Raw genomic sequence first — 144,179 nt, forward strand, 5'->3', positions numbered from 1 at the left:
CTACCGTAAAAATGTTAAATTAATGGTATAATTGACTGCCCTCCAGTCTTTGGCTCTTCAGCTGTATGGAGAGTTGGCATAATGGGAGTTGTGGTTTTCCAGCACCTTCGTAACCACAGGTTGGAGAACACTGATATCATCAATGCCTAAACCCTGTCTAATGCAGTGTCTTATTAAAAAAGCCATGGAACTGGGTCCAAATGGTCACTGGTGGACCACATTCACTTAACACTATACTACTTTTTTCTATCATCGGAGATGACTGAAACATGAAAGAATCTCCAGCACAGGTGTGGGTCTTGTTGCTACCTATCCTATTTTATTTTATTTTTTCTAATGCAAAAAAACAAAAATGGTACTGAAGTGGGATTTGCTGCTACGGATAACTAAGTCACTTCTTGATACATGAGGCCCATTGAGTTTGTCACCAGACTGTAAATGTTTTGTTTGGCTGGCAGTGAATTAAGGAACTAAGTCGTTTACCCCATGCTACTCTCATTTCTATAGAGCTAATTACAGGATAGAATTCTAGAAGCTGCTTTCTATTATTTTAGATATGTTAAAACCTAAGATTAGAAAACGTGATGTTCACCTAGGGTTTTTGTAGTGCTTCCAAAGCTAGATTTACATCATGTTTGGCACTGTCCATGAATGAGCATGATTGTAGAAACCTCTTGTTAACCCTGAAGAGAAAATGGAGCAAGTTATTGGCTCTCCAGTGTTATATGATGGCCGAGCACTAAGCAGAACAGTAACCATTTTCTAAAGGGGTCTACATGTACACATATTACACCCTCTTGCTCTTACACAGTGGTGTTCTGGTTCTGATGCTGATAGGTTTCTATAAGAAAAAATGTTATGCGGTTTGTCCTGGATATTTGTGACAGATCTGAATGAAAAATTCTGATGCCACCACCCCGCTTACTCCAACCCCCTAAAAAATAAATATGCAAGAAATAACCTTATAAAATTATAATTATTGTATAATATTTATTATTATTTTTTTTTTTTTTTTTTTTTTTTTAGTAGAACAATAATTGAAACTTTTGTTTGCAATTACAGGGGTCAGATGTTTCCTGTTCTTCTTGACCAAGTTTGCACACACTGCAGCAATGATTGTGCCCCACTCCTCCATAGAGATCTTCTGTTTCTTGGCAACATTCAGCTCTCTCCAAAGGCTACACCAGGACCTTGAAATGCTTCTAACAGAACCACTCCTTAGCTGCCTTGGCTGTGGGTCTTTAGTGTCATTGTCATACTGGAACAACCAGCCACAACCTATTTTCAATACTCAGGGAAGTAGGTTGTTGGTCAATATCTTAAGATACATGGCCCCATCCATCCTCTGTTTTATACGGTGCAGTCCCCTTGTCCCCTTTGGAGAAAAGCACCCCAAAGTATGAGGTTTCCACTCCCATTCTTTGAGTTGTACTCATCCTTCTTCTTTCTCCAAACACTGGGTGGAGTGAGAGGAGATGATACCAAAAAGTTCTATTTTGGTCTCAGCTGTCCACAAGAACTTTTCCTTTGCCTCTTCTGGATCATCCAGATGGTCTTTGGCAAACTTCAAACAGGACTGGACGTGTGCTGGTGCGAGCAGGGGGATTTTAACTGCCCTGCAGGATATTAATCAATGACAATGTAGTGTGTTACTAACTGGTCCCAGCTTTCTTCAGGTCATTGACCTGGTCCTCCCGTGTAGTTCTGGACTGATTCCTGAAAGGATCCTTGAGAAAGGAGATTGCATTATCTCCAAAACGTGTCGGAAAGCATTCTGGTCCATGCAGACACCCGACATCATGTGAGACTTCCAACTGTGAACAGTGGAATTACTTCTCCGAGTGAGATCACGCCACCGGCCGGGGTGTGCTCCTCTGCCGCTGTTGAGAGGACTACTACAGCCAAGTGTAAAGCTGGACTATCTACAGAAAAGATCACACTAGCTATCTCACAATATTGAATGTTACGGAAAAGACACTTACCTGTACTTCAGAGACAGATGGTTAGTTCAGCTGCTGATCCACTTCATGCTGGACCTTGTTGTACTACAGCACTGTGCTGGACAGTTTAAACACAGTGGCATAGTGTAGTGTCTCACTTTCCCCTTGCTGGACTTTGTTGTACAATAGTATGGATATGATAGTTGTAGCGCGGCACATGCTCTAGACTTTGGGAATTTTTGGGCCCTTCACCACCATCTCTTTGGCCCCCTAGGCGCCTTACGTGTCCTGACTCCCGTCTGCTGCTCCCTGCACACGCACTAGCTGCTCTGTATTTAAAGAGACAGTATGTCCCTAGTTTGTTATGTGCACCAAACACATGCCTATAAATTCCAGCCCTGCCCTTACCTGAGGAGCCTCTGCATACTTCCTAGGGTGTGGCCCCAGCTCTCCCATGCTTCCTTCCATCAGTGTACCTGCACCGTGACAGCTTCTTGTGTTACCAGCCCTACTTCCAGCTGTGCGTCCTTCTGTGGTCATGTGTGCAGCCTATGTGTCATCTCGTCTGCCTCCGCTAGCAATCCAAGCCAGGGGTAGCAACCTGGGTGTCGCCTGCCACAACAAGCCCAACCCATCTTGCGGTGGGCACTGGTGTAGACCAGCGGCCCCTTAGTCTCTGCTCACTGGTGCGGCTTACACCATCGCTAGTAGTGGTTCAGTGGATCCAGGATTTCAGCCTTTACACTGAGCCTTATGGTACTGTATTTTTTGGGAATCATTGAGCACAGCAGAGTATACTGATATACTTACAGTATATAGTGCTTACAATATTGGGCAACAGGTACCCAATTCCCTTACCTGCAGCATTAGAAAGACAATGATTTGCTTGGTCTGTTAGTAATCACTACATTTGGTAGAGCTTCTTGTTTCTCATTAGCTATCAAGATCAATAAACACCGGACATTTTAAAATTCATCATACTCAATAATTTGTTAGCAGAAAGATAAAGGCTGACCGAGGTCTTCTGCATGGGTTTATTCCCTTATTACAATACCATTGTACTGATGTACCTCTACTGTAATCGGCAACTGAAACAAATAACACAATGATCTATTATATGAGGATTATTATTATGATTTATTATAATGAATGTGCATATATAAATGTATATAATGAATAATTTGAATGGGAAAATGTGAACAGTTTTTCATGTGGTATCTCTGTTGCCAAAGTAATAAAGACCCCATTAAATGCATTAAAGGTTTTACATACTACATGTATGTTCTCATGATTTATGAGAGTACTATTCAGAGATGTGTCCTGGTGTAGTAGTGTGTAGTCACAATCCACATGTGCCGTGGCCTGGGGAGCTGGATACTAGTGTTGTACCAGCCGGTGAGCTCTGGTGACATGCCACAGTGGCCAGCAGTAGTATTACCCACCCCTAGACACACGGGCATCGGACCTTTATTAGGACTAATGTGAGGCAGAGGCGTAGGTACAGGTGCAGGTGCGGCAGCAGAAATGGCAGAGCCTTGACTTAACCAGATGTTAACGTTACTTGAATTAACATTAGTGCAATACAAAAATTTAAGATCAATACTGCTCACAAATGCTAGTGCAAAAAATATATAACACAGTGCTTAGAAAGACTTTAAAAAAAGCAGGAGGTAGAAGAGAGTTTTTTATGGTCCAGATAGGAGCCCTTGCCTAGTTAAGGCAGTACTCTGCCAGGATGTGTGTGACTTGAATAGTCCCAGGCCTTAGTTTCTGGGTGAAGCTAGCTAGTAAAAGTTTTCCCACATAGTCAAGCGTTGTCAGTAGAGAGCGGCTTACTTGCATCTGTGCTCTACTGTGGATCAGTCCCTCTGCCTCTCTTTCTTAGGGGGTGACTGTCCTGAGGTGAAGTTCTTTGGCATAGGCAAGGGTGTTTCCTATTTCTCCAGTTACCCCACTGGAGGTCTAGCAGCGCATAACTACTGTGGTCTTTCTCTCTGGAACTGGAACTAGACTGCTCTGGCTCCTAACTGGTCTAGAGCCAAACTACAACTAACTCCTAACAGTAAAAGTGTGAACAAAAAGGTGAAAACAGGCTAAACCTTCCTAAATGAACTGCAGCTGTGCACAGGGGGAGTGAGACACTTAGTGGCTGGAGTAGGGCACAGCAACTACTGTAACTACACTAGCTGTGGCACCTGAGTGAACTAGTTTTATCGGGCCAGATAGATCAAAGCAATGGGGCCAACCTGATCTGGAATCCTCCTCCGCCACAGTGGTGTCCTCTATCATACATGATGTGATACCACTAAAGTACAGACTCAGCAACTGCTGAACAGGAAAAGCTGACACAGCCAAAGTAGACCACGGTGTGTGCTACAATAATGTCATTTCTTAGTGTAATAGCCATGTAAAAAATAGTACCCGTCAGACTTATAAGTACATAACGCACATTTCCATGTATTAGACCGTAATGCAAAGCGTTCACCATATTGTATCCTATTCATATTCATGTCTCAAATGTATTAAAAAATAAAAAGAATATGCAAATGGTGTTTATTTTGAGAGGAGAACAGGTATACATAAATTACAAGCCGCCACAAGTACAATGTGTATATGAAGCAGGCTTTTTCTAAATTATTTATTGGAAAATTCATGAAAGGATCCGTTTTCTGACACAACGGCGGTCTGGGGAATTACACATGAAAGGCAGAGTTTGTGCATTTTAGATGCACGCCTAAGCTATTTTGTGTTTTGCATCATATCTTTGTTCTGTTGATGCTCATGGTTTGTATCTGCCAATCTTTATGCTGCAAAAACCCTGGAGTTTAATCTATGGCTTATTTGTGATGTCTTATCCTTCACAATGTTTTATTGATTCCTGCTTAATTTTTAAAGATTTTGCTCCACTTGCAATTAAAGTGAAGCTTCACCTTGGAGCCACATTAAAGATTATAAGGAATTGCATAAATAACAATTACCGTATATTGTCTATCCCCAAACACTCACTTTATTAGGCAGAAAGTTATCATTATGAACCCGCAAAGCCTCTGGAGTTTCTTGTGAATGCCATCAGCAGAATACAGACGTTTATTACTGTGATATGTCAGTACACAAGTGTAAACCTATGCTTGATGGCTTAAAGCATAGTTGCCACCAGTTGTAAAATTTTTCCGGGGACACCTTTTAGTGTTGACAACAAGAGGTGTGGCTTATTGTGGATGTGGTCTCTGTGGGGTGTGGCCTATCATGGGTGTGGTTTGTACCCATAAGATGCAGCTGCACCCCATATCTTCATACTATCACCCTCTTCCTCCTCCTGCTCCTCCATCATTATACTAATACCCCCTTCATCCTCCTGCCCCTCCATAATCATACTACCCACTTCATCCTGCTGTCCCTTCATCCTCCTCCATCATCATACTACCCCCTTCATCCTCCTGCCCCTCCATCATCAAACTACTACCCCCTTCATCCTCCTGCCCCTCTATTATCATACTACTACCCGTTCATCCTCCTGCCCCTCCATCATCATACTACTACCACCTCCATCATTAAACTACTATCAGTTCATCCTCCTGCCCCTCCATCATCATACTACTACCCCTTCATCCTCCTGCCCCTCCATCATCATACTACCCACTTCATCCTCCTGTCCCTTCATCCTCCTCCATCATCATACTACCCCCCATCATCATACTACTACCACCTCCATCATCATACTACTACCCCTTCATCCTCCTGCTCCTCCATCATCATACTCCTACCCCTTTCATTCTCCTGCCCCTCCATCACCATAACACTACCCCCTTCAGCATCCTCCTGCTCCTTCATCATCATACTACTACTACCTCCTTCATCTGTATTTAAAACAAAAAAAAAGCTATACTTAACACACTTGTGTGGCGATGTGCAGAGGAACCACAGAGTACAGGATTACAGAATTAAAAAAAAATGCAATATAATAAATCATAGTCCCTTTATATGCAAGGTGCAATAGAGGTAGCTTGAGAATTGGTTGGCCTATTCCTATTAACACTGAGGTTGCAGTTACAGCAAATATATGGAAGATATACTTGCAGGTTAGGGAGGCTATCATGAAGTGGGGGTCCTATCCAATACAGTATTGTACTCAGCTGGAGGGGCTTGCCTTAGTTAGTGAAAAACTTGACAAAAAGTATCTGTATCAACAGCTATGGTGACTTGCCTAATACTGGTTGAGGACACTGAGTGACATGATCCAGAAGCACAGGCCCCACTTAAGGGTGAACAAGCTGTTGGGGTTCCTCTTTAGGTCCTAGCATGTTTCAGCAGAGTAAGTCGCCTTTGCTTGCACTTTCCAGACTGCTGACTGCTTGAAGACCCTAATGAATGTTGTAGGGCATTAGAAGAGAAAAAGTTCAGGATAGCTCCTCAGGGTGGATTAGGATGGTCCCTTGGTAGCCTCACTGAGGGTTTACTAGTCTAACATAGCCAGTTCACAGGAACACTTGAGGAAACAACATCACAGTCCGCATGCACCCTCTGAATGAGGTCTCTGGCATGGGACCCTGGCTAGCTGGCCAGTGCCTTAAAGACTCGCAGCAGGAATCACTCTTTTCTAACACTCTCTACTAACTAACTAAAAAGACTCCCCACATGGTCTGCTCCACATTATATATATATATATATATATATATATATATATATATATATATATATATATATATATATATTTATACACCTCAGGGAGCTTACTGGTTGGTGGAGAGGAACTTAGAATACTAGAGGACTGTCCTCTGGTTTACTATAGAGAAAAGGGACTTTTGTGAGGTATCCTTTACAGGGATGTGTAAGCTAGGCAAACATGACAAAAATATGTGCTTAAGCATGTACATCATTAACCCATTACAATGATACCTTCAGCTGCGCTTTGACCATGGCATAAAATACAGAGTGATAACTGGTGGTCAGAGTGCAATAGACACTTAACTATCCACAAAATACCCAGACTATGGCTTCCTTCAGTGCTGGCCTACTTACATAGGGAACAGTCATGGGACATTGCACGTGCAATAAAGTACAATACTTCACAGTTCTGAGAATGCAGAGAGCAATATCCCCCAACCAACACAATGGCCCTGATTTATCAAAGTGTATAGGATGCCCATATCAACCAATCCCAGCTCAGCTTTCATTTTACCAGAGCAGATTGGTTGCTATGGGCAATATACCCTAGTTTAAATTTTAAACACTTCGATAAATCTAAGCCAATGTAATGTCCTTAGAATAAGAAGCAGTGGAACAATGAAGGATGCAGTTGGCCAAATAAAAGGAAAGGATTGCCTGATTTTGTTCATCTGTCCTTATATTGATTTTAGAGAAATTATTTTGGAAAATTCAACAAACAGGCATCACTTCCCATCTAAATGAATAGTAGAAATAAAATAATGGGTGGTGATATAACAGGCCAGTCACCTGTCTCCATTCAATGACACATTCCAAAACAGTGGAAACCCTAATAACAAAGTAAATGGATTGATAATGTTCATACTTCTGGATGAAAAAAAAAACAAAAAACACATTTTTTTTACTGCATGTTTGTGTGCTTTGTGCTGCGTATCTATACTGTGCATATTTAGTGGGACCCCTGACTAAGGGATTTTCGCTGCTAGCATCCACAACATTGGAATTTGAATGTGCCATTTTCTTCTGGACTATTAAAGAGATAGATAGATACGTAGATAGATAGATAGATAGATAGATAGATAGATAGATAGATAGATAATATACATATCTGATTGGGGGTGAATATAACTTGAAGCCAATGGAAAGCTGCGGTAACTGAGCACAACCAGCACAATCTACAGTGCCATACATAGTGTAGTGGTCATGTTGGGTTACTGCAGCTAGCTCATATGGCCACCACTGTTCTGGCAAATCTGCAGATGTTCTAGTTGTTGGACACACCACAAAATACTTTTAAGATATAGACTGCATGGGATTCAGAAGGCTCATAATATGAGTTTTGTAAAGACAGTGCAGAATACACATAATATAACAAGAACTGGCAGCACTATATCAGATTTGACCATTTTGGTAAGAGATACTCAACAAACATACGGCCATATTTACATTGAGAGCATTCATGTGTTTATAGTTGTTAAACTCCGAGTGGAAACATGCCTGCTATCTTGAAGTAGTCCAGGTTATGCGACTGCCAGAACTGAAGGCGATGTATTGCCAACTTTGCATGACACGAAATCCATGCCAATCAGGACCTACTGAGTCTGTCCTGTTAATGACGTTCAGGTGTTCTTCCTCAAAGGATACATGCAGGCAATCTGCTTTAAATAGCTTGTGATCTTGCCTACTTGTTAAGTGCGCCCACCACACATTTAGGATGTTAAGCAAGTCAACAAATTACCAGGCAGGATAATCAATTCAGGTCATGCAAACACAGAACTCAAATAGACCGTGATGTCCCTACTGCAGGAAGTCGGAAGCCTTTTGGCACCAACATGTTTACCGAGCAGTGTTACACTTCTTGAAAGGCACCTTCTATTTAATTGTAAAGAATGAGCATGGGGCTCCATCTTGGCACATCAGACCACCTCTTCCCTTGTCATAGCTAAGTAATACGTTAGAGAAACCCATCGGATTATTAACAAGAAAACTGGCCTGATTAATAGGCAGCTATCAATATCTTCCTCCAAGAGCCGCCATGCTCCGTAGGAATGATGTGGTTAAGATTTATGGAAGATTTATAGCGAAACGGCAAAGAAACATCCCCTAGAATTAATCTCCCAGGAAATATCTAAAAAAAAATCCGAAGGCCCATATTTCAGCTCAGCATTTAATAATCGCCTTGAGTTTTAAAAGTAAGGTAGTGTTTCTATGTAGTTATTTACTCGGCAGTCGAAAATATTCCCCTGAGAAGCAGAATGGATAATGTAACTGATTATTCACACCTGCCCAAAGAAAGCAAGCAAACTGGTTTAGTTTTTTTTTTTTTGGCCAACCCCCACGGGTAAAATTTAACCTCTTTGCGTCTGTAAACCTAAGAAGCTAGTTAATGTAACAATGATGGGGGAAGGGGTACATAACTTTTTGAATCCAATTTGCAGGGTAAAATCATCACCCACTTTTAGTTAGACATGAGAATTCATTATAATTCAATGCGTTTCTAGTGCATGCAGCGTGTGTTCTGTATGGCAGCGCCATATATCATCTATTCTTCCAGTATAAGCTGGATACATACATACTCAAATGCTTGAACCTCAATAAAGTTAATGGGAGATTCAAGCATTCTTTTAGGAGCCCCTACTCGGCAAAGGAGAGAGTGTCTGGTCCACCTGAAAACCTCAGAAAGTGATGGAAACACCACAGAAATGAAATGGGAAAAACCTGCCGCCCCTCTCCTGCCACACTCCCGATGCAGGCCCATGAGTGCAAAAACGGGCAGCCGGCAGGGGGGAATGTGATAACTAGTCCTAACTTATGTCTCCCCGTGCCTGCAGTGAGTGGCGGTGGCCACAGGAACCCAGACGGAAGGCATTTTCTTCTGAGTTGTGATCTCCTCACAACTCGGGAAAAATGCCTCTCCTGGTGGCTGATTGACAGCCTGCTCAGTCAATCAGTGGCTGAAGCAGCACTCTACCTCAGTCACTGACTGGCTGAGCAGCAAGTCCATCAGCTGGGTCGTGACATGTGCAGCATCTGTGATCCTGGAGCCCAGCATAAGGAGAGGTGAGTTAATAATTTTTGTTACTTTCCCCCATGCCCCTGCCTTAAAAAAACAAAAACAAAACAGAGGCCGTACTTCTACTTTAAGTGAACCTTGATGGGCCTACTCTGGTTTTAAGTGGAACACCAGCAACCAAAAAATGCTCTCAAATCCACTGGTGTTAGAAAATGATACAGATTTTTAATTTACTTAAAATTCTCAAGTCTTCCAGTACTTATCAGTGGCTTTATGCCCTGCAGGAAGTGGTATATTCTTTCCAGTCTCACACAGTGCTCTCTGTTGCCATGTCAGAAACTCTGTCCATGTCAGAACCTGTCCAGAGCAGTAACAAATCTCCATAGGAAACCTCTCCTGCTCTGGACAGTTCCTGACACGGACAGAGGTGGCAGCAGAGAGTACTGTGTCAGACTGGAAAGAATACACCACTTCCTGCTGGACATACAGTAGTTGATAAGTACTGGAAGACTTGAATTTTTTTTTATAGAAGTAAATTACAGATCTTTATAACTTTCTGACACCAGTTGATTAAAAAAAACAAAAAAAAACATTTTGCCAGGGTTTACCCTTAAAGACTACCTTAAACATTTGCTGTCTGTGGATGAATACCTGGCTTTGGTATGTCTCTTGTCATATCCTTAGACTCATAAATGGAGTTGGATATTGACTGAAAGGGACACTTAAGGGAGAAGTCGGGCCCAAATTATTTTTTTATATGTTATTACTCTTGGAAAGTTAAACAAATTTCTAATGTACATTAATTATGGGAAATGCACATATAGGGCTATTTCCCTTAATTTAGTAGATCAGAAAGTGTTAGAATTCTTTCAGAAACAGTGACGTCACAGCGAAGGGTCTAATTCCTATGGAGTGGCTGCTCTGTGCGTAGAAGTCTATGGGACTTTATTGTTTCTATCAATGTCTATGCAAAGTAATGTAATGTAGTGTACAGTGTGCTTTATTGAATGAATCCATCTATGGAATACTTTGGGGAGCAAGTGTCCTTGCTCCCCAAAGTATTCCATAAATGAATTTAATCAGTACATTTGGATATCCATCACAGTAAGCCCGCCGAACCGCCGCCCCCCCCCCCCCCCCCGCTGCTGCACTTGACTATATACACTGAACTACTACTCCCATCACCTGCTCATAGTATGAGCAGGTGATAGGAGTAGTAGCTGGGTTATGCCTATGACATGCCTGCTTCTGCTGATGCTGCCGGGCGCAGCCGCTCATCACACAGGAGCCATCATGCCCCCTCCGCTCCCCCTTCTTCTTCTTCCACTATCTTACGGCCACTTCCACTTCCCACTATGCCACGTCTGACTTCCCGCCTGGCCGCCGCTCTCCCCCCACACATACCGGCTGCCGGTGCTTCCCGTCAGCTTTTAATGCTCTCCCTACAGGGATATCTGGCTGGTGCTGTGTTTTGAAACTCTTAAATGACTCCACAGACTCTTTTTGCACTTTTTAAACATATGATGCCCCAACATTACCATTTTCTTCCCAAATTCAAATATTCTATCACCACACTACAGTGCAAGCCTATGGGATCAGAAAAATCAGAGGCAGATTAGTACACTGTTTCATAAGCCCCCCTTATGGATCCATTCCCTCATTGCATATCTGTTCCTCTCATTCTTCTGTCCATCAACTGGAAATCTGGCCAAGCTTTCTATTTAACAATAGTTAAAACAATTTTAACTATGTTTAATTAATGTGAATTTTAGTTTTTTATAATATACTCTAATGTCTCATAAAGCCTGGGATGCATTGGATAACAGTTTAAGTGTGAGGTTTGCTCCAAACCCATCGTTCGTGCCTCCTATATTGAAATGTTTAGAATTTTTTTTGCAGGAATAAAAGTGGTTTTATTCACCAGGAGGTAATAACACTGTAACTAATGGTGCATTTACACAGAACGATTATTGTTCGAACTATCGGCTCATGTAAAGCAGAGAACGATCAAGCGCCGAGCAAGATATCGTTCATTGTGATCTTTCAACATGTTCTCAAATCGTCGTTGGTCATTCGCTAAAAATTTGCAGATCGCTTCGTGTAAACAATCTTTCATAAAAACTATCGCAATAACAATTTTTCTAAGTATTTATTCCTCTAAACACTGATCGTTATAAAAACCAAATTGTTGCTTCAAAATCGTTAAACGATCGATTGGGCAAATTATCGCTTCGTGTTAACAGACCATAAGTTTTCCACCTATTTATTCAATTTATAACATCAGTTTGTTCTAAAGAGCTATGGCATATGCATCTTAGCTAATCAGAAATCTTTGGAATTACCTAACTCTTTCAGTCAATTGTGAAAACTAGCGGATCCCAAAAAACATCATTGTTGATGGGCTTTGGCACCTGGACTTAGCAGCATCATGCCAGGTCTGCACAACATCTGTAGAGCGGCGGCTCCAATTCAGCTGTGGAGAGACATTCATACTAATAATACATTGAATAGTGTGTGAAGTCTCTCAGAGTTTTTGTGACCGTTGTACAACAAATACTTCCAATAAAAAAGGTTAAAAAAAGTGAAAATCCCATTAGATGTTTTACAAAAATCTCAAGCCAATAGCTATAATGTTGTCATATCTGTAAACTTTGTCTTGGTTGTCAGCTGAGCATTTCTATGGGCAACAATTATTTTAACTATGAACATATACATGTTTACATATACTGTACATTACGTATACATATTTTAAGGCTGCGTTCACACTACGTATATTTCAGTCAGTATCGCAACCAAAACCAGAAGTGGATTAAAAGCACAGAAAGGATCTGTTCACACAATGTTGTAATTGAGTGGATGGCCGCCATTTATTGGCAAATATTTGCTGTTATTTTAAAACAACGGCTGTTATATTGAAATAATGGCAGTTATTTACTGTTATATGGCGGCCATCCACTCAATTTCAACATTGTGTGAACAGATGCTTTCTATGTTTTTAATCCACTCCTGGTTTTGGTTGCAATACTGACTGAAATATACTGACTGAAATATACGTAGTGTGAACGCAGCCTTAAAGGGGTTGGCCACTTTATAGTACAATAGTTCAGTGTAGAGTATTAGTAAGTGTAGTCACTGTATATACTGATAGCAGTTCTCTATATACCTTATAGGGCTAAAATCAGATTGCTTTCCTCCAGGCTGTGCTGACCAGTGATGAGCGGACATCCTGATGTTCGGTTCGGATCCTGAACACGAATATAAAAAAATGATTGTGATTGGTTCGTGTTCATGTTTGCCAAATATTCACAAACAAATAATGAACATACAGTAGATGTGTACGTTTCGGTCTATGCACATGCGTACAGATTATCGGGTGCAAAGTGCAAATTACACAGTTGCATACGCATTTTCATATGCATTTCATTTGCACTCATTTGCGCACACAGTTGCGTAATATTGCGTATGTTTCGGTCTAGAGGTACGCACATGTGCACAGATTATAAGACGCAAAGTGTAAATTACGCAGTTGTGTACGTTCGCAAGTTTGAGTGCGTTCGAAAATTATTGTTATAACCATTCTGATCATCGAACAAATTGTCATGACAATTAGCGTTATGTTTGTTCAAACATACAACCATTTACGAACATGTTCGCTTATCACTAGTGCTGACATCTACTGTCAAGAACAATCAGATGGCCCTCAAAAAACATTTGATTGTCGACTCAAATTATCAACTCAGACAAACTTCTCAGACTCAAGATACATCTTAGCAGCTTGGCCCATTGTTATTAAATACCTAATAAGTACCAATAAAAGCTCAGAACAAGATGTGAAAGTCCATATTCATTTGTGAATTTACTTAAAGTGACTCTGTACCCACAATATGCCCCCCCCCCCAAAAAAAAACTGCTTGTACCTTCAGATAGCTGCTTTAAATCCAAGATCTGTCCTGGGGTCCGTTCGTCAGGTGATGCAGTTATTGTCCTAAAAAACAACTTTTAAACTTGCAGTCCTGTGTCAAATTGGTGTGGCCTCGAGTGTCTATGCCCTAACCTTGCACCACTTCTCCGTCTCTCCTCCCCACCCTCTTTACCATTAGGAATGGCCCTGGCAGAATTTCTTCTATTCATCACCTGTCTGAACATTGCTCACACAGGTGATGAATAGTAGAAATCCTGCCTGGAGCATTCCTAATGATGAAGAGGGCAGGGATGAGTGACAGATGCACAGACACTCTAGGCCACACCAATTTGACACAGGGCTGCAAATTTAAAAGTATTTTTTTAGGACAATAACTGCATCACCTGCCAAACGGACCCCAGGACAGATCTTGGATTAAAATCTTAAGGTACAAGCGGTTTGGGGAGGGCAGATTGTGGGTACAGAGTCACTTTAAGGGCTTTAAAGCGAATGTACCACTTTTCTTGCAGTGAATTTTTTTTAAATACTACCTAGTTGGTGCAGGTGCGTACATACTGGTGTCGCAGTCCAGTTTTCAAACAGATGCACAGTTTGCAACATCTGCACTGGTTACTTGATCTGAAATTCGTCCCACCACCTCTAGTGCACTGATATCTCCTCCCCTGAGTGACGCGCCTCCATCAGAATCAAGTCACTGAGGGGAGGGAATATCGGTGCAGTGGGCCAGCCTCCAGTGCGTAGAGTGGGCTGAATTGCAGAATGAGGTAGTGGGAACCGGGTGGCGGTTTGAAAAATTAACAGCTCCTCTAACCCTTACTGTCTGCAGCTTCAAAATGGAGTAGGTGAGTAGATACGGATGAATGATGTCACTGGCTATGCTCATCCTCTTGATTCAGTAGACTATGTGGATGTCTGTATCTGTTCCCCCATGCTGCAATTGAATGTAGGAAAGTCATCTGAATGTCATCACAACTACATTGATTTCAGTGCTTTAGGGGCCAAGATCTGCGATTGCTCTGATTCTGTTTTTTAGAGTCAAAAGCCAAATGGCACACCTGCCCTCCTATTAGTGATGGAAACCATAACCCATAAAGCAAATCTGTCCCCCCCCCCCAAACCACTGGTACCATTCTGTGCCTCATGCCCTGTACCACAGTGCATTTTCCTGCTGGTGCCATTATTGTGTAAAAATATCTTTTATTTTGCCTGCACCATGTCAAAGAGGTGGGACCTAGAGCATCTGTGGCCTCTTCTTCCCTAACTTCCTCTGTTGTAACTACACCCCTGGCCTAGATTTTCATCTTTGGCAGGCCGAGGGCACGTCAGTTCTAAGAACCACCTTTTTGACCATGTGACCCCCATGTAGCCAACCGTGCCAAACTTTTTTCATAATCTTGCCCGTAACTTGCTATCCAAGTGTCAAAGATGGATATTAATGAGGCGTTTGTGCTGCACTACGGCACGCCTTACCACGCCTCCTCCTCCTTCTTTTCCTTGCATATTGATTCAGGCCCGGCGTATGTGCCCTGGATCTGCCAGTCTGCGCGCTCCGGAGGCCGGATTCATGCGTGCGCTGTAGTGCCGAGGAGCGGCGCAGGCGCACTGAGGGTACCAGCTGAGGGCTTCGGCTCCTCGGCACTACAGCGCACGCGCAGGAGCGGGCAGACCGGCAGATCCACGGCGCATGCGCGAACTGGCACGTCGGCGGCCCTTGTCAGCAACGGCGCATGCGTCCCTGAAGATTACGTCACTGGAACACAGGAGGCTGGGCCTGTATCAATATGCAAGGAAAAGAAGGAGAAGGAGGCAGGGTAAGACATGCCGAAGTGCGTCACGAACACCTCATTGATATTCATCCTTGACACTTGGATCGCTAATTACGGGCAAGATTATGAAAAAAGTATGCCACGGTTGGCTACAAGAAAGGTACAAAACACAATTATGGACACACACCTTCACTACACTGTCAGCACCTCGGGACCAGCCCAGGTGCTGACAGATTCCCTTTAATAGCGGCCACTGCTATGAGAGAATCAATGTTTTTCACTTCTCCTGTCAGTGGTTTTAATGTTATGGCTGATCTGTGAGAGATAGGAATTACCTCTCTAGATCACTTTGAAGAAAAGGCTTTTCTTGGAAATAACAGAAGCAAAAATCTTTTTAGACTAGTCTTGGGGAAAAAAAAAACCAAGACATATGCGTGTCTTTCTTTTCCGTGTAATGGATCTCTCTTCACATTGACGGCGGGAGGCAATATTACATGGGGATAAGCATGACAAGTTCTATAAAATGAATCCCGTGAGTGGATGATGAAATCATCCAATTGTAAACATTAAAATACTGAACAAAATGGAAAAAAGTCCATCAAGGTAGAAGATAACGTGTACAATTCATTAGTTGTGGCTCTCCCGGGGGCTTAGCGGTGTCCTTTTCATAATTCAATTTCCTTTTTATGTCAGCCCCACATCACATGTCATTAACTTACCTGTGACTTAGAACTGTTATATTCCAGCTTCAAGACCCCTTAGGGTAATAAGTCTGAGAATTCTTAACTAAGTTTATTCCTAATGATGCATTTGGATGGCATGGCCTGTACCAGTGTGTTGATATTTTGATGGAGTCGTTCGTATAATGTGGAGTAGAATATAATGGGGGTTGAGCGCGCTAAAAGCTGGAGTTCTAGAGCACTTGAGGACTTGATGCTACAGCAGGGGGTCTCATTTAGCTGTTGGGTTTTCAGCGTTGCCTGGTAGTAATCATCAAAGTGGAAGGAATCGGGAGCTTTTTCCGCATTTCCATATTTATTTCTGTAAATAATTTTGCTTTGTGATAAAAGGTGATAGATGTGCTCATCTCAGCCTTCAAATACACACCAGGTTTTTTTTATTTGTTGTTTTTTTTTATCAGGTTTGCCATAAAGCAGAGTAAAGTTTTAGCATTTAGCTGGACTGAAGCTTAGAAGGAACTACAAATCCAATCTGGATTTCTTCATATGACTACATGTAATATATACAATTGTGGAAGTGGGAAGACGGGTATAGAATTTTTTTATTTATTTCTGGACTGGTATAGAAATTTCTTTAAGTTACTAGCCCCTGCGATACATAATACCAATGAATAGATCATCATCATTTAGTATGTCAAAGCAAATAATGAATAGGCCATGCTAATATCTCAAAATCATAGGTCCGATGAAATAGTAATACGAAGGCTCAAGCATAAAACGGTACGACCATTATTTGTCGTTAAACGCCAGCCGTTATTTTCACGGTGTGGACGTGTCATTTTTAAGCTATGTTCACACATAGTGATAATGACGGTCGTAAATAATGATCAAGATCATTTTTAACGGCCATCATTTAAAAAAAAACATCAGTTTTTAACACAAAGTAAAAAAGATGACAGTTATTTGCTGTTAAATGATGACCATTCAATGTAAACAACTGTTATTTCAAGGGTCTCTAAGGGCCCGTTCACACTTTGGAATTGGCGCAGAGATTCTGCTTAGAACCCCCGACTGCCGACTACACGCCGAATCCCTCCTGCTATCTCTTTCAATAAGAGGACTTGCACGCCTTTGCTCTCCGCACCTCTCCGCTCAAAGAATTGACATGTGATAGCAGGCGGGATTCGGCGAGGAGTCTGCAGGCGGAAAACTGCCAAAAAACTGGAGGAATTGTATTTTCTTTTTGACACTTCACTTATAATTTAAAAACAACTTGTCCTGCAAAAAACAAGCCCCTTTTTGATTCTGTCATAAAAATAAAAAATTGCTGCGTTTATCAGAATTTTCTTTTTACCATGTTTAATCAGATAGAGAGAATACAAATTTGTGTATCCAAGCAGCCTATGGCAGTACATAAAGTACTTACTGATTCATAGGTTGAGACCATAACCACAAAACAATTGAACTATAACATTTCAAGACAATAAGAACAATAAAATAAATACTTTTTCAGTGCATAACATTGTGGTGTATGTTCTCCGCATACATTGCTCCCAGAATTTATCTTCAGCTTGCAATGGGCCTGACATGTGCCCAAATAGTGTCATTTTAGCATACATCCTGGCAGTATGTGTTGGCATATCTTTTTTTCCCCAGCATTTTGAAAGGCATTGTCAACTACACTTTTCAATATAAAGGCATCCTGCAGAAAAAAGAAGACAATGGGGTAAATTTATTAAGGGTTTTGAGCCTATTTTTAGATGAATAATTATGTTCTATTTATGAAACAGTATTTAACGGGCAAATTCTTTTTAGATGCGACTTTTTCTTTTTATTCACCAAAAAGTTTACATAATCCAGGATTAGTGTCCAATTTATCATTTGCGACTATTTAAAAAGTTGCACAAACTATATACTGTAATTAATTTCATTTTTTTTTTATCAATTTTCATATGATAATATTATTACAAGTATGGACAGCTCACGAATCTTGTAAAACCTGAAGTGTAAAATAAAGTAAATCACTAAAAATTTCAAACTGGGGGGAAAAAAAATGAACCATATAAAAGTATAAAAAGTCACAATAAAAATGTTAAGTACATCCCGGTAAATAGACTAGTGCATTGTTAATCTGTCTAGCATGTTACATTGTGATTGTACAAGAGTCTGGCCCTTTAAAGCTGTGTCTTTATGTTCCTTCAGTTCAAATACAATTTGCAGCGTGGATACTTGTGCCAAAAGCCATTTCACTGAGGCACCCAGTCACCCCCGTCGCAAGGCAGCAAGCTTTCCCTTAAAAAATATTTACTGGAATAGCTATTATAGTCACAGTGGGGAACCATCCATCTTGGTAAGGTACTTTTTCATGAGTAAAATGCTCATTAAGAAATCAGACGACAAATAGGGAGCAGGTTTATGGCTCTTGAATGGTTGTTTCCATAGGAAAAGAACACACAGTGCCAGCTGCCTGTTTTGGCACGAGCTGCCCTGCCTCTTGGAAACGGCATGGCATTAGCAGTGCAAATGAGGCTGGCTATCTACAGCCATTGTTAAGTGGCATTGGTGCCCTAGGGCAATGATGTGAATGACTTGCTGAGCGGGCATGGGGCCATTGAAACAGATGGACAAGAGCTCAGCCAGACGAGAGAATATGGATGTGCTGGAAATGAGTTTGTGGAGGCAATGATTTCCCAATGGGACTGCCCAAATGGTTGGTTATCACAAACGCAATGCGGGCACCTATAATTATATCCAGTCACCGTGTACCAGTCTGGAAATGAACATGCCGAGCTGTGCGGTGATATCAGACATATCTGTATAATTGTCCCTCTCTGGAGAGAAAGGCAGATTTAACTCTTGTGCGGCCAGGTGGACATTTCATCATGCCAATTGTTCTTGTAATGGGGAACGTTACATTTCTGGGTAATTCGGATTTCTGAAGGAACTTTGTCATCGCTACAATGGCACACGAGCTCCGCTATCTTCTTGATTAAGTTACAACTTTTTTTTCTCTCCGTAACTCAAAATAGCTTTTGTTGCCGGGATGAAATAGATGAAATGAAAAGCACTTCAGTCTAAACAAACATAGGGGGAAGCTGGGCACAATGGAGAAGAAGAACTTTCTGCTAGAAACATTACTGTCTAGTGCAAAACTACAGAAGAGATGCTGCGTTCATGTGTATCAGCTGCCAGCCACAGACTTAGGATATGGTCACATGGGGGATTTCTGTCCTGAATTATTTGGGGGATAAAGTCAAAGCATTTACAGTAGCAGCAAAGTGGATGATAATCTAACAAAGCTCATTCACACAATGCAGAAAGAAAATCCTCAACATCCAAAAAGTTGATTTGCTGTGTGAATGTTAAATTTATAGTATGTAAATGTATTGTGTGGATACGCTGAGCAATGCTTACAGCTTTTCATTGACTTCTGCAATGAAATTTATTTTAAACACATGGGGGTGGGGTATGTATACGATAACAAGTTTCACATTTAAGTTTTGACCAAAAAATATACTTTTTGACATTTTATGCTGACATTGAATTTATTTCAGAGCTTAGTAGAAGGGGTAGTTTAGGGGCCTTTTTACATTGCCACACATTTCATATCATTCAAGCCAAAGAATGATTGTAAATTATACGGTAACAGAGACCAATTGTGGCTTGAGGACTTTCAAAAATACACCAACGTTCTTAAGAAGCCTGTTCTCCTTAAAGGGGTTATCACATGTAAAAAATATTAAGCTATTGTAGTAATACTATTCTATTCTAATACCATCCATGTGAAAACAGTCACTCTCCAGTGTAATGTAAACCCTCTTTAGCTTATTTCTTTAACTCTCTGCATCTCTGGTCTCATAACTTTCTGTGAATCAGTGTGTGATCATGTGACCCAGAAGCAGGTCTTACTGAGTTACTAAGGCTGCATTCACACCTTCCATGCAGTTGTCCATGCTCACGGACAATTTTACAGCCCATTGCTTTCTATTGGGCTATTCAGACGTTCTGTGATTTCACAGATCTGTGATCTGTGCCGTTAAAAAATAGGACATGCCATTACTTGGAACGGATGCATGGAAAGGATTCCCCATAGAATTCAATGAGATCCATGTTTTTCACGGATGTACACGGATGTGACAATCATGTTCGTCCATTAAAAACACGGATGTGATGTTATCAATATAATTTAAAATGCTTTAAAATAGATCCGAGCATCTGCCCTGCCCTAGACTCATACTGGTCTGCCTTGCGTGACCTGTTGTGGTCTAAACTGCACCAAAGGTTACCAATACAAGCCCCTACCATCATACTCCACATCCCTGACAGCGATAACCCGATCTCCCATCTCATGCATATATTTATTTTAGTGGCCAAGAGGTGTCTGTTGGCCAACTGGCTCGTACCCACCATCCCATCTGTTTCGGAGGTAGTCGCCCAGGTAAAATACTACATGAAAATGGACCAGCTAGAGGCTGAGCAGTATAAGTCTACGAAAACCACACACTTCATTTCCAAATGGAAATCATTTATATGCTCTTTTCTTAGCGACCAGGAAATTGTTCATACTATCTCCCCATTTAAACTGACAGAGTGGTACCTGAAAGCGGACCTGGCGGGTTCCTTGGGGAGACTCAAACTGTAGTAACCGGGACTGTTCCCCAGACCAATATTGGAAGGCAGAGGAGTTACCAGATATCGGGTATCCTCCCCACTTGTTGTTGTTGTTGTCATATCTTCCCTATCATTACCACCGCTACACTTGTCATAATCACTGTTTAGCTACTACTGTTCTATGTTGATTTTGTGTGATCTGCGAGCGGCATGGAGGGGGGTACTGCGAGAGAGGGGGGGAAGATGGGAGTTGGGGGGGGGGTTGGGTTCACCGTTGGTTATGTGTCCCATGTGTAATTGCAGCAAAATTACTATGTGAAAAACTTTAATAAAAATATATTTAAAAAAAAAAAATAGATCCGAGCAAAAAACAGACACGGATGCAAAACGGACTGTTTTGCACTGATCACGGAGGTAGCTGGCAGACCACAATCCTGGACCAGGAAAAACACTAAACATGTGAATGCAGCCTTAAGCTTACTTCTTCTGCTTCCCGCAAATGATCTGTAAAGAAAGCTGTCCCTTTGGACATCGTGATGTCACAACCCGACTCCCAGAGCTGTGCGGGCTGTGGCTGCTGGAGAGGATGATGGCAGAGGGATGCTCAGTGTCCATCCAGTGCCCTGTGTCCATCAGTGTCCCCCTGCCATCATCCTCTCCAGCAGCCACAGCCCGCACAGCTCTGGGAGTCGGGTCGTGACATATTTCTATGAATTTCAGGGTAGTACTTTTTATACACATTTCTGGAAGTGCATAAAGTGTATAGAGCGCAAATAGTTACAACAAAAACAACAATAATAATAATAATAACAACAACAACAATCAGTGCCTCTGGTGAGACGGCAGACACTGGATCATGTGTGTCTACCACTGGAGGCTACAGAAGGTGGACCCTGAAATCACCAAAACAAGGAACAGCAGGGGGCGCTATCACTGATATCAATGTGAGATCATTGCTATGGAATAAATATGCATTTACACAATACTTTTGAACACAGTTAATTTTTGTGAGATAATCCCTTTAATAATTTTAAGGCATCTTCAATACATTTTCAGGTTACAGATTTACCACTGTAGATTAACAATTCTGTCCTGTGTGACCATATACTTTACCATGAAGATGTCTCTATTTCTATTGTGTGTCTTCCAAATCATTCTGTTTTCTATAACTAAATGTTGTTTAAAAGAAATATTTACTATTAATGATTATTATTATTATTATTAGATAAGATCCAGATGTGGATAGTTAGACTGTGGTGACCAGTTGGCTCATTATAGCTCTTAGCACAATTAACACATCTTCAGAGTTCTGTTATGGTTTTTATGCAATATGTCTCATACGAAAGGTTTTATGTTTTGGGGGAGGGGGAATCTAAAACATAGAATTTCACTGTTTCATTGAACTGTATTACCAACCTTACCATTAAATGGGTTATTGGGACAGCAGAAAAGGTCTTACCTCCTCTGCGCTCTGGCGCTCCACTTTCTCCCTCTGACTGTCTGTGCTGATAACTTCCGTAGAGAAGAGTAGGGAAGAAGCAGGTTGTGGGCAGTGATCAATTGCTGCACAATGTTACCGTTGTCACAGCGACACCAGGCAGCGATTGGTCATTGGTTTTGCCCACACAATACCTGCAACATGCTTCCTCCATCCTCTAGTCTGCAGAAGATATCAGCAGAGATGTTCAGAGGATAGGGGATGCGCCAATGGCCAGGGCCGTATCACTCTCCAGCCGCAGCGCTCCGTGGCTTCCACTACGTGTTATGGCTGACTGGCAGTTACCACTGCCAGTCGGCTTTGTCTCCGTAGGAGGGGCTGGATTTGTTCCTGGGGCTGGGACTTTGATCCCTATATACTACTACTCCCACCATCTCTCAGTGCCTGTTATAAAGCCTTCTATTGGAGTGCCTACGCTAGCGTTTTATCTCTGTTACTATATCTGTTTATCTGGATCTTGGCTTAGTTTATTGGACTTCCCCTCTGTCTCTTGACTTGTTACCGCGCAGCCCGACTGTTTCTAAACCTGGTTTGCTGACTTTGCCTCTATTGTGTTACAGTTTGTCTTGTCTTTTGTTTTGTGTTTGCACCTTGCCAGAGTAGCTTGAAGTCTTCAGGTTGGGGCTGGCCTGTTAAGTAGTTGGGTTTCCCAAAAGGAAGGGACAGATGGCCGGGAGCAGTGTCAGAGTCTCACCCTGTCCTACTGTCTGTGTGTCATTGACCAGTCATTACACTTGGTCTGTCTCTGCAATGTGAACAGACCTGCTGGTGAGTGCTTTGATAATTTCTTTTGGATAATACAATTTTACCTTGCAGACAATCAGCCTTTGTAAGAGACACTTTTAGGTGTCCATGCAGGTTCGGACACTGGTATAAGGTGAATGGGGATCTTCTGACTCCACATCCTCCACAGCGTGAGGATGTCAGTGACAGGGGTTGGGTGTGATGGAAATTCACCACCCACCCCTTTGTTCTGGGAAAGAAGCTGCAGCCAGAGCTCTCTGGCTGTAGCTTAAAGCGACTCTATACCCACAATCTGTCCCCCCCAAACCACTTGTACCTTCAAATAGCTGCTTTTAATCCAAGATCTGTCCTGGGGTCCATTCGGCAGGAGATGCAGTTATTTTCCTAAACAACAACTTTTAATCTTGCAGCGCTGTGTCTAACGACCGGGGCTTACATTTGTATATGCATTAGGCTGGCACCACCTTTCCGTCCTTCCTCCCCACCCTCCTCATTATTAGGAATGATCCAGAAAAAATTACTGCTGTTTGAGCTTTGCACAGGTGTATTAACGACTCTTGTCTCCAGTTCAGGTGCGGTTTGCAATTAAAGGAGAAGTCCAGTGAACATTTTTATTAAAGTATTGTATTGCCCCCCAAAAGTTATACAAATCGCCAATATACACTTATTACGGGAAATGCTTATAAAGTGCTTTCTTGTAGAGGGATGCTCAGTGTCCCTCCAGTGCCTTGTGTCCCTCAGTGTCCCCCTGCCATCATCCTCCTCAGCAGCCACAGCCCGCACAGCTCTGGGAGTCAGGTCGTGACATCACCATTTTATTCAGGAAGTGAAGCCTTGATGCAGTAGTAAGTGCAGGGAAAAAGCACTTTATAAGCATTTCCCATAATAAGTGTATATTGGTAGTTTGTATAACTTTTGGGGGGCAATACAGTACTTTAAGAAAATTTTTTGCTGGACTTCTCCTTTAGGCTCCATTCACTTCACTGGAACTGAGCAGCAAAACCCCAGCCAAGCTGGAGACAAGAGTGGGTCTGTCTCTGGAAGAAAGTGGCCTTGTTTTTGTCCCTTTAACCATCCCCTCCCCATAGAGAACTCAGGAACACTCCATGCTGAATGGAGTGTGGATGGCAGAGTGGAAGGACCAAAGCTGGATGGCAGAGATAACTGATGACCAGACAACCGTTCGGCTGTCAGTTCTTGAAGGTGTATGGCCAACGTTATACTTCCAAGATTGAACACAAGCAGAAGTGGAGCCCCGGTGAACAAGAAAAGGTAGAACCTTTTCTGCTCCCAGGATAACCCCTTTAACCCAGCTTATTTGATTCTGTACTCATCTGTGGCCAGAGATAACATTGGTGACATGCCTTTTTCTTCTATACAAAGAAACAAGACCCCTACTATCATCTTTTTTTTCTATGTTTGACGTACAATTGAAGGGCTCATAGCTGTATTATGGCTCAATTGTTCCAGATCCTTACTTTAACTACATACACCTTTTATTTTATACAGAGTCACACAGAGGTTCAGAAGAAAGAAAACATCTTCCATCAGATTGCATATGTATGGAGGTCGTTTTCTCTAATGGTATTGCGCCTAGAGAAGAATATCTCCAAAAACAGTTAACGGTAATGTTTCCAAGCACCGCCATACAGGTGTCTCAACCACCTTCACAAGACCTAAGCGTTTTTCCTGTTAAGTCCACTTTAGTAGAACCATAGAAGCTGTTCTGGGCATAATATTTGCTAAAATGTGCATTATAGTTGATGGAAATCGGTTACATAAAATATCAGAGACACTGTCATATTATGCTCACAGTTGGTCCCTGATATCATAACTCCATCTAGGTTAATTCTCAACAATTTACTAATGATACCATTTGCTAATGATATATAGTAAAAAAAAAAAGTATAAAAAAAATAACACTTAAAAAGTATGCATTGCAAAAGCAAAATAAAAAAAGGGGAAAAAAAACAACATAAAACTCCATAAAGATTGGTTTGTTGGGTGAATCTGTTGCCATTTATTTGCACTTTGATAAACTACCTCACAATAGAATCTAAAACATTATCTGGGCTGTAACTAGCACAGCTCAATAAAAAATATTGGCAGCACAGCAAGTGTTAATAGTGTGTATAAAATTGATTGAGATTTTAGTAATTCCGTATAATCACAGTCTACCAGCAGGTTGCTACTCCAGCAGGAGGGTTGAGAATTATTTTCTCTAGTTTGCAATATAGAACTTAAATTAAGCCTCAGAAGTCAGAGGAGTTCTGTCGCATGTTTAATGCGGTGCTAAATTCTCAGCAGCACATCCCTAGTATTAAAGCCATTGCCAGCAATTAGGTTCATTAACTATCACAATACTTTATTTATTACTTGCTCTGCCATATGGTTCTGCAGCTAAAGAACGACACCCATTCTAACACAGACCATTTGGCATCATAAAAAATGTTAACAAATAATATTAAAGTCTCAAGGGCAAAAGGTTTCACAGCTCTTCTCGAGTCGTCAGAAATGGGGAATTAAAAGGGGAAAAAAAATCAGCGATTTATTGAGGCTGGTGTGATTTTGTGTGCAGTGCAGCCTGTGAATATGTACTCATTTATCATAGTTGCAGGGAATTTGTGCTAATACAGGTTCATATACATCTGCTTAGATCCTCACCTGATCCAAAGTTGTTGTTTCCTCTCTTGAATGGGTGTTAAACTTTTGTTATTACTAATTTGCAGTTTTCTGCTTTTTTTTTCAACCTTTCTGCTTTTTTTTTAATGGTTTTGTAGCTGCTACAGTATCCTTTAATATTGTATGCTACAGTCTGTATATGGCTCCTCTATGGTTTATGCAGCTGCTCCTTTTTATACAAAGCTCTTTTTTAAATATTTTTTTTATTAATTTGGTATGTAATTAGCAGGTTCCGGGAATGTAATTGTACAGACTGAGATGATTTCCATCTCTTTTTTTCTTTATTCTCTCCCACTCTTTATGCATTGTAAATTGGGTACTGGCATGGCACATGTAAGGCAATGACAAAGGTGGAGCGACCACCTGGGAAACCATATTAAATGGGGCAAAAAGGAGCTTTAATCCAAAAAATATTGCAAAACCTATTCAAAGGATGCGCCTAGGTTTGCAGTTTAGCTGCAATCCAAGACACAACCCTTGGACCGGTGTAGCGCTGTTTCTTGGAGAAAGTGGACATGTTTTTCTCCATAATACATGAATGCACCATAATACTTTTTGTATCACAGATACCATATAAACCCATCTGTACATCCTATAAAAACAGAAGCACATAGCGTTTCATACAATGCCTTTTTGTGAATTTTTAGGTCAAACTAGAAACGTACCCCATTTGGGACCACACTCTTTTGGTTGAAGCATACATTCACATTCAGTCTGGCCCCCCTGTACTCAATCACTGCTGGCATCTATTTAATACAATGTAAATACAGATATCTTATGATTTCTATTGCTTCTTGTCCAGTTCCAGTGCCACATCATGAAAAGTGGCTGTGTTTCCTGCCAATGGATGTGTGCAGTTGCTAGGCAACCAGACTCTTTCTACTGTGTATCTCTGTCCCTTTCTTCAGCCACTACCCTGCTAGATAGCTTTTCTGTTCTGGCTCCATGGTGCTGTCATGTGGCTAAAGCAACCAGTGCCCAAAGATTATGCCAAAGCTGGTGGTATAAAATGGGGGTATATCTGTAGTAACCCATGGGAGCTAGATGGAACTTGTAAGGGCAGGTGTTGCAGTACTGCTGTGCCACTTGTCACAGGGCTTATAGTGGTAAATGCCCTCCCTGGATGCCAACACACGCCCCTTAAAGGTGTAGGTTTTGGGTTTCTCTTTTCAAACTGCTGTTTGTAGCTCCTGGTAAAGTTGCAGGGCTCTTGATTAAAAGATGTGGACGGCCCCACAGCATGAATAAGTCCTTGTCCCCATTAACGGTAGCTGCACCGCAGGTTCACTAGCTAAGACTGTTTGAAGTTGATAGGGCCAGGATCTGAATGACCCCTCTGAATCAACTGAGTGTCTGCACAGGGCCCTGGCCACCTGGCCAGGTGCTGGGAAGTCTCTCAGCAGGATACAGTCTATCTGGCTCTGACTAATACTAACTCTGACTAGAAAGACCCAAACAAATGGACTGCTCCACCACTATATAGACCACAGGGAATTTACTGATTGGTGAAGAAGACATAAGGAGACCATGAGACTGGCCTTTTAAGGCTTACTAAAGATAGGAGGGACAATTGTGAGGTACCCTTAACAAGGATTGGGTAGCTAGCCAACTCTCAGCTGGTGACAAACAGTCACATACACAGGTTAACCACAGTTAACCTTCAACTGTGTTATGCAGTAGCAGAAAATACAGTGAGACACCTACTGGTGGGAGTGCAGAAGACACCTTACTATCCACAGAACACTTAGACTATGGCTTCCTTTCCATGCCGAATAACAGAACAGCAATGGCACCTTGGTTCTGGGACATTGCACATCCTTTATGCATTGTCTGCCGATTGAGGTTTATACCATGTCCTGTTTCTTGTTGCTTATGCTGTTGTTCCTGATTCTGACTCCTGATTTATCCTGACCCTGACCTTGGTCTTACTCCTGGATATTACCTCTGCCTTGCTCTTGGGATTGTATGATTGGCACTTGTTTTACTGCTGGCTCTGACCCCTGGCTCTATTTTTTTTTCTATTGCTACACTCCCATCTCATTCTCTGGCCTATCATATCCTGACTGCTTCTGTGAACTTCAGAATTTCAGCTTTGAGACCTTCCTACTGTAATGTCCAACGTGTAGAGGTTAGGGATGAAGATAAGGGGGTCCCCTAAATACAACACCACAGTCTATCCAGCAATAAGCAGATTATGGATTAAGGAATTTACATCTGTCATACATACCATAACAATATTAGTAGGCCTTGGATTCCAAAAGAGCTGCAATGTCTACCACCTGTCTGAAGATCTTAACAGACTGCCTGAACAGGTGGCTTGTCAAGGTTCCCGTTAGTGAGAAATCATATCAGCTATCTGGGGAATCTCCAGACATCTGGATGCCATGCAACTACCAACCTCTGAAACCTGTTTCCTCTACTTCATCTTCCCCTGCTGCTTCTTTTAGAATCTACGTGTTTTACCTGTGCCAATGAATCACCTATCCCTCAGAAACACAACAGTATTCCTGCTGCCCCACTACATTTCCAAGTGAGAGTTACTTCTTTCCAAAGTAATCTCCTCTCTAGTGTCCAAGGAGAAACAGATCGCTGATCTCAGGGAGACAAGCCAAACGACAACACTGCCGGCTGCTAGTGAAAGCGCTCAATGCAGTGAAGTCCTAGGTGCATTGCCCCCTGGGAAACATGAATATGCAGATGAAGAGCCCGTGGAGCCTCATCAAAGAGTCTTAAAACACAGGACTAGCCAGATATTCCTCCAGGTAGGGCCCAGCCAAGGGGTGGCTCCTGTAGGGAAACCACCAAAACCTCCATATTAAGCGGCCCTATAAATCAATGTAATGACATGGGAAAAAACCAAGGCCAGGTATCTATCCCCATACAGCTGTTTCATGGTGTTGCCCCTCATTAGTGTGGAGCAGGATTCCGGATAGATTGGAGCAATGCCTAGTAGAGCCATAAGAGAAACAGATCGCTGATCTCAGGGAGACCAGCCAGAATCCTGCTCCACACTGATGAGGGGCAACACCCCGAAACAGCTGTATGTGGATGGATACCTGTCCTTGGTTTTTCCCTTGTCATTACTTTGACTTATAGGGCCACCTAATATGGTGGTTTTGGTGGTTTCCTTACAGGAGCCACCCCTTGGCTGGGTCCTTCCCAGAGGAATATCTGGCTAGTTCTATGTTTCAAGACTCTTTGATGAGGCTCCATGGGCTCTTTTTTTGCATATTCATGTTTCCCAGGGGGCAATGCACCTAGGACTTCACTGCATTGAGCGCTTTCACTAGCAGCCGGCATTGGTGTTGTTTAGCTGGTCTCCCTGAGATCAGTGATCTGTTTCTCTTATGGCTTTACTAGGCATTGCTCCCCCCTAGCCAGAATCCTGCTCCACACTGATGAGGGGCAACATCCCGAAACAGATGTATGTGGATGGATACCTGGACTTTTTTCCCTTGTCATTACATTGACTTATAGGGCCACTTAATATGGTGGTTTTGGTGGTTTCCTTACAGTAGCCACCCCTTGGCTGGGTCCTTCCCGGAGGGATATCTGGCTAGTCTTGTGTTTCGAAACTCTTTGATGAGGCTCCATGGGCTCTTCTTTTGCATACTCTAGTGTCTTGGCATTCCAGCAGTCCTATGCTCCTGGGTCTTTCCTGCCTTAGACAATCCCCCCTTTTTACTGACTGTATAATCAAATTATTAGAAACATAGAAGATTGTCGGCAGAAAGAGACCACTGGGTCCATCTAGGCTGCCCATTTAGTATTTCCCTTTTTATTATCTTAGGATAAATATATTTTTGTCCCAGGCAGGTTTACATTCTGTTATTGTAGATTTACCAACCACATCTGCTGGAAGTTTGTTCCAAGAATCTACTACTCTTTCAGTAAACTAATATTTTCTTACATTGCTGCTGATTTTTCTCCCAACTAACCTTTCACTGTGTCCTCTTGTACTTCAGTTCAGTTTAGTCCTTTAACATACTTAGGCTATGTTCACACTACGTAAAACTACGGCCGTAGTTTTTGCCGCAGAACTACAGCTGTAATTTTGCGGGGTGGACAATGCCTGTTGATGAATGTGATCCCGGCCAGAGCGTACACGCTCCGACTGGGATCTGTGCGGCGCTGGAAAAATCTGACAGTGAATTCCGGCCACAGAAAGACCTGTCAGTTCACACAGTGAAGCGAGCGGCTCCGGCCGCTCGCTTCACTGTGGGCTATGGGAAGCTGTGATGGGGGCGCACGCTGATGCGCCCGCATCAGAGCTCTGCGGCCGAAAGGATCATCCGGACGGTACTTAAGTACCGGCCGAGATGAACTGGCCCGAGACCGGCCGTTCCATGTCCCGGCCGGGGTCACGGAACGACCGGTCTCTTACGTAGTGTGAACATAGCCTTAAAGGTTTCGATCATGTCCCCCCCTTTCCCTTCTTTCCTCCAGACTATACAGATTCCTCATATGTTTTATGCCTGACACTCTCCACCATTTTTGTAGCCCGTCTTTGGGCCCATTATATTTTATCAGTAACCCACTAAGGGTTACCCTGTTTCAGGCCCTGCTAGTCCGACCTGATCTACTCCTCCTAAAGTCTATTATTTCATTGGCTGGATTCCACCAAACCTATAGTTTATAGATGTTCCTTCCAAGTTGCAAGTAGAGAGCCTATTGATATATTAGCTATATAATTGTGCTATTCTGCTCCTTCCAGGCCATAAACTGCCAGGAGAAAACTATATAATACTTTCTCTACCAGAAATCAGGCATGTTGGATAAATCTTTACCGGAGAATCTTCTACTTCTGTAGAGTCTGGATCTTATCTTGGAGCTAATTATCAATAAGTTTCTTCAAAAAATACTGACTGTGGGGGTGGCGTTAACACCTCATCCATAATATACTTTATACATTCAGATACTGTATATTTACAATGGTAGAATTCTCATGAGGAATTTCCTTCTAAATGTTGTAAATAATGTTCATGTTCTATATTTTAAAGTCATATAGTATTTACCATAGATATATACAGGCATGACTAGTCATCATGGTCAGATTGTTAATTTATACTGTCACATCTTCTTTAGTCACCCATAAAAGGGGCCTTGAATATTGAAGTGATTGTTGAGAAATTGGTAAATTAATATAGGAAAAAACTAGCTTTATATTAACCTTCACTCAAGTGCTTGTTTCATAAAAGTACTCTATGTGCATGCATGGAAAGTAAAAATGCTGTTTTTTTCCCCCCATCTTCAGGTATAGGAACAATTCATAGAACTGTTTCTTAGAATAAATACGTTGCATGCTTCAGTTTTTCCAAACTACTGGCTCTCCGACGGAGAAAACAGACCCATTAAAATTATAGACTTTAAAAAGGGGCTATGCCAGTCAGATTACACCTTATCTTATTCCAAATGAATTATTGGATCCATAAAAAACTGAAAAAGACTTTCCTGTATACCTTTCCTCCCATCATGATCCACTCTTGGACTTGCCGAAATCAAGAATCAAAAACTGCATCAGACTTTGTTCACATACGGAGGTGAAGCTGTAAGAAGCAAGAGAGTCCTGAGAGTGACTGTGTATAGTAAGAGCCCCAGTTGTCAGGGTCTAGAGCAGTGGTCTCAAACCTGCACACCCCCAGCTGTTTCAAAACTACTCTTGCCATCATGTCCGGATAGACAAAGCTGTGCTATTAAAGTTAGAGAGATTGGGACTGCCAGTAGATTTTTGCAGTTAAGATTTGTACTTCTTCATGAAAACTGCCATACATTCTGAACTTTGTCTACATGTTTCTGTAACATCCAAGCATAAGTGCCTCTTGTATTTATTTACAATGGTTGCCACAAGGCCCCTTGCTTTAGCATGACAGGTGTGTAAGCGTTAACAACACCACATCAATCTCCCTGCACCCCTTTTATATGGAGATAGTCCTCTGAATAGACCTACGGGGAGGTGAGCCAAACCCTAGGCAAGAAGTAGTAAGGGATGTGTACTGTCTGGTCTAATATGCAGTAACTGTTTTGAGACCCCTAAGAAGGTTGCAGTCCACATTAGCCCACAACCTTTAGTAGGTAATAAGAACATATTGAGTACTTGGTTCACTTTTACATAGGCACTACAGTGTTCCCAAACAAGGTTGTGGGGAACCAAACCACAACTTATGGAAAGCAGATAGGAAATTAATATCAAGTCTTTGTGCCCCAGATAGGGATGAGCAAACTTTGCAAAAGTTCAGTTAGGCAGGTTCTTTAGTTAGGGTATGTGCACACTATGGAATCTGTGCGGATACCTTCCAGCAGATTCCGTGCGCACTCCCGCTTGAAGTTCCACCCGTCCCACAGGCTCCATTCTTTGCTTAGGCAGATTTTGCTGTTCCCCCAAAGGATTGACACGTCAATTCTTTGGGCAGACGACGGAATCTGCCTGAGAATAGAATTGAGCCTATGTGACGAGCAGGACTTCAAGCGGGAGTGTGCGGTGGGCGTTGTAGCATCGGAATCTGCTGGAAGATATTTGCGCGGATTCCGTAGTCTGCACATACCCTTGGACAGGAACTCTTTTAGTGCGGTTTTAGGAACTATTTCAGTGCGGTTCACAATGTATGCTCATCTATACTTGCCTGTCCACGCTCACTCTGTGTCATCTTTCTCTGGTCTCTGGTTACCTCCGCAGCCACCGGAATCCCACTCCGCGCTGCTGTCACATCTCAGTCAGGCAGTGATTGGCTGGCCGGGCTGTCATTTTCATCTCATCCACACTCCCCTGCAGGAAGACACCAGGGGAGCGCTGACAGGTGAGAATACCCTTTGCGACCGTCATCTTTACAAACTCATTCAAAACATTGCGAAAAGTTCAAAACAAATCTCGATTTGAAAGATTAGGTTTGCTCATCTCTGGTCTCAAATGATAAGTGTGATGATGTCAGTCAGAGCCAGACAGCAAAATACCCCAGTGTATTTCCCACTAATAGTAAGATAATATATGCATTTCATTATTTCTTAGTAATTATATCAGCCATATAGATACCTGCGTGTTGGCATCTGCTGCTATTGCCGGTTTGGTGTATATGAATGAGTTTTTTTTTTGCCTCTATTTGTCCTACAGCTTCAATGAATCTCTACCATATCAGCTCTGAGATCTTCTATTTTAGCTAAGAGACAAAATTGTTATTTTGTTTGCGTATATTGACCAATCCTCTAGTTTTATTGGACAAGTACAATTTCACATAAGCATATTGTGTTAGTTACTAGGAAACAGACTGCGCTCAGAACATTTAGTAATCAGAAAGGGAAGGTCATTCTAAAAACCACAGCGAGAGTGTATTTTCTGAATGTAACGGTAAATGGTATCAGAGAGGCAAACGGTAATGTGTTACCTAAGATTAGGAGGCAAATCAGGTTAGATGTGTGAATCATTGTGCTGACCATCCGTGCTGCATTCTGAATGGACTGGATCACTATAAATCAATTGCCTTGATGTAGTACAAAGATACTTCAGGTCAAGCTAAGATCACATCAACAGGATAGAAGGGCCTGTTGTGGTTCTACTGAACAATTACTACATTAGGAACAGCCATTGTCTGACAGCTTGCCTGACAAAATGGTGGCCATATCACGATCAGCTATCAGACATGTGTTGATCTATCCTCTGCACAACAGAAGGTAATATTTGCCAATCTTGGACCAAGGGTAGATCATTAACGCCTGGAGATGTGGTGCAAGTATTTCTGAAGAAGCAACACTTGTTGGCAGTTCCTGAACCATAGTAATAAAAGTAGACCAAGACTAAAAAACCATAAACAGACATCCGAACCATGAACATCCAACACAAGATAGCACAGGATCTCATCAACAATTCTTGTACTAAAAATGTACTGTGCTGCATTAGATCGCCCAGCATTGAAACAGTAAATAGGTAAGTCAATTTTTCCACAATAACCATGTGGTATAGCTTGCATTTACTGGGGTTAAATAGCTGAAGACTACAAAGGTTACCCCTGATGACCTCATATCATTAGAATTTATGTTTAAGTAAGAGAAGGTATTATTGGCATGCCTTAGGACTGTGGGTCATTATACCACAATTCTTAACTAGTGAGTGCCTAGGCTTCTGTTAGCTGAACATCTACACTCATATCTTCAAAAGGTCTTCCCTGCACACATTGGCATTTTTTAACAGGACAATATTACACGTTTTTGGGCGGAGATCTTTAGGAAGAGAACAATGAATTTTCTATATTGCCATAATCAAACCAAACGGACTGTGATTTCATTGCAGATGCTTAGGATATGCTGGAGCGGGCTGTGACATCTCTCACACCTCTGAAAAATACGCACCGGCGGACCTGCTGCAATGGGCATGGCTCAAGTTAAGTATGGTCAACATTTACCATCTTGTGGAGTCCTGATTGCTAAAGAAGGTGGAATAAATAATTACTGCGATGTTCCTAATATGGTAATCATTCAGCATAGACACCCTAGTGGATCAATCTTCCTTGTATACACTTTACCATTTTATCCAGTGTCCATGAAGACCAAATTTTATTGACTTCTCTATGATCTGGTCTAAAAAAGAAGAACAATTTTCTAACTGTTTCTCCACTAAACAATATAAAAAACCTCATCTACCTTGTAACCCTTGTAAATAATATGATCTCCTGAGTAACTTCTCTACTGTTGGGCCAAAAGTTCCAAGGCATGTGATAAAAAATATTCACGCTTATATGTTGCATGTTAAACATCCATGCAGTAAATAAAAAAGTGACATAAGCTAATGTCACTCCAGCAAATCACAATTCCTGCGGCATGGCATGTCTTTAGACATAGCTAAAAGTCTAGGTATTCTAGTCTCAGCAAGAATAGTCTCTGAATTTCCTTCAACCTCTACCCTCATATCTTTGAAATTACTTCTGGACCATATCGGTGGATCTTGTTTAAGTAGTGGACCATAACGTCTACACATTGGGAGAGATTTATCAAACATGGTGTAAAGTGAAACTGGCTCAGTTGCCCCTAGCAACCAATCAGATTCCACCTTTCATACCTCACAGACTCTTTGAAAAATGAAAGGTGGAATCTGATTGGTTGCTAGGGGCAACTGAGCCAGTTTCACTTTACACCATGTTTGATAAATCTCCCCCATTGGTTTTAAAAATTTATTTCCCATGTCAGGAACCTACCATCCCATTCTATACCTAATGTATACCATTGATACCAAAAACAGTAGTTACAATGATAATAACATATTTTATTGATTAAAAGAATAAAAATTAAACACCAAAGACAGAAACCAGACCCAGTGAGCACATTGGCAGCATTATAAACAAATCATATCAGTAAAGCTCATTGTACATAGGGAAAAGTGGGGTTATCACTCTCTTCGTATTAACATATGCTCCTAGGTGTCTATCAGTGTAATTATCTCCATGTGGATAAGACAATTTGCACATAGGAACACATAATGCGCTCAACACCACACTCACCCAAATATGCTGCTCAATCATGCCACTGTAAGTCCCCCTCGACGCACGTTTCACGATCACCTCTTCATCAGGAAGGCATGATACATAATGTATACCATATATAAACTACATGTCTTTTATGTCTACATCTACTCTTTACCATATACAATGACTAAGAAAATTTTAAAACTTATTATCTATACTTGACGTCACCTTTTTAGTCTATCGCACATGGAAAGAGTAGATATTCACGATAGTTTAAACATTTAGGCTATGTTCATACAACATAAAACTACGGTTTCGGCCGCTCGCTTCACTGTGTGCTATGGTAAGCTCTGATGCGCCTGCATCAGAGCTCCGCGGCCGGATGATCCATACTTAAGTATGATCCATACTTAAGTACTGGCAGAGATGATCCGGCCAGAGACCGGCCGTTCCGTGACTCGGCCGGGGTCACGGAACGGCCGGTCTCATACGTAGTGTGAACATAGCCTTAAGGAATATTTCTATAATTGTAAGTGTTTCAGAAAGCTTTGACATTAATCACAGGTTCCAGAATGCTAAGTGGTGTTTATTAGCTATCGAGAGGGCAAATATTCACTACCTGTAATTGGCAATGTGTCCTTGTAGAGGACATCCTTCTGTGTGCTCTCTCTATATAAAGAATGCCGAACTTCACACTGAAGTGTTACAATGCCTGACATGTTGTATCAGGATTGTAGACCCGGCTCATATTTGCTCAGCCAGTTTTACTATCAGATGCTCTACTCCCAAAATCGCTTCCTTCTTAATTACAAGTGCTGTAGTCTTTAGGCTATTGAGCTTATGTTCTACCTTTTATTTAGTACTTTGCTCTTTACCAATAGGATAAGCATATGGCAATATATAACAATGGCATTTGACACATACTGAATGTAATATTACTATTTTAATGGGCTTTAAACTCCTGGCTACATAATAATGTCTACCATAATACAAGCAAAGAACTAAACATCAAGCTGGATGAACTACATTTGCTTTTAGGAGGCATTTAAACTGCAGAAGGATAATCAGTTTTGATCGCAGGAAGCTGCCATGTTTCCATCTCAAAACGGGCAGAAAAAAAAACCAGACATTTTTATAAACATTCATTGGGTTATAGAGAGGACCTGTGGATCGAAGGGGAGCATGAGAGTTTAGTTTGTTTGTCCGTTTATTTTGAAGGATTTAAGAGGGAAGAATGATGTCTGCTCATATCCTGCAAAATAAACTGAACTTGCGACAGAGCTTCCTAAACAGAGCCCCGGCAGAAGTGTGAGCCTATCCTAAAAGTGGGGTGAATGGTACAGTCTTTGTATTGGAATAGAAACAACACCAACAACACACTCACAATGTTTAAATGGGTACTGTCACTAAAGATTTTTAGACATGTCAAAAGTTTTTGATCAGAGCGGGTCTCGCTGCTGACAGTCGCTCTGATCAGGAGATATAGCCGGGGAAAGCTCGCAACAGCGCAATCCACTCCCCAGACTTCTATAGGGAATTTTGATGGACTGTGCTGCTGCCTGGGGATTGCTGCCGCGATCTCTCCTCGGCTCTGTCTGCGGATCAGAGCGGGTGTCAGCAATGAGATCTGATCAATAACTGTTAACATGTCTGATGGCATAAAAGGCAAAAAATGGACAGCACTTCAACACATCTGTTCACATTGTACAGGATGCACATCGCTGAGGCTAAAATACAGACAAAAACAGAAAAGTGCAACAGCAACCTGCAAATGCCAGGGCTTACTGCATATACTCACTCTGCCAAACACAAGATCTGCTCTAAAGATTTTTTAAAAATTAGGTTCTTAGCAAAGTATTTGATCAGAGTTTACCATCTCACCAGTTTAAAGGGGTAGTGCGGCGGTAAAGAATTATTCACAGAATAACACACATTACAAAGTTATACAACTTTGTAATGTATGTTATGTCTGTGAATGGCCCCCTTCCCCGTGTCCCACCACCCCCACCCGTGTACCCGGAAGTGTGGTGCGCTATACTCACCTGTCACATGCCGACACCCGTCTCCGATCTTCTTTGGCCGGCCAGCGAACAGCTCCGTCTGTTCCGAATGCCGGCCGCCCTCTGCAACGTCATCCTATGCTCAGCCACGATTGGCTGAGCATAACGGGCGGCAGCGACTCGGCCGTCTGTCCGAAGATGACGTTTGGCACAAAATGGCGGACGGCCCTCGACACGGATCAGATAATGTATAATGCACCAACACTTCCGGGTACATGGGTGGGGGTGGTGGGACACGGGGAAGGGGGCGATTCACAGACATAACATACATTACAAAGTTGTATAACTTTGTAATGTATGTTATTCTGTGAATTATTTTTTAGCGCCACACTACCCCTTTAAGGTGACCTCAGAGAGATGGTTCCTACATTAACAATAGCCTCTCTTGGACTCACATTAAGCCTACAAACTGGGCAGAAAGGATCCAATTAATCTCTGTTTAAAACTCCCACAAGAGATGGCTGAAGTGCAAGCCAACAGGAGGTAGCCACACACCCCACCTATAACACAAAAAGCAAAATAATGGCCAGCACTCCAACACCTGTGTTCACACTATGCAGGTTGTACACCAATATGGTCAAAATACAGACAGAAACAGGAAAGTGCAACCTGAAAGTGCCAGGAATTACCACACATACTCCCTCCATCCTTACCATCTCCCGTGGGTTTTTAAACAAAGATTAGTGGGATCCTTAATGCTCAGTTTGAGGCTTAATGTGAGTCCAGGAGGGGCCATTGTTAGTGTAGAAACCATCTCTCTGAGATCACCTTAATTTGGTGAGATGGTACATTCTGTTTTATCAGATAGTTTGCTAAGAACCTCATTTTTTAAATCTCTAAAAATCTTATTTTGTGTACGATGGAGGGAGTGTATGCAGAAAGATCTGGCACTTGCAGGTTGCTGTTGTACTTTCCTGTTAATGTCTGTTGAAATATTAGCGCTCTGTAATTAAGGGCGCTTTATAAATAAATAATAATAATAATAAAAAATAATATCAAAAGGTATTTTTAGTGACAGGTACACTTTAATCACAATGCAAGTACACAGGACACCTCCTTTTTCCCGGTCTATTTTGGTCCTCTTTTTGTTGACATGTGACCTTGACTCTCTTGCAGACTTGCTGGCTGCTCTAACCAAATGGTTCAGACTAACTGGGAGGCTTTGTCCAACTTTGAGACTTGTTACATTTCTGTTCATGTAACAGTATGAGGCATACAGTGGTAAAACTTGGGGTTGCCCCTTTATAGTACCTCATTATTTTGTTTATAGGTGTGATGTTACTATGAATGCCTTTCCAGGGAGTGGCAACCAGGAGATTGAACAAGTGATTTTATACAGAATCTATTGCAAGTCAGTGTGTCACAAGCAGGATTGTTAGGTTCAAGACTAGATGAGTATTGGTCCTGTTACACAAACTGATTGTCAACAACAAACATTCCTAGAAACGATCATTTGGCCGATAAAAGTGCCAGTGATCAGCCATCAACAGGAAAAACGCCTGCTTGTAAACTGATTGGATCTCTTGTACGTTGGTAAATTTTAACGTTATCAATCGCACATCTCTCTGTGTAAACAGGAGTCATGCAGTCGATGACAATGAATGTTATTGGCTGCAAAAATGTTACAACCATCATTAGTACATCCTGGCCACCCGATTTGTTGTGTTTCGTACAGGTACCAAGTGCTGATCATTTACGAGTGCCAATCATTTACCCATATCGGGCCATGGAAAAAAAACCCTATCTGTGCATGAAAAGCCTCTAGACCAGGAGAGGATACACTGCTTCCGAGGCCACAGGAACACACTGATTTTCCAGATAGCTAGGATAGCATTCCACAATAGACACACCTGTAATACAAATAAGTTGATGACCAAGAGAATGCTTTGCGTTCCCAGTTGCCATTAAGAGAGAATATCATATTGGTCTACAGCAGGTTTGGTCAGTGCCCTGAGGGGGTAAGAGAGGACTTGCTCTTATCCATTAGGATGCTCCTTAGAACCAGCATCACCAGCTGTTGATCCATAAAGGTATACAGACTTGCTTCATCCCTGTACCTCTAGTTGGTAAAACTTGTAATCACCTTATCCTTTGTATTTTTGTCTTTAAGAAATGTTTATTAATGTCAAGGGTTCTGGATGCCATCTTGCAGGAGGAGGAAATGTTAGTGAGAAGGGAATATTGTACAAACACTATAGGTCAAAGGGAGAAAGCTGGCACTACTGCTCACCGCCCTTATGACCTCTATGTAGGAAACAACACCCCAGGGCAAAAATTCTTATGGTTACTTCAGAAAGGACCATTGTGCTGGGAGATCTATGCTGATGTGTCGGTAAGTGTTGTGGTGCTAAGACACTGCGCTGCAACATGTCAAAGTGTTGGCAGTAAGTGCATCTAAAAGTGCATCAAAAGTGTGTGCACCAGGGAATGTTGTACATAGTAAAGAAGTAGAGGGAACAGCTGTATAAGACACTAAAGGTCTAAGGTCTTTAGGTCTAAGCCAGCCACCAAAGAGCAAGCTGGTGAGTTGGAGAGCGTAAGCAGAAGACGTGAGCAGTTAGGGTCCACTATTAGCTGTGGTAAGGCCAATGAATGCTAGTTTTAGACCCATAAACAGTATTCAAAGAAATTGTGAGAAAATGGAGAAGAGTGTAACCCTCTTAGAAAGTAGGTGCAGAACTGTGTGAAAATGAAGAGAATCTGAGGCACTGAAGACTAAGACTCATAGCTTCCCATGTCAGTAAAGGGGTTTAAAGGGTTTTCCCAACTGGCAAAGTTATTCCCTGTCCCCTAAGACTGTGTTATAAGAAGGTTTGCATTATTGTGTCCAGTTGTGTTAGGTATAATGCTATTGCTACTATCCAATTAAATGTAAAATGTACGGTTAAAGAGGCAATGTCCCTTACAAGAACTAAGACTACATTCACATGTCTGTGCAGCTCGGTCCCTACAGTGCCGCAGAGATTCAAAATTTTCCCCGCTGTCGGCGTGATGATGATACATCATGCTGGGCGGGGAAACAATTCAGGATAGGCATTTACTATCCAGAGGGCCACAAAATTTGTGGACCTGTAAATGCAGCCTAAGGGTATGTGCACAGTAGGGAACCCAGGTGGTTTATCAGTCACGAATTCTGCAGATCATGGCCGAGCGACTACATTCTATGGTCAGGCAGATTCCGCTGTCCACCACAAAGAATGAACAAGTTCTTTCTGCGGGCGGACGGCGAAATCTGCCTGTGCATAGAATAGAGTTTATAGCACAGGCGGAGATGCTTGCAGCTGCAAATGGGGCAAGCTGCAGAATCCGCAGCGGTTGATCTACCCGGGTTCCCTAGTTTGCACTTACCCTAAGACTTGAAATTTTTTGACCATGTAGTAAAGACCAGTCTTACCAGGTAAGAACACAAGTGTTGGTGGAATGCACATTTGTGCATCTGTAACTGCACATGGTCAAGAAAAAAAATATGTGAACATCTTCAGAGATGCCTAGATCCTCATATAAGAGGCATATACAACCTTGGGAAATACTCCTAGATGGGGTAAATCGTGACCTCATTGACACTGTATGCAAAAACCATCAGCCCTTTTGGCTGTGACTTGCCATCATGGAGAATTTGTTGCATGGTACGCTATCCTTTATATCCCAGTAAGGGAGCAGTGAAGTAAACAAGGTAAGGCCGTTGTTTTGTCATCATTCATCTGAACAGACAGAAATGATTCCCATAATCCATAAATGTTGTGGATCACAAGCCTGAGGACTGCACCTAACCTAATCCCAGCTAGAAAACCAAGGGCAATCCATAAAAAATAGTGAAAGTTGTAAGGGAGTGATCAATTTACACCCAAGACTAAGTTCATACTTTAATGCGAGAGCATACAACCTTCAATTATTAACAGTTGCTTATATAGCACCAACGTATTATGTAGAATTGTATAGAGGCTGTGATCACCACATCAGTCCCTGATCCTGGAGGAGCCAAGGGTTCCCAATCTAATTTTATTCATCACAAAAGCACATTAGGTTAGACAGCAAGGCAATAATGTTCTCTCCATAACAATGCCACAAATGATAGTCAACCAATTGACTTACAGTATCACGTGTAGTATAACCTATGTTCATACAATATATAAAAGTCAAAATAATACATACAGAATGGTAGTAAAATAAAACAAAGTAAAAAAAAAAATTGACAGGTTTACAGATTTGCTTTTTCACCTTCTTAATTTATTTTCAACCAAAGCCTTAGAAAAGTTAATACATGCGCTATAAAACATGAAGTGCTTATCATAGACTATAAGATCACTCCTAATGATATATTAGATGAGGTGACCTATAAAAATAAACATCATGATGAGCAACTCAGATCTACTTCACAATTTCCTTCTATAAATGCAGCAAAGCAAGATATTACATGGTGTGAACAGTGACTGCAACCAGAAAAGCTGGTCAGACAAAATAAGAATGCACCAGACTGTCCGGGTCCCGTCGCTGCTCACTGCTACGGTCCTGCCCGCCCCTCCACCGCACTCCTCGCTGATCCCATGTATGCTCTTGCCCACCAGTGTACACACTTCTCGCGACCTCTGCTACTTCCTTCAGGCTGTCACTGCATTGTCACCTCTGTCCACCAAGTTGGGTGTGCATAAGTTTGCTGAGGATTTAAAGGGCTAGCATGTTCCAATATTATTCTGCCTTCTACCAATTCTGTTCCACTTGCATCCATTTAAGGTTGTTCCGCCTATTCCTCCTTACCTGAACGTTGTTGGATCCTAGTGTTCCTGGCTAAGGTATGTTCCTGTATTTATGATTTAGCTGCTATTCCATGCACCCTGACCTGTGTTAGTTCCTCGGATTACACATGTCAGCCTGACCCCTGACTATACCTCTTCTGTTGCTGACGCAGAATTTCTGGACTGCATCTGTAGCAGCCTGCCATGATCCTACGCTTGATTGACTACGCTGCTGCCTCATCCCCTCATGGTAACGTGCTAACTCTCTCAATGATGACCCAGCGAACTAACTTTAATGCTAGTTTTTTCCTTCTGTATTACTGAGCAGGGTTTCCCTTCTGTACAATGTCCACATTTTTCAATTGGGTTACATAGTTAGTACGGTTAAAAAAAGACACATGTCCATAAAGTTCAACCAAGGGGGACAGATGATGATAGGTTATATCCATTAATGTTATTTTGTTTTAAGAACTTGTCTAAGCCTGTGATGAAGCCCTCTACTTTTCTACTTTTTTTGCTGTGACCAGATCCTGGGCTAAACTGTTCAACAGATTCACAGTTCTTATGGTAAAGAAGACTTGTCGCCTCCGGAGGTTGAACCTTCTTTTCTCCAGGCGGAGGCAGTGCCCCCTTGTCCTTTGAGGGGGTTTTACCTGGAACATCTTTTCCCCATATTTCTTGCAGGAGCCATTTATATATTTATATACATTCATCATATCTCCCCTTAAATGTCTCTTCTCCAGACTAAACAAATTTATTTCTCTTAATCTCTCCTCATAACTAAGATGCTCCATTCCCCTTATTAGTTTGGTTGCCCATCTTTGTACCTTTCCAGCTCTAAAACATCCTTTCAATGAATCGAGTTCCAGAACTGGACGGCATACTCCAGATGAGGCCGCACCAAAGCTTTATAGAGCGGTAATATTATATCCCTGTCCCTTGAGTCCATGCCTGTTTTATACATGACAATAACCTGCTGGCCCTAGAAGCAGCTGACTGACATTGTGTGCTGTTCTGTAGTCTATTATCTACAAGTACACCCAGATCCTTCTCCATCAGTGACTATCCCAGAGTAACTCCCCATAGGACATATGATGCATGCGGGTTATTACACCACCTAGGACATATAATGCTGCAGGTTATTACTCCCCCTAGGACATATGAGGCATGTGGGTTATTAGTACCCAGATGCATAACCTTACATTTATAAACATTGAAACTCATTTGCCAAGTGGACGCCCCAAACACTCAGTGAGTCTAAGTCATCCTGTAACATCTGCACATCTTCCATAGACTGTACTGTTCTACAAAGCTTGGTGTCATCTGCAAAGATAGAAACATTGTTTTTAATTCCAGTCTCAATATCATTAATAAACAAGTTAAAGAGAAGGGGGCCCAGTACTGACCCTTGAGGTACACCACTTATTACCGGAGACCATTTGGAGTAGGAATCATTGACCATCACTCTCTGGGTACGATTATTAAGCCAGTTATTAATCCAGTTACAGACTAAACTTTCCAAATTCAAAGACCTTAACTTACCCATCAGATGCCCATGAGGGACTGTGTCAAACGCTTTTGCAAAATTAAGTAAACTATATCCACAGCCGCCCCACTATCCAGGCTTCTACTTACCTCTTCATATAAACATATTAGGTTGGTTTGACAGCTTCTGTCCTTAGTAAAACTATGCTGGTTATCACTTTTAATACTATTAGCCACTACATATTCCTGGATGTAGTCCCTTATAAGCCCCTCAAATAGTTTCCCCACAATGGACGTTAAGCTTACGGCACTATAGTTAACTGGAGAAGTCCTAGAGCCCTTTTTTGGCACCACATTTGGTTCACGCCAGTCCCTCAGCACAATACCAGTCACCAAAGAATCACTGAATATTTCATACAAGGGTAGAGAAATAGAATTACAGAGTTCACTAAGAACTCTGGGGTGTAATCCATCAGGCCCTGGGGCTTTGCTTATATTCAGTTTATTAAATTTATTTTGGACCATATTTATAGTAAGCCTGTTCAGTACATTACATGATGGGTTACCAGCAGTGACTCACTAATCCGCTATGGTCAGGGGTTGTCCTTCCTTCCTTTAAGGCTATGTTCACACTGCGTATGAATCCGTCCGTAGTGCGAACACCGAATATACGCACGTAGTTTTGAGGTTGATACGTTCGCTTGAAAGTATACGATATACGCCCGCACAGTGCACACTACGTATGAGCTTACGGACGGATCGTATACGGCGGCGTGAAAAATGAACAAGACCATTGTTTGAGGACGGAAATGTTGAAACTTACGGCCGCGGATTTCCATGCGGTCCCGTACAAAGTACTTATTTCAGCCAAATTGAACTTGATTTTTCGATCCAAAAGGTTCTGTGTGGTTTACGGGGCTGAGCGAAGATTTCCAAGTAAATGACCTGTTTCAGATCGCTTCGAAACAAGCTAGGGAAGCATAACCATACTACTGGCGTATGTTCGCGGTTCGTACGCATCCGGCCGCATATCTACTTTTCCTACGCCCGTAGTAAGACCTGCGTACGGATTCGTACGCAGTGTGAACATAGCCCCAAGGTGTATACCCATCTACCCATACTATTAGTTGGCTTACTTCAAACCAGAATAGTGTGCCACACGTTTGGCATATATTTGGAGCCTCCAAGCACTTATTGAAGACATGTTTTTTTGTACTTTAGTAATACTAAGGCCCATTTCACACAACACTTTATTCAGTCCGCATGTGCCAATGAGGATACCTTGATTTCTAAGGCCCCATACACACGCATAGTTATTAGAATCTGTAATCAAATGTGAAGGGTAGGGTACACATCCGCAATCCTGCCTGTAGTTGTGGGTCTGAGACTATGGAGAGAAATACAGATGTGTGAATGGAGCCTTAGGGGGACATTTATTAAGTCCGGTGTTTTTTACGCCGGACTTATAAATGTCCCCGCATCTCCGGCGCTACGGGGATTTATGTAGAGGCGGACTGCCTCTACATAAATCCCGTGCGCTCTGGTGCGCACCGCCGAAAACCTACGCCAGCTGAGGAATGAAGTAGGTTTTCGGCGTATCTTTTTGCGGAACGGATGGTGAAACTCTGAGTCCGCGCCCTCCGTTCCGCCCCTTCACCCCCCCTCCCCACCCCCCGGCGTACTCGTCGGAAAGTGCCGATTTGCGAATATTTTATTCGCAAATCGGCCATTTGCGAATAAAATATTGCGCAAATCGGCAATTTCCGCCAAAAACCCCCGGGCCGCACGATGATACATGTCCCCCTAAGTCTATAGAAAAAGAGGCTCTAAAATTAAATGGGAAGTACCATGAAAATAAGAACAGGCAAGCCAGCAGGGGGGTGCAGGAAATTAATAAACTATATATACCTACCTGTTCCGTGCCTCCCACTGATGGCCCCGGCTGTCATTTTCTGCTGGAATCCGTGTATGACATGGCCCTACTGAGCAATTGCCTGCTCAGGCAGTCGGTGACTGGGGCGGGACACCGTTCCAGTCACTTATTGACTGAAGAACTGCAGAAGGCAGATGGCTGTCACTTGGACATGGTAGCAGGGCTACAGGGCAGGAGGAAAGGGACATTTATTTTGTTTATTATGTTGCCTTTTAGCTTTTTTTTTTTTTTTTTTTTTAACATTGTGGGACTTCTCCATTAATTTCCATAGAGGATTCAAGCAGTTACTACAATAGAGGTCAGAGAGCAATGATGCTGTGAGCTCTGCTGTCAAGGGGTTTGAGGCCATACACAGTGGGTAATAAGTCATATGAGGCATACGTGACACTGCCGTAATTCTGTACTGGTTAGAGCTCCTTTTATAGTCAAGTGTCACAAAGTTTGGTTAAAAAAAAAAAAGTGTTTACAGTTGCGTTTTATGTAATTTTTTTTTTTTTTTTCAGGAACCAGTAAGCTCATCCCAGCCTTACAGTGGCAAGTGCAAAGACTGGGGAGTGTAGTCTGGAACAGTGAGAAGCATGTACACCCACAAATGTAATGGGGCTGAGTATATTGTATTATTTCATGTCATTCATGATGTGTGGTTCTCTTTGTTTTCTATACAACTGCAAGCAATCCTTCTACATTATGCTAATTCCATGATTTATCATTAGGCACAAAATAAAAAGTTAAATGACAAATCCGTTTATACTACATCTATAATTAATCACTTGTGTGTTACTCGGTGCAGTATGTAAATGAACCATCTTCTCTGTATGTAGGATGCAGACTATTTTGGGAATATCTCAGCGCAATATATCTACATAATAAAAATAATTACATTTTATAAGAATTATGCGAAGCATTGAAATGATATTAGTTGCTTCAAAAAAAAAAAAAAAGGACACAGCAAATGTTTTGTCTCCTAACACTTGTCTATGATAGAGACATTTAAAAGGTGACAGTGCCATCTTGTGGTAAATGTAGATAATAGCACAGGACATTTTTCCATTTGACAGTGGTGATATACTGACACCCTGTGGTGAAGTTGGAAACTTTTACAAGATAGCAATAACTGAAGTCACAGTGATTTCTATTATTATTTTTAATAATATTATTATTTATTTTTAAAGCAACCTTGATCAAAAACACATTACATGAATAAGATACATGGTGCATGAGTAGAGAGCCCTGAAAGGGCTTACTATCTATAAGGTATAGGGGGAGAAACAGAAGGTAAAGTGCAGTCTGCCAAAGTGTGGTGCAGAATTATTGTAGGTTCTAGCCTAGTTTGAAGAGATGGTTTTCAGGTTACTTTTGAAGGACTTGATGGTGGATGAGAGCCGGATGTGTCGAGGTAGTGAGTTCTAGAGCATGGGGGAGGCTCGGGCAAAGTCTTGGAGGCGGTTGTGTGAGGTAAGAACAAGGGGGGAGCACAAAAGGAGGTTGTTGAAGCAACAAAGGTTGCGTGAGGGACGGTAGCAGGATATCAGGTCAGAGATGTATGTGGGGGCAGGTTGGGGATGGCCTTGTACATTATGGTCAACAATTTAAAATTAATACGTTGACCAATGCGGAGCCAGTGAAGGGATTGGCAGAAGGGAGAGGCAGTAGCAGATTGAGGGGAGAGGTGGATAAGCTGGGCAGCAGAGTTAAGGATAGACTGGAGGGGAGCAGGGGTGTTAGATGGAAAGCCAGAGAGGAGGAAGATAATGAGAGCATGTACCATAGTTTTGTTGAGTCAGAGTTGAGAAAAGAGCGGATTCGGGAAATGTTTTTGAGGTGAAGGCAGCAGGAGATGGTCAGTAATGTGACTTCTAAACACTTTGTTAATCTACATTTTTTGCCACTCCCAACCCCATAACCCAAACTCTGCAGATGGCAAGAAAGGGAGAGAACATTAAAATCTATAACTTCTAGCCTCGGGTGTTGCTTTAATATTGTTTATTGACCTTCCAGTTATAGGGGTTTTCTGGGCAAAAAATACTTAGGCGCTATCCACACGTATGTCTTGGCTAATGTGAGGGAGTATGTTGCAGGCTTGTGAACTCTATGCGCTATGGCAGGTGGGTGCCAAATGGTATCTGCAGCCAACACCTGTCAGTAATGACTGAAATCAGAGATCACACCAGTGCCGGTCATTTCATTGTTTGAAATGGTTGTGATCAAAAGTGGTTATGGAATGTAAGGCTATGTTCACAAATGGTGTTTAGTTAACTATGCATTTTGCAGCAATTTTGATACTATTTTTCAATTGTGCAATTAGCGGTAAATTGGCAGCAAATCTATGGCAAAAATGTACAACTAATGCTAAAAATCGTCATGTGTTAACATAGCCAAAACAGTATGATCTGATGGCCTTAAGAAAGCACAACAAGCTTATTTTCATGATTTACAGTACTATATATATTTAGGATGCCTGGCTGTGGGGGTTGCAATCATTATTTTTCTTTAATAGACCCCAAATATAAGGGTTAAGTCAACTGGCACACCCAAGAATGTGGACTGGCCTGGCAGGAGTGGTATCATAGATTTATGGTCTCTGTATATGGAGTTGCAGGCTTCAAGGGACCTTGCTCTGTAAATGACACTTGGAGCTATCATGATTACGGCCCACTTGCATAGAGGGGAGAAAAAAATGGATTTAAATGATACAAATCGAGAGTTCTCAGTAGTTAGCCTCCCTACCTGCCCCGATGTATACATTTTTCAAGGACTAACACTGTGAGACCTCAATAAAATTATTCAAAATTATTCAAATGTGGTGAGTGCCGCTTCAGTCCTTGTACTATCTACTGTATTTACCTTTCAACTGGACCGTTGAAAAGTACATGCACTGACACAGTAGCCTAGGATAATACGTTTTGCCGTGTCTATTGCGCCTGAGCCACCTCGGGTCATCTAGCACTTGTGCGGTATTGTAGCCAGGGCTGAATAGGAGAAATCCAGCCTGGGGGCAGATCTGAAGACTAGAGGGCAGGTTAAAAAAGGAGGAGATTCGTTGAAGGCCTAGGGCATCCAAGCCACTTTAAGAATAAAAGATCTTGTTTCACCCCAACCACAGCACCAGGCAGATTTTGAATGACATGACCCAGAGGGATTTACTGTCAGCAAATGAATGATATCACTAGTTTGGGGTTGGTTGGTAAGTACAGATTTGCTTTAAGTCATCCCACAGCACAGTGCAAACCTGTTCACCATCGGTAGTGTGTCATGGTATAGCAGGTGCTTATGCTGTGCTGTGATTGGCCAGAGAAGTCAGGGAAAGAAATCCCTATGTGTGTACTACTGCTTTGGTTTTATCCCCTTAATGTAGAGAAGGAGAAATAGCTGTGCACCATGGAGCGATCTGTCAGGGGCTCAATAACAGCAGTAAGTGAGTAATGTCCCTGCACAGGGTGCTGTCTATTGCACCTGAGCAAGTAACTCCCTCAGGTTGACACAAGTGGGAGACAATGTATTTTTGTGTTTTTCCACTAGGTGCCACTACTGCCTTTGTCTAACCTTATGGACAGCTTGCTGTTTTCTGACCACTTACAGATGTGTGTGCTTTCCTTCTTATTCTATCCTATCCTCTCTTTCTCCACACACACAGCCCCACCACTCACAGGAGGGTTTAGACAGCCCCTGTAGGAGGAGTTGGTTCTTGGTGGGAGGAAGTAGTCAGTTATAGTCACATTCTCAGTGTGAGAGGACACAGAGGAGTCTCTTCTGAAGTTAAGCCAGGGCCTACCTTTGGACAGGTCCCCTGTCAGGGACACAGGACAGCAACTTAAGACTTGCTTTCTTATGCAAGTAACTACTTAATTATGCAGTGATAAGTTTCCACAAGGGGAGAAAAGCCAAACAGGTATACACTTTGCCCATGCCAGGAATCTCTTCAAAACTGCAGGAAAGTTACCTGAAGCTATAGGAACTGACCCCAGTGGGACAAAGCTACAGAATGTCTACGTATCCCACTGCGCAGTGCAAGACAACCGGAAATGACCGGGAGTCTGCTTCACCCAGAAAATCAAGGACTGGGACTCATACTATCCACCTAGGATGGGTAGCCCGCAACTAGCGAGCATAAGGTTGTCAAGGACTAACAAGTCATCCGTGAGTACGATTAGTCTTTTCACCTCTTCTGGTCACTCAAACCGTTTCGGAAAAGCACATTACTACATTGGGCAGGGCCCCCTTGGCAACTCCTCTCCTCTCCCTCTACTGCAAAGCACCTACTACTACAACCACCTGCTTTCTACCACAACTGTGAGCACCTAAGTTATTGCCAACTGTAACAATTGTATTGCACTGGACTGTATCCAGATATCCGTTTACTTGTATTGCACTACAGTTACCTCCAGTAAACTTTTCTGTTTTTGCTAATGCACCAGACTCTGGCTTCCTCCTTGTGCAACTGCACCTACACACACCTGTACACTTGGGTTACCTTTTCTTACTGTGTTGTTGCCGTGCCTTAAGGGGTGGGTCCGATACCACTCCAGGCTACCGTGACAAGTGCCCAAATGACCCTATACCCACACAGCTACCACACCACCAAACCAGCTGACCCGGCAGGGGGAAACACCATCAACTCCTTGCATTACCCGACCTGGCATGAGCGTACCACAAGTGCACTGAAATCACCTTTTCACCAGTCTGAACATTTAATCTAACAAAACCTTGATTTTTTTATTTTTAAAATTGAATGGTACATTTTAAGTGTCCTTTGTGGGAAAAATCTACCCAGTCAGATCTCATAGTCCTCGCCTACCCAGTCAGAATATCTTGATCAGCCCATGAGCTGCTCCCTCTCCTTTACAGTGCTTTATAAGCAACAGATAAAACCAATAGTCCAATTGGTCCAACTGGTCATATAGAACTGCAGTCCTAATACATACAGTGATATGAATGTCTTATATTCATGAGCACCAGTTACCTACGTAATGGATCTATGGTTTTCTCTGTAATAGACGGTGAGGCTGGCACTGATGGCAGTGTAATAGGGAATGTTGATTGCTATGTTTCTGTTTATATCAGAATAGCGACAGATGATTTTGTGTGTTAAGGGTCCCATTACCCTTATTATCCAGGACTCCAGAACACTGTGAGTTCTCCACTGGTTAAATCATCATCAGTCATATGAACAATGACACTATGTATCCCCTACTCCACTTCTGTCAAGCAGCCCTGCCTTATTTGTAATTTATTTCAAAGCAAAGTGATTGGTTTCCTTCATCTCGGCATCTGTTTTACTTAATTGCACATGTAACCTAAATACTCATAAATTCCTCGGGAGGTTTCAGTGTCATTTATGGGGTCAACTGGTGACAGAAAACAGAAAGTTTATCTTCTTCCTCTATGTGGCTTTCTCTCCTCACATTGGTGAAGGTTCTGCTTTAACTCAATACAGAAAAGATCTCACTCTAGCATTCCGTAGAGGTAAAAATCATTCCTTCACTCCATCAATTGAAAAAACATGGACAGTTATTTTAAAAAAAATTATATATATATATATATATATATATATATATATATATATATATATATACATATATATAACACAGTATATATGCTTATGCGTTTCTGGCCGCTATGGCCCTTAAAACGGTACTCCAGCGGGAAAAAAAATCTTTTGAATAAACTGGTGTCAGAAAGTGATATAGATTCATAATTTACTTCAATTTATAAATAAGTCCTTAACTGCTGTATGTCCTGCAGGTAGTGGTGTATTCTTTCCTGTGTGACACAGTGCTCTCTGCTGCCACCTCTGTCAATGACATGAACTGTGCAGGGCAGTAGCTAATTTCCCATAGAAAACCTCTCCTTCTCTGGACAGTTACTGAAATGGACAGAGGTGTCAGCAAAGAGCACTGTGTCAGACAGGAAAGAAAACACCACTTCCTGCGGGACATACAGCAGCTGATAAATACTGGAAGACTTGAGATTTTTAAACAAAAGTAAATTATAAATCTGTATAACTTTCTGAAACCAGTGGATTTGATTATTTTTTTTTTTTTTTTGCTGGAGTACCCCTTAAATACAAGCAGATAATTTTGCAGAAAGGAGTTTCCAGATGTGTTCCGTGCTTTTACTTTTTAATATAACATCATTAAAACAAATGTACAAACCGCCCACATTATAATCCGCCACTGTCAGTGACACAGGGCCGCACTTACAGTGAAGTTACCATTGAGGTGGGGGCCGCAAACTAGTGTCCCGAGGGCCGCAGTTGGCCCGCGGGCCGTGAGTTTGAGACCCCTGCTATAAACAGAGAATGGGTAATAAAGGAAAGACTGAGATTTCTCCTCTTTTCCAATCCATTCCTGGCTTTGTTTTAAAAAAAATTGTCAGATAATCTGTCTGTGTAATAGGGCCCTTAGTGTCCGTACATTTTCAACATCCATGTGTTTCCTGCAAGGAGGAGGTCAGATGCCTCCAGACTGCGGGCTGGACAAACTGGACTTTTATAGAGACGTGCACATAAAACAGAACACATATGAGCTGCCCGTGTACCCTCAATGTATTGTACACCAGCTAAGGCTGCGATTACACACACAGATAATTGACCAATTTATCTGACAGATTTTTGAAGCCAAAGCCAGGAATGGATTTGAAAATAGTGGAAATCTTTAAGACCTGTTCTCTGTTTATAGTCTGTTCCTGGCTTTGGCTCAAAAAATCTGTCAGATAATTTGTTGGTGTAATAGGGTTTTTAGAGCTAGTGTAGATTTCAGCTACAATTTAAGCTGCCCACAGCCATACTCCCTTCCTGCCTCCTTGGCAAGAATGTCACAGAATTTTATTAGTGACATGAAAGGTACTGCATTGTGAGATACTGCATCTGTTTAGCAAAGCAAACTTGTATTTTTGCGCTAAATCTTTACACCACCCAAACATCCATGAGTATATTCTTCAGTGCATAGGGATCTGTCCAATAATATATTAGTTTAAAGTGATATTGTCACCCCCTTTTCATATAAGGAGTTCTCAGCATTCTTAAGATTATATTCTGGACCTTTCATATCTTACCATATAAAGGATTTCTTGCATGTTATTGTTCGTGGACAGTGCTGTATGGGTGGGGCTTCACGTCTGTCATGCCCCATATCCCCGCCTACATCGGACCCGCCCCTCTGTAACGTCATTGGCACCTAAGTTCCACCCCCTCCGCAGTGTCATCAGAATGCGTTGACCTAGAGGCTTAAGCCCCGCCTCCTCATCCTCACAGAGGAGGCAGGTCCTATGCCTCTAGATTGGACCATTTTGATAACGTTGATGGGGGGCAGACCTAAGCCTAATGGCGGCACTGAGGGGCGGGGCCTATGACAGATGTAGGTGGGGATATGGAGCATGGCTCTGAAGCCCCACCCATACGGCACTGTCCAGCAACAATAAAATGCATTTTTGAGGGGAGATACTACAATGAAATCCTTTAAAAGGTAAGATATTAAATCTCCAGAAAATAAGCTTAGGTCCCGTTCCCACTGAGCAAAGCTAGCAGAATTCCGCAACGGAATTGTCCGCCGCGGAATGCCGTTAGCCTCCCGCTCATAATGGGAGTCTATGGGAGGCGCGCGCTCCTGCCCTGTCCGCGCTGAAGAATGAACATGTTCATTCTTCAGCGCGTACAGAGCAGCAGCGCGCGCCTCCCATAGACTCCCATTATGAGCGGGAGGCTAACAGAATTCCGCAGCGGACAATTCCGTCACGGAATTCCGCTAGCTTTGCTCAGTGGGAACGGGGCCTTAAAGAGGATGCACCACCAGGTACATCCTCTTTAACCTGACACACGGTGCTGCGATCCGTTTTTCGAACCGCGGCCCGGTTCCCGTGTATGGCGCCGTTCTATGCCGGAGGTAGGCCGGCCTGCCCCCAGTGGGAGGGAATTCCCTCTCCTGTATGACGCTGCTCTGTTATAATCAATGGAGCCGCGTCATAGAGGGGAGGGAATTCCCTCCCACTGGGGGCGGGCCGGCCTACCTCCAGTGCTTGAGCACCGGCAGGTAAACGTGGAAAGAACAGCGCCGTACACGGGAACCGGGACGCAGTTTGAAAAACGGACCACGGCACCAGCTTCCCTGTGACAGCGCCGTTCTATCCCCGTGTCAGGTTAAAGAGGATGTACCTGGTGGTACCGTACATCCTCTTTAAGAAGGGTGCTGAGAACTTATAGAAAGGGAGTGGGTGACAATATCACTTTAACAGCACACCCAGTGGCGTAGCTACCACGGTCGCAGCGGTCGCCGCCGTGACCGGGTCGCTACCAAGGGGGAGCCCGCGAGGCCCCCCCTTGCCACTGTACTGCTCCCCTCCCACTCCCTCTTGTGATCGCAAGCAATGTTTTGCCTGCGATCACAAGAGGCAGGCTGGGACGGCCCCCGGCTGACTTGCGGGGCTGGGAGCATCAGGTAGGCATAAAAACAGGTCCCACGAAGCCCCGCTACCGCCGCGGGAAGCCCGCCAGCGCGCCTGACTAGAAGACTAGAGGAACCATTCAGGTGAGTATAGATGTTTTTGTTTTTAAGGGCATGATGGGGGTGTAGTGGTATGATGATGGGGGGTGTAGTGGTATGATGAAGGAACAAGAGGATGATGGGGGGTGTAGTGGTATGATGATGGAACAAGAGGATGATGAGGGGTGTAGTGGTATGATGAAGGAACAAGAGGATGATGGGGGGTGTAGTGGTATGATGATGAAGGAACAAGAGGATGATGAGGGTGTAGTGGTATGATGAAGGAACAAGAGGATGATGGGGGGTGTACTGGTATGATGAAGGAACAAGAGGATGATGGGGGGTGTAGTGGTATGATGATGGAACAAGAGGATGATGGGGGGTGTAGTGGTATGATGAAGGAACAAGAGGATGATGGGGGGTGTAGTGGTATGATGAAGGAACAAGAGGATGATGAGGGGTGTAGTGGTATGATGATGGAACAAGAGGATGATGGGGGTGTAGTGGTATGATGAAGGAACAAGAGGATGATGGGGGGTGTAGTGGTATGATGATGATGGAACAAGAGGATGATGGGGGGTGTAGTGTTATGATGATGGAACAAGAGGATGATGGGGGGTGTAGTGGTATGATGAAGGAACAAGAGGATGATGGGGGTGTAGTGGTATGATGAAGGAACAAGAGGATGATGAGGGGTGTAGTGGTATGATGAAGGAACAAGAGGATGATGAGGGGTGTAGTAGTATGATGATGAAGGAACAAGAGGATGATGGGGGTGTAGTGGTACGATGATGAAGGAACAAGAGGATGATGAGGGGTGTAGTGGTATGATGATGATGGAACAAGAGGATGATGGGGGGTGTAGTGGTATGATGAAGGAACAAGAGGATGATGGGGGGTGTAGTGGTATGATGATGATGGAACAAGAGGATGATGGGGGGTGTAGTGGTATGATGATGGAACAAGAGGATGATGGGGTGTAGTGGTATGATGATGATGTAACAAGAGGATGATGAGGGGGTAGTGGTATGATGAAGGAACAAGAGGATGATGGGGGTGTAGTGGTATGATGAAGGAACAAGAGGATGATGGGGGGTGTAGTGGTATGATGAAGGAACAAGAGGATGATGGGGGGTGTAGTGGTATGATGATGATGGAACAAGAGGATGATGGGGGGTGTAGTGGTATGATGAAGGAACAAGAGGATGATGAGGGTGTAGTGGTATGATGATGGAACAAGAGGATTATGGGGGGTGTAGTGGTATCATGATGAAGGAACAAGAGGATGATGGGGGGTGTAGTGGTATGATGATGAGGGAACAAGAGGATGATGGGGGGTGTAGTGGTATGATGATGGAACAAGAGGATGATGGGGGGTGTAGTGGTATGATGAAGTAACAAGAGGATGATGAGGGGCAGTGGCGTAGCTATCAGGGTCGCAGCGGTCGCCGCTGCGACCCGGCCCGCCATGAGGGGGGGCCCGCGAGGCCCCCCCTCGCCACTGCACTCTCTTGTGACCGCAAGCATAATTTTGCTTGCGGTCACAAGAGTTCTATGTTCCCCGACTGATGCGCGGCTGCCGGGGGTGTCCCGTCCTATTCCCGGCAGCGCGGCGAATCAGTAAGCTCCCAATGCCGGCTGGGGCCCTGACTTCCGGCACAGGAAGCGCACGTCAGAGACGCTTCCTGTGCCGAAAGTCCCAGCCCCGGCGTACAGGGAGTTCACTGATGCGTGGTGCTGCCGGGGATAGGACGGGACACCCCCGGCAGCCGCGCATCAGTCGGGGACCGGACCAGGAGGCGAGAGGTTCGACGTGGGAACGGATGGCAGGTGAGTTTTTTTTTGTTTTTTTGTTATCTGCTGTGCACAGGGGGAGGAGAGGAGGGGGGTAATCTATCAGAAGGGAGGAGAGGGAAGCCATTTATAATGGGGGGAGGGAGAGGGAAGCCATCTATAATGGGGGGAGGGGGAAGCCATCTATAATGGGGGGAGGGAAGCCATCTATAATGGGGGGAGGGAGAGGGAAGCCATCTATAATGGGGTGGGGAGAGGGAAGCCATCTATAATGGGGGGGGAGAGGGGAGCCATCTATAATGGGGGGAGGGAAGCCATCTATAATGGGGGGGGGAGAGGGAAGCCATCTATAATGGGGGGGGGGGGGAGAGGGAAGCCATCTATAATGGGGGGGGAGAGGGAAGCCATCTATAATGGGGGGAGGGAGAGGGAAGCCATCTATAATGGGGGGGGAGAGGGAAGCCATCTATAATGGGGGGGAGGGAGAGGGAAGCCATCTATAATGGGGGGGGGGGGGAGAGGGAAGCCATCTATAATGGGGGGAGGGAGAGGGAAGCCATCTATAATGGGGGGAGGGGGAAGCCATCTATAATGGGGGGAGGGGGAGGGAAGCCATCTATAATGGGGGGGGGAGAGGGAAGCAATCTATAATGGGGGGGGGAGAGGGAAGCCATCTATAATGGGGGGAGGGGGAGGGAAGCCATCTATAATGGGGGGAGGGGGAAGCCATCTATAATGGGGGGAGGGAAGCCATCTATAACGGGGGAGGGAGAGGGAAGCCATCTATAAGAAGGGGGAGAGGGAAGCCATCTATAATGGGGGGAGGGGGAAGCCATCTATAATGGGGGGAGGGAGAGGGAAGCCATCTATAATGGGGGGAGGGAGAGGGAAGCCATCTATAATGGGGGGAGGGGGAAGCCATCTATAATGGGGGGAGGGAGAGGGAAGCCATCTATAATGGGGGGAGGGAGAGGGAAGCCATCTATAATGGGGGGAGGGGGAAGCCATCTATAATGGGGGGAGAGGGAAGCCATCTATAATGGGAGGAGGGGGAAGCCATCTATAATGGGGGGAGGGGGAAGCCATCTATAATGGGGGGAGGGGGAAGCCATCTATAATGGGGGGGAGGGAGAGGGAAGCCATCTATAATGGGGGGAGGGAGAGGGAAGCCATCTATAATGGGGGGGGGAGAGGGAAGCCATCTATAATGGGGGGAGGGGGAAGCCATCTATAATGGGGGGAGGGGGAGGGAAGCCATCTATAACGGGGGGAGAGGGAAGCCATCTATAATGGGGGGAGGGGGAAGCCATCTATAATGGGGGGAGGGAGAGGGAAGCCATGTATAATGGGGAGGGGGAGAGGGAAGCCATCTATAATGGGGGGAGAGGGAAGCCATCTATAATGGGGGGAGGGAGAGGGAAGCCATCTATAAGAAGGGGGAGAGGGAAGCCATCTATAATGGGGGGAGGGAGAGGGAAGCCATCTATAATGGGGGGGGGGAGGGAAGCCATCTATAATGGGGGAGGGGGGGAGAGGGAGGCCATCTATAATGGGGGAGGGGGGGGAGAGGGAAGCCATCTATAAGAAGGGGGAGAGGGAAGCCATCTATAAGAAGGGGGAGAAGGAAGCCATCTATAATGGGGGGAGGGAGAGGGAAGCCATCTATAATGGGGGAGGGGGAAGAGGGAAGCCCTCTATAAGAAGGGGGAGAGGGGAGAGGGAAGCCATCTATAATGGGGGGAGGGAGAGGGAAGCCCTCTATAAGAAGGGGGAGAGGGAAGCCATCTATAATGGGGGGAGGGAGAGGGAAGCCATCTATAAGAAGGGGGAGAGGGAAGCCATCTATAATGGGGGAGGGAGAGGGAAGCCATCTATAATGGGGGGAGGGGGAAGCTATCTATAATGGGGGGGAGAGGTTAATTTTAGAAGCAAGGGGAAATGGGAAGAAGACGTGGGGAAGCTGACGGACAATCAGTGGAGTAGAATTTATGAGGGGATAAATCTGGCCTCTAGCTATCTATAATGGGGGGGAGAGGGAAGCCATCTATAATGGGGGGAGGGGGAGGGAAGCCATCTATAATGGGTGGAGGGGGAAGCCATCTATAATGGGGGGAGGGGGAGGGAAGCCATCTATAACGGGGGAGGGGGAAGCCATCTATAATGGGGAGAGGGAGAGGGAAGCCATCTATAATGGGGGGAGGGGGAAGCCATCTATAATGGGGGGAGGGGGAAGCCATCTATAATGGGGGGAGGGAGAGGGAAGCCATCTATAATGGGGGGAGGGAGAGAGAGGGAAGCCATCTATAATGGGGGGGGGAGCCATCTATAATGGGGGGAGGGGGAAGCCATCTATAATGGGGGGAGGGAGAGGGAAGCCATCTATAATGGGGAGGGGGAGAGGGAAGCCATCTATAATGGGGGGAGAGGGAAGCCATCTATAATGGGGGAGGGGGAAGAGGGAAGCCCTCTATAAGAAGGGGGAGAGGGGAGAGGGAAGCCATCTATAATGGGGGGGAGGGAGAGGGAAGCCATCTATAAGAAGGGGGAGAGGGAAGCCATCTATAATGGGGGAGGGAGAGAGAAGCCATCTATAATGGGGGAGGGGGGGGGAGGGAAGCCATCTATAAGAAGGGGGAGAGGGAAGCCATCTATAATGGGGGGAGGGAGAGGGAAGCCATCTATAATGGGGGAGAGGGAAGCCATCTATAAGGGAGTGGGGAGAGGGAAGCCATCTATAATGGGGGAGGGGAGAGGGAAGCCATCTATAATGGGGGGAGGGAGAGGGAAGCCATCTATAATGGGGGAGAGGGAAGCCATCTATAATGGGGGGAGAGGGAAGCCATCTAAGAAGAGGGAAGCCATCTATAAGGGAGGGGGAGGGAGAGGGAAGTCATCTATAAGGGAGGGGGGGAGAAGGAAGCCATCTATGGGGGAGTGGGGGGCCATCTGTAAGCAGGGGGGAAAGGGAGCCATCTATAAGAAGGGGGGAGAGGGGAGCCATCTATAAGGGGGTATAAGTAAGGGGGGAGAGGGGAGCCATCTATAAGGGGGTATAAGTAAGGGGGGAGAGGGCCCATAAGGAGGCTACACAGAGGGGGGCATATACTATAAGGGGGATCACATAGTGTCAGCCTACCCACTAAATGAGGGCATATAGGGACCAATACAGATGTGCAGTTAGTAGAGAGATAAGGATGGTGCCTAATGGAGTGAGGAGCCTAATATGTTTGTCTGGCAGATTCTGATGATTCGTGGCTCGGAGAAGTTCTCATAACGGCCCAGGACGGATGGAGAAGAAAATTAAAACGACTCTGATCAGAGAAGACGCCCCTTGTGAGTCACCTGATATAACTGCACTATAATGTATATGGTGTACAGAGCCTGTGTAGGGCTGGGTCAGCCTCTATATGACTGGATGAGGTGATAGTGATCTGTGTACAGTGGATTATTCAGTAGCAGCGGCGGTGTTAGTCAGTAAGTGGTGGTAATATTTGTTACTTTTATCTGGTACTGTGTTTTATTGGTCTCAGTATGGATTTGGTCAGTAACAATATGGTGGTGATGGTAGTGGGTGTGGTGTAGCGGTAATATTTCCGTCCTATATACTGGTAATATTGGTCTCAGTGTACAGGATTTGGTCAATAACAGTATGGCGGTAATATGTATGGTGATAAAATGTTCTCTTCCTATAGGCTGGTGTTATTGGTAATATCGGTCTTGGTTGTGAAAAGGGGGGGGGGCAAGTTGACCTCTCGCACCAGGGCCCAGGAGACATTAGCTACGCCCCTGATGAGGGGTGTAGTGGTATGATGAAGGAACAAGAGGATGATGAGGGGTGTAGTGGTATGATGATGATGGAACAAGAGGATGATGGGGGGTGTAGTGGTATGATGAGGGAACAAGAGGATGATGAGGGGTGTAGTGGTATGATGATGATGTAACAAGAGGATGATGAGGGGGTAGTGGTATGATGAAGGAACAAGAGGATGATGAGGGGTGTAGTGGTATGATGAGGGAACAAGAGGATGATGAGGGGTGTAGTGGTATGATGATGATGTAACAAGAGGATGATGAGGGGGGTAGTGGTATGATGAAGGAACAAGAGGATGATGAGGGGTGTAGTGGTATGATGAAGGAACAAGAGGATGATGAGGGGGTAGTGGTATGATGATGGAACAAGAGGATGATGGGGGTGTAGTGGTATGATGATGGAACAAGAGCATGATGGGGGTGTAGTGGTATGATGATGATGTAACAAGAGGATGATGAGGGGTGTAGTGGTATGATGATGATGAAACAAGAGGATGATGAGGGGGTAGTGGTATGATGATGGAACAAGAGGATCATGGGGGGTGTAGTGGTATGATGATGATGGAACAAGAGAATGATGAGGGGTGTAGTGGTATGATGATGATGGAAGAAGAGGATGATGAGGGGTGTAGTGGTATGATGATGATGGAACAAGAGGATGATGAGGGGTGTAGTGGTATGATGATGGAACAAGAGGATGATGAGGGGTGTAGTGGTATGATGATGATGGAACAAGAGGATGATGAGGGGTGTAGTGGTATGATGGTAAAGGAACAAGAGGATGATGAGGGGTGTAGTGGTATGATGATGGAACAAGAGGATGATGGGGGGTGTAGTGGTATGATGATGATGGAACAAGAGGATGATGAGGGGTGTAGTGGTATGATGAAGGAACAAGAGGATGATGAGGGGTGTAGTGGTATGATGAAGGAACAAGAGGATGATGAGGGGTGTAGTGGTATGATGATGATGGAACAAGAGGATGATGGGGGGTGTAGTGGTATGATGGAGGTGTTTGCAGTATGATTATGAAAGGGCAGAAGGATGAAGGGGTAGAAGTATGATGATGGAGGGCAGGAGGAGGGGACAACATGGGGGGGCATCTGTAAGGGGGATAAAATGGGGGGGCATCTATATGGGGGATAACATGAGGGGCATCTATAAGAGGGACAACACAGGGGCATCTATAAGGGGAAAACATTGGGGGCCATCTATTAGGTGGACTACATGGGGGGTGTATACAATAGACCATGCACAGAGGGGGGCATAGTGTCAGGGCTACCTACTAAATGAGGGTGTAAAGGGGACAGTACAGATGTGCAGTGTGTATAGAGATGAGGATGGTGTCAGTGTGAGGAGACTAATATGTTTCTCTGGCAGATTCGGTGGATTCGTGGCTTGGAGAAGTTCTCATAATGGCCCAGGGCAGATGAAGAAGAAGAAGATGAAAAGGGAAGAACTCTAATCAGAGAAGACGTCACTTGATATAACTGCACTGTAATGTATATGGTGTATAGAGCCTGTGTACAGTGCGTCCACCTCTATATGTATGAGAGTATGAAGTGATATTGGTCTATGTACAGAGGATTTTATTCAGTAGCAGCGGTGGGGTTAGTCAGTATGTGGTGGTGTTAGTCAGTATGTGGTGGTATTAGTCAGTAGCAGCGGGGTGTTAGTTAGTATGTGGTGGTATTAGTCAGTATGTGGTGGAATTATTTGTTACTTGTAATCTGGTACTGTGTTTTATTGGATTTAGTATACCAGATTTGGTCAGTAACAATATGGTGGTAATGGTTGTGGTGTGGCGGTAATATTTCCCCTTTTGTACTGGTAATATTGGGAATATTAGTCTCAGTAAACAGGATTTGTTTAGTAACAGTGTGGCGGTAATATGTATGGTGATAATATTTCCTGTATACTGGTATTATTGGTAATATCAGTCTTGAGATATATATATATATATACCAATAGCATCGAGAAAGGGGGGGGGCCCAAGTTGACCTCTTGCACCAGGGCCCAAGAGACATTAGCTACGCCCCTGAGCACACCATGTGGTTAGGTCTGGTATTACAACACTTAATGAGTCAAAAACATAGCATAGTATGAGGATTTAATGATACAGTAAATATGGTTAATAGTAGAGATGAGCAAATCTACAGTAGTACCAAGAGCTTTGTTACGCTCAGCCGTTGGCTTTCAGACTGCTCCTTTTGAACTCCAGGTGCCTGGAAAAGCTGGATGCAGTCCTGGTAAACTTCTCTCAGAACTGTATCCAGCACTTCCAGGCACCCGGAGCAGAGTTCAAAAGCAGCAGCCTGAAAACTGATGGCCAAGCGGAACAAAGTGCTTTGCTTCATTACTACTGTAGATTCACTCATCTCTAGTCAATAGACATCAAATATCTGACAGAATTCTACCATGTGCCTTATAGTTTTTTGGCAAGGAGGCAGAATACAGTTTTACAATCAAATATCTCAAAGGGAACCTGAAAATCAGTAAACAGTTGAAACTCTTCCAACTTGCAGCCACTCTCAGCCACCGCCTCTCGGACAATGTTTTCATCAAGTGTCAACAATGGAAATGTGACGTCCCCGACATGGTAATATGACGCTCCTATGTAATCAATGATAATCAGGTGTCCTCCTGGTTTGATCATAGATACAATGTTTTTAAGAACAATTTTAAAGTCTGTAAAATTTTTGCAGGTGCATATAAGGCAGCCTGTCAGTAATACACAGTCAGTCAGAGGTAGAGAATTAGGGTGTAGAGGGTTGCTTAAGGTGACATCACCCTTTATTAGAGAAACTTTGTTTCTTATCTTCTTCTCCTTACTTTTAGGGGTTGAGCTAGGAAAGAAAGAGGATAATTTAGTATGAGAACTGACAAAATATTTGATGTGGCCCCAAGTACATCATCATTTTAGTGCCCAGATATCTATGCAGAATTTACAGGGTTAAGGACTAAAAGTTTGTCAGCATTTAAAGGACAACTCCCGCAGGACCCTCCCCCCCCAAAAAAAAACACAGACAGACACAGACACCATACTCACCATCCCTCCGGTGACGATCGCCACTCCATTCGCCCGCCATCCGCCTCACCGTCACCGCCGTCCGCCGTCCAGCGATGTCTCTGACTTCCGGGTCCTGGGGATGGAAAAGGCTGCCAATGCGCTTGCGCACCGGCAGCCTTTTCATTGGCTGGAGCGCATCACATGGCTTCCAGCAACCTCAGCCAATCAGGGCTGAGCAAGCTGGAAGCCATGTGATGCGCTCCAGCCAATGAAAAGGCTGCTGGTGCGCATGTGCACCAGCAGCCTTTTCCGTCCCATTCACTCTCTATGAAGACGCCGAGGAGGAAGAAGACCCGGACCGCCCCCCGGCTCTGACGTCGTTGTCACCAGATGCCGCCCAGGAGAAGAGGACCGTGACGATCGTAATAGGTAATGTATATATTCTTTAACTTCCGGGCGGGGGTGTCGGGGGTCCGAAAGTGGGGGAAGGGGGCCAGACCGGGTATTTAACCACATTACAAAGTTATATAACTTTGTAATGTGTGTTAAATAAGCTAAAACATTTTTTCGTGGGAGTTGTCCTTTAATTTCCCCCCTCAAACCATAAACAGTACTACACATGCTAGGCGAGCATGCTCAAGTCCAATCAATCTGCATTTAAACACCAGTGGCTGAAGACATTGGATGCAGCTATAGACTATTTTCACACTACGTAAGTAACAAAGTAATCACAGCCGTAGTTGCCGATTTGCAACAATGGCCGTGATTAATACGGTACTTACGTAGTGCTGCATCTAAGGGAATCCTGGCCGGAGTGTATATACATAGTATACACTCCAGCTGGGATCCCTAGCGGCGCCGCAAAAAACTAACATGTCAGTTTTCTTCGGCCGCTATTCATCAGTGCACACAATTGTGAGCAGCGGGGAATTTGGGTGCGTGCCTGCATCCGAATTCAGCAGCAGTGAAAATCATCCGGCCAGTACTGCAGTAACTGCCGAGATGATCTTCTCTGACACTGGCCGTTCCATGACCCGGCCAGATCACGGAACAGCCGGTGTCTTACTACGTGTGAACATAGCCATAGGCTGTATCTAAGTTTTCCCAGACTCCCTAGGGCTGCATCCAACTTCTTTAGCCACCGCTGTTAATACTGGTCGTTTTATACAACCTTGTCAATGGCATTTGTTTTCAGGTTTAAGGCCATGTTCAGACGTAGCATGAACATTGGCTGTTGCTTGACACGGCCGGTGTTTGAAGTGTCAAACAATGGCCAATGTCTCAGATGTTCACCCAGCCGATACTACTGGGTAAACATTGCTTTATTTGAATTGGAATGCGGGCACATTCGGGTGTGCCAACACTCCAATTAGCCATAGACCACAATGTAAAGTATGGCCGGGAGCCGTACCTTACATTGTGTGCACAGTCTATTTTGTGTGGCCGCTGTTCAATGAATAGCAGCCGCACAAAACAGACCTGTCAATTATTTTGTGCAGCTGCAGAGAGTGTATATACTACGGCCGTGGTTACATAGGCTGCAATGTAATCGGCTGCTGTCATTAACCCCTAGATGACCCTTGGCATACAGTTACGCCCTGGAAGTCTGTCACCAGACGGCCCAGGGCGTAACTGTACGTCCTGGGTGTTTGTGCTGCTATGAAGCACGCTCCGGAGTGGAGCGTGCTTCATGGCAGGTGGGGGCCAGCAGCAATGAGCAGCCCAGCCCTCACCGTTAATGACAGGCTGCAGCGATCACGCTGCAGCCTACCATTAACCCCTTTAACATGGGGGTGTTTAAGTGTAAGTGACAGGGGCAGCCCCTGTCTTTTACCGATTGGGACCCCAGCAGTGTGACTGCAAGGGTCCTGATTGTTTTAACGGACCGCCAGACGTCTCTTACCTTCCTCCGTGCGGTCCGATCCGCGATCTGCTCATTGAGTCTGCCACAGGCCTATTACACTGATCAATGCTATGCCTATGGTATAGCATTGTACAGTGTATATAATGTAATAACTGTATGTAAAAGTTCCCCAGGGGGACTTAAAATAAGTAAAAAAAAAAACTGTAAAACTGTTTTTAAAAATACCCCAAAGCCCCTCCCCCAATAAAAGTTAAAATAACCCCCCTTTCCCATTATATAAATAAAACATATAAAAATAAATAAATAAACATATAATATACCATAGCGTGTGTAATTGTCCAATCTATTAAAATATAACAAGTAGCATCGCGAACGGTGTAAACAAAAAGAGGGAAAAAAGTGCCAGGATTGCTAATTTTTTGTTACATTATATATAAAAATTTTCTTTATAAAAAGCGATCAGAACGTCCGATCTCACAAATATGGTATTAATAAAAACTAGAGATCACGGCCCAAAAAATGACACCCCATACAACCCCGTAGGTGAAAAAATAAAACTGTTATAAGCGTCACAATAGGACCACTTTATTAATAATTAATTGCAAAAAAAGGATTTCATTAATAAAAAGAATATATAACATTAGAGAATCTGTGTAGCCTGCATATGGTTGTGTTCGGACTGACCTATAGAATAATAGTATTATGTCGCTGTTACCATATAGTGCATTACGTAGACACAGGAACCCTTCAAACGTTACCATATTGCATTCTTTTTTACGATTTCACCAATTTATATCTTCATAAATAATAATTTTGGGATCCCATCATACATGTTATGGTAAAATGAAAGATGCTATTACAAAGTACAACTATTCCTGTAAAAAACAAGGCCTCTCATGGCCCTGTAGATAGAAAACTGAAAGTGCTAGAGCTCTTAGAAGGGGAGGAGGAAAAAACCAAAACGCAAAAATGAAAATTTGTGCGGTCCACTGGGTCATTTTGGGCTTGGTTCTCGAAGGGTTAAACAACGGTCGTTATTGCACCTGCAACAAAGGCAATTGTTTAATAAAAAAAAAAAAAAAAACAGTGTGAACGTGGCCTAAAAATGTAAATCTAAAATCCTATATTAGTAGGATTCTCATCGCTCAGGTTTCACCATACATAGCTTTTGGGAAACCTCTATGTTTCCAGAGAACCTCAGAGTATCCATGATTGGGAGACACCAGCCTAGGTTTACAGTATGGATAAAAGACCTCACCTGTATAGCAACACAACATCATGGTGCTACAGCATCTGTAAGGTAAATGGCAATGCTGTATGCATTACAGTACCTTACTACATTCATGATGCTGGGTGCCCTATTCCTGAACTAAAAACAAACAAATTCTCCGGCGCCTAACATGTCTGCAGGGTGCTGATTAGCTACTATGGCAGCTGTAGCCCTCTGAGCCAACCACAACAACTTTTTAACAGATTTGACTAGCAGAGCATCAATCTAACTGCTCCGAATACGGTTCTGTACGGTTCTGCCACACTGGTAGCTAATAGAAATCCAGGAAATGTAGTAAATGAAGTAAACTGGCCTCTGTGCTAATTCACATTGTCTCCTGCTCCTTCTGCTCTCCCCCCTTAGAAGACAAATCTTCCATGCCTCTGTCTCACATTGTGTGTGTTTGCTGAGCACAGGCTGATGATGCAGACAGGGGGCAGGGCGTAATGTCACAGGAGGCTTGGCTGGATCCCCCAATCTCCTGAGTGATTTACCATCTCTGACTGGCCAGAAGCAGGTGTTGCATTGATTTCACTGATTGTGCAGAAGCGTGCAGTGAAATTAGGGTTATGTTCACACATGTTGGAGTGTCATTGCCAGGGCCATCTCCAGCTTTTTGTGGGCCCTCGGGCGACAGAGCCTCGGCGGGCCCCTTTGAGGAGCAAATCATGGAGAGACAGGTGAGGAAAGATTTGCAGCAAAAGAAACATGCGGCTGCTGCATATCTTTCTCCTCCTGTATCTCCTGATCTCTCCTGTATGCAGCTCCTGCTGTGTGTGTGTGTGTGTGTGTGTGTGTGTATATATATATATATATATATACACATGCGCACACACACAGAGCAGGAGCTGTATACACGAGAACTAGCAGCACCAGCATTATATATATATATATATATATATATATATATATATATATATAAACATGGTGAGACCCCTAGTTCTCCTATATACAGGTCCTGCAGTGATATACAGTGTATATATATATATATACATACACACTGAACATCACTACAGGACCTGTATATAGGAGAACTAGAGGTCTCACCATGTTCATATGATAGAGAGAGAGACAGAGAGAGATAGAAGATAGATAGATAGATAGATAGATAGATAGATAGATAGATAGATAGATAGATAGATAGATAGGTAGATAGGAGATAGATAATAGATAGTAGATAGATGGATAGATAGATAGATAGATAGATAGATAGATAGAAGATAGATAGATAGATAATAGATAGTATATACTATAGATAGATAGGTGATAGATAGATAGATAGATAGATAGATAGATACATAGATAGATAGATAATAGATAGATACATAGATAGATACATAGATAGATACAGATATCTAGTTGTTTTGTGTATAGAGGTCCTGCTGTAACATATATATATCCTGCTGTAATAGATATATATATATATATTACAGCAGGACCTCTATACACAAAACAACTAGAAACCAGCGCATACAGAACACTTAGTTTGCAGAGCCTACCGTGCTGCCCTCTATCAGGTCAGGTGTCCGATCACATGACCCGTGACATCATCAAAGGTCCTTCACACTCAAAGGTCCTTTCCTACTCGGCTGTAGGGAAGATTTGTGAAGGAAGACAGGTGCCCGGGGACCCCAGTATGTATCGGCGTGGCCCCTAACTGTCACATGCGGCCTCTAGGGGCCCAGTCCTCTCTGTTACTACACTTTTTTTTTCTTTTTTACCAACAAACAAATGTAGTAACAAACGGGAGTGGGCCCCTAGAGGAGCTGTGGGCCCCGGCATTTGCCCTAGTTAGCCGGGTGCTGACGCCGGCCCTGGTCATTGCAGTACTGCAGGGTATTCAAAAAGATAATGCAGTAACAATAGTAAGTAATAGTGAAGTAAATGATGCTAAACGGCAGAGAGGATCAGAGCCTTATTGTGGGGCTCAACTTCAAAGATAAAAGATGCTTGATCATAATATGTGCGTGGAAATGAAAAGAAAAAAAAAATTCAAAAAGTTATTTACTTTATTCCAATATCAGCGTTACAGGTAGAGAATACAGCGTGCTGTGTGGTATTACAGGTAGAGAATACAGTGTGCTGTGTGGTGTTACAGGTAGAGGATACAGGGTGCTGTGTGGTGTTACAGTTAGAGAATACAGCGTGCTGTGTGGTGTTACAAGTAGAGAATACAGCGTGCTGTGTGGTGTTACAGTTAGAGAATACAGCGTGCTGTGTGGTGTTACAGGTAGAGAATACAGCGTGCTGTGTGGTGTTACAGGTAGAGAATACAGTGTGTGCTGTGTGGTGTTACAGGTAGAGAATACAGCGTGCTGTGTGGTCTTACAGGTAGAGAATACAGTGTGTGCTGTGTGGTGTTACAGGTAGAGAATACCGCTTGCTGTGTGGTGTTACAGGTAGAGAATACAGTGTGGTGTGTGGTGTTACAGGTAGAGAATAACGCGTGCTGTGTGGTGTTACAGGTAGAGAATACAGCGTGCTGTGTGGTGTTACAGGTAGAGAATACAGCGTGCTGTGTGGTGTTACAGGTAGAGAATACAGCGTGCTGTGTGGTGTTACAGGTAGAGAATACAGTGTGGTGTGTGGTGTTACAGGTAGAGAATACAGGGTGCTGTGTGGTGTTACAGGTAGAGAATACAGAGTGCTGTGGGGTGTTACAGGTAGAGAATACTGTGTGCTGTGTGGTGTTACAGGTAGAGAATACAGCGTGCTGTGTGGTGTTACAGGTAGAGAATACAGCGTGCTGTGTGGTGTTACAGGTAGAGAATACTGTGTGCTGTGTGGTGTTACAGGTAGAGAATACAGTGTGCTGTGTGGTGTTACAGGTAGAGAATACAGGGTGCTGTGTGGTGTTACAGGTAGAGAATACAGGGTGCTGTGTGGTGTTACAGGTAAAGAATACAGCGTGCTGTGTGGTGTTACAGGTAGAGAATACAGCGTGCTGTGTGGTGTTACAGGTAGAGAATACAGCGTGCTGTGCGGTGTTATAGGTACAGAATACAGCGTGCTGTGTGGTGTTACAGGTAGAGAATACAGTGCTGTGTGGTGTTACAGGTAGAGAATACAGTGTGCTGTGTGGTGTTACAGGTAGAGAATACAGTGTGCTGTGTGGTGTTACAGGTAGAGAATACTAACCCACAAAGAGACAAAGAGCTAGACAAACGTTAAAGAGTGCACTCCACCATATAATAAATGTATAAAGATATATGTACAGAAAAATATATATATAATATTTATTAGTTAATTATACTCACAAAAAACACTCACAAAAAACAATACACAATACACTTAAAAACATTTAAAAATTCCTATCAGGAACATGCAAATCTACGGTCTACCCACACTAATGATGAAGGGTATCAGACCTACGGGGAGTAGCAAACAAATAATATTGTCAACGTGACCCAAATAGAATATATGGAATGTAAACAAGTAAGGGAATAAAGTCCCTAGGCACTCAATGTAAGAGACCAATGTAGCCTGTAGAAACAGAATTAAACGAAGAGAACACTAAATCAGATGAAGAATAAAGTCAAAAACATCATCATAACAATAATAATATAAATCCAAAATATCGGCAAAGCAAAAAACCTGAATGCCAAACCATAAAAGATATGTAGATGTATAAGGCAGAAAATATATATATCACCCAGAGCAACACAGGAAGGGAATGTGTAAATCTCGGTGCCTAGATAAATAAAGGGTCATGGAGCTGCTACCCCCGGCAAAGAACCCATGGTAGAGAATACAGCGTGCTGTGTGGTGTTACAGGTAGAGAATACAGTGCTGTGTGGTGTTACAGGTAGAGAATACAGTGTGCTGTGTGGTGTTACAGGTAGAGAATACAGCGTGCTGTGTGGTGTTACAGGTAGAGAATACAGTGCTGTGTGGTGTTACAGGTAGAGAATACAGCGTGCTGTGTGGTGTTACAGATAGAGAATACAGCGTGCTGTGTGGTGTTACAGGTAGAGAATACAGTGCTGTGTGGTGTTACAGGTAGAGAATACAGCGTGCTGTGTGGTGTTACAGGTAGAGAATACAGTGCTGTGTGGTGTTACAGGTAGAGAATACAGTGTGCTGTGTGGGTGGGACAACAGTGAAATGATAAAGTACTGCAAATAATTCAGTAACACAATGAAACTGCAATATGTGAATACAGCCTAGATGTTCTGCAACAGATTTGGGCAGGGAATGGGCTGGATGGAGGACTGTGATGAACAGCGGAGGGAAAGCATTGCACTCTGGAACCAGTACTGCATTCTGGGAACTGATCAACCAGGAAGTTTAGAAACACAAAACAGACCCCCACCCCCACCCCAAAAAAAAAAAAAAAAAAAAAAAAAAAAAATGGATTCTTTGTAGTTTCAAAACTGGGTAAGTAATGCTTTATGCTTCGGCAGAAGTTTCATTTTTTTAACCTCTACCTGGAGTTCCCCTTTAACCCCTTAAGGACAGAGCCTGAAATGGCCTTAAGGACTGGGCCAATTGTCACTTTTGCCTCGCCCCATAGTCCCATAACGCTTATTTTTCCACCTACAGGGCCATGTTAGGGCTTGTTTTTTTCAGGAGCAGGTGTACTTTGTAATGGCATCTTTCAATCTGCCATAAAATGAATAACAGAACCCCAAAATACCATTTATGGGGTGAAATTTTGGGGAGCTTCCATGTTTACGTAATCCACTTTGTTGGCATTTTTCCTTTATTTTATGGGTGAGTCTGAGCACAGCGATATGCATGGTTACTAGGTTTTCTTACGTTTTACTATTTTTATTAGTAGTAAAACTTTTTTTTTTTTTTGCAAATAGGCATATTTAAAATTTTCCTATTATAACTCCTATAGTGCATTTATTTTTTCACCTACGGGGTCATATGGGGTGTTATTTTTTGCGCCATAATCTCTAGTTTTTATTTGTAACTTTTTTTTTTATAGATCAAACGTATTGATCGCTTTTTATTAATTTTTTTATACATAAAATGTCATTAAAAAAAGCAATCTCTGCGTATTTTTACAGCTTTCTTTCATGCTGTTCACCGTGTAGGAATAATATTGTTTTATTTTAATAGATCGGACAATTATGGTATATAATATGTTAATTAACTTTATTATTTTTATGTGTTTTATAAATAAAATGGGAAGGGGGGATGATTTTCACTTTTATTGGGGGAGGGGCTTTGGGGCATTTTGTAAAACATTTATTCATTTAATTATTTTCACTTTTATAGTCCCCTTAGGGAACTATCAATGACATACATTAGATTACATGCAGTGATCTCTGCTATGCCATAGCATTGCAGGGATCAGTGTTATCTGTGATCTTCTGATAGAGCCTGCCTGTGGCAGGCTGAATCAGAGGACCGATCCGAGGACTGCACGGAGGTAAGAAGACCTCAGGCAGTCAGGAAATGCGATCGGGACCCCCGCAGCTCTAGTTACTTATACTTAAACGCTGCGGTCACGGGGCGATCGCGGCATTTAAGGGGTTAATGGCGGGCGTTAATCAGCTTGTGAGCCCGCTCCATAGCCCGGGACCGCCCATTTACGCCCTCCTGCGTTAAGGCCTAGGCAGCTGGGTCGTAAATGTACGCCCTGTGTCATTAAGGGGTTAATGTTGCTACACAGTTACATCTCCTAAGTTGCATAAAACTTACGTTTATTTCAGGTCTGGAGGGAGAGATTGAAATAAGAGTTAATCTTGTGATTTAGAGTAAGAAGCCATATTGTCTACAGGTCCTATGGTCTATGCTTTATGTAAGAGTGATTGTATAGGAGCTGTGTCCGATGAGCAGTGTAAGAGAGTCTCAATCTGCTATACCGGTGCTCCGTTACAGAGCCTATTAAATGTCTCGACGATCGTGCACCAAGGGCTGTGTATATATATTGTAAATGATGTCCATGCAGCCGCTGCTGGCACCTCTGAGACATTTTGCAGTGAAAAGCCGCTCAGCCAATCACTGCTCGAGACGGGCAGAGCCACAGCCAGTGATCGAAAACCTCCTGAAAGACAAAGATCAGCCAATGATCAGGTCTTCAGCTGATCGTTTTCTTTATTACATGGTGCAATATTGCCCGAAACTGCCTGATTGGGCAGAGATAATCGCCCCGTGTTATTAGGGCCCTTATTCACTTCAATGAAACTGAACTGCAAAAACCAACCTAAACTGGAGAGTTTAGCCATGTTTTTCTAAGCCTGGATAACCCCTTTAAGCCAACCCAATGCTATCTGAATGTGTTAGTATAAGTATTAGAGATGAGCGAACCTCGAGCATGCTCGACTTGATCCGAACCCGAATGTTTGGCCTTTGATTAGTGGTGGCTGCTGAACTTGGATAAAGCCCTAAGGCTATGTGGAAAACATGGATATAGTCATTGGCTGTGTCCATGTTTTCCAGACAACCTTAGAGCTTTATCCAAGTTCAGCAGCCACCACTAGGGATGGTCCAAACCTGCTTCGGTTCGGGTTCGTACAAACCCTCGACAATGATTCCCGCTGTCTACCCGCTCCGTGGAGAGGGTGGATATAGCGGGGCGGTCTTGGCATTTCTGGGGCCCCAAGCAAAGTTATGTCTGGGCCCCCCCCCTCGACACGCACTCCACAACAATGGACCGCTGTGTGCTGCCCCCAGTAGTATATACTCCTTGTGCGCAGCCGCCACTAGTATATACCGCTTGTGTGCTTCCCCTTAGTAGTATATACCCCTTGTGTGCTTCCCCCAGTAGTGTATAGACGCCTGTGTGTTCCCCTAGTTATATATAGCCCCCGTGTGCTCCCCCAAAAGTATATAGACCCCCTGTGAGCTGTCCCAGTTGTATATAAACCCCCTGTGTTCTGCCCCCAGTCGTATATACCCCGTGTGCTGCCTCAGTTGCATATACCCCCTGTGTGCTCCCCCACTAGTATATAGACCCCTTGTGTGCTCCCTCAGTGGTATATAGCCCCCCTGTGTCCTCCCTCCCTTGGATATAGACCTCCTGTGTTCTCCCCCACTTGGATATAGACCCCTGTGTGCTCCTCCAGTAGTAAATAAACACCCTGCGTGGTTCCCCGAGTAGTATATAGACCCCCTGTGTGCTCCCCCAGTATTATATAGACCATAGTGTGCTCCTCCAGCAGTATATAGACCCCTTGTGTGCTGCCCCCAGTTATATATAGCCCCCCTGTGTGCTCCCCCAGTTATATATAGACCCCCTGTGTGCTCCCCGTTATATATAGACCCCCTGTGTGCTGCCCCCAGTAGTATATAGAACCCCTGTGTGCCCCACCAGTAGTATACAGAGCCCTGTGTTCCCCCAGTAGTATATAGACTCCCTGTGTGCTACCCCAGTAGTATATAGACCCCCTGTGTGCTCCCCCAGTAGTATATACCACCCTTGTGTGCTCCCCCACTTGGATAAAGACCTCCTGTGTGCTTTCCCAGTTATATATAGACCACATTTTGCTGCCCCAAGTAGTATATAGACCCCCTGTGTGCTTAGCCAAGTAGTATATAGACCCCTCTGTGATGCCCCAGTAGTCTATAGCCCCCCTATGTGCTTACCCAAGTAGTATATAGACCCCTCTGTGATGCCCCAGTAGTCTATAGCCCCCCTATGTGCTCCCCCAGTTATATATAGCCCCCCTGTGTCTTCCCCGTTATATAGCCCCACTGTGCGCTCCCCCAGTTACACAGGCCCCTGTGTGCTCCCCCTCCCATATAGTTTATAACACAATAAAACAAACACTTATACTCACCTGGGTCCGGGCGTCTCTTCTCTTCACTCTTGTGGACGCAAGGGTTTTCCCTGCAGTCACAAGAGGCCGCGCTCCCCTTGTCCTGGCGCCGATGCTCCAGTGATGTCACTGGAGCACCGGCACCACAAGGACAGAGCGGCCACTTGTGACCGCAGGGGAAACACTTCCTGCGGCCACAAGAGTGACTGACCGGAAGGGAGCCAATAGCTCCCGCCCTGTCAGTGCTGCTGCTGCATGTAACTGTGAGCGCTCATTACGAGTGCTCATAGTTACAGTTCAGATCACAGAAGCAAGCGGGGCAGCGGCCCTGTCTAGCGGTCTTGAGCACAAGAGAAGAGCTAATCAAATGCCGAATGTTACATAACATAAAGTGACAACAATGCACCCAAACAAATCATGCTTGTTGCTTCACCATCAGGCCTTACTTACCCATTACTTTCAAGATCACAGACATATCTTAAGTAAGGAGACCAATCGAATGCATCCTCTTCATAATTCAGCCATTTCTTAATTTCATCTAGGTTGCCTTGGAAATAATCAGTCAAATAGATCTTTTCAATGGTTTCACATGCAGAGAGGATATAATGTATAGTGGGACCAACACCAAACTCAATGAAGCTTTGACCTTTCACACGACCTGATCAGAAAAAAAAAAAAAAATGTGTTTGACGTCTAATACCAACCTCACTTTCAATTAGTATCATTGGTCAAGTAAACGGAGAAGTTAAAGGGCTTATCCAGCGAAAATCTTTTTCTTTCAAATCAGCTGGTTTCAGAAAGTTATATAGATTCGTAATTTACTTCTATTTAAAACTCTCAAGTCTTCTAATACTTTATAGCTGCTATATGTCCTGCAGGAAGTGTTTTTTTTTCTTTTCAGTCTGACACAGTGCTCTCTGCTGCCACCTCTGTACGAAACAGGAACTGTCCAAAGCAGCAGCAAATCCCCATAGAAAACCTCTCCTGCTCTGGACAGTTCCTGTCTCGGCCAGAGATGGCAGCAGAGAGCACTGTGTCTGGCTGAAAAGAAAACAACATCTCCTGCAGGACATACAGCAGCTATGAAGTATTAGAAGCTCATAAGTATGGGAAGACTTGAGATTTTTAAATAGAAATCTGTAACATTCTTAAATCCATTGATTTGAAAGAAAAAGATTTTTGCTGGATAACCCCTTTAGAGTGAATCTGCTGTAAGTCAGCTGCAATTCAGGTTAGATGGCTGTTAGGACAAGGAGACACATGGTACCTTTCATATATCTGTCTATAATTCCATAACATAGATACATGCTATTATTCTTCAGTGCAAAGTGTCAGAGAGACCCTGAAGTGTTGAGGGCTGTAACACCTCTTTGTTCCCCCTCAAATCCTTTTACCTTCTTGTTAGGCAGTCAGGACTCTAGGTGAGTTTCTAGGTGACCATCAATCAAGCAGGGATAGGGATGGGAGGGGGAGCGAGGAGTTGGTGAAGCCGTCGCAATTTCAGCATCTTGGAGGTTCTATGGAAAGCCAGTATCACCAGCAGCCTAAAGCCTTGTTCACATCTGCAAGGTGACTATGCATGTGTGGGGCATACTAAAAACTTCTATGGTAACTGTTTTAATATTGTGTGTTCATTCTGTGTATAACAACAACTACATGACTTTGGTATTGTAGAGTATGGTCCCAGAGAACCACACCCCACAATGCCAACCCTCCCCTTCCACCCCGCAACCCCTTTCCCCTCCCCCCAACCCCTTTTCCCCCAAAAAACACTGAGACTTTGGCTAAATATGGCCACAGCAGCCAATGTTTATTTATATAAAACATACAAACAATTTACATAAGTTTATTGCAACTAACCCAAATAACTTTATTATAAAACTAGCACAAGTTACCATAGCCCAGGAGGAGGTCCTTGTAGTTACCAATAAGTCTGACGCCCACTTCTAATTATTAATCCCTGTTGTTATTTGCCTCCAGCCGCCCAGCCTGACTCAGAGACACCAAGCCATGTATGGCTACCAAGACCAACTCCTGCTCTTTGGTGATACACCTAAGAGAGCCCCTTAATGTGCCAGACCTTTAAAATGCCTTAATCATTATTGAGGGGGAGGGTCATACCCCACGATGATCCCCCCATCCCCCCACCAATTTGACCTCCAACTACAAGGAACTCCCCTGCCATTTATGAGTAGGCCTTGACTACCTCAAGCCTGCGAGTAACCTCACAACTGTAATGCCCTTTCAATTCTGTCCTGCAAAGCCAAAGCCGAAAGATCGATACCAATCGCGGTCAAATGAACCCCGTCCCTCAACCAAAATCCCTCCTGGCCACTCTCTAATTCCACATGCCGCACGGCAACACCCGGGTTCCACGTCACAAACCCGGAGATTGCCCTGTTAACTTTAATTCTGGCCTTATTCAGCCTCTCGACTAATCTGGCTGTGCGCCAAGTCGTCCACGGAACAATTTCTGACCACACAATGATCGTCCGCAGGAACAGCCTAAACCGATCGTTCCTTATATCCCTAATCAGCTCCCGCATAGGGCGAACGCCTAAATCATTTCCTCCCACATGGAGAACTAATACCTCAGGGGGTCGATCCAACCCAACAAAACGATGCATCTCCAGCAAAACCCTGCTCCACACCATGGCACTTAAACCTAGCCATCTGATGACCGCCACTTTCCGAGAAAAAACGAGTTGCCTCCTGATCTGGCGGACATCCGCACGCCGAGCGCCCTGGACCACCTAGGAGTGCCCGAATATCCAAACTAAGCCTGGGGGTACATCTAAAAAAAGGAAAACACAGGGAAGACATAACGCACCACCTGCCGAAGACCTCGTAACCCCTGACCCCTACCCCCCCCAACCCTACCCCCTTCCTTACATTGCACACTTAATTTAAACGTAATGTGGGCGAACATAACTTTTATAACGGTCAGACTCCCAACGCCCTATTCTTTTAACCTCATCCGCTCCCAGACCCCAGCTGGAAGCTTCCGTTGCCGCCCCCTATCCTAAATGAATGTGGAGAAAAACAGGACGGATCCAACCTCAAAACCGACCAACATCGCCGAAAAATCACAGTGAACTGGTATCAGGACAGATACGTCCCATCCGCATGGCACAATAATGGAAGAGTACCAGAAGGGCGCAATTCCAAGAACGTCTCCTTACACCAAACTGGGCAAACCTCCGAACCGAGCACGTCACCAAGTATCACACGACGACCAGCTCCCAACTGGTCCGTTTTGGATTTTCTAATCGAAAATTCTACCTTGCCCGGATAAATCTGCACATGAGACCTCAACAACCCACCCAACCAATTCCCTCTATGCGCAACAAGCTCACTAATCCTGAGGGCACCAAAGAAGGCTAACACAAACGCCAGTCTGAACAGCGCCGCCTCATAAGGAGAACAGCACACTTCATTCACCACCACCCCCAACCTCTCTAACAGCTGGAAACCCAAAGGCCGGTGGGAATCCTTAACAGACCTACCCCTTCTAAACCCCTTCACTGCCTGGGCCACAACAAAATCCTTGGTAGCATCAGGCAACCGACGCAACTTAAAGCCGAAAGCTAAACCCGCCAGCACCCGGTTAACTTTAGACACCGACCACCCCCAGACCGATATATCACCCAGCCAGCAAAGCAAGCCCACTCTCATACCCTCCTCCGAGGAAACCCCTCCCAGACTCTCACACCACTCCTCCCATTGCCGCCATGCTGTCTCGTAAGAGGCCCACCTACCGGTAGTCAGGGAAGCCCGAATCAACCGTCCCACCGCCCGCAGCCCATCTCCCAGAGGTGCTCCGGGCACTTCAGACTGATGATCTCCACGTCGGAAACCAGCTGCCGAAAGTGATCGAACTGCGAGCGGGAGAGAGAATCCGCAATTGAATTAAGGCTTCCTGGCACATGTACGGCGACCACCCACGCATTCAACCGCAAGCATTCCAACACCAAGCACCACAGGGGGGGAAAAAGCTGTCAGATTGTTAAGAGCTATCGCAACCCCCATGCTATCACAATGGAACCTAAACTTTCGATCCCGAAACTTATCACCCCACAAAAACACTGAAACCACCACAGGAAATAACTCCAAAAAGGCCAAGTTCCGCTGTAATCCCGTCCCTTTCCAATCAGCCGGCCACCTCTCTGCGCACCACTGCCCCTGACAGTAGGCTCCGAAGCCCCAGCTCCCTGACGCATCGGTAAACAGTTCAAAATCAGCATTATCCATAACCTCCGCCATCACCAGGGACTTCCCATTATATTGCTTCAAGAAGCTGTCCCACACCTCCAGATCATCCCTATGGTCCCAGGTCAACCGAATAAAATGATGAGGGGCCTTTATCCCTGCGGTAGCAGCTGCCAACCTACGACAGAATACCCGACCCATAGGGATGATCCTGCAGGCAAAGTTCAGCCTCCCCAGCAGCGATTGAAGCACCTTAAGTTGAACTTTCTTACAAGCCTTGACCCGCCCAACCTCATGCCTCAAGGACAATAATTTGTCCTCCGGCAGCTGACACTCCATGGCATTGGAATCAATAGTGATTCCCAAGAAACTCAGATCCATAGTAGGCCCCTCCGTTTTTTTCGGGAGCAAGGGGGACGCCGAAAGACCATGTCACCCCCTCTAAGGTGTCCAGAAGAGCCCGGCAAATGGGGGAGCCTGCAGGACCGATACATAAGAAATCGTCCAAATAGTGGATGAGGGACTGGACACCAGCCACGTCCTGTACCACCAACTCAATGAACGAGCTCAAAGCCTTGAAGTATGCACACGAGATGGAATATTCCATGGGCAAACAATGATCCACATACTGTAATATGCACCATCCCAAAAGCAACCCAGAAGCCGGACACTGTCAGCATGGACCGGAAAGCCGCCTCCATGTTGGCAAGAAAAGGGTTGGAAAAGGGTAAGACAGGGACAAACACTCACCAGGCTGCGCAGGTGCTGTGAGCCCACCAGCTGGCAGAGGAGACTCCACACGTCAAACATCTGGATCTGTCAGCACCGCAGGACTGGGTCTTTTTTCATCATCAAGCACCCCACAAGAAGCACAGCTGGATGCACGGCTGTGGCCTGTGGACGCTGCTAGGACAGCATTGGAAATGTGCTACAACATAACGCTGCCGCGGATTAGCTGGGGGGAGAAGAGGAAGGACGGGCAGGCCACGCCCCCGCGCCGGGAGACCTGCGCCTCACCGCTGGGCCAGGCCGCCTGTACAGATTCCTTCCAGACCGAGCCCGTCTGACGTAGGCAATAGGCCGCGGGGCTCGGCCGGGAGTGTCCCCCGGAGGGGCTCAGTGGCGCCGCCTGACCCCTGCTTCTATCTGCTCGGGGCTTAACCTTGCCGGTGGTCCCTTGCCGGTGGTCGGGTCCAGTGGGCAGGGCGCCGGGTGGTCTCAGGAATCGGGGAGGGAGAAGGACCCATCGCTGGGAAAGCAGCTGCCAGCAGCTCCCTGAGCCTCTCCTCCAACCAGGTCCCGTCAGTGGAGCCGGCAGCAGCCCGAAGCTGCTCCAGGAGGCCAGGTACTTCAGACATGCTGAAGAGAAGACAGCGCAGGAGTATCCGTACTGCTCAACGGTCTCCCGCCGAATGTTCTCCCGCTCGGCCCCTGCCCCCTAATATACCCTCTGCTGGATTAGCCCGCCCAGACCCACGTGCAGGTCCCACCTCCAAACCCCAGTCATGCAGGCCTGCACGTAGACCTGCGGCCATGTTCCAGCCCTTCTTTACTGTGAAGTATTTCAGTGGTACCTTGGTTTAAGAGCATTTTGGTTTAAGAGCTCACAGTTTTTCAAAATTGTGACTTGGTTTAAGAACATCGCTTTGGTTTAAGAGCTCCCTGTGCTGGGTGGTAGCGCGAGTGGGGGAGGGGCATGGTCTGCATAGCATGGTTTACAGCACTGTACTCTGACCCAGGAAGTCTCCCTCACCTTCCAAACCATAGCAGATCCACTTCAGGCTGGGGCTTGCATCAGGGGACAGGACTGTGGAGGAAATCTCTTCATAGCTGTAACCCCTTTCTTCCCGGACAGAGAGTGCTGCATGTATGCGCCCACTTCTGCCCTGCTCATTCCTTCATGCTCCCTGCAGTATCTGCCAGCCCTTGTGTTTCCCATCTTCTCCATTACTGTACAGTAACTTATAATATCACATATTCTGCTGTTTCTGAATGTTTGTTTCATCTGTTTTACATGTTATTCAGAATAATAAATCATTATTTTTGGGGTGTGGAACCAATTGTCTGCATTTCTATGATTTCTTATGGGAATATTTGCTTTGGTTTAAGAGTGGATTTGGATTTCAAGCACGGTCCCGGAATGAATTATGCTCGTAATCCAGGGCACCACTGTAAATGTATTCAGACATAGTTTTATGTTGTTAATAAAGTTTTGTTAATAAAAGTAAAGGTGCAGAGAGAGACAGGAAGTGAAGGCGGGATTTTCCTGCTGCTGGTCTTCAAGCATGGAGATGAGACACAAGCAACCATGATGGGATTCTGATAATGCTGACAATTCATATGTAGAGATGAGCGAACCGGGTTCGGGTTCGAGTCGATCCGAACGTGAAGGATCGGCATTTGATTAGCTGGGGCTGCTGAACTTGGATAAAGCTCTAAGGTTGTCTGGAAAACATGGATACAGCCAATGACTATATCCATGTTTTCCACATAGCCTTAGGGCTTTATCCAACTTCAGCAGCCACCGCTAATCAAATGCCGAACGTTCAGGTTCTGATGGACTCGAGCATGCTCGAGATTCGCTCATCTCTATTTATATGTATTCACTTGTTGGAATGTAGTCCGAGTGAACGCTGAAAGATCCGCTGCCAACAGTAACGAACTTTAATAATATTATGGTAGTATATTAGATGAGCATTTTATGATAATAATTATTACTTACCTGAAGCAAAAATATTGCTTAGAAACTTCAGCAAAAACTTGGACTCTTTATCTATTTCCTGGGTTTCAGGGTCTACGCCATAGTAACTTTCCAGATATTTCCTTGCATCAAAATTCTTTTCATACCCGACATTATCTATAGTGGTAATAATCTCCATACTTTGTCTAAAACCTGTTTAAGTAAAAAAAGATTTGCTAAGTAAACATTTCATTATACAATATACTATAGAGTTGTAGATGCTTGGTTGAGCAGCAGTATGCATGCCCCCTTCCTCCTCCACGCTTCCTAGCCTACATGTTTAACGTACATAACACATTCAGCTTTATTTGTAATAAATACCAAAAAATTAAATTTTCTTGTGACATTGCAGGTGCGGGAGCTGCAGGGGACTGGCAGGGGTCTGTGAGTGCTGTGGGGGGCACAGGGTTGGGTAGGTATAGCTGCTTCATTATGTTTCCATACCCCACTACCAACACTTGATAAGAAAGATAGTTATGCCACGTAAATCAGGTATTCATTCAGATTTTAACCCCTTCCCGCAAATGGACGTACCAGCACGTCCAAATCTGCACACCATTACGGCAGATGGATGTGCCGGCATGTCACAGGGATGACACAGATGCAGGAGCTGCACCTGTGTCATCCGCAGGCAGTGGCGGATTAAATGGGGGGTTACTTGGGTTACTAGGAAGAAGCAGTGTTAGTATTATGGCATAGAGCAGTGTTGCACCCCTACCAGATAATGTTCTACTGAATACAAAAATGTAACTTACAGGTGACGTCCTCTTTGATCTGAGGCGCCACTTTCCTTTTCCTTTTCCTCTTCCTCTGGCCTGGACCACTGTGATGATTTCTTCCAGCTACAGTTGTCTCATCAGAACCTGCCAGACAAACATCATAGGCTCCGCACATTTCCAGCAACTTAATTCCCTGAGTACATATAATGTAGGAGATGTCCCTGCAGTCCTATGTAACGCCACAGATAACACTGTGATATCTCTGAGTACAGATAATGTAGTAGTCACATGCAGTCCTATGTCTATGTAGCACCAAAGATAACATAGTGATATCTCTGAGTACAGATAATGTAGTAGATGTCACCTGCAGTCCTATGTAACACCACAGATACCACAGTGATATCTCTGAGTATAGATAATGTAGTAGATGTCCCCTGCAGTCCTATGTAACAGCACAGATAACACAGTGATATCTCTGAGTACAGATAATGTAGTAGATGTCCCTGCAGTCCTATGTAACACCACAGATAACACAGTGATATCTCTGAGTATAGATAATGTAGTAGATGTCCCCTGCAGTCCTATGTAACAGCACAGATAACACAGTGATATCTCTGAGTACAGATAATGTAGTAGATGTCCCCTGCAGTCCTATGTAACAGCACAGATAACACAGTGATATCTCTGAGTACAGATAATGTAGTAGTCACCTGCAGTCCTATGTAACACCACAGATACCACAGTGATATCTCTGAGTACAGATAATGTAGTAGATGTCACCTGCAGTCCTATGTAACACCACAGATACCACAGTGATATCTCTGAGTACAGATAATGTAGTAGTCACCTGCAGTCCTATGTAACACCCCAGATAAGACAGTGATATCTCTGAGTACAGATAATGTAGTAGATGTCCCTGCAGTCCTATGTAACACCACAGATAACACAGTGATATCTCTGAGTACAGATAATGTAGTAGATGTCCCTGCAGTCCTATGTAACACCACAGATAACACAGTGATATCTCTGAGTACAGATAATGTAGTAGATGTCCCTGCAGTCCTATGTAACACCACAGATAACACAGTGATATCTCTGAGTACAGATACCACAGTGATATCTCTGAGTACAGATAATGTAGTAGATGTCCCTGCAGTCCTATGTACCACCACAGATAACACAGTGATATCTCTGAGTACAGATAATGTAGTAGATGTCCATGCAGTCCTATGTAACACCACAGATAACACAGTGATATCTCTGAGTACAGATAATGTAGTAGATGTCCCCTGCAGTCCTATGTAACAGTACAGATAACACAGTGATATCTCAGAGTAAAGATAATGTAGTAGTCACCTGCAGTCCTATGTAACACCCCAGACAACACAGTGATATCTCTGAGTACAGATAATGTAGTAGATGTGACCTGCAGTCTTATTTAACACCACAGATAACACAGTGATATCTCTGAGTACAGATAATGTAGATGTCCCTGCAGTCCTATGTAACACCACAGATACCACAGTGATATCTCTGAGTACAGATAATGTAGTAGATGTCCCCTGCAGTCCTATGTAACAGCACAGATAACACAGTGATATCTCGGAGTACAGATAATGTAGTAGTCACCTGCAGTCCTATGTAACACCACAGATAACACAGTGATATCTCTGAGTACAGATAATGCAGTAGATGTCACCTGCAGTCCTATGTAACACCACAGATACCACAGTGATATCTCTGAGTACAGATAATGTAGTAGATGTCACCTGCAGTCCTATGTAATACCACAGATAATACAGGGGACAGGGGCACACTATAGGGGACACCCTGCATTACCCCCATAGCAAGAGATCTCCTGCATTGCCTGAACACAAAAGAAAACAAAACAAACCAATATACTCACCTAATCCTGGCACCGGTCTTCCTCTCTCCTCTCTGCTCTCCAGACTGTCAGCTGCCGCACGGATCCTCCAGCAGGCCCGATGACGTCATTACTGGCCTGCTAGAGGATCTGTCTGAGAGAGATGAAAGAGAGATCCGCGCAGGGGGAGAGGAGGCTGCCGCCGTCAGCGCAGAGGAGATCAGTGAGGGGGGGGGGGGATGACATGGTCAGGGCAGGAGCTGAGCCCGCCCAGCAGAACCCGGCAGAGCCCAGCCCGGCAGAACATTACTCAGGGGCCCACTGGGCCCCAAAGTGATGTTCTGCTCTGTAACATCCTAATGTTGGCGGCACGGCATGGGCCGTCAGTGATAGCGATCACAGCACCTATAGTGCTGCAAGTAGAGAGAATCCTCCTTTCGTCCCCCATCGGGGCTGTGCGGTGAGATGGAGCTGTGACTTCAGGGGGCTTCCCCGTAGCCTCCTGGTGTCACAGCTATGCCGCAGAAAATGTAAAATTTGAAAAATGCTAATTTTGTCATTTTTTTCATGAAAAAAATTGCATTTTTTTGCATATCGGCCAAAATTTACCACTTACCCAAATTACAATATGTCACAAAAAACATTCTCAGAATCAGAAAGAAAAGTTATAGCATCACATAGCTATAACCACATAAAGACAGGTTGGATTTTAAAAAATGGGCTCTGGTCCTGAAGGCCAAAATCAGTCCAGTCCTGAAGGGGTTAAAGACCATTTTATTTTTTTCAGTTCTAAAGGGCCTGTATATAATAAATCCCCCCCCCCCCCCAAAATCTCCCTATGTTAAAAATCACACACCCCTCAAAATAGGCACAATGATTTTTTTCAAGATTCCCCATTTTGGTATTTTTAGACTCCACCGATTTTTTTAATCATTTGTAATTTTCCATGTTCACAATAAATACGGAGAATAAATATATCCAAATGTAGGAAATTCCCCTTATGTAAGGTAATACCCCTGGTCGTACATGGTCGTAAACTACTTTTTAGACACACAGCGGTACTAAGAAGGGAAGGGGCTCCATTTAAAAAAAATTTAAGAGCAGCATTTGCTGGAATGGATTCAGGTACAATGTCACAGCTTGGGAGCCATCAGGGCAACAATACGATGGAATCCCCCCACAAGTCACCCCATTTGTTTCTCGTGTCACCAGATTGGATGGGGTTTCAAACTCAGTTCCATTGAAGTAAATGGAGCTTAATTGCAAACCAGACCTGAACTGAAGACAAGAGAGAGGGAAAAGTAGCCATGTTTTTGTAGCGCTGGATAACCCCTTTAAGGACTTACTTGAGTTATAAATGGAGATGGATGATGAGTCAATCTTGGCCCATGTGAGTGCTGATTCACCCACTAGGAGGGCTGCTAATAGTCACAGAGGTTCAATGCTTGACAGTAAAAATCCAAGTGGTGCTTGCTCATGTTGCAGTTTCTTACTGTGTTGGCCACAGGTTGACTGCAGGGTGGACACTCTTACACACAGACGGATTCCACATGACAGTACATAGGTAGTAGTCCTATGTAACAGCAGCGCTGATGTTATAGACTCAGGGCCGGCGTTAGAGGGGGTCAAAGAGGGCAGTTGCCCAGGGCCCCCATCCCCCAGGGGCCCCCTGCCCCAGTTACAGTGAGTGTTAGGTGCAGGAGCGCACAGACAGCGTCCTGCAGCCTCTGTCAGTGATCTCTGGCTGCAGCTTATGGCTGCTATCAGGGGTCACACAGAGGTTACAGGACGCTATGCTCCGGAGTGTGTAGCTTCACCCTCCCTTCTGTACCATGTGATTTCCTCTCTCTTCCTGGTGTGGAGCTGTCGGGACGATAGAGGAGAGGGCTGCAGGGTGAGGAGCACAGCCTCCTGCTGCTGCTGCCACGGACAAGGACAACTACACCCAGCATGCTGTTAGAGGGGGTAAGTATACTGTACATGTAGTGTGTGTATGAATGCAGGTGTATAATGGATGAATGTAGTGTCTGTTACATGTCATGTGTGTAGTGTGTGGGCTGGATGGTTTGGATTTGTATAATGTGTTTTTATGGATGTGTTAGTGTGTGTGGGTATGTATGTATATATGTGTGTGTATATATATATATATATATATATATATATATATATATATATATATATATAATATTAGTGTGTGTGTATAAGAAGCACTGCTGACTCCAAGTGTTGAGGTGAATAGACTGTATATAGGAGCTGCAGCCATTCTCTGGTGACCACTGAGGCCGCTGATTGGCTGCAGCTCCTATGTATAGTGCATGATGATGTCACTAAGGCAACACGGTGTATTTTATTGAGAAAAAAATAAGGTGGCGGTCACTGTATGGTGGTAATATTGGTCCGTATATAGTGAATATAGAGTCATTATGCAGTGGTCAGTCTATGGCGGTAATATTGGTCTGTATATAGTGTGTATAGTGTCATTATGCAGTGGTCAGTCTATGGTGGTAAAATTGGTCTGTATATAGTGTATATAGAGTTATTTCCGCCATAGAGTGACCGCCACATAATGACTCTTTATATACACTATATACAGACCAATATTACCGCCATAGAGTGACCGCCACATAATGACTCTATATATACACTATATACAGACCAATATTACCGCCATACAGTGACCGCCACATGATATTGGTCTGTATATAGTGTATATATAGAGTCATTATGTGGTGATCACACTATGGTGGTAATATTGGTCTGTATATGGTGTATATATGGAGTCATTATGTGGTGGTCATGGTGTGTGCTGGTCTGTATATAGAGTCATTATGTGGCGGTCAGTCTATAGCGGTAATATTGGTCTGTATATAGTGTGTATATAGAGTCATTATGCAGTGGTCACTCTATGGCAGTAATATTAGTCTGTTTATAGGATCATTATGTGGTGGTCACTCTATGGCAGTAATATTGATCTGTATATAGTGTATACAGAGTCATTATGTGGTGGTCACTCTATGGCAGTAATATTGGTCTGTATATAGAGTTATTAAGCGGTGGTCAGTCTATGGCGGTAATATTAGTCTGTATATAGTGTATATAGAGTCATTATGTGGTGGTCAATCTATGGCAGTAATATTGGTCTGTATATAGTGTATATAGAGTCATTATGTGGTGGTCACTCTATGGTGGTAATATTGGTCTGTATATAGTGTATATAGAGTTATTATGTGGTGGTCACTCTATGGCAGTAATATTGGTTTGTATATAGTGTATACAGAGTCATTATGTGATGGTCAGTCTATAGTAGTAATATTGGTCTGTATATAGAATCATTATGTGGCGGTCATGGTGTGGTGCTAATATTGGCGTGTATATAGTGTCATTATGGGGCGGTCACTTTATGGTGGTAATATTGGCCTATACATAGTATGTTTTCATCAATAACGGTAAGGAGGTAATATTTGGTCTTGATATAGTGATTTTTTTTTATTTAATTTTTTAAAACAATGCATATAGATAGTTTTTGTGTTTACACCACTAGTGGCGGTGCTGACATGTAGCGGCGGTGCTGACATGTAGCGGCAGTCCTGACATGTAGCGGCAGTCCTGACATGTAGCGGCAGTCCCCGCATGTAGCGGCAGTCCCGGCATGTAGCGGCAGTCCCGGCATGTAGCGGCAGTCCTGACATGTAGCGGCAGTACCGGCATGTAACCTTCTGAATTGACTCAATGTTACTAAGGGCCATAATACACGCGAAAATTGTCCTAACCTGGCTGATATCGCTCTGTGTATATAGAGACAACAGTAATCAAATGATCATTGTCTTTTGGCAAGTGTAAAAATAATTGTCTCATGATTGTGCGTATAACTTAATAAAGCTGGTACTTACCTGATCACGTTCCCCGGTGTCCTCAGGCCTTGTCTGTTTGTTATGGCCAGTGATTGGCTGAATGACCGATCACTTCAGAGAGAGGACCAGAAGTGAGAGCTGGGACTGGGGGATCCCACAGACAAGGCCTGAGGACACCAGGGAATGTGGTCAGGTAGTATATATCTTCATTGTTCACTATATACAGCAAGGGCTGCACACACATCACTAATGATATATATATATATATATATATATATATATATCATCTGGCCCCATCCTCCCCATACACAGGAATGTTCGGCACAGCTGAGCGTTTCTGTGTTCTCTATAGGAGGGGTAAGCCATAGCCAGACAGATCTGATGACGGCTTGTCTCTCTGAGAACAAAGAGGTTGGATGTTGATTTTCCATCAAGCCCAACCCCATATGTCCACTGATATCATGTCAGAGGACTGTACAAAGAGCCCCATTCACCTTGCACTGATGGCCGAACCCACCACGAGCAGCAGGTACCACCAAAAAGTGTATGGGAACCTTAAATTGCTGCTACAATATTTCAGCATTTGGGGCCCCACCTTCAACTTTGCCCAGGGCCACATTTAGTCTAAAACTGGCCCTGTATAGACTCAGCCAATATGTTGGTAGTAGGGGCTGTGTTTTATAACACTTGTCCAACCAGCAGACAAAAGAAGCCTTTGGTGCTTTCTTTCTAAATACCTAAGATGCTGTTTCCTTATTTACCAGTTTCACTAGAAACTTCTAGAACATTTACAATGCATGATTTAGAGAACTGTGCAGTGATTGTACGCACATGGGGAAAATGCTACATAGTACGAATCCTTCCATAATAGAATTTTTAGGTTACCTTATTTGATATCATTACTTATTAAAGAGAATCTGTCACTAGGTTTATTCCAACTTAAATGAGGGCAGCATAAACTAGTGACAGAAATGCTGAATAGATCGGTGTATTACATACATCTATCTGTTCAGCCGTTCTCCTAATACGCAGGAGAATAGGATTCTTGCCCCACACCCCTCCTCCGCCCTCCAGCTGCTGATTGACAGCTGACTGCCTATACACAGCATGGAAAGATATCTACCAATCAGCAGCTGGTGGGCGGAGTTTTCTGCTCCTCATGAATATCCAGGACTACTGAGCTCATGCACATAATGGAGAGGACTACTAATTGTTCATGTTATTTAGGAGGATATCTCTGAATCAGCTGCACAGAACAATGTAAGTGATACATCATTCTGTTCAGCTGTTCTGTCACTAGTTTATACTACCCTGAGAAAGGACAACATAAATCTACTGACAGAGTCTCTGTAACTAAGTGCAAAGTAAATGGATAGTAGAATAGTCTACATCACATCCCCACTTGCTTTCAAATAAGAATCAGTTCTTCCTTGAGCTAAAGATATATCCTAATGACATTGGCTGGATGTTTGGAGTCATTGTCCTGCTGGTTGTAGTGGTGCTGCTGGGCGGAGGCCCGCTCCCGTCTATATCCTGATTGAGCAACCACCAGTGAACTGAGAACAGGGAACAACATACAGTCATGGCCAAAAGTTTTGAGAATGACACAAATCTTATATTTTCACATGATCTGCTGCCCTCTGGTTTTTATGTGTGTTTGTCAGATGTTTTTGTCACATACAGAAATATAATTGCAATCATATTATGAGTAACAAAAGCTTATATTGACAGTTAGAATGAGTTAATGCAGCAAGTCAATATTTGCAGTGTTGACCATTTTCTTCTTCTTCAGGACCTCTGCAATTCTCCCTGGCTGCTCTCAATCAACTTCTGGACCAAATCCTGACTGATAGCAGTCCGTTCTTGCACAATCAATGCTTGCATTTTGTCAGAATTTGTTAGTTGTTTGTCCACCCGTCTCTTGATGATTGACCACAAGTTCTCAATGGGATTAAGATCTGGGGAGTTTCCAGGCCATGGAACCAAAAATTTCTATGTTTTGTTCCCTGAGCCATTTAGTTATCACCTTTGCTTTATGGCAAGGTGATCCATCATGCTGGAAAAGGCATTGTTGATCGCCAAACTGCTCTTGGACGGTTGGGAGAAGTTGCTCTTGGAGGACATTCTGGTACCATTCTTTATTCATGGCTGTGTTTTTAGGCAAGACTGAGAGAGCCGATTCCCTTGGCTGAGAAGCAACCCCACACTTGAATGGTTTCAGGATGCTTTACATTTCGCACGAGACAAGACTGGTGGTAGCGCTCACCTCGTCTTCTCCGAATAAGATGTTTTCCAGATGTCCCAAACAATCGGAAAGGGGATTCATCAGAGAAAATGACTTTACCCCAGTCCTTAGGAGTCCACTCCCTGTACTTTTTGCAGAATATCAGTCTGTCCCTGATGTTTTTTCTGGAGAGAAATGGCTTCTTTGCTGCCCTCCTTGAGACCAGGCCTTGCTCCAAGAGTCTCCGCCTCACAGTGCATGCAGATGCACTCACACGTGTCTGCTGCCATTCCTGAGCAAGCTCTGCACTGCTGGTAGCCCGATCCCGCAGCTAAAACACTTTTAAGAGACGATCCTCGCGCTTGCTGGTCTTTCTTGGGCGCCCTGGAGCCTTTTTGGCAACAATGGAACCTCTATCCTTGAAGTTCTTGATGATGCGATAGATTGTTGACTGAGGTGCAATCTTTCTAGCTGCGATTTTTGTGCAGTGCAATGATGACTGCACATGTTTCTTTAGAGATAACCATGGTTAACAGAAGAGAAACAATGATGCCAAGCACCAGCCTCCTTTTAAAGTGTCCAGTGGTGTCATTCTTACTTAATCATGGCAGATTGATCTCCAGCCCTGTCCTCATCAACACCCACACCTGTGTTAATGGAGAAATCACTGAAACAATGTTAGCTGGTCCTTTTAAGGCAGGGCTGCAATGATGTTGAAATGTGTTTTAGGGGGATAAAGTTCATTTTCAAGGCAAAAATTGACTTTGCAAGTAGTTGCTGTTAAGCTAATCACTCTTTATAACATTTTGGAGTATATGCAAATTGCCATTTTAAAAACTGAAGCAGTACACTTTGTAAAAATGAATATTTGTATCATTCTCAAAACTTTTGGCCATGACTGTACACTCTTGGGAGAAGGTAATTCACAAGGTGATGCACAGTATAGGAGTCTGTTTATTGTTTCCTCAGATATAGATGTTTGTATTCATATGTTTGATGATAACACATGTATACCTCCAACTATATCTGGATAATAAGGATGCAGGACCGGATTAACCCTTAGAGAACCAGACCAATTTAAATTTTTGCATTTTTTTTTTCATCCTTGTGCTTAAAGGGGTACTCCGGTGAAAAAAAAGTGACCAACTCACAGCTCCCGATAGCACCACCCCCCCCCCCGGACTGCAACTCTCAGCTCCCGATAGCACCCGACCCCCCCCCCCCCCCCGGACCGCAACTCACAGCTCCCGATAGCAAACCCCCCCCCCCGGACCGCAACTCTCAGCTGCCCATAGCAAATCCCCCCCCCCCCGGACCGCAACTCACGGCTCCCGATAGCATAAACCCCCCCCCCCGGACCACACAGCTTACTATAACCCCGACCGCAACCCTCAGCTCCCGATACCGATAGCAACCCCCCAAACCCAACCCCCCCCCCGTCCGGACCGCAACTCTCAGCTCCCGATAGCACCCCAACCCCCCCCCCCCGGACCGCAACATACACCTCACAATAGCATAACCCCCCCCACCGAACCGCAACATACACCTCACGATAGGACTGCCACCCCCCCGTCAGACGATCCCCTCCGAACGCCCAGCCCGCCCCTTCTATCGCCGCTCAGCTGAGCCGATCATAAGCCCGGAAAAGTGCAATGAGCAGCACTTTCCTGGGCTCCTGATCGGCTAAGCGGCGATGGAGGGGGCCGGCTGGGCAGGCGGAGGGGATCGCTGTCCTACTCACCTGTCCGCCGGCCCCAGCAGCTCCTCTCCCGACACTCCGGTCTCCCGTCATCCTCCGGGCACAGGCAGCGGGTACAGAGACGCTGCCTGTGTCCCGGAAGTGTTCTGCAGCGGCAGTCTCTCTGTCCCCCGCTGCCTGTGCCCGGAGGATGACGGGAGACCGGAGTGTCGGGAGAGGAGCTGCTGGGGCCAGCGGACAGGTCAGTAACCTGTTTGTTGTTTTTCTGGTCGCAGGGGGGGATTGGCTACTATGGGGGGCACTATCTGGGGGCATTGGCTACTATGGGGGGCACTGTCTGGGGGCATTGGCTATTATGGGGGGCACTGTCTGGGAGCATTGGCTACTATGGGGGCACTGTATGGGGGCACTGGCTACTGTATGGGGGCATTGGCTACTGTATGGGGGCATTGGCTACTATGGGGGGCACTGTCTGGGGGCATTGGCTACTATATGTGGGCATTTTCTACTATATGGGGGCACTGTATGGGGGCATTGGCTACTATATGGGGGCATTGGCTACTGTGGGGGGCACTGGCTACTATATGGGGGCACTGTATGGGGGCATTGGCTACTATATGGGGGGCACTGGCTACTATATGGGGGGCACTATATGGGGGCATTGGCTACTATGTGGGGGCATTGGCTACTATATGGGGAGCACTATATTATGGGGGCATTGGCTACTATGTGGGGCACTATATGGGGGGATTGGCACCAATTACACTGCTGCTATCTCCAAACTGTGACAATGAGCAAAATATTTTTTTTTCTATTTTCCCCCCTAAAATCAGGGGTGCGTCTTATTAAAAGGCGCATCCTATAAAGCGAAAAATACGGTACTATATGTTCGAGGGGGGCCCCTCAAAATTTTTTGCTATGGGGCCCCGTGAATCCTAGCTACGCCCCTGAGTAAATGTGTCTAGGAGTTGTGGACAGTCACTGTATATAATATTAGCTCCATATAGCACATAGATGTATGTATATAGTGTGATCAGTATATAGAACTGTGTCTCTAGGTGCTCTATATAGTTGGATCAGTATCCAGGTACTGTGTATAGTGTAATCAGTATACAGTAGTTGTCTGTGGGGGGGATACAGCATAGACCGATCCACTATGGTGGCCCCCATACTGAAGAGAGACACCATAACATAGAGAGGAGCCCCCCTACTGAAGAGTTCCCCCACAATATAGTTGCCCCCATACTAAAGAATGTCCCCATAACATAGAGCCCTTATACTGAAGTGACACCATAACATTAAGAAGAGTGTCCCCACTACTACTAACCACTACCCACTACTGTCACTACTACTACCCCCCTTATCTACAACTACACCCCTCATCTTTTATACCTCTAATATTAGTACACCCCTCATCCACCAAGCCTCTACTACTACACCCATCATAATTAGCAAAACAAAAAAAAATTATAAATCGAAATTTAAATCGAAAATCGAGAACATGTTTTTTAAAATCAAGATTTTTTTTGGCCATATCACCCAACCCTGCAGCAGTGTATTATAAACTTATTATCCTCCTGTATTTGTGTGTGTATACCTCTCCATTCTGTGTGGGTATACAGCAGTGTATTATATACACACTCATACAGGAGGAGGGGCGTGTCTTAAGGTGTGGGTGGGGTTATGGGTGTGTCGTTGGGTGTGGTTAGGGCGTGTCCATGTCCCTCTGCTCTCAGCCAAAGTTGGGAGGTATGCACAAGTAGCCCAGTTGAACAATGGATAGATAGATATTTAGATAAGAGATAGATAGATAGATAGATAGGAGATAGATAGGAGATAGATAGATAGGAGATAGATAGGAGATAGATAGATAGATAGATAGATAGATAGATAGATAGGAGATAGATAGATAGGAGATAGATAGATAGATAGATAGATAGATAGATAGATAGATAGATAGATAGATAGATAGGAGATAGATTGATATAGATAGGAGATAGATAGATAAGAGATAGATAGATAGATAGATAGATAGATAGATAGATATGAGATAGATAGATAGATAAACATCCCAGCCTCTTGGTGGCTCTGTAGGGGTGGGGGATTTCACTACAGGCTTCCCTGTCACCCCCTCTATGACTCCATCTAGTGTGGCTCCTCAGATTGCACAGCTAAAACTCCCAGTATGCCCTGGTGACATTACATGATGGGAGTTGTAGTTAATCTTGAACTGTCACCACAACATAAAGATGGGCCTTGTAGTTATGCAACCAGGAGAGCTCAACCAGGAGAGCTCAACCAGGAGAGCTGGTTGCATAACTACAAGCCCCATCCTCATGTTTTGGTGACAGTATAAGATGGGAGTTGTAGTTCTGCAACCTGGAGCTGTCGAACTTGCATAGCTACAGGCCCCATCCTAACATTGCAGGGAACATACCTGATGGTAGTTGTAGTTTTCATACTTGGAGCCCTCATGATTGCATTGCATTACTACAATTCCCATCATGTACCATCACCACAAGATGAGGATGGGGCTTTTAGTTATGCAACCAGGAGAGCTTCAAGCTGGAACAATACAACTCCCATAGAGTATTTACCCAAAAACATGATAATGGGGGTTGTAGTTCTGCAACTTTGAGCTCTCCAGGAGAGCTCGAGGTGGCAGAACTACAACTCCCATTTTGTACAACATTGTATTTACAACATGACCATGTCAGCAGGGGTTTGTTTGCTTTTCAGGACACACGTCACACACCAAGTATGTTGCTTAGCAACAGGATTGGCAGTTGGTCATGTGGTAGGGCAGTGAGGAGAAACAGAGGGGACCATAGAGAGGCCAGGGGAGTCCTAGAGCGTCTTGACAGCCAGAGGGGAATATAGAGAGTCAGACTGGAGCGCATGCCTGGAGATGTTGATGAAACAGGAAGCAGATACGTTTTTTACTGAATCTATGCAGGTGAATGGGGGCTACAAAGGGGAGTAAAAAAAAAAAAAAACACAACAAGACAAAGTGGTGCCGCATCGTACAGATGTATGAATAAATTTGTTTTTTTTTCCATGATCACCGGAGTACTCCTTTAAAAGACCATAGCACTTGCATTTTCTCACCTAGAACCCCACATGAGCCCTTATTTTTTGTGCCACTAATTGTACTGTGCAATGACAGGCTGAATTTATTATTATTTTTTTTATTTGAGGGGTTTTTGTTTTTATGTCGTTCGTCCTGGGGTACAACTGTCTTGTTATATATGTTCCTCAAGTTGTTACAATTACAATGAAATGTAACATGTATAACTTTTATTTTATGTGATGACTTTTAAAAAATTCAAACCATTGTTAACAAATATACTGTATGTTCCTTAAAATCGCTCTATTACCAGGCTTATAGCGCTTTTGCCCTTTGGTCTATGTGGCTGTGTGAGGTGTCATTTTTTGCCCCATGATGCGTTCTTTCTATCGGTACCTTGATTGCGCATATGCGACTTTTTGATCGCTTTTGATTACCATTTTTCTGGATTTGATGCGACCAAAAATGCGAAATTTTGCACTTTGGGATTTTTTGCGCTTACGCCATTTACCGTGCGAGATCAGGAATATGATAAATTAATATTTTGGGTGATAACGCACGCTGAGATACAGTACCAAACATGTTTATTTATATATTTTTATTTATAACATGGGAAAAGGGGGTGATTCACACTTTAATTAGGGGAGGTTTTTTTTTAAATTAATAATAACACTTTATTTTTTTTACACTTATACTAGAAGTCCCCCTGGGGTTAGGGTTATTCCCCCCTGGGGGACTTCTAGTATAAACACACTCATCTCTCATTGAGATCTATGCAGTATAGTAATACTGCATAGATCGATGAGATCGGCATTATATTGCTTTCGGCTGCTGCAGCCAAAAGCAATAGAGAGCTGAGCCGGGAACAGCGCCATTAAGGCGCAGACCCCGACCCAGGTCAGAAGCAGGGATCGCACCTTTCGATCTCATCGCCGGGGGGGGGGGAGATCCACCCACTAGACACCAGGGAATAGGCTGCAGTTAGTATTCAGATGCAGCTGTCAACTTTGACAGCTGCATCTGAATACTTAATTAGCATGCACAGCTATCGGACCGTGCCCGCTAATAGCCACGGTCCCAGGCTACAAGCGGCACCTGGGACCGCCGCAGTTCAGAGCGGGGCCGCTGTGCAGCCCCGCTCTGATCTCCCCTAGCAATGCCAGGACTTACAGGTACGCCCTGGGTCGTCTAGGGGTTAATTAGCTCCTAATTAAAATTTTATTAGTCACTTCATCCAAAAGTTTAGATCACACGGTAAATAATTCTATGCCTCTTTATAAGGTGTTCAAATTAGGATGCATTTAATACAATGTATATCCATAAACATAACCCCAACATAAAACACAAAACTAACTAAACATACATACACAGAAATATGTGCACAATTATCCTAAGGAATGATATCTACCGTCCAGCAGTCCTTTCCTCTACACAGCTGTGTGGTTCCTTTTCTTCTTGATGGTTCCCTGATGCAATAACTTCATGTCTCTGGACCCTCTTTTTATCTACCTTCTAGCCATTGACTAAAAGGTGGACTTTTCTGATTGGTCATACCTTAGGATAGTTGAGTAATTTCTAGTGGAATGTGGTTGTGTATGCCCAAACAAGAAAAGCTGGAATATTCATCTCCATGCTGATATTTATGGCTGTCCCTCAAACTACTACCAACATTATTCAATTTCTCTATTAGTATTTATTGCTCTCCTAATTCTGCGTTTACACAGAATGATTATAGTTCGAATTTTCGCAGTTTTCGATTTTTCTTAGGAATTTTCCAACGATTTTTCTAATGATTTATTTGTCTAAACGCTGATCATTATAAAAACCGAATTGTTGCTTCAAAATCATTAAGCGGTCGAATTATCCCTTAAACTACTACCAACAGGTGGGATTTGGATACTGTACACAAAAGGGAACTGGTCATTGTTAAGGATCAACTCCTTGTGTAGTCAATCACCTCTGCCTGACATATTCAGCCCTGTATCTGGGATACACAAACACATTCATAGTTACGATTGCTAAATCCCTTTGCTAAAAGAATTCTATGTTATTTTACTTATATCTAGAGATGAGCGAACCTCGAGCATGCTCGAGTCGATCCGAACCCGAACTTTCGGCATGTGATTAGTGGTGGCTGCTGAAGTTGGATAAAGCCCTAAGGCTATGTGGAAAACATGGATATAGTCATTGGCTGTATCCATGTTTTCCAGACAACCTTAGAGCTTTATTCAACTTCAGCAGCCCCAGCTAATCAAATGCCGAAAGTTCGGGTTTGGATGGACTTGAACCCGAACCCGGTTCGCTCATCTCTACTTATATCCCTTTTTCCCCTTTTACACCCGACACACACATAAATAAATAAATAAATACATATATATATATATATATATATATATATATATATATATACAGTATATATATATATACACACACACTTTTCTATATACATAGGACTACACATTCCATCAACAGGGAAACTATTGTTGTCTTTGTTTATCAGACCAACTTTATGTCTACATTCCATACCAGTCTTTCCAGTCTAGCGTTCCTCCAGGGCCAAGCTCTGGGCAGTCAAGGAGTCAAGGAATTGGTTGAGTCAAACTAGTTCTATCCAGGTGAAGGGTGAAAAGCTGACCATTGATATAAACATAGATAGATAGATAGATAGATAGATAGATTTCGGTGTATGGATAGAGAGGAATACGCATTTATATAAAAGATAAGAATAAGCAATTATCTTTCTGGTAACAGTATTCACTATTTGACTATAGATAGTGCTACCAGTGCACATAGTAGCAACAAAGTGTCATTAGTAGAGATGCGCGAATAGTGAAATATTCGACTTTCGAGAATTCGAATAAAAAAGTCACCGAGATTCGACTATTGGAATGAATATTCGATCCCATTATAGTCTATGGGAAAAAAATTTGCGGCACTTGGAAATCCAAATTCGACCACTTGGAGGTCACCAAGTCCCCCATGAAACCTCCCTAAATGATGCCAACACCTCTGGAATGACATTAGGCCATTAGGGGGAGCATGCCTGGGTGCACCCAACACCCCAAAAGCGCAGTATAATGCCACTCTCTGCAGTTGCGAAGGAAAAATATTTGCGAACACTTACGGCAATGTTCACACATTTCCTCCGTATTTCTTGCGCAGCGTTACATACATGATTCCAATGTGCGTCCGTAGAGCGTCATGTTATTCGCGCATATCAAGCGTCATGCTGTACGAATGTTACTGGAACAGTATGTATGACGTGCCTTTTTCTGGGCTACTGGAACAGTATATATCAGGTGCCCTTAGTGGGCTACTGGAACAATATGTATCACGTGCCTTTGACAGGGCTACTGGAGCAATATGTATCACGTGCCTTTTACAGGGCTAATGGAACAGTATGTATGCTGTGCCTTTTACTAAGCTACTGGAACAGTATATATCAGGTGCCCTTAGTGGGCTACTGGAACAGTATATATCAGGTGCCCTTATTGGGCTACTAGAACAGTATTTATAATGTACCCTTAGCGGGCTTAACCAGGGACACTATAAGTCACTTGTACACACAGGGTACTGGAATGAATACAGCTGCTGCTGCTGATGCTGCTGCTGCTGTTGATATCATCTATTTCTTTGCACTGAGAAGTGCTTTGGATTCATAGATCCTTGTGGTTTGACAAAGGGAGCCCAGTGCTCCAGAAATGTGTTACCATTGGATTAATAAACGCTGAATAGCCTATAGACATCTGGTCTGCGCGGAGTATTCGTATCCTTGTTTTTGGCCTACAATGGATTTTGCATTTGGTATATTTACAAGAGATTCTCAAAAATATTCTTCTGGGACCCAACCAGTGCATCGTGGTGATCCGGGCTCACCAACAAATTCTACCACGCTGTGATGCAGATTCCATATTACTTCTATAAGCACTAACTAAATACCACCATGCAGAGCAAATACTACCCCCTAGGGGCAACTAAATACAACAAACCTTTTTAACAGTACCCAACAGCAACAGCAAGTACACCACAAGGCCATCTAAACATACAGTAAGATGTGGTCCGCAAAAAGGCTGGCAAGCTAACTAATGAAATGTAGACAGAGGGGTGAAGTAACCTATGATAAGGGGTACTAGTAGATAGGCCGATGATGACCCGATCGATAATATAAATGAGCGCCGTTCAGCTAGATCGCTTAGCAAGAGTTGCACAAACGATGTCTGTGCAGCCCTAAACTGTTGATACATTACCTCACCACGCTCACGGTCTTCTGCCCTCTTCTACCTTCCCGGTTCCATGGCTGCAGCTTCAAAATGGGCTTTGAGCTGACAGGCCACTCAGCCAATCACTGGCCACAGCAGTTCTACCTAGTGATTGGCTGAGCAGCCTGTCAGCTCAGAGCCCATTTTGAAGCTCCAGCCACGGCACCAATAAGCAAGAAGAGGGCAGAAGACCGGAAGCGTGGTGAGTTAATGTATCAACAATTTATTCAGTCATTAGCCGTCGGCATCTGATTTTTGTGTCAGACCATTTGATGTGATCAGTCGATGATCATTGTCATTGGCTGATTGCTGTCTCTATTACACAGAGCGATAATCGTCCGAATCGTCCTGATTCAGCCAATTATCGATCCGTGTAATAGGGCCCTCAGTCAGCTCCAGTGTAGATAAAACGAAGGAGTTAGCATGATGCAAAGCAACATCTAAAGCCCCTATTACACGGGGCGACAAAGAGGAGCAAACGAGCGCTGTCAGCTCCTTTTACATGCTATTACACGCATCTGGAGCAAGCGGGTGAGTACAGGGGTGGCAGCAGGGAGCTGCGGGGGGGGGGGGGGGGTTGCTGCCCGGGTGATTGCTAGGTTGTCCAGGCAGCCCATAGAGGATAGCTGCTGCCGCTGCTCCTAATGTGTGGAGTGGCGGCAGCAGATCGCTGCTATCACAGTTGTTTGTCTTTCAACATGTTGAAAGACAAACAACAGAAATGATCAGCCGACATCGTTCATGTCGTCTGATCGTTGACTTCTATTACATGGGACGATTATTGGCCGAATACAGCCAACAATCTTGAGTTAGAAGTCCCCTGTTAGGAACTTAGCTGCTCATGTTCCAGCAATGCTTGCTTCTCTGCCTACAAGCTGTAGCTGCAGTCTCTGCAAAAAATACTGGGAAAGATCATGTGAAGGTCACCAGCCAAACTCTGGATACAGCTGACCAGTGTCTTGAGACACTGAGCCAATCCAGACTCTGAGGAAGCTATCTTACGCAAAATGTGCGTCAGGGTTGTCCAGCAGTATGGTCTGTCTTCAGCATGGATAAGGGAATCTCTCTCTAACTTGTGATTTTCTATGGCCACTTGCATTATTTACAACACCAGACAGAGTAATGCAAACTTTTTATTTTTTCCTCCCTCTCGGCTAGTAAGGCTATGTCCACACGTCGTGAGAGATCGGCCGTTCCATGACCCGGCTGGGTCACGGAACGGACGGTCTCTGCAAAGATCATCCCAGCCGGTACTTAACCCCTTCACGTCAGCCATCTGTATATATACGTTCCTATTGCACATGCCCCGTGCAGTAGGAATGTACATATACGTTCCGGCTTTGACTGGGCTTTGTGATGAGAACGGGATCGCTGCAGGGACAGCGATCCCGCTCTCATCTGTGTACAGCACCAGAGATAATGAGAATCAGCTGCGATTCCGCAGCTGACCCCCATTAACCCCTTAGTGACCGCCGAAACGGCGGTCACTAATGGGCCGGTGCCGCCGCTGTATTTCATCTCCCCCCACCGCGAATCCACGGTGGGGGGAGATAAAATAAGTAAAAATCAGACCCCAGATCAGCCCCCTAGTGCCCCAGTCACTAACCCCCCCTCCCGCGGCGGCCATCGGATCCAAGATGGCCGCCGCGATCACTGTGAACAGACTAATGTCTGTTCACAGTGATCAAAAAAGAAAAATGAATGAAAGCCCCATGCTCTCCGCCACCGGAGGTAGCGGAGAGCATGGGGCAGTCATCGGGACCCCCCCTGTGGGGTCCCGGTACAAGTGATCAGCGGTATATACTATATACTGCTGATCGCTTGTGCCATGTGCTCCAGGCACTTTTTATCCCCTGTCACCATGAATGATTGGTGACAGGGGATAAAAAGTGATGTCCCCCCACCCCCCAAGTCGCCCCCCACCCCCCCTGTCACTCCCGTCCCCCAGTCACCCCCCCTTCCCCATATACTCACCGGATCCACGGAGCTCCTTCCTCTTCGGTGTCCTGGCTGGTTATGAAGTGCGCATGCGCTCCACAACCAGCCAAGCTCTGAAAATTTAAAGTGACAGAGACCAATTTGGTCTCTGTCACTGAACTATGATTACTGTGATAGAAAATATCACAGTAATCATAGTAATACAGTGAAAATGAATGTATAAAGTACAAAAAAGTGACAAACATACAAAAAAATAAAACACACACTTTTTATTATAGTAATAATTACAGTTTACTCCCAAATTACCCCTAACCCCCCCCCCCCCCAGATTACCCGTAACCACCGCAGGTTGCCCGTAACCACCAAACGTTGCCCGTAACCACCCCAGGTTGTCCGTAATCACGTCAGATTGCACGTAACCCCCCAGATTACCCGTAACCACTGCACGTTGCCCATAACCACTGCACGTTGCCCATAACCACCGCACATTGCCCGTAACCACCGCACGTTGCCCGTAACCACCACACGTTGCCAGTGACCCCCTCCAGATTGTCCGTAATCACCCCAGATTGCCTGTAACCACCCCAAATTACATGTAACCACCCCAGATTAGCTATAAGCACTTCACTCTATCCGTAACAATTCTAGATTGTCTGTAACCCCTCCAGGTTGCCCCTAACCACCGCAGGTTGGGCATAACCACCGCAGGTTGGGCATAACCACCCCAGATTGCCCGTAATCATGCCAGATTACATGTAACCCCCCAGATTGCACGCAACCACCGCAGGTTGCCTCTGACCACCGCACGTCGCCTCTGACCACCGCACGTCGCCTCTGACCACCGCACGTCGCCTCTGACCACCGCACGTCGCCTATGACCACCGCACCTTACCTCTGACCACCGCACGTCGCCTATGACCACCGCACATCGCCTATGACCACCGCACCTTGCATCTGACCAACGCACCTTGCCTCTGAACACTGCACCTTGCCCCTAACCACCCCAAATTGCCAGTGACCCCCTCCAGATTGCCCGTAACCATGCCAGATTACAGGTACCCACCTCAGATTACCTATTAGCACTTCAGTTTATCCGTAACCACAGCAGGTTGCCTGTAACCACCCCAGATTGTCCGCAACCACCCCAGATTGTCCGTAACCACAGCAGGTTGCCTGTAACCATACCAGATTGTCTGTAACCACAGCAGGTTGTCCGTATTCACCCCACGTTGCCCATAACCACCCCAGGTTGCCTCTAACCACCCCAGGTTGCCTCTAACCACCCCAGGTTGCCTCTAACCACACCAGGTTGCCTGTAACCACAGCAGGTTGCCTGTGACCACCCCATGTTGACCGTATCCACCCCAGATTATCCGTAACCACCCCAGATTACCCGTAACCACCCCAGACTGCCCGTAACCACCCCAGACTGCCCGTAACCACCTCAGACTGCCCGTAACCACCTCAGACTGCCCGTAACCACCTCTAGATTACCCAGAACCACCCCAGACTGTCCGTAACCACCCCACATTAGCTGTAATCTAATTTTTTTTATTGTATTTTAGTAACTGCGCTATTCTAATAACTGTTACTAGCTGCGGTTTTGCTCCAGCAAATTGGCGCTCCTTCCCTTCTGAGCCCTGCTGTGTGCCCATACAGTGGTTTATGCCCACATATGGGGTACCGTTGTACTCAGGAGAACCTGCGTTACAGATTTTGGGGTACATTTTTTATCCTGTTCCTTGTGAAATTTAGAAATTTCAAACTAAACCAACATATTTTTGGAAAAATTCAAGTTTTTCATTTTTACTGGCCAATTTCGAATACTTTCCTCTAATACCTGTGGCGCCAAAATGCTCATCCTACCCCAAGATGAATTCTTTGAGGGGTGTACTTTCCGAAATGGGGTGACTTTTGGGGGGATTCTATTCTGTAAACACTACAGGGGCACTACAAATGCACCTGGTGCTCAGAAACTTCTTCAGAAAAATCTGCAGAGAAAATGCTAATTGGCGCTCCTTCCCTTCTAAGCCCGGCTGTGTGCCCATACAGTGGTTTATGCCCACATATGGGGTACCGTTCTACTCAGGAGACCCTGCGTTACAGATTTTGGGGTGAATTTTCTCTCCTGTTCCTCGTGAAATTGAGAAATTTCCAACTAAAGGAACATATTATTGGAAAAATTCGAGTTTTTCATTTTTACTGTCTACTTTTGAATACTTTCCTCTAATACCTGTGGGGTCAAAATGCTCACCACACCCCAAGATGAATTCTTTGAGGGGTGCACTTTCCAAAATGGGGTAACTTATGGCGAGATTTTACTCCGCTGGCACTACAGGGGCACTGCAAACCCACCTGGCGCTCAGAAACTTCTTCAGCAAAATCTGCATTGAAAAAGCTAATTGGTGCTCCTTCCCTTCTGAGCCCTGATGTGTGCCCATACAGTGGTTTATACCAACATATGAGGTAACTTTTTACTTAAGAGAACCTGCGTTACAAATTTTGTGGTACTTTTTTTCTATTGTTCCTCGTGAAATTGAGAAATTTCAAACTAAACGAACATATTATTGGGAAAATTTGAGTTTTTCATTTTTACTGTCTACTTTTGAATACTTTCCTCTAATATCTGTAGGGTCAAAATGCTCACCACACCCCAAAATGAATTCTTTGAGGGGTGCACTTTCCAAAATGGGGTGACTTATGGCGAGATTTTACTCCGCTGGCACTACAGGGGCTCTGCAAACACACCTGGCGCTCAGAAACTTCTTCAGCAAAATCTGCATTGAAAAAGCTAATTGGCGCTCCTTCCCTTCTGAGCCCGGCTGTGTGCCCATGCAGTGGTTTATGCTCACATATGAGGTACCGTTGTACTCAAGAGAACATGTGTTACAAATTTTGGGGTACTTTTTTTCTCTTGTTCCTCGTGAAATTGAAAAATTTTAAACTAAAGGAACATATTATTGGAAAAAATTTGAGTTTTTCATTTTTACTGTCTAATTTTGAATACTTTCCTCTAACACCTGTGGGGTCAAATTGCTCATCCTACCCCAAGATGAATTCTTTGAGGGGTGTACTTTCCAAAATGGGGTGACTTATGGGGTTTTTTCTCTCTGCTGACACTACAGGGGCACTGCAAATGCACCTGGCGCTCGGAAACTTCTTCAGCAAAATCTGCAATGGAAAAGCTAATTGGCGCTCCTTCCCTTCTGAGCCCCGCTGTGTGCCCATGCAGTGGTTTACGCCCACATATGGGGTACCGTAGTACTCAAGAGAACATGTGTTACAAATTTTGGGGTGCTTTTTCTCTCATGTTCCTTTTGAAAATGAGAAACTTTAATCTAAATGTATATATTAATGGAAAATGTTAATTTTTTATTTTTTTACAGCCTAATGGTGAATACTTTCCTCCAGCCCCTGTAGGGTTAAAATGCTCATTATACCCCTAGATTAATTCTTTAAGGTGTCTAGTTTCCAAAATGGGGTCACTTATGGGGGTTTCCAGTATACAAACCTCCTAAATCAACTTAAAATAAGAACTGGTCCCTAAAAAAATCAGTTTTGGAAACTTTTACGAAAATGTGGTAATTTGCTGATATATTTCTAACCCCCGTAACACCCTAAAAAAGTAAAATATGTTTATGAAATGAAGCCAGAATAAAGAGGACATATTGGTAATGTGACTTAGTAACTAATTTATGTAATACAACTTTCTTTTTTTAGAAGCAGAGAATTTCAAAGTTCATAAAATGCTAATTTTTTCAATTTTTCATGATATTTTGATGTTTTTCACAAAAAACACACAAAGTAGTGACCAAATTTTGCCACTAATATAAAGTGGGATTCCTACAAAACTGATAGCTCACAACAAGATATGGCAAACGATATATACTTTATTGATAATTCATGTGAAATTCATAAAAAATACATATTAAAAATTCCAAGATAATAATGTAAACAGATTTGGACAGATGACATAGGTGGGCCACAGAGATCACCAGGACAGAGTTGAGCAGTAAAGGGAAGCGTAGTACAATTAGTAAGGCGCCCAACCAAAAGAAATAATTTTTTACAAAGTGCACAGTGCAATGGGATCTAATATCCAATAAATATGTATAGCAGCAATAACAATATAGATTAAAGTGCACAATGCTGTAAAGATACTGTATATAAATTCTCATGTAGGGGCGACTGTAGTGATTACACATACACACAGTTGTAGCAACAATGCCTAACCAGCTTCCATATGAATAACAACCTAGTGCGGGATATACCTCAAATCCAGTGGCTGCGTGGTCCTCCTCCTCCCCAACGCACGTTTCGCGTTCGCTTGATCACGGGGCGTGATCAAGCGAACGCGAAACGTGCGTTGGGGAGGAGGAGGACCACGCAGCCACCGGATTTGAGGTATATCCCGCACTAGGTTGTTATTCATATGGAAGCTGGTTAGGCATTGTTGCTACAACTGTGTGTATGTGTAATCACTACAGTCGCCCCTACATGAGAATTTATATACAGTATCTTTACAGCATTGTGCACTTTAATCTATATTGTTATTGCTGCTATACATATTTATTGGATATTAGATCCCATTGCACTGTGCACTTTGTAAAAAAATCTTTCTTTTGGTTGGGCGCCTTACTAATTGTACTACGCTTCCCTTTACTGCTCAACTCTGTCCTGGTGATCTCTGTGGCCCACCTATGTCATCTGTCCAAATCTGTTTACATTATTATCTTGGAATTTTTAATATGTATTTTTTATGAATTTCACATGAATTATCAATAAAGTATATATCGTTTGCCATATCTTGTTGTGAGCTATCAGTTTTGTAGGAATTCTTTGTTGTTGAGATAGCCCTGTTTATATTTTTGGTCTATGTAGGAAAAGTCACTAATATAAAGTGCCATATGTGACGAAAAAACTATCTCAGAATCGCTAGCATACGTTAAAGCATCACTGAGCTATAAGCGCATAAAGTGAGACAGGTCAGATTTTGAAAAATGAGCCTGGTCTTTTAGGTGCAAATAGGCTTGGTCTTGAAGGGGTTAAAGTGTCACTGTCGTTAAAATTTTTATTGCAGAAATCAATAGTCCAGGCGATTTTAAGAAACTTTGTAATTGGGTTTATTAGCCGAAAAATGCATTTTTATCATGAAAAAGCAGTTTGAAGCTCTCCCCCTGTCTTCATGGTTTTCCTATGGAGAGAGAAAGTAAAGGCAGCAAAAACAGGACAACAAAGAGTTAATATACATTCACATCTCTGGCTCTCTCCTCTGACAGGCACCATGGAGCTATCTGACCACTAATTAGGGCTCTGAATAGCCCCCCTGCTGAGCAATCCTTTGTTCTTGGCTCTCTGCTGCCAGCTAATCTCAATCCTTCCCCCTCCCCCCCTCCCCTCTTCATAGACCAGACAGATCTGACTGATGAAAAAACAGTCGAGATTTCCTGATTCTAAGGAGTGGACGGCAGAAAGGAGAGGAAGGGGGACCTGGGGAAAGGCTTTTTACATGCAGATAATGGCATATTTGGCTAATTAACCCAATTACAAAGTTTCTTAAAATCGCCTGGACTATTGATTTCTGCAAAAAAAAATTTAACAACAGTGACACTTTAAATACCGGCCAGATGATCTTTCTGGCCACAGTGTTCTGGCCGCATCAGAACTCCCCATAGGACACAATGAAGCAAAGCGTCCGGAGCCGCTTGCTTCATTGTGTGAACTGACAGGGTTTCTGTGAATTGCGGCCGCAGAAAACTGACATGTCAGTTCTTTGCGGTGCCACACGAGATCCCGGCCGATACAATGTGTATACGCTCCGGGCGGGATCCCATAGCAGAATAGGTTATGTTCCACTCCGCACAAAGTACGTCCGTTGTTGCCGATGGCAACAACGGCCGTACTTTTACGTAGTGTGAACATAGCCTTAACCTGCGCCACTTAGCTCATAAAGGTAAGAAACGGTAAGAAATAACACAAAGGTATATACACAGAGCGATCAGGGCTGATTCTAGGTTTTCTGCTGCCTGAGGCGAGAATTTAAAGACTAAAGACCTCGCGGCCACACCATTCACCATCTATACGGATAATAATTCGCTCGCACACCTCAATACCGCCCAACTAGGTGCTCTGGAGCAACGATGGGCCTCCCGGTTGGCGAGTTTTGATTTTGAAATCAAGTACCGCAGTGGCAAGGCCAATGTCAACGCGGATCTCCTGTCCCGGCTATCTCAAGGCGAGGAACCCCCGGAAGACAGCGACTGGGAGGATGTTGAGATGCCCCCCTTCTATCAAAGGTTTGCCACCCAGAGTGTCGTGAGTGCGGCTAAGCCTGGAGAACCTCCCTCGCAGCCGAGTGCTCACCAGGACCTGGCTAGGTGGCAAACTATTCAGGAGTTCAGAGTCTTGGGGGAGATCTATGACTACCTCTCCACAGGTCGAGTCCCCATGCGAATAAAAAGGCCTTATCCTGACATTGAACTGAGACAACTCTGGAGGCAGCGAAAGAGACTTTTCCTCCACAAGGGCCTAATCCTCCAGAACTCCTTGGACCCCGTCTCGGGAGAGCGGTGCCACCAAATCCTGATTCCCCGCCGAGACGCCAAGATGGTGCTAGACGACTACCATTACCGGTCCGGTCATTTTGGGGTCCACAAAACGGAGGCAACTATCCGACAACGCTTCTACTGGATCGGGATGAGATCAGATATCGCAAACTGGTGTGCCGAGTGCCCTGCGTGCAACATCTCTAAGGCCGGGGGAAGAGAGGCCAGAGCCCCCTTACATCCCATCGTGTCCCACCGGCCGAATCAGCTTGTCGCCCTAGATCACGTGAAGCTGGTTCCAACGAGGTGTGGATACACTTATGCTCTCACCATGGTCGACCACTACTCCAAGTGGGTGGTTGTAGTGCCTGTCAGGGACCTGACCGCCAGGACTACTGCCATTACCTTTTACAAGGAATACGTGAAAAACTATGGCTGCCCAGAGTCCCTACTGACAGACCGGGGTCCGGCCTTTGAGTCTCAACTTTTCCATGAATTGTGCACTTACCATGAGTGTAAGAAGCTACCACGGCCTATCACCCTCAGGGGAATGGCCTCTGCGAGAAGATTAACCAGGTTTTCATCAATATGCTAAGGACAGCTTCAGTGGCCAAACGGGTCGAATGGCCTCACCTGTTGGATGAGCTGGTGGAAATCTACAATAACACCACTCATTGCTTCACCGGCTACTCCCCTTTCTATTTGATGTTTGGGCGCCAAGGTCAGCTTCCTAAAGCACTTTTCATGATTGTGTGATTTTCATAAGTTTATTATTGCACTTCAGTGGTGAAAAGTCTATTTTCATGTCAGAGTCTTATATATATTTCCTACCTCTGAGTAAGCAGAAAAGTCATTTAGATGTGTGTCTTTTGAAAAAGTCTATCTTCTCACATATTTATATGTATAGCCTCAGAGAAAGTCTATTTTCTAAAGAGTGTATTCTCTAACGAGTGTATTTTCTCACAAGAGTATTCTATTTCCTTTGTATATTGTATTATTGTGTTATCCACTGGAAAGATTCCTTTGAGCCAGTGTTCTCCTCAGGACCTCGCATTGTTTTGTTTCTTTATGTTCCCTTCCTTGTGTCTCCATTGTTTGTTTATCCCTGTCTTGTCCCCAACACACAGTAGTTATTACACAGTCACACTCAACATGTACATTTGTTCATACATACTGCTCCTTGGATACCTTTTCGTGCGTCTGGTCTATTGAGTAATTGTGTTGTATGATTGACTGGTATGTATGGCGCGCCCAACGTATGTTTGCTTTTATTATTTTCTTCTTTCTCTTTCAGGTATTCGAGACACTTTAAACAGACACCCAAGGCAGTACACAGGTCTTCACGTTTCTCCTTCCAGTAGGGTAACTCATTGTCATTGGAAACCTACTGTCTAACTGGAATATTGAGGGTCACCCGCCAGCAGTTAAGTAGTCCTGACTTCCATGTCAGATGGTCCACGCACTAACTACCTGTAACCAGAGTACGTTAGGCACCCCTAGGTGAAGTGCTGCCACTAGGGTTTTCTTTCTCTTCATATTTTCTCTTGTCACCTGTGCCTTGTGGGAAGCACACATCTACATACTCACTCACACTAACATTCCTTCCTCTTGTCTTGTTGTCCTGGTCCTCTATGTTCATTCAACCACATCTACCTCAACTTGTGGTTCGCCGAGGTCGGCTCATTTCTAGTAGGGAGGTATGCAGTGTCCCAGAACAGCCCCTCTTATGGTCACACTTGTATTATAACCAGTTCTGTTCTGGAAAGCTATGGTCCACTGCAAACTGCGTGTATTGTGTCACCCCTCTCAGTATTCAGATTTGCTATTCCATTCATTTTCTTGTACGTATATTCAGGTATCAGTGCCTAATGGTATTATGTCGCCCCCCCCAGTGTTCAAGTATGGTACTTCTCATGTATATTTCACTGTATATGCCTAATGGTGTGATGATGCAATGGCTGGATGTCACGTGACTGTGCCCTGTTTCCATGGTACCTCCAATGGTCATCGAGCTTTGGCTGGGGTTACCATGTGACTTCCTGTTCTACCTCAGTCTATTCCCTATCACTGGGGGGATAGGTTGTGTCTGTCCTCTCTCCCTGTTAAGAGAGAGGCCTGCGTGTGCTCTGCTGCTCCAGTCCACTGGCTGTGTTCCTGTCTCAAGTCTCAAGATTCTCATCTGGGTGCCGTTCTTCAGTCATTCCTCTCATCATCATCTTCTCTAATCATCAACAGCAAGTATTTCTTTCAAGTCTCATTCCACCCAGCATCTCAACTTCAGTTTCACTACTACTCCCATCATTCAGCACGCTACTCTCATAGCCTATTGCAGCATCACCCATTACTCTGCTTTATTCAAGTTTGCCTTATTCCCGGTTGCATCCGGAGAGACTGTTGCTACTAGTTACCACCGTTACAATAAATATACAACTACCGTTGTTTCTGAACCTTGGCATTGGTGTGATAATTGGTGCCCTGACTAAGGACAACGAGGAATCGCATGCCCAGTATTCCCGCATGGTCAGGAGCCCGGTTTCCAGCTGTATCACCCTCGTGCCTACACCGTGACCACATTATATCCTACAGCTGCCCCGGTTCCTGCCTGTTAGCACCATCTACACTGCGGAGTGGCCCCTAAGGGTCTGGGGCATCGCACACACACACACACTAACCTCCTGTATCTGTCTCCTCTCTAGAAGATATCACATGCCAGGCCAGCAGCAGTGAAAGGGTCAGGAGATCAGGCTTTATGGACACACACAGCTTCCACTCCTACCTGCTGTGTCGGCTCTGCTGTGGTGCTGGGCCTCCCTCCCCTTTCTCTCTGCTCCGACACAGACAGCCAGCAGCTAGGAGACCAATTGTTCCTTTTCTATTCAGTCAGGCCAGACAGCCACCCCCAGGGACCGGGCTGTCACTGAGCTAGGGAGAGGGGGCCTGAGGAGGAGGCAGAGAGGTCTGAAGAGGCAGAGGTGCCTGGAGCTGTGCTTGCAGACTGGATGCAAGTGGAAAGTCAAAGTAAGGGATTGTGCCGCCCCCTAGTGGAGTAAAGAATCTGCCGCCTGAGGCAGAAAGCTCATTCTGCCTCATGGCAGAAGCGGCCCTGAGAGGGATCATAAATAGAAAGACATGGCGATGTTACATGTTCAGCCTCAGGCACGGCTGCTGGTACATTATTGTAGGTTAGGTTTGAATTTGCTGCTTTTCATACCCATTTGTGGCTATTGTAAAGTTCCATTCAAAATTGTGCAAACTACAGTGAAAGGAAGGGCTCTGCTTGACATTCCATAAAATTACTAAGGGTTCTACATAGATGAAGAGGGAAATTAGGTGATGTTGAAGAAAAGACAGGTGAAACACAGTTTGGCACAGACGTGTTAGTGATCAGCATTTAGTGGTGGGTATGGACAGCAGGCAGGGCCGGCGTTAGGGGGGGGGGGAACTGGGCAATTGCCCAGGGCCCCCATCCCCCTGGGGCCCCCTAGCTCCTTCCTTCATTAGAGGAGCAGGAAGCAGAGCAACGCAAGCAGCTCCCCTGCTCCACCTATGAAGCAAGGAGCTGAACCGTGAGGACTGCGGGAGAACAGGGAGAAGACAGACCGCCCCCGCTTGCAGGAGTTCAGAGCATAGTGAACAGTATACAGGAAGGGGGCAGGGTTCCTGTATGATGCAGTCCCCCCTTCCACCATATACTGTTCAGGGCCCTCCTACCTCTCTATCTATGGGCACCAGGCCCTGACCAGTACATGATGGAGGTGGGTACTGTATCATACAAGATCCCTTCCCCCATTCAGGGCCTAATGAACAGTATATGTGAGAGGAATGAGTTAATCCATCCAAAGTTTGAAGAAAAATAAATTCTTTTCTCATGAACTCTTTTCTCACGAACTGAATCCTGTTCAAGGACATACAGTTGGTCCACCGTCTGTTCTCAGCCGATAATAAATGTTATTCTAGAATTCACATGCAGATAACAAATGTTTTTGTATTAGCATCCTTATGTATGTATCAACATCCTTATGTAAACAATTTTAATTGAACATTTAATCTTATTGTATCAAAATATATCCGTAGTTACGTGCATAGTGTATGACTTTGCATTTTACATTCATATCCATTGGTTTTTCCTGTATAAATAAAGGTGGGTTCTCAGAGATGGGGAACACACCAGACTTGTTTGCAAGATACGTAGTCTGTGTCCTCATTCTAAGTGCATGGTGTGGGAGAGGGGATCCGGACCCATTCTCCAACTCAATTAGGAAACAGCCAACAACAGTAGGCCTTCTTTGGGAAGGCACCTCGACATTATTGGCGCCCGATAGCAGGGACACGCCCATTACATCGGGAGATCGGATGACCTACACTGCTGTACCAGGAGAGAGAGGGGTGAACAGGGAGACCACAAAACCTGGCCAGGTAAGAGTAAAAAATTTGTTTGCTCTTTTCTGTGCTCTCCTCCTTCACATCTTTCTTACCTACCTCTGCAGAGTAAGTTATCAAAGTGAACTCACGATAGGCGTGTCAATTTGAACTTTGTTCTTCTCTTGTTGGCTGTTCTATGTTTGTTTGTCCTAACCTGTGAGGGATAGTATATAGTAGGCGAAGAATTGCTCATTCAGGCTAAAACTGTTACCCAGAGCCCGGCCGTGGTTGTCACAGGTCCTCATAGACACGGAGCATTGTGCGGTGGGAACAGTGCCAGTGCTAAAACCACTTTGGAATGAGCCTAGTAGCCTAACTATACAACGACGCTGGACAGTAGTCTGGTTGTTTCCAAGGGAAAGATCTGTAATATGCTAATTACTGTCCTCTGTATACTTGGGGTAACTTGTTTTGCAATCTACATAGCAGCAAGAGTGTATTTCAACATAAGAGACAGAAGCCATGAACCGTGGAATATTCTAAGTCCCAGCTTTTGGTAGTGATCCGTGGTCATAAGTGTACAGGACACAAGAAAGAAAATCATCAGTTGATCATTCTGGGTGCCTCCTGTTATACGATCACGAAGTAATATAAAATGGGACAAACAGAATCAAAAGGGGTTTCTGCAACCCACATAGTGACCTGCCGATATGGCAAAGAACAAGCAAAAAGGGCAAAAGCAATGTTGAAATATTTTAACATCCAACACGATGCTGTTTTTAACCCCAATACTTGGACTAAAGTCCAAGAAACAAGGGGAGGATTAATAATTGATAACGGATGGGAAATCACAGTTACCCATATGAAAGATCTATCTCAACAGGCAAAAGACCAACAATGGATGTATGACTGGACAGAGGGAACCTGGGATATAACCCAGAGGGGAGATAACAAAAAGGGACTGAGCCTTACTTCAGCTCCAAATCCCCCCCCTTCTTACACAAAAACAGTAAACGGACCCCCGGGATGGGTATGTTTCAACTGTGGTCAACAAAACCCAGCTGGGTGGACATGTCATGTGCCGGTGACCAACAATATCTAGATAAGACAGAATATTGTAGTGTGTGTGGCAGACCCAAGCCACATCATTATGTTACACCATTGTACCCAGTTTATATCTGTATACAAACCCCAGATCCTGCAAAAAGCCAACCTACCTCCAATGGTGGCGTATAGACCCTTTGCTCTGCAGGAATCTTCCCCTTTGTCGGCTGTTGAAGTAGTTACTTTGATTTAAAGTGCCCCTGACCTGATTGTAAGACCAATGCCTTTGTGGAGGTGGGCAGCCTAACCTCAAATAGTGTACAGTGCCATGTAAGTGTCTAAGCACAAAGCCACGTACTCAGACAAGGAGAACAGTCCAGCTCATTGCTAGATACAGTACTGAGAGAGCTGAAGAGGTTAATTAATGCTGCGTAGTGAAGCAGTGTACAAAGTTTTTTTTGTGTGTGTGTTATCTGTTATGCTTTGTACAAGGCCATCAACCAGCTCTGAGGGCTGCAGATCACATGCAAGCAGAGTTAGAGAAAAAAAAAAAAAGAATCAGAGCTGTTAGTGTAATGTTATGTACGCTCCTACATTATATACTGTTGTATTTCAGCCAGTTTTACTAAGCTGGTGTTCCCCTTTAAAAGTATGTTACGTGTTACAAAATGTTGATCATTTTCTGTTGTCCTGACCGTGAAACATTTGCTTATTTGTGTACGCCACTTTTCTGTAATCAGCCCTCAAAGATGGCGACTGAAAGCCAACCACTCCCCATATCATCCACGTCTGCATTATAATTGTGACGTCTCAAAACCATGCCCTAAGCCAACACCCCTATATCCGGTTATCTAGTCTGGAGGCCATTTCAACTCCTGGCATTTCTGTCCTCCGCCCATACTGCTTAGTGTCACTGAGGGGGCGGGCACAGGACTCTCCGATAGAGTCTAACAACTATTTTGCACATTTATTAAGAAATGTTATTACCTGAGGGTGAGGAAAGTTAGACAAAGGTTTGTTGAAAGGAAAAGTATAGAGACTGTTTGAAGAAGTCTGGTTTAGTAGACCTATTATTGTATAAGATTGTTATACGTAAGTGTTAGTAGGAGTCAGAGGGAAAAAGCACGTTTATTAGGAATGTCAAGAGAAAGTGATAATTGGTAAAGATCAAACACAGACGTTTGTGCACTTATTAAGAAGAAGTAGTTTACTACTGTAATATATATATATATATGTGTATATATGTGTATACAACTATCCTAATAAGTTCTACGCAAATTGTTTTTTTTATTCTACTAAGTTATAAGTATGTGTGTCACTGTCCAAGGTTACAGTCTGGCCTATAGGAGCACATCTGATATCTTCTGTAACTTCAAGGATGTTTAGAAAAAAAAAATTTCCAAGAAGTTTTAACTCTTGTATCTATGATTTTACTGCTCACTGCTCAAGGTTAGAAGTGAGGTACAGAGCGTTCTGCTTACTGATAAGAGACGCTTACTAGAGGAATGGATTCATTTCAGCTAATAATGGTACAAATTAAGCTGAAGGTTCTGACAAAAAGAATTATTCTATATACCGTATGTTTTACATTTCATCTTTAAGGTGTGTTTTATTTAATTTTTTTATCAAAAGAAGGTTAATATGGGACGAGTGTACAATGTTTAATTATTTTTATTTGTTATTTTTAGGGTTAACAGTTTTGTGATGATTATAGCAAACTATATTGATGATTCCTAGTAAAGCCAAACCCATATCCATGGCTCCAGTCTGCACTCCTTATGCCCCCCAATATATATATATATATATATATATATATATATATATATATATATATATATATCTTGTGCTAAGTGCATTGAATCCAGCATATCTGTTGACTCTTGATGTAGATTCAAATGGGGGAGGGGATAGAGGTGAATGGAAATGGGAGCAGCCCATTCCGATGGAGTAGCCAATTTTAATGTTTTAAAAAAAAATTTTTTAAACCCCGTACAAACTTTATATTTTTGAATAAGGATGTTTTTATTACTTATTGTGTTTGATATTTTAAATTGTGAAAGATGAAGATGTAATTGAAAGCCCAAATATTAATGAAAGTTTAAAAGTTTTTTATTGTAGTTTATCTCAGACTTTACTTTTCAAAGATGGATGACACAAGACGCAAGGATGTATGGTGACCGCCATTCAGCGTGACGTTCCACTGCAGAAACCGCTCCTGCCATAAGCTGGAGGTGAGGACAATCACTGAGACATGTAGGATGGTTGGAGGTAACTGTGCAGATGTCTATATGAAGCCCACCATTATGGGTTAATTGGCAAATTAGAGATTTGTTTGGTCCCTGGGCTTACCAAAAACACTTGTAGGAAAAAAAACAAAAAAAAAAAACTGTTCAAAGAAGAAGAAAAGCTGTTATAGAGCGGCTGACGCAACGTTCACGCAGACAAACCCTGAAGCCAAAAAGGGTGATGGATGATGGATGAAGCTGGTGATGCGGTGGTTTCTGTGCTCTTCCCAAGGTAACTGTACAAAGCGTACAAGGGAATGGGGAGATGTTTCCAGTCTCTTCCTGAGGTAACCGTACATAGTGTACAGGTGGAGGGGGAGATGTGGATCTGTTTGTTTTTAAGTCTTTTCCAGAGACAATCAGCAACAAGCTGTGAGACCAGCGGATGGAGAAGAGGTACAGGGTAAAGATGGCATCCAATAACTATTTGCCGACAGCCTTGTATCCCACTGTAAGTTATCTGACAAAACCAGCAGAAGGAAGCCATGTGTAATGTGGTGTAGCATCCTCACATTGGGCGGCCCAGGGGACAACAAATATAGCAGAGAGGGTTGTGTACGGCTGTATTATCTACACCTGTCATAACCTGCTGTAAGTAACACCGTAAAGTGCCTGTCTGCATAGTCTGTCATCTTCCTGCCTGTTTCAGGGACTGTAAGTGTACGTCATCCACCTGCCGCAGGTGGTCCATATAGGTATGTCCTTGTCTGTACTGGTGTCTTCTTTACAGGTCAAGCCAAAACTATGGGAGACGACAAAGCCAATGTCTGAGGTCATACTAGTGGCCTTAAAAGAAGCGATATAACTGAGGCCAAGAGTCCAAGTGTCTGTAAAGAGGCCTGTCAGTCAAAAGATGGGTTTAAGGATAAAGGATCCATACCAATGCTACTATTACAAAAAGGATCATATGATATATATTATTCTCATAAAAAGGCTTTGAAACCTTAGGTGATGTATCGTTTACACTTTGCTTTTATTTCTATGGTGGTTATTTTATGTGTAATATGTGATGATCTCAGTCAGACAAGAGACAATTCAGTAGGATCCAAATATTATATCAGTAATAAGCGCCCAGTCACTTCATATTATTGGTGTATGTATTATACTATATGATTATTTACAGGAAGAGATGTGACCATGCGACCAGTCATTAGACCTGTGTGATCTAATCATAAAGATGTTTTCTAGGTACAAAATGAAGTAAAAAGACTAAAAAGAAGTGGAAATTTTGAGAATCCGGTACTGACGAGTGTGAATTCACTAATTGGTTATTATAAGTGAATCTAGTGGTTACATAGTAGGTCACATTGTGAAGATTTTATTGCATTCACCTGTTATGCTGTTTTTGGTTTATGTGTCAATCAACTTTTTATTTTTGCTTTTGCCATGAGATAAGATTTGTTCACATCAAAACTTTTTATTTTCAAAAACTTTTTAAAGTTAGTTGTTGTGACTTTCCAAACCCCACATGATGCCTAAGTGGTAGAGTCCTTGTGATAGAGTCACGTCTGTTATATACAGTGAAGAACTTATTGTCTGATCACTCAGTGTCACAGGGAGACGTAGGAGTGACAGGAGACTAGTTAGGTTTGAGACGGAGGATTGTCTTACCTTTAAAGCAGTCCTACGGTAAAGGGACCTAGAGAAGGGGGCTACATCTGTAGTCAAGATTAGGGACAAATCTTAGGGACAGGAGTGATGAGACAATAAGGTTTGGTTATTTTGATAAAATCCGGAGAGGTATTTGTCATATACATATATTAGTTTGGGTATTGATAATAAGCTTTTATTTGTTTTGTTGTAACTAAGCTGTATATTGATGTATACTATACAGACTCGCCCATTGTTTAGTATTTTCTTTCAGTTATTGCAAATCGACCTACCTCATCTGCTGTAAGTTTGTTCCGCCATCTATAACTTTCAATAAAATGTATGGTACTATTTTTGTCTATCCTATGGTGATGCAAACTTGGGACAAATTAGTTGAAGCCACAGACTATTTAGATGATCAGATATTTGACATACTGGATATACTCAACACCTCAGTAGCAGTGCAGAGGCAACTTATGGTAGTTACTAACCAGCACACTGTGGTGCTTGATTATCTGACTGCTGCTCAAGGGGGGATGTGTCAGGTAGTTGGCCCTACATGTTGTCATTATGTAAATGATCAGGGAATAGTGCAAATCACAGCAGGACTGGATAAAATTGCACAACTAAGGAAAAAACATGATGAGATGATTTCGGCAGACCAGGATAAATGGTGGTCAGGGGCATTAGCTAGCTTAAATCCTGCAAATTGGTTCAATGGTATGGGAGGATGGTTCATGGGAATACTACAAACAGTTTTTCAGATCATGTTGTTTCTTTTATTGGTCTATTGTATAATCAAAGGATTATGCTGTTGTTGTCAACAAGTTACAAAGACTGAATCTTATACTCTATAAGTAATGATGTTTGTTTCTTTTCCTTCTAGATTGGCGTTATGATGAGAAAATCTGTTGGAGGAGGATATGCCCATGTGGCTCTAGGTGATGGTGTTGGACCCAGAAGCATCCGCACCCTGACAACCCGCGGTCAGAGAGTGTTTAGGGTACATATTGGGATTTAATCCTGTCCAGGACCCAGATTTCTTCATCATCGCCAAAAAGGGGGGACACTGAGAGGAATGAGTTAATCCATCCAAAGTTTGAAGAAAAATAAATTCTTTTCTCATGAACTCTTTTCTCACGAACTGAATCCTGTTCAAGGACATACAGTTGGTCCACCGTCTGTTCTCAGCCGATAATAAATGTTATTCTAGAATTCACATGCAGATAACAAATGTTTTTGTATTAGCATCCTTATGTATGTATCAACATCCTTATGTAAACAATTTTAATTGAACATTTAATCTTATTGTATCAAAATATATCCGTAGTTACGTGCATAGTGTATGACTTTGCATTTTACATTCATATCCATTGGTTTTTCCTGTATAAATAAAGGTGGGTTCTCAGAGATGGGGGAACACACCAGACTTGTTTGCAAGATACGTAGTCTGTGTCCTCATTCTAAGTGCATGGTGTGGGAGAGGGGATCCGGACCCATTCTCCAACTCAATTAGGAAACAGCCAACAACAGTAGGCCTTCTTTGGGAAGGCACCTCGACAATATGGGAAGGGGATTCTGTATGATAGAGTACCCCACATATCTCTCCCCTACATGTGGGAGGGGGAACTCACAGTGGGGTGGCATACATGTTGTGTGTGTGTGTGTGTGTGTCGGGGGGGGGGCGGGGGGAGTAATAGGGGAAGATGTTATGTGCTGGGGAGCGGTAGCTATCAGGGGAGATGCTATGTGGTGGGGAAGGTGGGGGTAACTATCAGAGGAGATGCTATGTGCTGGGGGGGGTAACAGGGGAGATGCTATGTGCTGGGGGGTAACTATCAGGGGAGATGCTATGTGCTGGGGTTTAACTATCAGGGGAGATGCTATGTGCTGGTGGTAACTATCAGGGGAGATGTTATGTGCTGGTGGTAACTATCAGGGGAGATGTTATGTGCTGGTGGTAACTATCAGGGGAGTTGCTATGTGCTGGAGGGGGTAACTATCAGTGGAGATGCTATGTGCTGGAGGAGGTAACTATCAGGGGAGAAGCTATGTGCTGGTGGGTAACTGCCAGGGGAGATGCTATGTGCTGGGGGGTAACTATCAGGGGAGATGCTATGTGCTGGAGGGGGTAACTATCAGGGGAGATGCTATGTGCTGGTGGTAACTATCAGGGGAGTTGCTATGTGCTGGAGGGGGTAACTATCAGGGGAGATGCTATGTGCTGTGGGGTAACTATCAGTGGAGATGCTATGTGCTGGTGGTAACTATCAGGGGAGATGCTATGTGCTGGAGGGGGTAACTATCAGGGGAGATGCTATGTGTTCGGGGGGGGGGGGGGGGTTAACTATCAGGGGAGATGCTATGTGCGGGGGAGGTAAATTTTAGGGGAGATGCTATCTGCTGGGGGAGTAGTGTAACCAACACGGGCATTACCTACAGTGGGATGCCTCTTATATTGTTGGATTCTACATACTGGGTGGTGGGGGTAACTACCAGGGGAATTACCTATAGAGGGATACTGACTATATGTACTATGGAGGCACAGAGGGACCTACCTACTATATGGGGCACAGAGGGGTCTTATTTAAGGCCACAGAAGTCTTTATGCCACTATATAGACTAAAGGCAGCCATACACCTTCATTAGCTGCTGGCTTAACAGTCCTTCGGCTGACAGTTATCTCTCCCCTCCATTCTCCCCATATACACTAATGTACACTAATACCTTCCTGTGTTCTCTATGGGAAGGGTAAGCCAACATTATCTGTCCAGAGAGCCCCATACATATTATACTAATGATCACACCACCTCGCTGACAAAAGTGTAACGTGTATGGGGACCTTAAATTGCTGCTACAGCATTTGAGCATTTGGGGCCCTACCTTCAACTTTGCCCAGGGCCACATTTAGTCTAAAACCAGCCCTGACAGCAGGTAAATACTAGACTGGCCCAACATGTATAGCATGTGGCATTTACTATCCTCAGGACTCAAGAGAATTTTTCTAAAGCTTTCTCTTTACAATGGGGCATGAAAATTAGCAAAAGCGAGCTGCAAAACGTATGCATCAAAACTTATTGTTGATTCAAACATCTGTCCCTTGGTGGGTCCACAATCATATTCCTGCATGTGGTAGACCCCTACTGTGGCTCCCCCAGTTGTGAGCAATGACAAGATCTGTACACAGCTGCTGAGTAAGTTGGAACTTTATAAATAAAGGAACTAACACTTATTATAAAATTAAAAAAAATAAAATGCAAAACAAAATAAAAAAAAAAAGGAAAAAAAAGAAAGAGCTTGCTAACAATTCCAGTAAAATAAGAATTAAAATCTTTATAGGCCAGAAAGAGTGGATTGAAGAGTTAAGCTGCGTTTACACGGAATGATCGAACGACGAGCGAGAAATCGTTCATTTTGATCTTTGAACATGGTCTTAAATCGTCGTTCATCGTTCACCAAAAAATTGCAGATCGTTTCGTGTAAACAGTCGTTCACCGATTTTTCCTATGTGCGAGATAGGCTTAAGCGATCGCAAAACGAATTTTCCGTATGATATATCGTTTCGTCTAAACGCTGATCGTTATAAAAGAAAAATCGTTACTTCAAAGTCGTTAATCGTACGATCGGGCGAATTATTGCTCCGTGTAAACCCAGCATTTAATTTGTCCCTTCATTGATTTAATGGATATGAGCATCAAGGCCAATAGAAAAAGTGCAAAAAGTTATCCGTGAGGTTGGAGGTGATTGTATCTTTTACAACATTCTGCAAATAAATTTTGAAATGTGTGTAAAGGGATTGGATTTGGTTCAAGAAACATATCAAGGGCAATCCAAATGTGCAACACTATATAAAGGCTTTATAAGTTTGTACCTGCTGACAGTAACTCTGCAAGTGACAGATGATACACTGCACTTTGTCTTATCCTACATATGCAGAAAAAGCATATGGATGTTACATCAGTCATGGAGCTATAATATTTAATACCTATTATGTTTTTAGCAAAAAGAAATTAAGAATATGTATTGCACTCAAGAGCTGAGCCCATTGCATAAATGGTGTGGGCTGGCTATGTTATACAGATGTCATCAGAGGATTATACCTGAGGATTATGCTGAGGTCAATTGCAGTGTATTGTACAAATGGACTTAAAGTAAAATTATAAAAGTTTTCAAAATATTTAAATAATATTAAAAATTCTATAAAAATTCCTAACTTAAAAAATGTAAGGGGTGCAGTACCTCCCCCAGTGCTATGGACCGTCTAATTAACATATTAATACATTTGAAGATTGCAGGAAATGGTAAGGATCAAAGTTAAAAAATAAATAAATAAATAACTTAAGCATCTCCTGCTCTAAGGAAATGTAAAGACAGGTTAGATTTTTGCTGTTAGCTTTCCATTAATCCACTCCATTTAGGGATACATACCCACAATCTATCAACCCCTTCCTCTAAAGACTACCCTAGCTCACAAACCCTCACCCCCACTCGGTGTTATAATAAATAGTAATAATGTTTTTATTTGTATAGCGCACACAGATTCCGCAGTACTTTACCTATGTGTATGTTATTGGGTGTGGGAGGAAACCGGAGTACCTGGAGGAAACCCACACAAACATGGAGAGAACATACAAACTCTTTGCAAATGTTGCCCTTGGTGGGATTTGAACCCAGGACGCCAACGCTGCAAGGACACAAAAAGGTGCAACAACAAAGGAGCCCCCCCCACACACACACACACACATACCATTACCCTTCCTCCTACCCCATCATGCCGAACAGCAATTGTGAAGTTCTGCACTAAAGACCAAAGAAAACAGAAACCTGTGTCTGGTTGTTTTCCTTTGTGGCGCCCCTAAACCCAGGATCATCAGTTGGGCGTCTTGTCCCATCGGGCAGCTAGGTCATTTGTTCTAATTAACACTGGCTAATAGAGGTAAGGCATACATTGTTAAACCAACATCCTGTAATGCTGCCGGATGATACTCACTGCTTTGGATTTATAGGGCTTACCTCTTTCCATCTGCTGGTGCTTTCTGCCTGTCAAACTCCAACTGCATCCATTTAAAGTCTCTCTGCCCCTGCTCATCCTTGCCTGAGCATTGTTGCATTCCAATTGAAAGTGCCTTTCTGCGATTCTTTTCAATTTCTGTGTATCCTGACCCATACCTCTTTTTCGGTTTAGACTTTCTGCCTGACACTTGTCTGTACTGTTGCCTCTTCTATTGCCAATTCAGATTCCACAACCTGTTTTGAAACTACTGGCCCTAATCCTGTGCCTGTCTGACTAGGATTCCTGCTTCATCCCTGGTACTGCACTGACTCTCTCTGGCAACGCCGTCTGCTGTCCACGTTATCCTGTTTCCCGGTGCCTTGCACGTCCTTGGAAACCAGTTGCTGCTTACATCAGGACCAAGCTTGTGGAGCGACCTGGTATCCTCTAGCTGCAGAAGTCCAGCTTTTGCATCCTGGAGTGGGATAATCATTCAATCATATAATCATTCTTGAGAAGAATTCTTGAGAAGAATTCATTCTTGAACATTCATGCAACAGCTATAGGAATTACAGAAAAATATGTTCTTTTGTTTTCTAGAAAGGTCTTAGACTGGTTGTCGTAATGTTCATGTACAGTAGGCATGCCCCTCCAGCACCATCTCCACCCCCGTTATGTATTCCCCATGTTCCCAAGTGTGGCCCTGAGCAAAAATTAAGTGGGGCCTCAAGTGCTCAGATATTGTAACACAACATAGTCACAATTAAACCAGAAGGTGGTATGACAAAGCGTTGCTAGGGTTATAAAAGATCAAGAGCACAAGCCCGCTACACAAACATACAAAAAACAGGTTGAACACTGTCTTATTAATAAGCTCTAAAAACGACCAATAATAAAAGAATCATAAAACCAACAACTCATCCAGCTATATAGGACTGAAATTGGTATACCTGGGTAGAGTATACAATAACGGTACACTATATCAGTGATAGATATTATACTACAGTAGATCTCTGTAGATTTTCTTTCTGGTATGTAACTGACCTACATAGGGAATAAGCAATAGGTTATATCTAGAGATGAGCGAAGCAGGTGTCTTTTAGCCTCAAATGGAGCTGCTTTTGAATCCCTCTGTCTGCCTATTCCTTGGAGAAGGTGGAGACAGCTTAAGGACCTCCTGGAAAACAAAGATATAGCCATAGGCGGTGTTGGGTTACTACAGATGGATCAGCATTTGTTTCTGCACTTTGGTGCTGATTGATGTGCACTACAGGGCAGTATCTGGCACTGTGTAGTAGTATGCGTTTGTTGGTAAGGCCCCAGCATCAACATGGATCGCCATGTGAGGTCGAAAACAAAAGGTTTAAGAAGCCCTAGTATAGAGGGTGATGTATGTGAAGCCAGGGGGCAGGGATCCCCTTTGTGTCTGCAGACAGCCCCTGCACCCCATTACATTCCGACCATGTGCTGCAAACCAGGAAGCTGGAAGCTTCAATTGTGTATTCTTTACTTTACAGACAGCATCCTTTACTAAACCGGGGCTTAGTGTTAGCTGGTAAAATTATTACCTATTACATTATTACCCCGGTACCCAATGCCACAGGGCACCAATAGTCCTAAAGTATCAGAAAATTGACTGGGCAGGGGCAGACTAGTATTGTAAGGCCAAAATAAATGGACCTTTCCACCTTTGTATTACTAGGCCTCTACCGTTTGTTTTTGTTTTTTTTACCTAGCTGGTTATGAAATAGAGGGAAACCCTACACATATTATTATTATTATTATTATTATTATTATTAATGATTTACTTTTTATTTAATATTCTAGTGTAAGAACTCAACCTAACAGTACTGTTAGGAAGAGGGGTGTACAGCGAGTGCACTACTTGGTTGGCACCAAGAACCAGCAAATATGAGTAATAGAAGTAGTAGGCTCTCTAGCGTAACTCCCCTTAAATTATCCAAGTTAAAATGTATAGTCTTAGATATATATAGTTTCTGGTTATATCATAAATGATTGATTATAATAAGTCAGAATTGTGTATAGAGATAAATAATTTATATATTCATAAAATGAAACAAATAAAAAATAAAATTAACCAGTGAAGAATACAAGCAAAATTAAAAAACACACCTGTATCAAGATTCATAAGGCTCTATAGGCATACATATCAGTATACTGTATATCTTCATAGTATGATAATCACAGAAAGCTTCCACTACTAAGTCTGCAAAATAAAGAAAAAAAGACAATACACAATTGAGATAAAAACACCCTCACACCTCTTGTAAACCATTTTATTAAAAAGAAAAATCCGCTGGTCATCGATGTAGTCCACTGAATTTGAAGCAGTCCTTAGGATAGCAATAGCTGAAAAACAAGAGAGGCAGAAGCCAAACACTTGTGACAGGTGTTCTGCTTCTTATAATATGTAGCATCTGTACAGATAGCTGCTTATAGTCTGGCATGGGGCCAGACTGTTCTCTGTCGGGTGGGGGGTGTTAAACTTACCCCTCTACGGTGCTGCATTTTCTATTTTTTTCATCTTTTTCATTCTGCAATCAATCAGCCAATCAGCGGCTGAAGCGGGACACAGCTGCAGCCGATGATTGGCTGTTCCGAAACAGCAGGAGTCTCTGTTCAGCCAAACAGCGGTTGCAGCATTGTCCCACCTCAACCACTGATTGGCTGATTGATTGCAGAACAAAGCAGATAGAAGATGCCACAAGCCAGGACGGTAAGTTTACCCCCCCCCCCCCCCAAAAAAAAAAAAAAAAAAATCTCCCACAATAGAGCACAGCCTCGCTCCCAGGACTAATTTAAGTCTGTAACTTTCTGGACCCAAATATTCACTGTTCCTAGACCTGATTTTTTTTGCCTACGAGTCTGCTCGTCACTATTACCACTATTATCACTATTAAGTTCTTTTATATTGCTTTTTTGCCAGCTGTCTTAGCACTTTTTGGCCACAAGATGCCGCCACTGAGTATTGCCTTAGTCTTTTACAACACACTGACATCAACGTCGACAGGGATTAATGCATTGCTGATATTTTGTTGTTTTTAAAAAAATAAAAAAAAAACACATTTGCGCAAAAACGTGAAAAATTTACATTTCTTTATATTCAAACTTCTCTTGTTCTAAGAAAAATAGTCATGCCACATGAAATAATTATTACTGCAACGTCTACAACATGTCAGCTTTATGGTGAACGTCCTTTTACTTGTTAGGATGTTAGAGGGCTTCAAAATTTTGCAGCAATTTTTCACATTTTCAAGAAAATTTCAAATTCTGATTTTATTAGGGACCAGTTCAGTTCTGAAGTGGATTTGTGGGGCCTTTATTACTGTGGGCCTGTGTTAGTTCCCACCATAAATCCCTCAACTGTAAAAACTGCACCCCTCAAAGTATTCAAAGTAAAATTTCATAAGTTTATTAACCCTTTAGGTGTTTCACAGAAATTTAAGCAGGCTGGAGGAGAAATTTAAAATTTTCTTTTTTTTTGGAAGAAAATTTTATTCCATTTTCCCCTCTAACACAGCAAATACTAACTGAGAAATTCCACTCACTATTTTTTCACCTTATTCCAATGTTTCTAGAAATCCCCCATATGTGGCCGCAGTGCGTCACCTGCCATTATATCATGTCACAGAGGCCTTCCTTGCGGTGCCAAAATATTTGTGTAAGACAAGTTGACATTTCAATCGGTACCATTCGGGGGGACATGTGACACCCTGATCATTTTTTTAATAAAATTTTTTATGAGGTGGTACAAATAAAAAACACAATTTAGCAGCTTTTTTTTTTGTCATTTTATTGCACGCCGTTTACTATACGTTACATCTGACATGTTATTGTTATTCGTCAGGTCGGTACGATTACAGTGACATTTTATATGGCTCTTGTTATAGTTTATGGCATTTATACTAAAAATACTGTTTGTGTCTTGCATATTGTAAGAGCAGTAATATTTTTATTTTTTCGCCAATGGAGTTATGTTCTGCGAATTCCGGCCGCAGAAAGACTTGTCAGTTCACACAGTGAAGCGAGCGGCTCCGGCGCTTGCTTCACTGAGTGCTATGGGAAGCTCTGATGCGGGCGCACACTGATGTGCCCGCGTCAGAGCTCCGCCGCCGGAAAGATCACCCGGCCAGTACTTAAGTCATGGAACGGCCGGGTGTTCACGTAATGTGAACATAGCCTAAAGGAGGAATGTGTATATTTATTTATTTATTTAATTTAACTTATTTATGTATGTATGTATTTATTTTTGCATGTGTTTAACTGTAACTTTTACAGGTACCTCTATAATCCATTACAGCTCAGGATCAGTGCTGTAATGTATTATAAAGTGAATTAGCTGTTAGAACACTGACAGCTCATTCAAACGATCAGGTCCCTGCCTCAGGGGGAGGACATTCCAGGAATGTTACGTTGCAGGAACTACCTGCTTTACATGATGTTTCGGGAATGTCATTTTGCGGCAAGGGGTTAAGGAGGTTGTTCACCTTTTTTTTTTTTCAGAGATTTGTAATTTACAATACTTTTATTTGAAAATATCAAGTCTTCCATTACTTATCAGCTACTGTATGTCCTGACACAGTGCTCTCTACTGCCACCTCTGTCCATGTCAGGAACTGTCCAGAGCAGTAGCAAATCTCCATAGAAAACCTCTCCTGCTCTCTAGACTAGAAAGAATACACCACTTCCTGCAGGACATACAGTTACTGATAAGTACTGGAAGACTTGAGATTTTTTTTTAAATAGAAGTTAAAGTTAATGTACCATCAGTCCTAGGCTGAAGTAGTGGAACCCACCCCCAGTGGGAGGAAACCCCCACCCCTCTATGATACGGCTCCACTGATTCTAATGGAGACGCGTCATAGAGGGGTGAGGGTTTCCTCCCACTGGGGGTGGGTCGGGCAGCCTCCAGTGCTTCAGGCAGGGACTGATGGTACATTTACTTTAATTACAAATCCCTGGCACTTTCTGGCACCGGTTTATTTGAAGAAATTTTTTTTGATGAACAACCCCTTTAAAGGTAACCTGTCACCGGGCACGCGGGCACAGAGCCCGCCCGACCCCCCGGTGCAGCCCCCGGATACTTACCTCTTCAGACAAGTCCCGTTCCTGGAGCCGGTTCCGGGACAAAGATATCAGCGCCTGAAGCCGTGCGCACGCCGCTGAGATAAGTCCGATGCCCATAGAAAATGACGGCTCCATTCATTATCTATGGGCATCGGACTTATCTCAGCGGCACATGCGCACGGCTGATCCGTGTATGACGTCATGTGCTGATCCGTGTATTACACGTCATGTGCTGATCCGTATATTACACGTCATGTGCTGTTCCGTGTATTACACGTCATGTGCTGATCGGTGTATTACACGTCATGTGCTGATCGGTGTATTACACGTCATGTGCTGATCCGTGTATTACATGTCATGTGCTGATCCGTGTATTACATGTCATGTGCTGATCTGTGTATTACACGTCATGTGCTGATCGGTGTATTACACGTCATGTGCTGATCGGTGTATTACACGTCATGTGCTGATCCGTGTATTACATGTCATGTGCTGATCCGTGTATTACACGTCATGTGCTGATCGGTGTATTACACGTCATGTGCTGATCGGTGTATTACACGTCATGTGCTGATCCGTGTATTACATGTCATGTGCTGATCCGTGTATTACATGTCATGTGCTGATCTGTGTATTACACGTCATGTGCTGATCGGTGTATTACACGTCATGTGCTGATCGGTGTATTACACGTCATGTGCTGATCGGTGTATTACACGTCATGTGCTGATCCGTGTATTACATGTCATGTGCTGATCGGTGTATTACACGTCATGTGCTGATCCGTGTATGACATCATGTGCTGATCCGTGTATTACACGTCATGTGCTGATCCGTGTATTACACGTCATGTGCTGATCCGTGTATTACACGTCATGTGCTGATCCGTGTATGACGTCATGTGCTGATCCGTGTATTACATGTCATGTGCTCAGGGGCGTAACTACCACTATAGCAGCCATAGCGGCTGCTATGGGGCCCGCCGCATCCAGCGGCCCCATGGCCTGCTCCTGCAATACACTGGGCCCCCTGAGCTGTCATCATTTGCAGCACCGGGTGGCCCTGCTGGTCTCCTGGGTTTTGCAAATGTCCCTTTAACTGCAAGCACTCCTGACCAGAGCTAGCAGTTATGTAGTTATGACTTCACTTGACCGTTTAGTGGTCAGTCAGGGGGGGGGGGGGCACAATCAAAAGTTTGCTATGGGGCCCAGCCATTTCTAGTTACGCCCCTGCATGTGCTGATCGGTGTATTACACGTCATGTGCTGATCCGTGTATTACACGTCATGTGCTGATCCGTGTATTACACATCATGTGCTGATCGGTGTAGGACACGTCATGTGCTGATCAGTGTAGGACACGTCATGTACTGATCCATTTAGGACACGCATACCTCCCAACTTTTGCAAAGAGCAAAGAAAGACATGTGCGCCACGGTCCCCATAGCCACGCCCCCATAGTGACCCTCCATAGCCACGCCCCCATAGCGACCCTCCATAGCCACGCCCCCATAGCAACTCCCCTACAGTCACCACATGCTGCTGACTGAATAGTGCCCGATATAGTATCCAATCCCCCCAAAAATGCCCTATATAGTATCCAATCCCCCTATATAGTGCCCACATAGTATCCAATCCCCCATATAGTGCCACACATAGTATCCAATCCCCCATATAGTGCCCCACATAATAGCCAATCCCCCCGTATAGTGCCCCACATAGTATCCAATGCCCCCATGTAGTGCCCCACATAGTATCCAATGTCTCATATAGTGCCCCACATAGTAGCCAATGCCCCCATATAGTGCCCCACATAGTAGCCAATGCCCCCATATAGTGCCCCACATAGTAGCCAATGCCCCCATATAGTGCCCCACATACTAGCCAATGCCCCCATATAGTGCCCCACATAGTAGCCAATCCCTCCATAAATGCCCCACATAGTAGCCAATGCCCCATATAGTGCCCACATAGTAGCCAATGCCCCCATATATGCCCCACATAGTAGCCAATGCCCCCATATAGTGCCCCACATAGTAGCCAATGCCCCCATATAGTGCCCCACATAGTAGCCAATGCCCCCATATAGTGCCCACATAGCAGCCAATGCCCCCATATAGTGCCCCACATAGTAGCCAATGCCCCCATATAGTGCCCCACATAGTAGCCAATCCCCCATATAGTGGCCCACATAGTATCCAATCCCCCCATATATGCCCCACATAGTAGCCAATCCCCCATATAGTGCCCCACATAGTAGCCAATGCCCCATATATGCCCCACATAGTATCCAATCCCCCATATAGTGCCCCACATAGTAGCCAATCCCCCCATATAGTGCCCCACATAGTATCCAATCCCCCATATATGCCCCACATAGTAGCCAATCCCCCATATAGTGCCCCACATAGTAGCCAATCCCCCCATATATGCCCCACATAGTAGCCAATCCCCCCATATAGTGCCCCACATAGTAGCCAATCCCACCATATAGTGCCCCACATAGTAGCCAATGCCCACATATATGCCCCACATAGTATCCAATCCCCCCATATATGCCCCACAAAGTATCCAATCCCCCATATAGCGTCCCACATAGTAGCCAATCCCCCCTTTGTGTGGCCCGACCAGAAAAACAATAAACTAGTAACTCACCTGTCCGCCGGTCCCAGCAGCTCCTCTCCCAGCAGAGCGCGCACTCCCGTCATCCTCCGGGGCGGGCAGCGGGGTACAGAGACACTGACTGTGCCGGAAGTGATTCATGATAGAGGCTGCAGGTCACTTTCGGTACAGTCAGTGACTCTGTACCCCGCTGCCCGCCCCGGAGGATGACGGGAGTGCGCGCTCTGCGGGGAGAGGAGCTGCTGGGACTGGCGGACAGGTGAGTTACTGGTTTATTGTTTTTTTGGTGGGGCCACACAAATGGGGGACACTGGGTGCCGTTCCGGGACCACGAAAAACGGGACTGTCCTGCGGAATCCGGGACGGTTGGGAGCTATGGGACATGTCATGTGCTGATTAGTGTAGGACACGTCACATGCTGATCGGTGTAGGACACGTCATGTGCTGATCAGGTGACTGATTCATATTCACCCGATAATTGGCCAATGTAAAGTTAAAGTTTCAGGATGTTATTTTTTGCTTATATTATAAACAGCCAAGTTTTTCTGGTTGAAGTAATAAAAGTCTATGCGGGGCATTTATCATCTACACATTTTTTTTTGAGCAGGCGGTGCTTTGTATGGGCTGCACAAAATTATACGGTTGTTGCGCAAAAATCATTATCAGACGCAAGTGCCTTGATACATCTTTTATGTCTAAGGCTGGATTCACACAGCATTTTTTTCTGTCTGTTTTTTTTTCATGCATTTCTGTAAAAAAAAAAAAAAACGGATTTAAAACGAATAAAAACGTATCTTTTTTTAGTGTACATAAAAACGTGGTGGACCATATTTTTGTGTACACTAAAAAAAACTGATGTGTTTTGATCCCTTTTTTATCCTTGTTTTACTATGGAAGTCAATGAAAAAAACAGATCAAAACGGAGGCACACAAATGCAGTGTGAACCCAGCCTAACACAGCTTTGCTAAAAAGCTACGCTAGAGGAGGATTTTGTGCAAAAACTGAAAATTTGCACATGATAAATCTAATGTTAAAAGTAGTTACTAGAAAGCCCCGCTCCCTCCCAGTGCAAACATTGAAAAAAGGTGCAGGTGGCGAAAACGGATGGAAAATAGCGCAAAACCCTTAATAAATCTTGCACAGATTTTGCACAAATCTCCTTATTAGCAAAAACTAAAAATAAAACAATAGTGCAAACACAATGATAAATCTACCCCAATGTATTTAGACTTTTAAGATTTCCATCAGCAGCTTCTCACTTATCTTAGCAGACAAAGCCGAATCCCCAATAAAATGGTGAAAAAGTAAGTATTTCTTGTGTCTATCACTCAGTGCTGCTGATTTCATGGGTGTATAAAATGGCCTGGGAGGGTATGAATTGGCCTAGGCCAAAATATACCCGGGGTATAAAATAGCCTAGGGAAAAATATACACGGGGTATAATCTAACCTAGGCCATTTTAACCCCGGGTATAGTCTGGGCTGGGGGTATACTCTGGCCTGTTATACCGGGAAGGCTCCAGCAATTAAATGCGGCAGGTTCGTAAATGTTCGAGTTTGATCGAACCTAGGATTTCCCAAGGTTCGATCATCTCTAATATCTACCACCTTGTGAAACCTGTTACTCAACATCTGTAAGCCCCAAAAAGGTGGACGAACCTGTTCCTAATGCAGTGAGCTTTCAGTGTAAATCACTATAAGCCAATAGAAAAAAGGAAAAAAGCCCCTGTGTGTGACTGGAGTTGTAGAGGATATGTGGTTAGAGAGGGAGAAACACCTCTAAATTACTATGAGGTCCCTCAATGGCTATAGACGTATACTGTAACTCACCACACAGTATTTTAGTGCCATTGGCAATTCAAGAAGGCATAACTGTATGTACTAGTTCAGCAATACTACGACATATCTAAGATACTTGTTTTCTAATCCACTATAGAGAATGTAGTATAAGAAATTATCATTACATTCTCCTAGACTTCTAAACCGATGTGTGAAGTGTTAGGAAATAAAGTAAATCAATTATATTGTTGATCTTGGACAGTTCTGTATCAGTAAAGGACAAAGGGTAAAAACGATGTGTAACCTGTCTAACAGACTGTAAATTTGTATAAACTGGGCAAATAGATTTGGAAATAAATCACTAACTCCAATCTGAATGATCACAGCTAAGATACTGGGGGAACTGAAGCTGAGATAAAAAAAAGAACCAGACTTAAAGCGGCACTGTCAGCAGGTTCTTCCCACAGAACCTGCTGATATGTCGCAGTAGCTGTGTATCTCAGTAGTATTTGGCAGTTTGTTTAACCCCTGTCGTCCTCCTCATTGTAAAATCACTAAATGCTCTTATGCAAATTACTTGCTTAAAAACATTTAGGGAGTTGCTCGGGGCCGGAGAGCATCGCCCCACCCCGCCCAGCCCGCCCCCTCCCGTCCCGCCCACTATGCATATTCATAACTGCTTAGGGGCTCTGTACACCGCGGCTGCGCAGGGAAGCCGTCCAGTCGGACTGAATCCCCCGGGCAGTTGCTAAAACTCCCGAAGGTCCCTCAGCACGTTCGTATGAGATAGACTTATACTCATGTCTTGAGGAACCTCCGGGAGGATCGGCCGCGGCCTGGGGATTCACGCATGCACGGGAAGCAGCCAGTCTTTGATGGGACTGCATCCCTGCGCAGCCGCCTGGTATAGAGCACACTATGCATATATGAATATGTAGTGGGCAGGACGGGAGGGGGCGGGCTGGGAGCCGCAATGCTCACCGGTCCCGAGCAACGTCTTTAATGCTCTTAAAGAGGATGTACCATCAGGTACATCCTCTTTATTATGACCCACGGATTGAACAGTGCCGTAATGGGGAAGCCGGTGCCGTGGATCGTTTTTTGAACCGCGGCCCGGTTCCCGTGTACGGTGCCATTCTATCCACGGGTACCGGGCCGGGGCTGAAGCACAGGAGGTGGGCCAGTCCGCCCCCAGTGGGAGGGAACCCCCGCCCCTCTATGACGCGGCTCATTTGATTCTTATGGAGCCGCATCATAGAGGGGAGGGAATTCCCTCCCACTGGGGGCGGGCCAGCCCGCCTCCTGTGCTTAAGCCCTGGCCCGGTACCCGTGGATAGAACGGCGCTGTGCACAGGAACTGGGCCACGGTTCAAAATATGGTCCGCTGCACCGGCTTCCCCGTGACTGCACCATTCTATTTGTGGGTCATATGAAAGAGGATGTAGCGGATGGTACATCCTCTTTAAGCAAGTAATTTGCCTAAGAGCATTTAGCGATTTTACAAATGCAAGGAGGAGAGGGGTTAAACTAACTGCCATATACTACTGAGATACACAGCTACTGCGGCATATCAGCAGGTTCTCTGGGAATAACAACCTCTTATCTTAAAGGGGTTATCCAGCGAAAATCTTTTTCTTTCAAATCAACTGATGTCAGAAAGTTATATAGATTTGTAATTTACTTCTATTAAAAAATCTCAAGTCTTCCCATACTTATTAACTGCTGTATGTCATGCAGCATATGTTGTTTTATTTTCAGTCTGACACAATGCTCTCTGCTGACACCTCTGGCCGAGACAGGAACTCTGTCTTGGTTTTCTATGAATCCCCATAGAAAACCTCTCCTGCTCTGGACAGTTCCTGTCTCGGCCAGAGATGTCAGCAGAGAGCACTGTTTCAGACTGAAAATAAAACATTTCCTGCATGAAATACAGCAGCTGATAAGTATGGGAAGACTCGAGATTTTTTTAATAGAAGTAAATTACAATTCTATAAAACTTTCTGACACCAGTTGATTTGAAAGAAAAAGATTTTTGTTGGACAACCCCTTTAAAGTGGGGCTAAGGGCACTATTACACAGAGAGATCATCGCTCTGTGTAATAAAGACAACGACCAGCTATATATTATCGTAAGAGATATCAGCATAAGACTACGTTGTCTTGTTTATCTAATCCACCTTTGCCAAGTACAGTATGTGTAACATGTTCTCCCCAGTAGAACATCCAGGTGAAGTGTGTGAGTAAGAATGGTGCATGGTCTGCCTAGGAGGAAGTCTGTTATGGTCCTTTTACACGGAACGATTATCGTTCTTTCTTGCACGATAACGATCACATTTGAGCGATAATCGTTCCGTGTAAACGATGCGAACGATCAAGCGACGAGCGAGAAATCGTTCATTTTGATCTTTTAACATGTTCTCAAATTATCGTTGGTCTATCGCAAAAAATGTGTGAGATAGGCTTAAACGATTGCAAAACGATCGCATAATGATTTTTCCGTACGATGTATCATTCTGTCTAAACGCTGATCGTTATATAAAAAAAACATTGTTCATTCAAAATCTTTAATCGTGCGATCGGGCGAATTATCGCTCCATGTAAAAGGACCATTAGGAGGGAATGAGCCTGACACAGGGAGAAATGAGCCTGATGCAGGAGCAGTTAACCCTAGAGAAAGCCTGCCTATCTGAGAGAAAAGAGACTGCACTGAGATGTGGCTTTTGTACAACTGCTGGCTGTAACTTGGCACCAAGTAAAGACCATTTACAAGAGCATAGCTAAAGCTTGAGGGCCCTGGTGCAAAAGTTCAATTCAGGGACATATCAAAGGTTTTGATCGGTGTGGGTCTCACCAACAATCAGGCAAATAAACCAGGAGAAGAGTGTGGTAACACATGTCACTCACTGGCCCCCATTGATCTCCAGGGGAGTGGGGGTCTCTCATCCTGATTGATCAAACCTTTTTATGTCAGGTCAAAAGTTTTTATTAAGAGCATAGGTATGCTTTAAGCATGTAAACTATTTAGCAATATTTAAGTGACAATGCCCCCTTGTGGAGAAAACTGTGTAGCTCAGATAGTCTTTAAAGCCAAGATAGACATTGAAGCATTTTTATATCTTGTATATCCTGCACATCCATTTGTGCCATTACAGAGGCATAGATTCTTATGAAAAGAACATAGTTCTGCCTCCATAGATATCATTAGTCAGGCCACACATGGAGTATTGTGTATTGAGTATTGTAGAGGGACATGGCTGAACTGGAGTGGGTGCAGAGGAAGAAGACCAAGATAATTGGGCAAACTGGTGGGTTACAGGACCAAGACAGATTATCAAGCTTGTGGTTATTTAGAGAAAAAGATCTGAAGCCATGATGAGGTTTCACGATCATAACAGATGAGGATTCTTTACTGTAATCAATCTTTGGGCAGAAGGTGCAAACCGCCCGACCATAGAATGTAGTCTATGGCACAGGTAGACATGCATGCGGGGGGGGCGAGTGGCAGAATCCCCATCGGGTGGGCACATGCCCTCATGTTGAAAGAAAAAAAGACTTTTCCAGGCTTTTAGCTGGAGTATTATAATTCAGACTTATAACATAAAGAGCAGGTTGGCTCCTCATCTGTGTGGTTTGGAGATCATTTTACCTATAAAACATGAAGTAGAACCATAAAGTGTTACAATGTGTGCCAGTATGTTTACTTATTAACAGCTAAATGGGGTCAGCCAATTTGACAACAGAACAGAACACAGATATAAAGGGAGCCAGACACATCCAGGTGTCACATACTAGAAGATTGTGTCAGCGAAAATGGCATCCACCTTCACCGGCCCACAGGTCTACCAAGATAATTTCAATCCCCAGATTTATTTAGATACATATTATGGGGCTGGATCTGGAGTCTTCATTAAAGATGGATATCTAGACTTCATTCTGAGAAAATTACACAAAGCTTTTACATCAGGTAAATTAATTGTATTGGTTCATTGCATAAGTATAATTCTGTTTATCTATCTATCTATCTATCTATCTATCTATCTATCTATCTATCTATCTATCTATCTATCCATCTAATCAAGAAGTAGTAGCAGAACGGCACTGTGCACGTCTCTGGTAGTCGACCCCCGACTCCACAGCACAGCACTCCATAAATAATAAGAGATGGGAAGACGGCACTCCAGTAGTGAAAAAATGTGTGATAATCTATTCACCCATACACATAATGCATTACGTGTATGGGTGAATAAATTATCACGCATTTTTTCACTACTGGAGTGCCGTCTTCCCATCTCTTATTATCTATCTATCTATCTATCTATCTATCTATCTATCTATCTATCTATCTATCTATCTATCTATCTATCCATCTATCCATCCACCCGTATAATATCTATTGTTTCTCCTTTTTACCTATGACACTATTCAAAGAAGTATACAGGGCTCAGCGGGATAGGGAGGGCCTAATATTTGCTGTTAATTATTTTTAAAGACAAAGAAACCATGAGAAACGATGAGACTTATGTGAATACCAGCAGTATCTACTGTCAATGTTCATCTTTCACATATATTTGCATAGAATGTTTTTTTTTTTTATTCAACTACATCTGGCTACATATTTGTGTTGTGTTTCTAAAATATTTTGGAATGGCTAAAAAAAGTACATATTTTTTTATTTTATTTTATTTTGTTTCTATGGACCTGCAAATAGAATCCAGCAGCCGTCAGGGGAAGGGGGGAAATTGGTTACAAGTACTAACTTACCTCTCCTCATGCCCGTCGTGAGCGGTGGGCTCAGCTGCGGGACTCCCGCCAGGGTTCTGGCATCTCCGGAATGGACACATCACAACCCGGCTGATGGACTGGCCGCTCAGCAAGTCAGGGACTGAGGCAGACACTGTTCCAGTCACTGATTGGCTGAGTTGCCGGTCCATCAGCCGGGACAGGCATTTTCATCATAACTTGGGGGAAAATGCTTGCATTTGGTTATGTTACAGCTCCAAGGTGTATGGAGTAATAATATGGGATCCATAAATCTGATTGATGAAAGCGCAGGTACAGTAAGTTCTCCACTCATTCTGGTGATAATTGTGTCCCCGTTCTCGAGATCAGTGGGGATCAATTTGTTATTCCCTATGCTATGCCTATATCATCATAGGGAACAAATAACCAAAAGTACATAGTGAAAAGATTATACTCTAGACCAGGCATGGGAACCTTTTCCCTGTCGAGGGCTATTCGGGAATTGATAAAATCCTTCGAGAGCCGCTGCACTCAATGTTATACTGTGCATGGCAGTGGGGAAGCGTGGGTTCCCCTAGTGCCCCTGGTAGTCTAGTAACCCCCCAGTGATACCTGGTAGCCAGAGTTAATTCCCAGTGATGCCCCTGATAGCTGTAGTTAACCCCTTATTGATGTCCCTGGTAGTCTAGTTAACCACCCATGAATGCCCCTAGTAGTCTAGTTCTAACCCCCAGTGATGCCTCTGGTAGTCTAGTTATAACCCCCCAGTGAAGCCTCTGGTAGTCTAGTTATAACCCCCAGTGATGTCCCTGGTGGTCTAGTTAACCCCCCAGTCATGTCTCTGGTAGTCTAGTTAACCCCCGTGTCTGTCCCAAATAAAAAATAAACATCCCACCAACCTTTCCTCCACTCCCACTCTGCACAGTTCATCTTCTCTCTCCTCTAGTCTGCGCCAGTGTTCTCCTGCAGGTGGCACGCAATAAAATGACGTCATCATGTGCGGCCCGCAGGAGAAAGAAGATGTGTGCCGCTCTGGTGGGGAAGGAGATGACACTCAAAGCATACTCATGTATCTGGCAGCCGTCACAAACACAGGAGGATGCTGTGTATGCCACCAAAACGGCGCACGTCACAGGAGAGCACAGGGAACTGCATCAGGAGGTCTCAGGGGCCAGATGCGGCCCGCGGCAGGTTCCCCACCCCTGCTCTAGACTATGGTTTGAAAGTTAATGCATAGCAAGGCTAATAGGTTAATATGTTCTCTCATTAGGTGGTGTAAAAGGGGACTTGATGATAGATATTGGTCCTGGTCCGGCCATTTACCAGGAATTGTCTGCATGTGAGGCCTTCAAGGAAATTACTGCTGCAGATTTTACAGATGCAAACAGGGAATACCTGGAGAAATGGAGAAGGAACGAGCCTGGATTGTTTGACTGGGCGCCTGCTGTGAAATATGTCTGTGACTTGGAAGGTCGTAGGTATGTAAAAAGGTAATTCTCCATTAATTAAAAATAATGTTATAGCTATATGTTGTGCCATTCATCTGACTAAATAGCCAACTGGGTGTTGCCAGTTGTGGGCGTGACCCTGAATTGTCAGATACTCCCAGCATTGATTGGATAGTCTCAGACAGTACAGCGTCACATCCCCAAATGATAACATCCAGCTGGTTATTAAGTCATATATTTCTAGTTAGAGGAACAGCACAACACGGAGCTATAAGAAAAGATATTTTTTCATAGTGAACACAAGTATGTACCAAAACAGACAGGTCAAGAGTGGTCACAGGTCCTCTATAAACCTCAAAGGCAATCTAAGGGTATCCCTTTAAACTGAAGGGCATGATAGATTTTATGTTGATGTTTTATTGCCATCCTTTTTATTGCTTCTTTAGGGGAAAAATAGCAGAAAAAGAAGACAAATTGAGGAAGACATTGAAAAGAGTGGTTCCATGTGATGTCACCAAAAGCAATCCTCTTCACCCGCTCGTCTTACCCAAAGCTGATTGCGTCCTGACTGTCGGTTGCCTTGAATGCGCCTGTAAAGATGAAGCGGCTTATGGAAACGTCATCAAAAATCTCTCCTCCCTGCTGAAAGTGGGCGGTCATTTAATCATTGGAAGCATATTAGGGAGCACCATCTTCCGATGTGGAAATAAGCAGTTCTCCCTCATCAACCTAAGTGAGCAATTTCTTAGGAAAGTCATAACGGATAATGGGTTTGTCATTGAAGACCTGGAAGTTCTCCCTAGAGAGTTTGATAAGCCTATGTTTGATATCTGCAATCACACCTCTGGCATTTTTATTCTGGCAAAAAAAGTCAAAGATGTGTAAAACAGTTTTTCATTCAAGCTTTAGAAAGACAGGAAAAACAGCTGGAATTGTGCATGCGTTTCTGCCTTAGTACCACTAGGTGGCAGAAGAGCATTTAGTTTTGAAGAACTGAAATATGTAAAAGTTCTGTTACATCAATAAATCTGAAAATCAATATAACACAGAATTCTTCTTTATAAGTTTCTTTCTTTTAAATAACTGTTAAAGTTATTTTAATCACTTTACATGTAGATTAAAAGAGAATCTGTCAGCTCCATACCCCATACATGACTGCAGACATGCACAGCTAAAAGGGTTTTCCAGGCAGGAGATTTTATTTTAGGGTTGATTAAAAAAAATACCATGTACTCACTTTCCTGGCTCCTACCCCACCACTGGTATTGTGCAGCTCCATCTCTCTGCTTCCAGGATTGTTAGTCGTGATGTCACAGGCCCCCACAGCCAATCATTGACCAAGGTAGGGCACCATTTTAGCCACTGATTGGCTGTTTGTGCCTGCAACATCATGACCCTGAACCCGATAGCAGCTGCACATCAGGAAGGGGACCTTTATTCTAGATAAACTTAGAAGCGGTGTTCCAAGAGTTAAAAAAAAAAAGGAGCAACAAGCGCCCTAAAATAAAAACAGATTTACTCTAATCCAGAACAGATGCTCTGGTGACTGCCCCATTTGGTTTCGTTTACAGGCATTACTATAATGTGAAAGTCTCCATAGCTCCAGTCTCCAATGAGAGACCTAGCACTATAGACTTACATGGGGCCCAGTCTCTCACCGGAGACATGCTTCCTTCAGCTGTGCATAGTATAATAAATAGAGAATACAGACACTGACGCCTAGTGGGGAAAAACACTAACTGGCATCCTTGCCTGTCAATCACCCTGCAGAGTCTGTTGACCCCCCCCCCACTCGACAACCGCTGGTCCGCACCAGCATACCACCCCAAATCATAAGTGGTGGGGAATGAACACTGGGCGGGGGGATGGTGAGGGCCAGTGGAGGAGAGCAGATGTCCTTCCAATGGCTGTCGGGAGAGAGGAAGCAGCAGCTGCGATGCGCTGCCAGCGGCTGGTATAAGCCGTACCATGGAGGCAGAACACGCTTCACCCGGGCGGGTCCCTGCCGCATGGGCCCTTTAGCAGCTGTGTGGTCTGCCTCCATGGTAGCTACATCAGTGCATTCATAGTTACCCTAACTTCCAGCGGCAAGAGCGACTGCACACTGATTGGGTGAAGAAATATAATGGCAAATATGCTTTATTAACAAAGAAAAATTTCATAAGTAAACCTTGTCTCTCTATCTATATGTGTATAAGTAAGTAATACAACCAAGAAAAGTATTACTATTATATTAAAATGGATTGTATGAGGGTCTGGTACTTATTTCTAGAAACAGCACTGCCCTTATCCATAGGTTCTGTATAATATTGCAGCTTAACATCATCTACATGTGGTCGGTAACCTGCCAAGATGCGAGGGGGTCCCTTGGGCGCTTATCACGGGGGTCCAGAGTGGAGTTGTGACCCACCCAGACTACTGGTACCGCCACCCACAGAAAGGGGAGATGACCTAAGGAAGATGCAATGGCTGTGTAAGTGCTTAGCGAATAACCACTGAGTCCAGTTAAAATAAATAAATTCTTCTTTGCTGCAGGAGGGCTTAATACAGTGGCATACAGTAGGATCTTGACTTGATAATATACTTCAATCTTTAGTGACACAACCTGTGCTAAGAGCTCAAGGAGAGGTACAGCCGTGCTGACTGAGTTACGTGTTGAGAGGTAGAAGAGGTTCAGAGAGGTAGAGAGGAAGATGTTGAGAGAGTCCCAACTCAGGGTAGAAGTGTACTCTGCCGGAACGTTAGAAGGAGAATAAGTAGAATACTTCAGAGTAGAGAGAATACTTGTGCCCGTGTTTTCACTCTTTGGTCTTTGCACCACCTATTGCCCACCAGTGTCGGTCGACCCATCCTAGAGGGTGACACCAGCCCCAGACCTTGTTACCTGGGATGAGTAGAGTGGTCAGAGTTCTCTGATGACAACCACGCTGCGAGATAGATTACGTAGGCTTCTAGCTACTTTGCTCTATCAGGATAAGTTCCTCTTTCTTCAGGATACTGTCCTGCACTTAAGACTGGTTCTCGACATGGGTTGGGAAGATCCCTGACTTATCCTCTCTAAGTGTGCGTTCAGCACTGCATAGTGTGTGGAAGTGCTGCTATCAAGAAAAGAGTGCATCCGTTCACAACAGAGACCAACCCAAAGACCCAACTAAAGGTGTGGCTACACTTCCTCTCCCCACGTGACTTCCTCCTACAGCATCTGTAACGTGTGCTGTGAGTGGGTGAAAAGACAGTGCAAGAGAAAGAGAAGGATAGAGATAGGTAGAAAAGAAAAAAGCTCCCATTGGTGCACAGATCCTAGAAACAATACCCCTTTAGTTACCTACAGCTGTGCAATTGTTAGGACTCGGGCCGGGCGTTCGGCTCGGCGTCCATAGCAGCCATATGTTTTTAACTAACTCTGCTCTGCTGTTCTGTGTTGTAGCAGAGGCCAGGGTTTCACTCCCCTGGCTGATCAGCTTAGGTGTTGTGTGTGTTCACTAATTATTGACTGACAGCTGACTCACCAGTTAGATGTCTGTATCTGGGCAGGACCTGGAGCCTCAGCCCCAATCAAGTCTGGGGCTGGGACTCCAGGCTCCATAAGTATCAGCCCTGAGCTCTCATTCCTCGCCTGCGATAGTACCTGGTTCACCCTAGAGTTACTTGACCTAGCCTTTAGTCTGTATTTGATTCCTGGTTACCTGACTTCTGCTATTAACCCTTTGACTACCCCTTTGGACACGATTTTGTACTGTGCTGCCCGTTTGGTATTTGACTTGGACTTCTGACTTCTCCTTATTGTGTTTTGTCTGTCTTGTATTGTTCTGTGTTTCACTCAGCCAGCCTAGGGACTGCCGTCCAGTTGTCCGTTTGCTATTTTAGAGCATCTGAGGCAAGAAGGTAGGGACAGCGGGGTGGGTGCCAGCTTCAGGGCTCACCTGTCCTTGTGTCTCCCTGTCCCAATCCTAACATTATCGCAGGCCCAATAATCCACGCCAGCGATCACGACGGCTCACCATGTCTGCTGAGCCGTCAGTCGCTGACCGTTTAGAAGTACTTGTGAACCGGATAAGTGGTATTGCAGGTGTGGTAACTCAACTGGCAGACCGAGTGGATTCCCTCACTCAGGCCACAACCCAGTCGACTGCGACACCTGCCGAAGTTGCAGTACCGGTTCAGACCACTAGACTTAAAATGCTCATGCCTGACCGTTTTGACGGTAATCCTGAGAAATTCAGAACATTTAAAGAATCATGTAACCTTTATTTCCGGTTTAATTCATTCTCTGGAGAAGCAGAGAGGGTGGCCATGATTGTGTCCCTTCTCCAGGGGCCTCCCCAGGATTGGGCCTTGTCATTACCAGTTGAAGCCCCAGAATGGAGTTCAGTCCAGTCCTTTTTTTCCTCCCTAGGACAGATCTATGATGACCCTAATCATGCTGCCCTGGCCGAGGCTCACTTGTTGTCCATCCAGCAGGGTAACCGCACCGCTGAGGACTACTCGGCTGAGTTTATGCAGTGGAGTGTGGTGACTGGGTGGGCAGACGCACCTTTAAAAACCTTTTACCGTCAGGGATTGTCTGATAATATTAAAGATGCTATGGTCAGTCATCCCTCTCCTGACTCTCTAAGTGACATGATGACCTTAGCCATCTCCATTGACAGACGACTTAGAGAGAGAAAGTGGGAGAAGCAAGGGGTGACATCTAGTGTTCCTTGTCAGGGTCACTTGGTTGGTAGCAAGGTAACCTCCCCTAGATTTGTTACAGTTCCTTCTCCTACCTCGTTATCAGAGGAACCTATGGTATTGGGGTCAACCTCTGCTGCCACCCGCAGGAAACATCGATTGGACAATTTGCTGTGTCTGTACTGCGGAAAACCTGGTCACTACGTCCGAGAGGGCCCGTCAAGGCCTAATCAACATCTGGGAAAACGGCAGTGCCTGGGTGATGATCTGGAGGGTCACCCAGGCACACAGGTACCTCCAAAAATCTATAATAAGCTTTTACTGCCCGTTAAATTGTTTTCTGGTGATGTTATTTTTTCCTGTCAGGCCATGGTGGACTCAGGCGCAGCCCTGAGTCTTATTCGTATGTCTGTTGCTGTGTCCTTAGGGTTAAAGTTGATTCCGCTTTGTTACCCATTCTCTGTTTCAGGTGCCAACTCTGCCCCTTTAAGTGGGGGTAACATCAGGTTCCGTACCCCTGAGGTGTCTATGGGGGTTGGCTGTCTCCACCATGAACAAATTTCCTTTTTTGTTATGGACAAACTAGCGCAGATGTAATTCTTGGGTTACCATGGTTACGACTCCACAATCCTGTCTTTAGTTGGAGAACCTCAGAATTGATCAAGTGGGGTAATTCTTGTGAGTCGCATTTGACTCAAATTTATCCGTCCTTGTGTTCAGCTTCTGATATGTTGGCTCTTTCTGAGTTCATTGAGGACTTTTGTGATGTTTTTGATGAGGCGGTTGCTGACGCCTTGCCTCCTCACCATCCGTATGATTGTGCCATCGATCTTGTGTCCGGGGCCAGGTTTCCTAAGGGTCGGATTTTTAACCTGTCTCCCCCGGAACGAGAGTCGATGCGGCAATACATACAGGATAGTTTGAGGAAGGGTCACATCCGCCCATCAGTGTCTCCTATGCGTGCTGGCTTCTTCTTTGTGGAGAAGAAGGATGGCGGGTTACGTCCTTGTATAGATTACAGAGAACTTAATAAAATAACCGTTAAGGACCAGCATCCCCTTCCCTTAATCCCGGATCTTTTAAACCAAGTTGTAGGTGCCTGTTGGTTCTCCAAAATTGACCTTCGGGGGGCATATAACTTGATTCGGATCCGGGAAGGCGATGAATGGAAAACAGCTTTTAACACTCCCGAGGGTCACTTTGAATATCTGGTGATGCCCTTTGGGCTCAGTAATGCTCCTGCTGTGTTCCAAAGGTTCGTAAATGACATATTTCGTGATCTGTTTGGTCAATTCGTCGTGATATACCTGGATGACATCCTCATTTACTCACCAGACTGGCCGTCCCACCAGAGACATGTACGTGAGGTGTTATCCAGGCTTAGGAAAAATTCTTTGTGTGCTAAGTTCTCCAAATGTCTTTTTGGAGTAAAAGAGGTTGGGTTCCTTGGGTACATTCTTACCCCTTATTCAGTACAAATGGATCCCAAAAAGGTGTCCGCAGTACGGGAGTGGGCAAAACCTACAACCTTGAAAGAGGTCCAAAGGTTTCTAGGCTTCGCAAATTTCTATAGAAAATTTATTCACAATTTCTCATTAGTTGTCAAACCATTGACTGAACTTACGAAAAAAGGGGCGGACCCAACCTCTTGGTCTAATGAGGCCGAACAGGCGTTTACTCAGTTGAAAAAGAGTTTTTCTACTGCCCCGTCTTGGTTCATCCTGATTTAGAGCTTCCATTCGTGGTTGAGGTTGATGCCTCAGAATCCGGTGTAGGAGCGGTACTCTCTAAGGGCAGGGAACCTTATACCAATTTGAGACCTGTGGCTTACTTCTCCAGGAGATTCTCCACTTCCAATTACGACATTGGTAATCGGGAACTTTTGGCCATCAAATGGGCCTTCGAGGAGTGGAGGCATTTCCTGGAGGGAGCTAGACACCAGGTTACAGTTTTGACAGATCATAAGAACCTGTTATACCTGGATAAAACTAAAAGGTTAAATCCGCGTCAAGCCCGTTGGGCATTGTTTTTTACCCGTTTCAATTTTATTGTTACGTACCGTCCGGGATCCAAGAATATTAAGGCAGATGCCTTATCCAGGAGCTTTGGTGTTGATAATATGCCTGAGGTAGAGCCTGAAAACATCCTACCCCCAGGCATTGTGTTGGCCAGTATGTCCGTTAACTTAAAAAACGAAATTTTGAGATCTCAAAATAACGCGCCAGCTGATGTACCTCCTGATAAGCTGTTCGTTCCTGTAAACCTTAGATTAGCAGTGTTGAAAGAGGTTCATGCGTCCACACTGGCTGGTCATCCTGGCATAGCTGGGACAGGTTATCTGTTGTCTCGTTCATGCTGGTGACCTTCATGGCAGAGAGACGTAAGGGAATACGTAAAGTCCTGTGAGACATGTGCACAAGCCAAAACCCCACTGTCTTTGCCTGAAGGTCTGCTGCAGCCCCTTCCGTTGCCTTGTCGTCCATGGTCCCATCTTTCGATGGACTTTGTCACGGACCTTCCTCCCTCACGGGGAAAGATCGTAATCTGGGTGGTAGTAGACCGATTTAGCAAGATGTGTCACCTGATAGCCTTGAAAAAACTTCCCACCGCCAAATCCCTGGAAAACTGTTTGTACGTCACATCCTTCGTCTGCACGGAATCCCTACCAATATTGTTTCAGACCGAGGGGTGCAATTTGTATCAAAATTCTGGAGGGCATTTTGTGAGTTGTTGAATATATCATTGTCATTTTCTTCTGCATTCCATCCAGAAACCAATGGACAAACAGAACGTACTAATCAGTCTCTTGAACAGTACTTAAGGTGTTACATATCTGATAATCAAAATGCATGGTTTGAGTATTTACCTATGGCAGAATTTGCTTTGAACAACCACGTTAATACGTCCACACAACTAACCCCCTTCTATTGTAACTATGGTTATCATCCCCGGTTTTCAGCAGTTCCTAATCAAGAGTTTCAATTCACTTCAGTCAAAGAACTTACACAAAAACTGTGCACAGTTTGGGCGGAGAGTCTTGCGACTCTAACCGTATCCCAACAGAAACATATCCAATATGCCAATCGTAGACGCCGTCCTGGTCCCCAGTATGTGGTGTGTGAGAAAGTATGGTTGTCCTCCAAGAACCTCCGACTTTGTGTGCCTTCAGCTAAATTTGCACCCCGGTATATTGGTCCATTCCCCATTGCTGAAATTATTAACCCTGTGTCATTTAAGTTACAGTTACCTCGATCATTAAAAATTCATCCTGTATTCCACAAGAGCCTCCTTAAGAAGTACACTCCTCCAGCAGTTGCTTGTCCTCCTCCC

General features: G+C 44.0%; 2 protein-coding genes and 1 long non-coding RNA gene across 4 annotated transcripts; 2 read left to right on the forward strand and 1 right to left on the reverse strand.

Annotated features, from left to right (window-relative positions):
- Positions 1 to 24,370: 24,370 nt before the first annotated feature.
- On the forward strand, positions 24,371 to 33,881 carry LOC138770090 (uncharacterized). Its single transcript, XR_011359394.1, has 3 exons — positions 24,371 to 24,464; positions 32,195 to 32,315; positions 33,800 to 33,881. It is a non-coding gene; the product is annotated as an uncharacterized lncRNA (long non-coding RNA).
- A 27,803-nt stretch (positions 33,882 to 61,684) lies between these two features.
- LOC138769987 (nicotinamide N-methyltransferase-like) lies at positions 61,685 to 84,057 on the reverse strand. Its single transcript, XM_069948792.1, has 4 exons — positions 83,994 to 84,057; positions 80,047 to 80,217; positions 73,566 to 73,773; positions 61,685 to 62,105 (listed from the first exon to the last, which is right to left on the reverse strand). The coding sequence occupies exons 2-4, from the start codon at positions 80,201 to 80,203 to the stop codon at positions 61,685 to 61,687; spliced, it is 786 nt and encodes a 261-aa protein (XP_069804893.1). The 5' UTR covers positions 80,204 to 80,217; positions 83,994 to 84,057.
- A 49,695-nt stretch (positions 84,058 to 133,752) lies between these two features.
- Positions 133,753 to 137,229, forward strand: LOC138769486 (indolethylamine N-methyltransferase-like). 2 transcript variants are annotated; one of them, XM_069947999.1, is made up of 3 exons: positions 133,753 to 133,954; positions 136,001 to 136,220; positions 136,625 to 137,229. In XM_069947999.1, exons 1-3 carry the CDS (start codon positions 133,801 to 133,803, stop codon positions 137,061 to 137,063), a joined length of 813 nt encoding a protein of 270 aa, XP_069804100.1. In that variant the 5' UTR covers positions 133,753 to 133,800; the 3' UTR covers positions 137,064 to 137,229. The 2 variants fall into 2 exon arrangements, with proteins under 2 accessions (XP_069804100.1, XP_069804101.1); XM_069948000.1 differs by having other exon boundaries at positions 133,754 to 133,954; positions 136,001 to 136,208.
- Positions 137,230 to 144,179: the final 6,950 nt, after the last annotated feature.

The sequence above is a fragment of the Dendropsophus ebraccatus genome, chromosome 12 (assembly GCF_027789765.1).
Source record: "Dendropsophus ebraccatus isolate aDenEbr1 chromosome 12, aDenEbr1.pat, whole genome shotgun sequence".
Lineage (NCBI taxonomy): Eukaryota > Metazoa > Chordata > Amphibia > Anura > Hylidae > Dendropsophus > Dendropsophus ebraccatus.

Coding starts and splice junctions, on each gene's coding strand:
- LOC138769486 (XM_069947999.1), top strand. CDS start 133,801: ATGGCATCCACCTTCACCGGCCCACAGGTCTACCAAGATAATTTCAAT. Junction 133,955..136,000: donor ACACAAAGCTTTTACATCAG/GTAAATTAATTG, acceptor TTCTCTCATTAG/GTGGTGTAAAAGGGGACTTG. Junction 136,221..136,624: donor GGTCGTAGGTATGTAAAAAG/GTAATTCTCCAT, acceptor TTGCTTCTTTAG/GGGAAAAATAGCAGAAAAAG.
- LOC138769987 (XM_069948792.1), bottom strand. CDS start 80,203: ATGGAGATTATTACCACTATAGATAATGTCGGGTATGAAAAGAATTTT. Junction 73,774..80,046: donor AAGCAATATTTTTGCTTCAG/GTAAGTAATAAT, acceptor TTTTCTGATCAG/GTCGTGTGAAAGGTCAAAGC. Junction 62,106..73,565: donor TGTGATCTTGAAAGTAATGG/GTAAGTAAGGCC, acceptor TTTCTTTCCTAG/CTCAACCCCTAAAAGTAAGG.